We start from the raw sequence: 144,179 nt of genomic DNA, 5'->3' as shown, positions 1-144,179 counted from the left end.
GCGTGGCTAATGCAGTTACGGGGTTCTACATGCCAAAGCTACGATGTAATTATAAGGCACATCCTAGCGGGCGATTTCCAACTAATTTTTATCACCTAGGGTTCTTTAACGAGCACTTGAAGTATAAATACACGGGCGTTTCTGCATTTCGCCTCCCCCTTCCCCCCCTTTCGAAATGCGGAATAGACGAAGCGTCCGCTAGCTTAGCAGCCCTACAATCTTGCGTAGCTGCTTAACATAGAGTTTCTTACAATGCTGCTTAACGAGCGTTTAAGCATGTGTAATGCTCCGGGCTGTATATTTATCACGTGAGTCGTTAACATCGTGGCTAATTGCCCTTTGGCCAACGTGGTAGTGATTAGGTTTCGCTGAATACAAGCATATAAATTTTTAGCGATTAGTAAGGCGAAAGCCTTAGAGGCCTCCTCAAACGCGAAATTTGACCGTCGGCGTCAGCGTCCCGCGGAGTCGGGGACGAGTGATGCAAAAAATCATCACGTGGTGACGTCACCATAGGACGTCACAGATAGTCAAAATTTGTGACGTCATTATGACGTCGCTGTGACGTCACGCGACGTAACATCACATGATGACGTCATCACATGACACAGTAGCTTGGCCAAAGGGGGTCAGATCACAGAGGCAATGCAGAACCAGGTGAGATGCCTTCGATCTTGGAGGCAGTGCAAAAACACATTAGGTGCGAAAAGCTTTCACGGGGTGGTGGGGCAGCACCCACACATCGACTGAGAAGAAAAATAAGAATGCGTTCGCCTTGGAGTCGCCTTAGGCGAATGCGTAAGGGACCCTGTGAATTTTGTATACACGAGTGTCCAAGTTGATCTATAGTGTTTTTCCTTAGCGCAGCGCTAATGCCTTCTCCCGCGCTAATGCAACACACACGACTGCAAAGAAAGATGCGCATGCGCACAGAGCTTGACCTTCTCCGGCAAACTCGAATTTCCTTCACGCTGTTTTCAAACAGCACAAGGAAAGATTGGAGTAAATGCTGCTGACCTGGCAGGCCAGAAGGCGGAAGGCCGCTTGTAGCTTACTATCCGTATTTTGCTTTAGAAACGCTTTACGGTAGCCGTCCGAAAACAGAGAGTACATCCCTTTGTTTGTGCCCTAGGAGTACGTTGCATAGCTTTCGTAATTAAGTTCTGCCAAGATGGGCGCATGTACTCTTTTCTGAACAGCCAGAAGGAGAAGAAAACAACCTAGGTCAAGAACCTTCTAAAACAAAAGCAGTAGGGCGCAGCGACCGTCAGGTGTCACTCGGGTTGAAGAGTTTAACTGCTCGAACTTCACGCAGAACTTCACGTTTCATCTGTTTATGGTCAACTTATTCTTCTGGTAAAGTACCGGCATCCGTGGTTTATAGCGAAGGCTGTTCCATTATGACGAAAACGCACTCAGTCCTAAGCGTGCTCACCCATTGTAAGCTACCTAGCTTTCATAAGTCCTTAGAATAACAGAGAGCTGAGCTAGTTGGTAAGTATTCATTCTAAAAAGACAGGGCGTGCAAACACGGACACAACAAAGAAGTCAGGACACCACAGACGCCGACTAACAACTGAAGAGACGCACAACGGCTGAAAAGGCACGAAAACTTATCTGCGCATGCCCATGCAACAGGCGAACCTATCAATCCGGCACGCGTGGCGGTCTACGTGGAAGATAACTGTTAAGGCATTTGATTTCATCTTTATGCAAGTTAATTGACGGTTGGCTCACGAATGCGCTACCACTATTCTCGATATGCCATGCTTCAATCATCAGGCGCGTTTCTTCATTTCTATGCCGGTACAACACTGCGCATTCATCGAATTTTGGCGTGCACTTACAATCTTGACAGTGTAAAGATACTAGAGTAGAAGGTGAGCCTCCTGTTAGCGATCTCTTATGTTCCAACAATCTCTGGTTATGCATCGGCCCGTTTGTCCTACGTAGAAGCGGCCGCAGCTGAAAGGGACCTTATACACCACACTCGTACGGCAATCAGTGAATTTGTTGGTGTGTTTTACGAAACAAATATCGGTCCGCTTCTTGTGTTTTACTCGCTCATTCTTCCTCTGCACAGCGGCACAAATCTTACCTAGCTTATTGGCAGCCGTAAAAACAACATTAACGCCGTATCTACTTCCTACTTTCTTTAGCCTGTGAGATACGCAATGAATGTACGGTATACCTACGACACGTTTCTTCCTATCGCTTTCTGCAACCATGCTCGGACTTAACACAATAGACTTCTTTAAACGTTCAGCGACCATGGCCGCTGCATCACGAGGATGCCCTACATCTAAAAGACGCGTAACCTGTGCGTTAAGGCTATCACTCATTTTGTGCTCACACGACTTGGTTAGGGATGATTTAAGGCAAGACATGGCGGTGCCATTTTTTACAACCTTCGAGTGCTTCGACGAAAAATTTAACAGCGGTTTCGAAGATCTAGGAGAATACTGCCAGCACACGTGGCTCTTCTGGAACCTTCCAGCAGAGCCACGTTCCAGAAGTGCCTTGACAAGGAATGTCTCTACTCGAGATAAGTTGAATTAGGTCAGGAATCACCGTCGCCATCGAATCCCGTTCCAGATCATAGACATTGTTTTCAATAAGACACATGCAACCACCCGTGGCCGTTAAGCGAGAGTGCCGTGCTGCCGACGACGGCATCCACCATCGCTCCGCAGGAGAGGATCAGGCGCACGTGGTCCACTGGAGTGTTGCAAGCGGTTACACGCCGTGTCCTATTACAGCATCAGCAGCTTCCATTTCGTTTGGCCACAGGGTAACACAGGGCGGCCTGAAACCACAATTCAGACGCGTGAATGGAATGACCGAGCGATAAAGATAAATAAAATGCGGAAGAGTTGACAGCCGCAAGAAATACACTCAGCTCGCCGCCGGAACCAGGAAAGAAACAAAGGACGCTATAAACGTGAGTAATGGATGCAGGGAGAGGGGAGGAGAGTGCGGATCTGCGTGTGCGGACGCAATTAAATTCACGTGAGCCTCGTTAACCGGGGAACCCCTGCAACACGTTTCGTCGGAGCTGCACTTTTCTTTGTCTAAAAGTGCGACTACCACTCCATCTCACGCGAGCACAATCGCGATGGATTATCAGCGCGTGGACGGCGGAAACTTCGGTCCCGCGGGCAACGCGTGGACAGTCCTCGATCATATTGGGTCACCCATGTGGGACTACAAGACGCGATTTTTGTCTCTTTTAGCCAACGTTCTTAATCAACGTTCTCAACGTATCCGGTCGGGGACGGTTGCCGCAACCGTTGGCCCCAGTAGTTGACTATTAAATAATAGCGTGAAAGGAGAGAAAGGGAACAAAGATATGCAGGTGACAGTTTCGTAAGACATCTAGTTATATGCCTACCATTCGCAGTTAAAGAGGAGGCCAAAGGATGCATTGCTAGGTTGCTGTATGGATGGGATGACAATTCTCGCCTCACTGAGTTAACGGAGATGAGCTAGTACACCCTAACGCTACACTATGCTATACCAACAAGCAGGCACGTAGCCAGGATTTTTTTTCGGGGGGGGGGGGGGGGGGCAAGGCCTAATTGTTCGAAACAAAGTCTTTCCATGGCAAAAATAAAACAAAAGTTGCCCGGGAATATAGAAGGCCGGACGAATTTCGGGGGGGGGGCCCGGGCCCCCCGGGCCCCCCCCTTGCCTACGTGCCTGCCAACAAGCCCAACGAGCAACACTGAGCGTCTTGGAGATAAAGGTACTTAGAAGAAAGGAAATACTAAAGTACTAAAACACTAAATCCACACAGCTGGCGTCGAGCGCCGATGCCTCCACGGGGCACTCTTTTCACAGAGATCCAAGAGTATGGCGACGTTCAATGCTTTCAGCGTGATGTACTTAGTCACATTTGATGAAATAAAGTTTTCGCCGAAAACTTGCGAACACGACGAGAAAGATTTCTATGGCGAGAGCAGCATACGCTCACAAGGAGCGTACGGAGGCCGCCCTTATACGTGCCCTAGAATTACGGTATATATATGCTACCTTTAGGTAGCACAGTTGCGCATTGGTCTGGCTAGCAACCACAGCTATGCGGTGAAGTCACACTTCATTTTTGCAGGCGACATGCCTACCGTGTCGCCGATAAACGTGTTTGACGTGTCGAAGACCGGCGATAAACATTGACTATCTATGACTAGTGTTAATTCAGTTCGCTGCAGCGCCATCGTCGAAAAATACAAAAAGTGGTCCGAGCGTTAGCTTCTCCGCAATGCATGGTTGCTAACGGCGTTCGGAAGACAGACGCACAACTCTGCTACCTAAAGGTAGCCTATATAATAACCCTACCGCCTAGAGCGCCCCAAGCGGCATCTGCGCGCTTTGGGGACCAGTTTCGGCGGCTGCTTTTGATACCTTAAAACGCCTAGCCCCCCTAACCAAGGCATAGCACCACCGCTACCGCCAATGAACTATGGCGGTGGCCAGGGGCGTAGCCAAGGGGGGGGGGGGGGGGTTGGGGGGTTCAAACCCCCCCCCCGACATTTTTCAGATTTGCTTGCGTATATAGGCAATGCACACATACAAACGCACGCACGAACATACATAAAGTATGGTTGAACCCCCCCCTCCCTCCCCCCCCCCGAAAAAAATTTCTGGCTATGCCCCTGGCGGTGGCTAATCGAGTATCTGTCCTGGATGATCCCGAGGCTGCAGATAAGAGCACATGACTTCTTCTCGGGCAAATGAAAAATTGTTCCAAAAGCCGGGCGAATTCATCAGTGAAAAAAATGTTTACTCCGATTAACGTAACAAATGAACAACAAAATGTATAAATGTTTCGCCACACACGTAAGTGGCATCTTCAGTACGCATCGACACAAATGAAGGGAGGTCGACCAGTCCACTCATCACACACGTCCTTGTAAACATCAGGCTGGGGGCCGTGGTTGGTGTTGCATGCCGATGCGTCACGACGGATGAATCGGGATTCCAGAAATTTCCTTTTCCCCTCACTTTTGTTCACGGGCCAGCGTCGTCGCATTGGCCTGGTCGAAACTATGCCCTGCCGTGCAGCAGTAAGTTCCGTCTCAGAACGCGTTTTATGGGTGGCCTTGGCAACGTCTCCTTTGTATTCTTTCAGCCTCGTTGCCGCTTTTCTGCCCCTGTCATTGATGTGAGTCGCGTACAGTCCCCGCGTCGTACTTAATAGTCGACCTCGCTCTGATCGTCTGCTGGCGTACGGTCTTTCAGTTTCATGAACACACTCCCCAAGGTATAATGTTATTTCAAAACTGTTGGTGCTCCCATAGGACGCAGAGCTCTCAAAGCAGTGCGTGGCACACCCTGGTCCTAGGGAATAGGTGCGATAAACTTCTGCTTACGTGACTCACTCAGCCTTCTCTTCCGCAGTCGCTTCTGCATTACAGTGCGCTAGTATTTAGGTATCGTTAATAAATGTCCACTAACAATGACGTCGTTTTATTGCATCTGTAAAGGCGTTTATTGACGGCGGGATCGACGGCGACGATGCGCAGCGACGACAGTAACGACAGAGCGCAGATTCGCAGGCTCACGAGCAAGAGCACGAGGGGCGTGCTCTCCGAGAAGAGGCGAAGAGGGCGACCCACTAGAAGGCGCTCAAGAGGACGGCCCATTACAGTGTTCTAATGCTTCTGTACAATTACCCCGGGTACGCAAAGGGAGCCGCCCGGCGACCTAACAGCTGGTCACTATGAGCGGGTCATGGTAGGGCTTGAGGCGCTCCACGTTCACAATGTCACGCCCTCGACGGCGCATGTCCGAAGATGGCTCAATGGGTTCAATCAGGTAGTTGACCGGGGACGTGCGTTCGACGACACGGTAGGGGCCTTCGTATTTGGGCAGTAGTTTGGAAGAGAGGCCAGCTGCAGCGGTCGGGACCGAGAGCCACACGAGCGCTCCAGGGAGGAACGTGGACTCAGAAGTGGTGGTGCCACCGCGAATGCTCTTCTGCCGCTCTTGTTCGTGCGTTGTAAAGGTCTTCGCAAGCTCGCGACATTCTTCAGCAAGCCTGGCTGTGTCCGAAATAGGCGCACATTCAGATCGATCCGGCCTGTAGGGAAGGATAGTGTCGATTGTGTGCGACGGGTGCCTGCCGTACAATAAGAAAAATGGCGAGAAACCAGTAGTGCTCTGAGAGGCGGTATTGTAGGCGTACGTGACGAAGGGCAGAATGGCATCCCAATTTGTGTGGTCGGCTGCGACGTACATCGAGAGCATGTCGCCGAGCGTGCGGTTAAAGCGTTCAGTGAGGCCATTCGTCTGCGGGTGGTAAGCAGTAGTTTTGTGGTGAACGACGTTGCACTCTTTGAGAATGGCTTCGACGACTTCCGACAAGAAGACACGGCCTCGATCACTGAGCAGCTCCTGGGGCGGACCGTGACGCAGCATGAATCGGTGGAGCAGGAAGGAGGCCACATCGCGCGCTGTAGCCGCTGGGAGGGCGGCGGTTTCGGCGTATCGCGTTAGATGGTCAACAGCGACGATGGCCCAGCGGTTACCAGCCGAAGTCAGAGGAAGTGGTCCATACAAATCGATGCCCACGCGCCCAAACGGACGGTTAGGGCAAGGTAATGGTTGTAGACCTGCTGGCGACACGTGCGTTGCAGGTTTTCGGCGTTGGCAATCGAGGCAGGAGCGAACGAACTTCTGCACGTAGCGGTACATCCCTCGCCAGAAGTATCGTTGTCGAATGCGGTGGTAAGTTTTGGATACCCCAGAGTGCGCGCATTGCGGGTCAGAGTGGAAGGCCTCGCATATTTCAGAACGCAGATTGCGGGGTATCACTAGTAGCCGCTGGCGGCCGTCGGCGTTATAATTGCGTCGGTGCAGTAGGTCGTCACGAATGGCGAAATGGTGGGCTTGACGACGCAACGCGCGAGTGGATGGTGTTGCCGACGGATCCGTCAGCAAGTCGATCAGCGAGGTGATCCATTTATCCTTGCGCTGTTCGGTAGCGATGGTGTGAACGTCGATTGAAGCAACAGCTATGTGAGATACTGAGCAGGGGGCATTGTCGTCAGGCAAGGGAGAGCGCGAGAGGGCGTCGGCGTCAGAATGCTGGCGTCCGTTGCGGTACAGCACGCGGATGTCGTAGTCTTGCAGGCGAAGTGCCCAGCGGGCGAGACGGCCTGAGGGATCCTTCAATGACGACAGCCAGCATAGTGCATGATGGTCGGTGACGACATCAAATGGGCGACCATACAAATAAGGTCGAAACTTTGTAAGGGCCCAGATGATCGCCAGGCACTCTTTTTCCGTGACTGTGTAATTGGTCTCGGCTCTGGTAAGCGTACGGCTTGCGTATGCCACGACATATTCGGGGAACCCTGGTTTGCGCTGCGCAAGGACAGCGCCGAGGCCTACGCCGCTGGCGTCCGTGTGTACCTCCGTTGGGGCCGCAGGATCGTAGTGGCGTAGTATGGGAGGAGACGTCAACAAACGACGGAGCTTTGCGAACGCGTCGTCACACGCGGACGACCATGAATTGAGGGGTCCGTTACTTCCAAGGAGCTTCGTCAGCGGCGATATGATGGTGGCGAAGTTTCGTATAAAGCGTCGAAAATACGAACACAGTCCTACGAAACTGCGCAGTTCTTTGACGGACGTAGGTTTGGGAAATTCGGCCACGGCCCGAAGCTTGGCAGGATCGGGAAGGATTCCGTCCTTGGACACGACGTAGCCGAGGGTTGTCAGCTGCCGTGCTGCAAATCGGCACTTCTTCAGATTCAGTTGGAGGCCTGCGTTGCGCAAACGCGTCAAAACATGTCGCAGACGTTGGAGATGCGTGGAGAAGTCCGGAGCGAAAACCACGACGTCGTCCAGGTAACACAAGCACGTGTGCCATTTCAAGTTGCGCAGAACGGTGTCCATCATGCGCTCGAAGGTCGCGGGCGCATTACACAGACCAAACGGCATGACGTTAAACTCGTACAAGCCGTCGGGTGTGACAAAGGCTGTCTTCGGTCGAGCGTCATCCGCCATGGGTACTTGCCAGTACCCCGAGCGCAAATCAAGAGATGAAAAGAATTCGGCTCCTTGCAGACTGTCAATCGCGTCGTCGATTCGCGGCAGCGGGTAAACATCCTTGCGAGTGATCTTGTTGAGCCGTCGGTAGTCCACACAGAACCGCACGGAACCGTCCTTCTTCGCAACGAGAACAACGGGAGACGCCCATGGGCTGTCCGAGGGCCGAATAACGTCGCGTCGAAGCATATCGTCGACTTGTTCATTAATGACCCGGCGTTCTGTTGGAGACACGCGATATGGACGTTGCCGCAGTGGTGGTTGGGCGCCAGTGTCGATGCGATGCGTAACAGCGGAAGTGCGGCCGAGGGAAGTTTGCCCGACATCGAAAGAAGAACGAAATTCTTCCAGCAGGCACAGAAGTTGGGAACGCTGGACCGATGTGAGGTTGTCAGCAATGGAGGACCTAAACACATCAGCAGGTGACGAATCGGACGTGGAAACAGCACTGAGCGTACGGGAGCTGGCGCAGTGCGTGTCACCCGGTGCGTCTATAACTTGTGCGTCTTCGAGGGGTTCCGCTCTGCCGAGACATTCCCCTCGCACCAACGTAACAATGAACGGGGATGGGTTGGTCACAAAAATATCCGTGTCGCCCTGAGTGATTTCCACGGTCGCAAATGGCACCAGAAAGCCTCTCCTAGTGAAAACGCGGTCACATGGAGAAAGGAGCGCAACGGCATCGCAGAAACCGGTGCAATAGACTGACACAGCCGTTGACGAATTTGCAGGAACTGCGATGTCGTCTTTGACGAATACCTTGGTCGCAGCCGATGAACTGTCTGCCGGCGTCAAATCTGAGAATGGTGAAAGCTCTATTTCGGCTGGCGCGCAATGAATGACGGCGTCGTGGCGGGAGAGAAAATCCCATCCCAGGATGACGTCGTGAGAGCATGAGGAAATTATGATGAATTCGACGGCGTACAGAGCGTCCTGAATGATGACACGAGCTGTGCATACCGCCGTTGGGTGAATACATTGGGCGCTGGCTGTACGGAGAGAAAGACCGGAAAGTGGCGTCGTCACTTTTCGTAGCAGGCGGCTTAGTTTAGCGTCCATAACGGATACGGCGGCTCCAGTGTCGATAAGGGCAGATGCGCGAACACCGTCCACAAAAACGTCTATCACGTTCGATGGGCTTCGCTGAGGGCTTTCGCAGTTCGATAGCGTCGCAGCCCTTGCCTCGTGGACTGCGACGACTAGTTTTCCTGGTCGCGTGCGACCGGACGTGGGCGCATCGGCGACAGTGAGCGACGTCGGGGAGACGGAGAGCGCCGAGTAGATGGAGCTTGGCGTGACGTCGGTGACATAGGCGTAGGTGGGGCGTAAAATGTGCGGTTTGACTGGCTGGTGGCGGGCGACACGACTTGAGGCGGCTGGACGCGATTGCAATAACGCGCCACGTGGCCGGCGTAACCGCATGCGAAGCATATGGGGCGGTTGTCAGGTGTGCGCCATCGGTTTGCTGGAGCAAGGCCCGCCCATGGCGCAGGACGTGATTGACGGGGTAGCGACTGATACGACTGCATCGTGGGCTGCGGTCGTGGCCTCTGCATTACGTCGGCGTAGGTAGCCGGCACAGCCGCTTCGAAGGACTGATGTCTAGCGGCGCCTTCGGCGTAACTGTGTGGGGCTGCCGTAGGTATTACAGGGGACGTCCTTGCGACAACTTGGGCGTAACTCAGCGGTGCAGGAGCCGGATGGTGCTGGTGGTACTCAGGCATGACCTCCGCGATTTCCTGCTCAATCGCTCGACGGAGGGGAGGGAGAAGAGTGGTTGACGACTGGTGAACGTACTGAGGTTGAGCAAAGTCCAGCAGAGAGAACTGGCGCGCGATTTCCTCGCGCACGAATGACTTCACCTCTGCGAGCAAGGCGGAGTGGTCGGATATGGTCGACAAGCCAGCGAGCTCGGCGTCGCGGGATGGAGAGCGACGGGTCATCGACCGCTGCCGGCGCAGCTCCTCGTAGCTCTGGCAGAGCGTGATGACGTCGGCCACTGTGCTGGGGTTTTTGGCGAGCAGCATCGTGAAGGCATCGTCGTCGATGCCTTTCATAATGTGCCTCATCTTGTCAGATTCCGACATGGTGGCGTCGGCTTTCTTACACAAATCGAGGACGTCTTCAATGTAGCTGGTAAAGGTTTCGCCGGCCTGCTGAGCTCGTTCTCGCAAACGCTGTTCGGCCTGCAGCTTACGAACGGCAGGGCGGCCAAACACGTCGACGATGGCGGTCTTGAAAGCGGACCACGTCGGGAAATCGGATGCATGGTTGTTGTACCACATGCCGGCCACACCCGCGAGGTAGAAAACCAAGTTGCTCAGCTTGCCGGCTTCGTCCCATTTATTGGGGACACTCACTCGTTCGTAAATCGTGAGCCAGTCCTCCACGTCGGTGCCATCCGCGCCGGTGAAGATAGGAGGGTCGCGGATACGGGGGACACCGGGACAAGCGGTCGGGGCAGGAGGCGGCGTTTGCTGAGCGGCGTCTTGCGGCATGGTAGATGGCACGGTACGGGATCGAAGCTCCAGGGGCATCAGATGGAGACCGAAGTTGTGGGGACGGTACAGCACTCTCCACCACTTTGTAAAGGCGTTTATTGACGGCGGGATCGACGGCGACGATGCGCAGCGACGACAGTAACGACAGAGCGCAGATTCGCAGGCTCACGAGCAAGAGCACGAGGGGCGTGCTCTCCGAGAAGAGGCGAAGAGGGCGACCCACTAGAAGGCGCTCAAGAGGACGGCCCATTACAGTGTTCTAATGCTTCTGTACACATCAACTACCTTTTCGATTTCTGTTAGCCGCAACCGCTTGCTAGAGCACATCGCGTTGCAACGTGACGAAAACGTGCTCACAACAGACCGTTTGTGATTGGTCGGATGATGCGAGCCAGAGGATAGAAAAAGTGGGGCAGCTACGCGCTAGTGTGGCGAAGACAGAGGAAGCGACGGAGCTAGTGGCGCTGCCCTCCTCCTCTCCCTCCTTCTCACCCTCACTTACGCTTCCCACCCCTTGATATAATATACATTGCTACGCTTGCTCTCTCTCTCTTTCTTTCTCTCTTTTGCGTCTTTTACTTCCTATCTCTTCTTCTCTATTTCTTTCTCTGTCTTTCCATATTTTTCTCTATTTCTCTCTTTCCCTTTCTCTCTTTCTCTGTACTGGCGTTCTCTCGCCCATCAAAGTTATTGCATATCACGCCGGACAAATCGGCCCACGTATTCGGGGAGTTAAGCAGAACATGAAGAAGAGGACGAAGAGAACGCGGCCCGGTTCATGATGATGATAGTTATCTGGTGTTGCGAAGCGGCATTACGAAAATCCTAACAGCTCCGTAGTAAAAATTTTGGAGCCACACTGCTCAAGGTACACTGTCGTTTCCCCGCTGCTATCATCTGCGCGGCCTACAGGCACATCTAAAAAAAAAAGAAAAAAAAAGAGGCAAGACATTATCTTTCTCTGGCATACCAGTCAAAGTGTCAGCTCCCACGAGGCAGGTTAACTATCAAGCCTCCGCGATATCACTGTCTCCACTTCCTGTTCAATGCCATCCTTCCTGAGCCATTCACCGCAGCCCGAACAAATACACGTAAGCAACGACCTCTGGTCTATGAAACAACTAAACAATTGCGGTCGAATTCCGCATGAAGAAGCATCGTTTTCGTCGGTGAATTATTTAAGTTTAATAACCCTTCCACCTGTCATCGCCTAGATTTAAGTGCCCATATAATTGTCACCATTATAAAAAAAAAGGACCTGTTCAAACATTGCTCTACCGCTGCCAAAGAGCGCCACCGGGATTCGAACCTGCGACCCCTCGCTCCGCAGCTTTAAACAACTCGGCCACGCGCCAGTGGCTGCTCAACATAACAACGGCGAGCTATTTATATACACCATTCAACGCTAATGGCATGCAGAACTCGGAGGTGCTTCAGTGTGTGTAGTATCCCCCGTGAGATTGCCCGAAGGGCGCGCTTTAAAGCAACACTCCTACGTTTTCCTTCAGTTTGAAAGCTACCCTTCAAACGCGCAGTGGTCCATTTCTCTACCCGGTGAAGCTGTGGAATGCCGAGTAGACAATGCGTCGAACGCCACCGCGCGGCAGGAGACGCGGAGGGGTCAATCCAGGCGCCACAGTTTTAAAGAAAAAGAAGTCTAAATGTTCGGTCGTAGCGCGCTGCTCAAACACGAAGAAGTAATAACCGTAACAGTTAGTTCGCACTCGTCCTGTGTGTACCTGTGCGTTCTTTTCGAATGTTCTTCCTTGTGTTTGAGCAGCGCACTGCAGGTGTCGAGCTGTGACCGTTGTTAGTTTGCGGTCGTCCTGTGTGTGGTCTTTTCGTCGGTCCTTTGTGCTCGATCGGCGCATTGCAAGTATCGAGCTGCTTGCCGTTCTTCTTGTGACATTCTCATTTGTTGCTATCGCATTAATTGCTGCGCCTTTGCGATGAAACTGTGACTTTTATTGACTTGTATGCAACATGACAGAGATGACAGCTGTCACTCTTACGTCGTTCTTGCAAGCTTTTTCTGCGTAATAACACACACACACACACACACACACACACACACACAGACACACACACACACACACACACACACACACACACACACACACATATATATATATATATATATATATATATATATATATATATATATATATATATATATATATATATATATATATATATATATATATATATATGAACACAATGACCTATATATATATGACACAATGACATTGTGTCATATATATATATATATATATGACACAATGACAACACGAAGGTCGCCCTTTCTCTCTTTCCACACGTAGTGTAGCAAGCCCAGCATGTGCTTGGTTAATCTCCCCGCCTTCGTTTACCTCCCTCCATCCCCCCCCCTTCTCTCACTTCCTGTCTCTCTTTAGATATTCCCGATGGAAATTTTTAACTCTGGGTTAGCATTCTTGACGTTACCTTCGCATGAAATCTGTCATGACATTCAAAGCTTAATCGTAAAACAAGAGTAACGCAAAGTTGGCGCCGTTGGAATTAGTGGTTTAAACTTAGAAAAGCGCGGAACAGGTGTCAAAACCGCATGATGGATGCCAAGGCGCGTTCGAGCAATGTGAAGAACGTAGCGTTCGTCACTCGCGGCTTTTCATGTGACGAGGAATCCCGCTAGCGAATTGTTTCATTCGTGTTTACGATAGCACTGCGGGAGGGCCGCGCTTAGCTAGGACTCCTGAAATAGCAGCGCGACCACGACCGCATACAGTGCGTTTTAAGTGTCTTGCTGCGAATAGGCCATTCCACAGCTTCGATGGCCAACGACACTCACAGCTTCGATTGGAGCCTGTTTTTCGTCGTGCAATTGTACGTGTAAGAAATTTCGTTTATTCGATTGTGGTTCTTTTGGAAGCTTGAATGACTGTCAGGGGTCTGCGGGAAGCTAGAACGACTGCTTTACGTGTATCGCTGCTAACCAATTTCAGACTTTTGCAATAATATTTTTTTCTTTCTTGCCAGCTATCGTTTAAAAGATGAATGCATTTAACACGAGAAACCAACATTAGACAGGTATAGTTATTAACGGTTCATCGGTTTCTTGTTGTGAATCAGCTCTGGAGGCTTGAGTGACGCCAGAGATTGGGGGCTTCGGATTCATTTTGAAAGACCCTGGTGTTGTTTAACGTTAATCTAAATTCGTTCCCTTCCTTTCTTCATTCACCTAAACCTAATGAGACGAGCGTTCTTTTTTTTTTTTTTTTTGCCTATTCGCTTGCGTCAAAATGCTGTTTGCGCATTCGACAATCGAACCCGCGACGTAAGAAACTCGCCCGCGAAACGTGCCCTCTTACGTGTGCAGAAGCAAACTAGGAAGAGTAGGGTTACGTCCAGCAGATTTGCATGCAAGGATGAGTAGCGCCATAAGGTAATCAAGTTTATTTACTTTCTGGTGGCCCGCACTCCAGCGTAAGACTTCGTAAATTTGTCTCCTCACCAGCTAATTTTGTACACCCTACAACCAGGCGTTTCACTAGATGAAGGAAGGAAGGAAGGAAGAAACAAGCGGAAAGACAAGGGAGGTTAGCCTGTTCTTAGACCGGCTGGCTACCCTGTGCTAGGGGAAGGGGTAAGGGGAATAAAAGATGACAGAAAAGAGATGTTACAAAAAAAAAGGAGAGCAAGAAACGAAAAAAAAGACGAAAAAAAAAAGGAAATGAGGATATGACACTGCTTAGAGTCTGCCTCTAAGGCCAGTTGTCCGCAAGAAGCGCAATAATGCATTTAAAGCCATACTATTACGCTTTTGTGTTAAAAGGCGGCACCATAAGGTTTGCTTGCAAGAAAAGTAAGTAAGAATGAATGAAGACCGCGGGAAACATTTGTGGGTGGTGCACCTGATGTTCGAATGAACTGCCGGTGAGGGCAATTGTGCGATGTTTTCTCGAGAACAAAAGTCTGTGTAAAATAAGGAGCGAAATGTAATATCCCCGTTGGACTAGAATGCTATTGATACAACGCGGGGTTCTGCGAATGAGCCCCTCGTAATTTATTTCTTTTCCGGAGTTGCAGAGACGTTTTTTTTTTATTAAAATAGAAAATAAATGAAGGAGTTGTCACCATAGCTCTGTGACCGTTACCCGTTTCCACATAGTTGCTAGAATAAAAATAGGAAAAAAAAAGTCACAGTTCCGCCGCAACGGCGAAGCTATGAATGCGATAGCAACATATTAGAATGTCACGAGAAGAACGGCAAGCGGCTCGATACTTGCAACGCGTCGCTTAAGCGCAAAGGACTCACGAAAAGAACACACACACAGGACGACCGCGAACTATATATATAAGAACGGTCACACCTCGACACTTGCAGCGCGCTGCTCAAACAGGACCGCGTGGCTGGTACACTATGGTGTCCTTGTTAGCAGACTCGGTGATATAGCTTCGCCTGTCGCGAAGGAAATAAAAAGGGGTATGTTCTAATAGCATAATGCTGAAATCTCAGCTCACCAGCGATACCAAAGACATTAAAGAAACTTTGCACAGCCGGAGTCGTCAGTTGAGGAAGGAGAGCAGGGGAGAGCAAGCCTGCGTCCACAATCTTCATGCCTAAGTGTCTTGACCAGTGTTAAAAGTAATTTTAGAAAAAGAAATCCAGGATTTTTTGCGGTGCAGCTGGTTGTACCGGTCGGCGGTGCATGAAAGCACGAAAAGAGTTAAGGGGGGAGGGGGTGCTGACGACCCTTATGCCCCCTTTCCCCCCGGCTACGCCCCTGCTGAGCTGTACTGTGAGGGTTCGTAATTATACATATATAGTGGTGTATCACTAATAAGAGTACGTCTGTGCTAGTGCATAAATCTTCTGTGACGGCGCATAAAAGCTTTGACGCTATCAATATTATACACGATGGGCCCGGCCTCATGCTACGTAGAAGATTCCTACCTTGTTTGAACATGTTCGTTTCTTCCATTTTTAAATAGTACCTCATGGTAATGTAACCTTTGCCTTGCCTCTCAAAAGCAAAGACGCACAGTGTCAAAGTGGTAGACGTACAAATATCCGCGGCGAAAGCTTTTGGTCGCGGAAGAAGCCTAGCTCCCGTCTCATGTTTATTTAGTTTTTTCTCCCACCATCTGCAAAGACGTATCCTGCGTTCTTTCAGGTAGCGTATAAATTGAGGACGTGATGACGCACGCGAAGCAGCGTATACGTGTTCAGAAAAAAAATACGAAGACACGCGAAATGCAACAAATAGCATACAGCTTACGAAAGTAAAGTAGGCGAGTGTAAAGACGGAGACTGTTAGTGTGCAAGCTTGCGTTGATTGCGTCTTCGCTGGGTGCTTCTACGGCGAAAAAAAAAAGAACCGGGAAATATCGAGGACTATAGATTGCAGCAACAACGCGGGCGAGCCAGTCGGTGTATAGCGTGCCGCTGCCCGTATAAGGCGAAAGTAAAAACCGAATGCCTGAGGGGTGCATTTTCCGGTAAATGCTTATAAGGGGAGCTTCGGTGTGGAAATGAATCGCAGAGATCCGTCGATGCCCATTCTGCGCCGGAGATATTCCGTGACGCAATACGGTCGACCTGCTGTCGTCATTTAAAAGGGGAGAATCCGCGAATGCGAGCTTTATAAAAGAAAAAAAAAAGCAAAATAATCCGAACTCAAGCAAAGACAGAATGCCGGAAGGAGGTTTTCTCTATTACTATCTTATTGTTTTAAAATTAAGATCGGCAGAGCTCTGATCTCATGCGCATTCCACAGGGCATTTGTTTCACAGTTTGAATCTAAGTACAAGTGCTGTCGCGGCGAGGCAGTTTTTAAGCAAGAGCCCTGCGCAGCATACCTGTACAGAATCTATCACCGATATAATGATAGAAATTGGCTAATATTTCATTGCTCAGCGGTGCACTCCTAACCCGACCCTATTCGACTGACTGAACTGTGAACACTAGTGCATGTGTGTCTTTATTCTTCTTTCCTTGTTTCCATTTATCGCGACGCTTTTTTTTCTGTTTTTCATTGGAAGGTAGCCAACCGGGCTCCAGAGTGGTTAGGAAGGGTTACCGTAACAAGTACTTAACGAGACAGTGCTCTCTATCGCGTTCTCTTCGAACCTTCCTGAATTCGGCCTTGTCGACCTTCCTGATTCTCTGACTAAAGTTCGTCGACTCCGTATCTTCACCAAAGGGCTATAAATGCTGCCTACAACTTCAAACATCTGACATTCTTTACCCTTCAAGTGCCGCCTCTGATCCTGCCTAGGAGAACCAGAAACGTCTAAAAACAAGCGGAACCGAATCGAATTAGCCTTTGTGTCAGGCTTATCCCAATCCCGCGCCGATAGTCACTACCGAAAGTCAAATTGCGACACCACCTATAGCGTCCACTCAAGACATTAACAGAAATAAATTGTTAGTCGTCGCGCTCTTTAATTTCAAGCTTTGAAAAACATTGCCTGCCAAGATTGATGCTCAGCTACATTAATTGCATATTCCTTCATCCATATTCCTTCATGCACTGAAGAGGGCCCACGATTCGGCGGTCGGGCTCGGCCTGACTGTCCCAACGTGGGAGCGGCCCGCTGCGCGTTGAGTCGTGCACCTCAGGACTTACAATAAAGTTTCGCATCCATCCATCCATCATGCAATAAAAACATTTCTGAATTCCCTCAGCTCGCCTATTGGCTGTTGGCTTCCTCTCGTCCACTCGTCACGTTTCGTTCCGTGCCCGCCTCCGTACTCTGACAGAACGCTTACAAAATACCCCCCCCCCCCACCCCAGTGTGCACGACCCTCCAAAACGGACGCCACATAAGTGAAGCACATGCCGGTTGCGCTCTTGAAGAGGATAATTCAGATACGCCGAATTTCATGCCGAACCACACTGCTGTGTAGCCAATATATCGCGTCACTCTAAAACAAAAAGAGTCATTTGACTCTTTTTTTAGAGTTCTGGCTTGCCACGTATATAAATCCGTTTAAAGAGACACGTCAACTCTCTTGTGGGTCATACGACTCTCCGAAGGGAGTATAATGATCTACAAAGGGAGCTGACGTGTCTCTTTAAATAGAGTCATATACGTGGCAAGCCAGAACTTAAAAAAAAAAAGTCAAATGACTCTTTTTTTTCCCCTTGGAGTGTGAGCAGCACATACCAGCTCAGGTGCCGCGTATATAGAGCCGTGGAAATGACCGGGCAACAGCAGACTTTGTCTATAAGTTCTCCTTCCTTCCGAAGGGAGCATATGCAGCCATTCTAGGTAGCAGTAGAGTTACTGTATATGCTACCTTTAGGAAGCAGAGTTGCGCATCTGTCTTCCAAACGCCGATAGCAACCACGCATTGCGGAGAAGCTGACGCTCGGGTCAATTTCTGTATTTTTCGACGCCGCCGCTGCAGCGAATTGAATTAACATTAGACATCGATAGTCAATGTTTATCGCTGGTATTCGACACGCCAGACATGTTAATTGTCGACACGGTAGGCATGTCGCCTGCGCAAACGTAGTACGACTTCACCGCATAGCTGTGGTTGCTAGCTTGACCTATGCGCAACTCTGCTACCTAAAGGTAGCATATACAGTAACTCTAGGTAACAGGTGCCTTCAGCGCCCTCTAAAGACACCATAGATACACCTCAAAAAACGGGCACAGTGAGCCTGGAGAACCAGAGGCAGCCACAATGCGGCCTTCGAGGACGTCTAAATCTGGACAGGCTTGCTGCGCGCGGCGATAGCGTCTCACCGTCGTGGCATTAAATGCAGGCGTGTTTGATACCTGTGGCAATGCGCTTAGGCGTACGCCCAGTAAATAGTATCGATTGAAAGAAGAATTGCCTGGCTATGTTTACGAATGGGCACCGATCAGCACAGAATCAGGAGCATTCGCCGCGCGATTCTATACGGCAACGAGCACACACTGAGGGTATCGAAAACGTGGCGTGCCACTGCAGTTTCCGGATCAGCGCGCCGCAGAACAAGCGTACGAACTCTCATCGGCCTGACCAAAAGAAGCCAAGAAGATCACTGTAAAAAAAAAAAGGAGTACGTATGACTCCCTTCGGAGAGTCCTGACTAGCCACGTATAAGACTCTCTTTAAAGAGACACGTTAACTCCCTTTGGGGACTCTCCGACAAGAGTATAGTGATCTCCAAAGTGACAAGAAAGCACGAAGTGCTGACTTCCAAGAAATAGCTTTAATTGAAAAGAACCTTGCATGTTTACAGCCTCCTAGCCCACGCATGCGCATGGACTCACCAGAAAGTGTACAGTCATGTAGAGACCTAATTAACGAGAGCTACGTTCTGCTACCTTGATGCTTGCGTTGCCACGCTTGTCTCGAAAAATTCAACTTCCTTGCTTGGAAGTTCAATCGATAAAGTGCTGATGCACGTGTCATATTCCTATATCACTGCCGCGTGCTGAAGTCGATCTAAGTAGTCGAACTAAGAAGTTTTCTTTCTGAGAAATCCGTATAGATTTCCTTGTGGCTTCGTGTTACAAACGGCTGGTTATTAATTTCCCTTTCTGTAATATGGTAATTACGATATAAATCTAAAGAAATTAAAGCGCACGAAAAGACACCTTCCCGCTTTTAGGGACCGAACCTACAACCTTCGAAAACCGCGTCCGGTGCTCTACCAATTCAGCTACAGCGGCAGTCGTCCTCCCGTGTACTTTATTGGGAATTTATGTGCATATAAACCTCGGAGAGTTAGCTAGCGCCGCTAGTAGCCATGACGGCGATTGTGGAACGCTTTTTTTTATGCTAAGCTGTCGTCACGTAGCACGTGATCTTTTTACGAGCTGCAAGCTGTCCAATAAGCCCTCACGTACGCCACCTGAAGGCATCAAGCCCGCCGGAACGAGACCCTAGCTATGAATGAATGAAGGAAGAGGAATTGATCAAGGGTTCCTTTGCTTTGTTAGGCACAAAAAATGAAACCAACAGACAGTGAGGCTTGTTGATTGATTTCATTAGGTAGTACATAACAAAGAAAACGAGCCATTCATCAATTTCCATTTCTTCGTTCGTTCGTGTTCTTCTGTGTCTAAGCAAGAGCTGCGCCGCCGAAATGAGCGTGCCGCGTTGCCAACAGCGTGTCGTGTTGTGGAGCGAACGTAAGCAGAGACAAAATAAGGATGCGAGAGAGAGAGAGAGAGAAAAAACTTTATTTTTAAAATCAGTCAATTACGTCAGGCATTGCCCGTCGCCCCTAGCCGTCGGCCGGAATCCCTTTAGACACGGCAGCAGCAAGGGCTTGACTGATGAGGTCCCGCTGGACGTTGGGGTCTGGGTTGCGGAGCAGGGCCTCCCAGGATTCTAGTGTGTGGGAACCATCGTTCTGACTCGGGCATGTCCACACCATGTGGACCAAATTCGCTGCCTCATCACAAAATTTGCACTGGGACCGGAAAACTTCTGGGTGCCACTTGCTGTCAGGTACGGGGTTTGGAAAAACCCCCGTCTGCAACTTTCGCCACATAACCTCGTCTTTCTTATTGAGCGATCTATCCGCACCTGGGTATACTTGCCGATTCAGCCTGTACTGTGTTACGATTTCACGATATGCGAGCATATCCTCACTTCCTTTTCGAAGTCCGGTAACTGGTGAGGTTCCGGGGGTCGACCGGTAAGTGAGACCTCGGGCGACCGAATGAGCCTCCTCGTTCCCTCTAAGTCCCTGGTGAGCTGGTGCCCAGACGAGCAGAATAATTTCTCTGGGTCTTCCTAACGTGTTTAATATACGGACGGCAGTCTCCGTCACCCTTCCCGATTCATAATTCCTCACGGCGTTTTTGGAGTCACTGATGACCACCCTGACCCCCTTTTGGCTGATGGCCAAGGCTATGGCCACTTCCTCGGCCTCTACAGTCTCAACACCACTGACTGTGCAGCACGCCATCAGGGCGCCGTTATCCCTGACTGCCACTGCCGTGTGTGCCGCTTTGTTCTCATATTCCGCTGCGTCTGTATACAGGACGTCCTGTCGACCGGTGTACTTGGCTTGTAATGCCTCTGCCCTGGCTTTACGTCTGCCTTCGTGAAAGGCAGGGTTCATGTTTCGGGGTAGCGGAGGTATCTTTATTCTGTCCCTGATCTGTCCCGGTATGTCTTTTGAGCGCACTTGCTCACGCTTAGGCTCGTAACCCAATCTCTCTAATATTGCTCTCCCCGTTTTAGATCCAGTAGCCTTTGATGCTGTGCGGTAACGGTAGCCTCAATCAGCTCATCGAGTGTGTTCGATACGCCTAATTTCATGAGTCTGTCAGTGGACGTGTTCGGAGGAAGTCCGAGCGCGACTTTCACACTTTTTCTGATAATGGTATCGAGCTTGTCCCGCTTCGCTTGGTTTAATTTGAGGTAAGGTGCCACGTACACTATCCTACTTATTATGAAGATTTGCACGAGCCAAAGAAGGTTCGCCTCCTTCATCCCAGCGTGCCTGTTCGCTATTCGTCTGATGAGACGACATGTCTGATTTGAACTGGCTTCTAACCTGGCAAGCATTTCATGATTCTTCCGGTTCGCCTGAATCCTCAGCCCGAGGACGCGGATACTGTCGACCGCGGGGATCTCTGCGCCATTAATATACAAGTAGATGTCCACTTCAGGCTGCATGTGGAGCCGCCGTTGTCCGGGGGGCATGAGGAACAGTGCTTCCGACTTTTCGGCTGAACATTTAAGTCCTTTGGGTTTCAGGTACTCTACGATTTTATCAATGGCGTTTTGCAGGGAACTTTCAATTTGCCCGTCACTGCCCTTGTTAATCCATAATGTTAAGTCGTCCGCATAAATGGTGTGATTTAGATTCTCAATATCTCTTAACTGTTCAGGCAGTTTCAACATCACAATGTTGAAAAGGGTTGGTGATAACACCGAGCCCTGCGGCGTCCCCCTGTTGCCTAATTTAATGTCCTCGATGGATTCTTCCCCTATCTTTAAGGTGGCTTTCCTGTTCGAAAGGAAGTCCTTGATGTAGTGGTAAACTGTCTTCCCGACGTTCAGTGAGGTCAGATTCTCTAAGATCGACACGTGCCTCACGTTGTCAAATGCCTTTGCCACATCTAACCCCACGATCACTTTTGTGTCTCGCGTTGGCTTCTCTATAATTTGGTCCTTGAGCTGTAGCATGACGTCACATGCCGATAGTTTTGGTCGAAAACCGATCGTGGTGTCAGGATACAAACCATTTTCTTCAAGAATTACACAGTTAAGATCTGCAGCAGACTGTACGTGACCGAACTGCGTAAAGGAAGGTCTAGCACCCTCTTCGTCCAACTCGTCGCGTGCTGTCGTCAAAAACTCTTCTTCTCTTTCGTTCTTTTACATTCCCTTTCCCCTTCCCACGTGCAGGGTAGCAAACCGGAGGCTTCCTCTGGTTGACCTCTTTCCTTTATCTTTCTCTCTCGCAGGAGCGATGATCCATAACGCTGTTCGTCTTAAGTATTCGGTAGTCAATGTTGAAAGAGAATTGCGTACGCGGTTCACGACAGCAGATAAAAATTTCTGCGGGCAAACAACTAAATTATTCCATTTCGATGATGCGCAAACGATGGCTGGTGCCAGCGCACTGCTCTGAAAACGTGACCTAGCATTGGAATTCTTTCCAGCGTACTTGTTAAAAAATGCATTCCACGTATGAGGGTGGGGATCAGTCAAAGCAAAGCCCGAGATGCTTTACGGAATATAGAAAACGCCTTATGCCTTAAAAGGAAAGTTAAAACGTTAATCAACGAGTTAAACAAAGACGGAGGGATCCTGACTCGACGCAAGCTCATGATGTATGACCTAAGGCAACCTAAGTTCACCCAATGCAGCGAAAGTAAGCGACCAACCTTCTGCTGATATGCATCTTGTGTAAGTAAATTGTCTGGTTTTGCGTACCGCACGCAGAATTGAAATGATGCAGCTCTGGACCAGCTGGGTTTCCCTGACCTGCACCCTACGTGACTCAGGTACACGATCGTCTTTGCATTTGGCTCCATCATGAGCGTTCGCTACGAGTTCGAACGCTCATGTGTCAAGTTTAGCGGCACGTCGAAGCACCTCAGCTGGTCAAAATCGGTGCCAATAGCTCGACTAACACTTGAACCACCTCTATTGTCCAGCCAACTGTCCAGATTAGCATACGATTTCTTCCTCGGCATATTCGAGGTAAGCGAGTGAGCCAGCGTAAGGACGTTATCGTAGAAAACCTTCGCGATATTACAGCGAAGCTTAGTCTACCCTGTGCCGTCGTCGTCGTCGTCGCCGTAGTAGTAGTAGTAGTAGCAGTAGTAGTGGCAGTAGTAGTGGTATTAGTAGTAGTAGTAGTAGTAGCAGTAGTAGTAGTAGTAGTAGTAGTAGTAGTAGTAGTAGTAGTAGAAGTAGTAGTAGCAGTAGTGGTGGTGGTGGTAGTAGTAGTAGTAGTAGTAGTAGTAGTAGTAGTAGTAGTAGTAGTAGTAGTAGTAGTAGTAGTAGTAGTAGTAGTAGTAGTAGTAGTAGTAGTGGTAGTAGTCTTCATCACGCAGGTTACGTGACCAGAAGAGGGCTGAATAAAGAAAAAATCAAATGAAATGATGACGATGCGGAGGATGATGATCATGACGCTCGAGATGACTTATGGCGGGTTTACTACACCACGTGATCACGCTAGACAATCGCAGCTTCGCTGTCCGACAATTTTCACGGCGTGGAACTGGCAGAATTCTTTTGTAAATCGCAAACAGTGCATCATTGTCATGCCTAGATCACGTAAACATGTGAACGGCCCGATTGCAAGCCTAAAGTATAAGGAGCCTTTCAGTGCTCGCATGCGGGGTCTTTAGTGTAAAGCCCCTGCCAGCGCACTTGTCACGAAACTTTCGCAATTGTATAGAAACACTCGACTCGAAAAGCCACTACTCTGGAGAGGGCGTTACCGGGTCTCAGTCGGTTTGTTTACGCGGTCACAGTGCAGGACTGGCGCACTACCTCCCCCCTATTCCCCCCACGTCGAGAGGTAATGCGGCGAGCGATATTCGATCAACGCTTTGTGACAGCGTCGAAACAATTTAAAGCAGTCGACATGGCTGGCCACACGGGCAAATCGCCGCAAGCGTAAAAGTCGTCGACAAACCGTGTCGCCGCGGTGTACTACCACGGAAATGCGGTTTCACCGAGAACCTTCCGGTTTTTGTTTTTATACCACGCCACCTTCGTGCAGCGCGTGTGCCCGCTGGCGTTGCTCGACGCCCGCCGTATGAACGAAGACTTCTGTGGTTGCCAACTTCCTTTGACCTGTAGCGCTTTCCGTGCAAGTTCAGCGAGCTAATCTCAGGCATAAACGCAACAACTCGAGCATGCGGAAGAGTGGCGCAAAGAAACAAACGAAACGAAGACTAACACGCGAGGTCTGTAGTTGCGTCCACATTGAGCACGCATGGTTTGCGCACGCGGGCCCCGTAATTCGAGAGATAATGGCGCGCGGAGTTGTAAAAGCACTCCTGGACGCCAGGGAAGAAAAATCTTGTTTGCAGACAAGGGAGGGAGCAGAAAGACTGGTCACTTATGCTAATGCGGCGAAATTGCGGCAGAACCCCTTTAGTCAGCTATAGCGTTGCTCGTGGTCTCGTTTGACAGGAAGGCAGGTCCGTTTGCGTTGCGTGAGCACGCGCTGGCGTATTTCGGCTACTGGGGCGTGAAGCGAAACAAAAAAGCGAAACAACAAAACTAGTTTTCCGAGAGAGTGCGCAACCGGGGCTTCCAGTATCCAATGCGCCTTTGTTTTTCAGTCAGCAAGAATCAAAGTTTAATGCTGCAACTGAGACATACCCACTGGTAATAGAGTACTGATTGCGTGCGTCCACTCGCTGGCGAAATTGCGAACTTCCGTCGGCTGTATCCAGTGCGTTCCTGTAAATTTAGTGACTTAAATTTGCTGGACCAGCGATGAGGTCGGAGCACCTGGCTGCCACCTAACAATGCTAACATCTCCTTTAAGACAATGCCATTAAAAAAGGTGACTAGAAGCACTTCTTCTGCCAACAGAACAGCCGTTAACTAATGAATAAAATATAGAGCAAAAAGAGATGCAGGTAACAAACGCGCTTGTTCTACGTGTATTCCTCACGCATGGACACGATCCTCTCTACGAGCAACAGTAAGCGACGTCATGAAATTCAATGTCAAAGTAAAGTCAGCAACTTCCCACATAGGCGTCCAGGATGTCACAGTGGGCAGGGGCTACGCCAGGATTTTTTCGCTATAGGGGCACTTACGACAACTGAGTCCCTTCTGGGGGAGGGGCGGGACAATGGGGGGGTGGGGGGCAGGTAAGAATTTTAGGGAGGCGGGTTGCCCACCCCCTCCTTACCCACTGCGGGTGCCGCCCCTGCCAGTAGGTGAAGTTGGAAGCTGTCTTCCATTCCACACGTTAAAGGAAACGGATCGTACACAGGAGACATCTAACCGCAGACGGTGCAAAACGCTCTAATATCGCCGTAAACGGTTGCCTTATCCGTTTCTTCGCAAAGCCTGCTAACGTAAGACCACAGTCAAATGACAGATCTCCCTACAATAACGCGATCGTAAAGACCTGTGTACGAAAACTATTAATCGTTTCCGCGTTGCGAGATACTGTTTGATTTGGTTTTTTTCTTCACGTTACATACATAAGCGCACTCTTACTCATGAGGCAGCACCTATCGCAGCCAGAGCTAGCGCGATTACGACGGGAAACTTTCGCTATGCCTTAGTCCTGACAATCAGTTCTCACCGACATTTCAATCGTTCCCTGAAGCGATTCTTGGAGCAGATGAAAATGACCCTATCTTCTGCTACAGCCGCGGGTGCAACGCTCAGCGCCAACAATTGCTCGTGCACGTGATGCTTATTCAGTCCGCCTCTTGTTTTTTTCTTTTCTTCCTTTGTGACGACAAAGCAGTAAACGATGCGAACTTATTGAGGAATCAGCGCATGCGACGGTCACGAATAGTTTGAAAGAGCAGTTGCGTATGCGATGCTCCGTATTACCTGGGAACGGGAAAAACCATCACCCACCGCTTTATCCTCATTATTCGCGTCGCAGTCTTGTAGTCATTGCGTACCATAGCTTTCAGTGCAGCGAACCCTACCACTGTATGTCCATCCACCTACCGTACCGTTCGATCGAATACGACCTCTATATGACCACAAGTCGCTCGATCCGGCGAACTGCACACGGTGAAGTGAGGTGCTGATGTTCTATTCTTCAGCTGTACACATGTATTTCTTCTATGACCTTGCCGCCTTTCATTTGCTCATTCGATGTTGCTATATGCCTTAGTTGCTGGACTTTCTCCTTGATGATGTAGATAGTAGTCGATTCGGGCGGCTCATTTCCTCGCAGAATTTCGTCGTTCAATGAACAACCACAACAACAACAACAACGCAACGAGCTCTGTTTGGCGCAACAAACGCTACGTTTTAACGTACACAAAGGATGGCCGCGGCTTTGTTTACTCTATGTCTATAGCCTATAGGGCATTACGGTCACTATATATATATATATATATATATGAAAAAGGTATACGCTTCTAAAAAACTGTTTATTTCTCGACGTTTCGATCGGAGACCGATCGGAGACTGATGAAGATCGGTCTCCGATCGAAACGTCGAGAAATAAACAGTTTTTTTAGAAGCGTATACCTTTTTCCTAATTATTTTACGGCAACCGAAGACAGACTCTTCATAATCTATATATATATATATATATATATATATATATACTGTAGGAAATCTTGCGTAACCCTGTAGGCACTTTAGACGCGTATTGATTTTTTTTTGTTTCTTTAGAGAGAGAGATAAAGGTAGATGAAAGAGAGGGAAGTTAACCAGGAATAACTCCGGTTGGCTACCCTGTACTTGGGAAAGGGAAAAGGTGGTGAGAAGGAATAAAAGAGAAGGAGAGAGTCTGTAACGACCCTACAAAGCCATGACAATAGCACTGTCTAAAAGCAACACACCAACATTGTCTGAGACCAGTCATAACTTGTCGTTCAGTCCGGTTTGCCGAAGAAACAGCAGCAGCACCCTCATAGGTGCTCGCGCTGAAGATTTTGTCTTCTGTTAGAGGGCGGTTGTCTAGCTGCGGCAATGCGGTTGAGAGGGCTGCTATTTGAGTGTAAAAACGGTCGCAGTGAAGGTGCGCGATTGTTTCGCGGCCCCCGCAGAGTTCACACAATGGGCTATCAGCCATTTCCATCCCTATATGGTTGTTAGGCACGCCGTAGTGTGGCACTAATGATTAATTTTGACCGCCTGTTGCTCTTTAACGCGTACCTAAGTTTACGAGTGCACGGTTGTTTCAGCGTCATGCCCCTATCGAAATGCGGCCGCCGTGATCAGCTGTCGAACCCGCGCCCTCGAGCGCAGCAGTGGAACACCGTCGCCGCTAAGCTACCACGGATGGTGTTCGACGCTCATCGATCACTTGTTAAACGCACTGCGCTCTGAAGATAACTATAACGACGCGTGACGATAACCATAACTCTAGTGAAGGACGATAAAAAATGTGACATTCGCTTTGACAAATTATACCCATAACTTTCGTCCTTTTCATAGAAGCTACAATTACGCTACTCATTGCCCGCTTTTTATTTATATTTATTATTATCATTGTTTTTTGTAGCAGTCACTGTTCTTGGCTCATTGCATCTAGTTTCTTCAACATCCGTGTGCATGTGACCCCACCACATATGGAAGGATTCCGAAGCTTCATGTTGAATTTTATGCACAAATAAAGCCACAGTGGACCTCCTGAGAAGCTACATTTGAGACTTACATATGTTCGTTCAAAATACTATTTCTAGGGCATTCCAACCCTCTATTTTTTTGTCCGTTTTTACATCGTGAACTCGACGTGCGGTTGCTGCGAACTCCATCGTTCACTCGGGAAAGGCGCCAAAGAACGACCGGACATCATCTATGACTAAACTGAGTTTCAACTGTACTCGTGTCCTCCATTGATCAGTTGCCCGTCGCAGCCACCCTACCGTAACTACAAGTGTGCTTGTACTTTTCTCGTGCTGTAAATTTTACACACAGCAATTTGCAGGCCCTCTTGAGACAATATGTAGTGTTACTTATTTGCTCAAGTTTGTTGCGCTTTTTACTGCACAAATTAAAAATTGGCTACCCAAAATCCCATTATTTGGGTGTGCGAGGGTTTGCCGCCTCCTAGGTCGCTCCTGCCATCTCCCTCAGAACAGTCGTAGAAAAGGCTGCTCAGAGCGCCCGATCAGAGAATACAGCAAGCCCTCGTCGCCTGGACTGAAAGGGTCGCTCCTCGTGAAGAGCCATATAGGGCTCGGGCCTGCCAGACATTGCATGAGCGGAATTTGAGTAATGTTGCTACCACCTTTAAGCCACGCCGCTAAGGTTACAGCAACGGATAGCATGGCGCCTAGCCTCGTGACAATACGCTAATATGACAGTCAGAGTACATGCACGCTCTAATCCGTAAATGAACACTGAGGTAAATTAATCTATATAAAGCCAGCGGTAAGAAAAGAAAGGCGGGACGCAAGAAAGGCGTAGAAACAAAAGTCACGTCCATTTATTCCCTACAACCACGTACAGACGTCTGGCTCAAGAAACGAAGACGACCTGAACTAGAAGCCTATACAGGAGAAAGTGCCGATTGTACACCAATAGGCACGGAAAAACGGCAGTTTAGAACAGGAAGCGCTCGACCGTGCGAACAAGGCAGCGGGAACGCCGACGACTGTGTACAAGTTCACTCACCTCACGTGAACTAGAGCCGTAAGGATTTGTCGCTTAATCTTTTCGTTTCTGTACCCTTCTTTTTCGCACAAACATGCAATTTATATTGCCCACCCAACTTGCTCAACAGCGGATTCTACTAGAGACATAAGCTTTCTTCTTCCCGAAAAGAGATAGTTGAACCAGTGATGTAGATGGCCATCATCGCCGTCGTCACCGTCGTAATCGTCATCGTCATCGTTTGCCAGCGTCTGCTAGTGTTTACAGCTAGAGATACCACGTGAAACAGTTCGAGAATTACTGCACATAACATCGCACGGACAATGGCGTCACTGCTCCGCTATGCAAGGGCAAAACTGTAATCATCCACTAAATTGCACTAACAGCGAACAGCTACAGAGCCTCCGACGACCACTAGAAGTATAGTACTAGCAAATGACACATTGTTAAGCACTTGACGGTATTGCCGCGTGGTTGTTACGGGGAAGGATCAAGTAGTGAAACTGGCAAAGACTGAGTGATTTATTGCGCGGACTTCTGCCCTGAAAAATTGATACCCAAAGCACAACCAAGCAACGCTCCCCGGCACACATTATGGTGCGGCCTGCGCCGAGTGATAGCACTTGTTTAGTCAGTGATACGCGGCCACGATGAAAGTAAAACAAGTGCGCGTAACAGTATTAGGCCATTGTGCATAAGTAACCGAAAATGTGTTATAGATGCCCAAATTTTTGTTGTTACTGGCATTTACCACAACTTCATACGGTCGCGCTGCTACATTTGAGAGCAAATAACGCGAAATTGCATCGAGATGTCGTTTTACGAGGCACCAAGGATGAGCGTTAACTTTAGGTCAACAACATTACGCGCTGTTGCCGCCGAGGGTGCATGACGCAAGGATCGTGTGCGTTCAGTGCGAAAAACACCTGGGCGTGACTTCTATTTAACGGGCCTAATGAGCGGGATGAGCGTTTATTTCTCTATTTTTTTTCCCTCTTTTTTCCCAATGCTCTAAGTGAGCTCGAAAGATGAAATGATGGTCTACCGCTCTTCTTGGAGCGTCGATAATTTTACTGCTCGCTACAAATGTTTCTTTTCTTCACACCTTCGAGGCTAAGCGCTTCGGAGGTTGGTCTGTCGTCAACTAAGACGACAAACGGCGAAGAAGACGCGGACAGGCATGCAAGGCTCGCAGAGAAAAACCTTCGGAGAGCTGTGTAACACGAGGGTTGCTCAGTAAAGACTGACAATGGTGCTATTGAACCTCAAAGAAAAGCGTTCGAATTTTTCTTGATTCTGCCTACGTGCTCCCGAGTAAGTCAAGTTCACATGCATTTGCCATGCCTAGAAAACAAATGCGAAGCTATCTTCTGACATCATCTCGAAAATATCTTCCAGTGTCTTGACTCTTGACGGTGTATTTTTGTATGTCAATGTAATGCACTTTCAAATCCTTTCTTTTTCCCCTGTAACTTCGTTTTCTAAAAAATTTACACGATCCGTTATGAAATTGCCTAAAACGAAAGCCATCTTCTTTTTCTTCTCAGTCAACTGCACTGATTCCCTCCCCGTCTTCTCCTCCACGGCATCCGAAGTCTTTCCGCACCCAACACTGTTTCGCACTGCCTCCGGGATCGGAGAAATTAGAAGTTTTCTTCACCTCACATGGTTTTTCAGTGCGACCGGCATCGGTAAACCTTTGACCAAGCGGCGATGCCATGTGATGACATCATCACGTGACGTCACGATGACGTCAAACTTCGGCGACCTTTGACAACATGACGACGTCATCACATAATCATGATTTTTTTTTTTTTGCATCACACGCGTTGACGCCGCCGACGCTCTCACTTTTCGCGCTTGATGAGGCATCTAAGGCTTTCGCCTTAATAATAATAATAATTGTAACTGCTGGGATTTTAAGCGCTAATACCACGATACGATTATGAGACATGCCGTAGCGGGCGACTCTGGTTAAATTTCGATTACCTGAGGTTCCTTAACGCGCACCTAAATCGAGGCACACGGATGTCCTTTGCCCTTCTCCCCCATGGGAACGCGGCCGCCCTGTCCAGGAATCAAACCCACGCGCTCGAGCTTAACAGCGCGACACCTTACGTACAAAGATACCATGGCTGGTAACTTCGCTTTCTTAGAGAAATCGCAGAGTGCGAGGTAATAATGATATCTGGGGTTTAACGGCCCAAAACCACGATATGATTATGACAGACACCGTAGTGGAGGGCTCTGGAAATTTCGATCACCACGGGGTTCTTTAACGTGCACCTAAATCGAAGTACACGGGCCTCAGACATTTTCGCCTCCATCAAACATACAGCCGCCACGGCCGGGATTCGATCGCGCGACCTTCGGGTTAGCAGTCGAGCGCCATAACCACCAGACCACCGTGGCGGGGCTGAGTGCGAGGTAGGAATTCTAGGACTAGTAAGCAGACCATTGGATATGCTTTGTAGAGTTCAAAACGTGGTCACTGGGCTCACAAACGAGCCCTTGTACACTGCTGATACGCAAATTTGAGTTCTACATTGGTCCCTTTTTCGTGGAATGCCTTTTCTCCTCAGTGTCGCCAGAACGCTTTTATAGTGCCAGCATTTATTTTTATGGCCTCTAGAAACCGAGTACACGGCTGTACAAATTCTTTTAGTCGACGCGTCCCGGTGTTTCTCTCTTTCTCTCTCTATGTCACTAACTTCTTTAGAATGGTAGTATTGTAAAATTTAAGAATATGTTTTACGGTTTGCTATCCGTCTGAAGCGACAGAATTTATTTGGAATACGAGAACCAAAATGCAGTAAACCGTATAAAAAAGGCATTTGCAGTAGAAAAAGACGATTAGAAAGGTGTCGCTTTCTTGGTTCTCGCGTCATAATAAACCCGATTCATCACGCATTTCTGTGAAAATATGTCAGATTATTTAGCACATTCGTGAGAGAATGGCAATCTACATTGATCCTGTAATCATAGCGGCTGCAGACATGAGAAGTATGGACAGGGCCGCGAGATAGAGTGAGTGAGAGAGAGGCAAAGGAAAGGCAGGGAGGTTAACCAGGTTGCACCCGGTTTGCTACCCTACACGGGGGGAGGGGAGAAAAAGAATAGAGAGAGCAAGGAGGAAAGAGGGAACAAGTAATGCGCGCACACACATCAGTGTTCACCGCGCACACTTAGACAGTCACAGCCGAGAAATGTTTGATACCGCTTCCTCTGCGGTTGTCTAAAAGTATACTGGAATGCGAGTTGTTAAAAGAGGCTTGCAAGGACTTGGCTCTAAGGAATCCAGAACTTGCAGTGCGCATTGAGCTGATGGAGTTGTCGTTCCGTTGAGGAGAGTGCGCATCGTGGTCATGAGAGACCTCAACACAGCGAGGACATGTCGGTTTTCGAGGGTGCGGGAAAAATAAATAAGACGAAAGCTTGAAAGGAGGAAATACGCAGTGTGCGTACATCTCTATCATTCAGGCTTTGCCTTTACTTCGCTTATTTTTGCTACGCACCTTGCGTATTATGCACCGTATACTTACGATGCGTCTAACTGGCACTGTTCGCTGACAGGTTCAGCGAAGGCTATAAGAACGGCTCCTTTTTATCTTTTTTTTTTGAAAGCCACATAACAACCAACGAGTGAACGTGACAGCGGTCACTTTCACTGCACCCAGCGTTCAGGTGGTTGCCGCGACATGGAGCAATGTTTGGATGCGGCCGTACAAAGAGCATTGTCCCTTCATAGAGTAACGTTATGTCAATTTGGCTCCCCGCACGTAGCGCACCGCTGCCAATGCAGTAGTAACCAGACGGGCCTGACTCGTGACGAAGGTGCACACTTTGGATGACGTGCGACCGCAAATGATCGAAGTTCAAAAAAAACAATCGGCTTACATGTCAGCTTAGACTTATCGCCCCAAGGAACGTGTACTCAATCCTGCAGGCGTGCGAAGTATCAAGTAAACGCAAACAGCGAAAGAGAGCCGCGAACAAATTCGGGCGAAAGTGCGGGAAAATTATAGACGAACCGCTTAAGCGATACAGAAGCCAAACCGGCTTTGCCGAAGGCCGCCAGACTGACTGCTGCTACCTTTTCTACTGTTTAGGAACCCCTTCACCCTCTCTTTCTGTATTTTTTTTTTTCGTTTTTTGCTTCTCACTTGGAAAGTGCACCCTTCGATTCCCCGCTTGCGTTGTCTCTCGCTGCCATTAGAAATCCGTGACGTCAGCGACGGGAGAGCAAAAAGCTGTTGCGTGCGTGACCGTCACGGCGGACGCCTCCCCTTTCCGCGCGTTTTATATATGGTGCTCGATCCTCGCGGTTCGTCAGTCGAACGTTCGCTATCGTTCTTTGCGTGAGTTCATTAAGCTCGGCAAGAGGAGCCGCTTCGGGACTTATCGCAAGGCCGCAGGCAGGACTCTTTGCAAGCGCTGCCGTCTTCAAAAAATGTCTTTCCAAACGTGAGTCAATATTTGCTCGCTTATAATTTGAACTTCGAACTGAAGTTGCTCGTAGTGGTCGCGATCGACAAGAGTATTGGGCGAGCATGCCGCGCACGATGGCCTCGCTGACACCCCGAAAACGAAAAGTGTGTATGCTAATACTGAGTGTTGGGATTTTACATCCCAGAACCACGATATGATTATGAGACGCCGCAGTGGAGGGCTCTGGAAATTTCGACCACTTCTTTAACTTGCGCCTAAATCTAAGCGCACGGGCCTCTAGCATTTTGTCTCAATTGAAAATGCGGCCGGGATTCGATCCCACGGCCTTCGGGTCAGCAGTCAAGCACCATAACCACCAGACCACCGCGGCAGATGAAAGTGTCTATGCTACCGTAGCCTAATGAAAACATTATCAGAGGTTCGCGCATGTACTCGGGAGCACGTTGGTTTAATGATTAATGCTACCCACGTGTTAAGTCTGAGTGCGCTTGATTTGAAGCTTTCGCGGCGTGTCGCGAAGTTCATGTCAACGCGGCTGTCAAAACTCATCCTCTCTCTCGTCTATGTAGGCTGTGACTGTGTTATTGTTTCCCTTCAAACACACGGAAATGGAGCAGTAAAAGTAGACGTGAACGACCTCGGATTCTTCGCGGCAGACATTTCACAATAGAACAATGGTATTCAGACACCATACAACGCACTGTTTTAGAGCACACGCGGGAAGCGTTCGCTGGGCAGAGTTGGGGCCTTGCTCTGTGACGACTTGCCACCTGCTTTTTAAAAAATCCGTGAGAATTGTCGCGTTCAAATGTGCCGTATGCCTTTGAGAATGAACGTGACGGGATAAGCACGAGGTTGTCGCGCTATACCATGCAGCCTAGCCTTAGGTAACCAATGGCACCGGGCACTGCTGCTGGTATTACTTATCAGGCACCGGCATTGATGGCGTCCGCCTCCGTGGTACAGCGGTTACGGTGCTCGGTTGCCGACCTAAAATTCGCGAGTTCGATACCAGCCGTGGCGGTCGCATTTCAAGGGAGGCGAAATGCTAGAGGCCCGTGTATACATGCAGCGTGCGATGTCAGTGCACGTTAAAGAACACCAGATGGTCGAAATTTCCGGAGCCGTCCGCTACGGTGTGCCTCATAATCATATCGTGGTTTTGTCGCGTAAAACCACAGATATTATTAAGTTCATCGTGGCGTGTTTCTTAGGTAGCTCTGAAAAAGAAAAGTATTATCTGGAGCGATTACCTAGCGGCAGTGCTTTATTGCTTGGTAAAGTTACCTCTGCTATCCTAAAAAAAAAAGAAAAATAGCGACCGTTTTCGTCACCGCGAAGGCACTTAAAGCCAGAACCGTCCCTGAACGTGGTCTTTGAACGCGCCATGGGAACAAGGATCTATCGGCTCTAGAAGCAAAATGGTGCGCACAGAAAACGACTGCGAATGAGCTCAAATGAAAAAAAAACGTCAAGTTTTCGAGATATTTTTCTTTCAAAATTTCCTTCTGGACTGGAAGGAGAGAACGAAAGCAACGGGAAATCATAAAGGAAAAACTAGCGACAGTGCATCGACCCCGTGAGTTCGTGTATTCCGGCCACCGATTCTTACACGATCCAAATATTACGTCTAATCGGCACGTCAGATCGGCGATTACGTAAGCAAGCAGCGCCACAAGAACTCCGTTTTTAGAAGCCCCGCCGCGACGGCCAAGACTTCTTCCTGCGGAAAGAAACTGCACCACTTCCGCTTGCCCCGCCAATCGCCAGTCGAGTCCCTTCCTTATCCCCAGCATTTTTTTTCCACTGGCTGCATTACAGCGGTGACGTGGCGCGGTCCGGCATGCCGGCAATCTTGTTCCGCTTCCTTCGCGGGGGTCCATTGAAAACGCCACCCTGTATGAACCTCTCGCCCTCCTTCTTGTGTTCTTTCGTTGTTCTGAGTCGCAAGTCCTTCCTGTTAACAAAAGGGGGGGGGGGGGGACGTTTACTCGTCGTGATTCTACGCTGGTCTCCAGTTCCGACCCAACGACCACGCCATGAGCGACTTCAACCATGGCCGATGTCCTCGCGTGCTATCTGCCTCTTCTATCGCCTCAACATTGCAGCCTCCCACGATTTCTTAACAAAGAAACCATCTTAAGAGGTCATTTCGTATCGATGTCCCACAGATTCTTCCACTGTGTTCTCTTGGCATTCTTCATTCCTGCTACTCAGATACCAAAAGTCAACACATATGAGCGACCGCCTGTGGACTTGATGACCCCCAAGTGTGCACGTGATTTTGTAAATCTCTTTTCTTCTTCCTCTCTTTTTGCTCCTTTGTCTCTTCTCCCAGTGCAGAGTAGCAAACCGGACCGGTCTGGTTAACCTCCCTGCCAGTATGTGCTTTTCTCTCTCTCTCTCTCATCATTGCTGCAGGCGCTCCTTTCTGCGCTGTCCCATTGTAAAAGTTCATTATTGATCTTCACCCCTATCGTGCGTTCAATATATCATTTATTCCGTCATAATTAATTCGTATTCGCATATACCTACTTCATATTACGATCCAATTTTTTGGCTATTTCTTCACACTTTTATCAATCCTTCCATTCATTTTCCTCTTTTTTTTTCATTCACTTACATTTAGTTTTTCTCTTTAGACATTTCTTTCTTCATGCCTTCACGCTTTCGCTCTTCCTTTCTGAAAGCCACGGTGGGTTGGTAGCCATAGCGTTCTAACGCTGCACACGAGGTCACTGGCTCGACTCCCAGCCGCATTCCGAAACGGGCATAAGAACTTTAATGAGAGTGCGATATTCGAGCACTCAATTTGCGAGCGCGGCGAACATCCCCACACGTGGTGTCCTGAGCTAAGCTCCACTGCGGCGTTTCTTAAAACCTGCTGCGTAGTTTCTGCACGGCAAATTTCAAGGTTAAAAACCACCAATAACTTTTTTCCCCCTTCTAATCTCATTGTTATATGTCCATTCGTCTATTCATACCTCCGCGCCCTTTCTTTCTTTCTTTCTTTTCATTCAGTTTTGAATGCCTCCATATTCTTCCTTCCTTTATTCGCTGTCATTTGCCCACCTTCTACAGCAAATGTGCGGGGCATCCCGCCTTTCAAGAACCCTTCCGTGTAACAGCCGCCGGAGCTAGCGGGCCCAGTCAAGTGTGTCGCCGACTCTCATTCTATCCGCGCACGCCTTTCTTAAGCCCCGGCACGGATTGCTGCGTTGAGAATCTACAGAAGGCCGCGAAGAAGAAGAGGAGGAAAGGGGTGGCGCAAGGTGCCGTACATTCACGTGTGCGTCAGAGCCGAACTGGCCCAGTTTCGTTCCGGCAAGCGACCATGTATATACGGACTTCCCGAAATAAGACGGGTCCCCGCTTTGCGTGCGTGCATGCACACACACTCCTGTCGCGGCAAGAAGAAAAAAAAAATACACACCAGGAAAACGTTCGACGATGATTTCTCCGCGAGTGGTATTCGCGGCACTTTTGTCTTCTCAGTCGAATACACCGCGGGATTGCCCGCTCCGCGTGAAAGACCCGGCGTGGGCCAATGACCAGCGAGTGTGTAACAGATGAACGCAAGTGCACTGCCGAACAGTGGCGACATTGCTGCGGTGCCCTGAATTGAAATCTTCAGTCGAGTACATGTCTTAACGCCGTATAGGAAGCGGTGAGGAAAGGTGGCAACGCCTGAAGGAGCTCTTGCAAGCGCGGTACGCTAGTTCTATGCAAACTGTGACAGCATAGCATAAATCTAGTACAGTTCAACTAACTACACGCAAATACACAACGAACAGATGAAAACTCAGTCATGCGTACATCGCGACGTACGCAATGAATCTACATAAAAGAGCACCGCACGTATGCATCACATACAAAAGTGCTGACAGCCGGCCGAGAACTGCGGAACAGCATGACGACTGCACATAGAAAATACATGACAAGCGGAAACTCTCAGCTAGTTTATTTTAGGAAAAATTCGATATTCAAGTACCTAACCTTCAAAGAACCTCCCTGGCGGCCCTCTGAAAATGAGACACTCAGTAGAACAGCGAGTTAATGATTAAACTAGTTTATACTCGTAAGTTACTCTTTGGGAACTTTACCGTCGTTAATTACGTCATCACAGATTCATTATACGTAAATAAAATGAAGGTCGCATTCCTGTATATCTCTTGACGTACTACGTGCGTCAAGGCATATATCAGAATAGTGACCTCCGCTTGCGTTTTCTATGTGAAGGGAGTTTTTTGTTGTTGTAGCATGTTGTTCCTGTAAGTTCAGCTTTCCTAAACTCGTCATCGTCTCCGAATGTGAGCGTTATTGGTTCCTAGAAAAGAAAGGCCGTCTGAGCGTCTTCAAACATTTCTGTTCTGACTAATATATATATATATATATATATATATATATATATATATATATATATATATATATATATATAGCCCATTTCGATTTGAACGCTCGGACGTCACGCACGAAATAACCTTCCTTTTATATAACCGTTCCCACTTTTTCTTTTTTGCAGACCTTGTATTTCCCGTAAAATAACAGCGGTTTGGTAATCCGGGAGGCATTCAGACGATCCGAATAAAACAACAATCACGGCTTTTCTTCCTAGATCGGGGCTGTTTGCCTTTTCGCAAATTGAGACGGAAGTTAGTTAATTATTCGTAAAGAAGGCCGTAGCGAAGAAGAGCAGGGACAATAGGCCGCTCGCTCGCGTTGCCGAAACGTCGCACTGGATCGTACGTGAATATACATGAACGCCTCCGTCGTTAATACCCGCACCGAGGTAGCCTTCGCACGCCTCGAAACTTGACCTCATTTTCCCATATGTGCGAGCGGGGCCACCTATTCGTTCCCGTTTGATCTTCACCTTACTTCCTCTTCCTCTCTACCTAGACATCGTGCCTCTAATGGATGCCACCGGTCGTAAAAAAGAATGTATGCGCTTTTGACGGAAGGGAAAATATAGGCAGAAAATTTCGTGTAGGTAATATCCTACGCTGTCGAGAGAGGCAAAGCGAACGAAAGAGTATGTGGCTGACCAAGGCGTAACAAAAAAAAAAAAAAAAAACGCACTACTGACGCGATGCAACCTTTACAGTCTGTCACATAACGCGCAAGGTTTTAAGAATTGCAGCAATGCGTTTGAAGCCTCAGGTGATGGAATAGGTCTAGGCCATGGCGCCAAGGAGTCAAGGGGTGACCGTCCAGCTGGTCAAAACAGTCGAGACCGTTTTTCATTCGGTGTGCTAAGCATATGATACTTTTCCAAGCACACTAGGATGCCTCAGATAACTATCTCTCACAAACTCAGCATTCGTATTATCGCGGTAGACCATATGTTTTATCTTAATTCCAACGGGGACATATTACACGGAAGTGTTCCGCGCCCATCCGCCAACGCGGACCCTTCGCCCGGCTTCCCTGATCAATCAGTAACTTTTTCATTACCGCAACCGCGTCGTGTCGCCAAGTCGAGGAAGGCTTAGCTCAATGGTATACGAGCAGCACGTTCCAGTCACCGCGTTCGCAGACTGTCTGTTCCTCTTTACCTCGTGCCTCTCACCGGCAAAACAACGGACATCCAGCGGCGCGCCGCCGGTACCACGGCTGACTGGCAGGCTGCGGCGGCGGCCGCTTCGGCTTGCATACTATGTACACAAGCCCGCACGCGCTGGGTATAGCGTGCGGACGTTCGCTTCCTCTTAAGAGGAAGTGCATGTCCTTCGTCGCCCTTTCCTCTGTCTCGAAAAGAGCCGCCGGGTCTGCGTCGCCGAGGCCTACATTTCCTCGCCGCCTCTTCCTAGTTCATGCCCTATTATGATGGTCTGCCGCAATCCCTGCGCCGACGATGCCGAGGCCTTCTCTGCCTGCAGGAACGCTGCTGGAAGAACAGAGGGAGGTACGACAGAAGAAAAAAGCAGCGCAGAGCGGTGTTTCGAGAGGGGGGAGGACAGGAGATTTCTAAAAACGAAAGCGAACGCTCTCGGCGGGGTGAGCGTCGTTCTAGATTTTCCTTCTCGCTCTGCAAGAGCCGAGTGTCCGATGGACAGTTAGAAACCGACTGCCGGCCTACCGACGGCGGGGGAACAGGTCCGCTCTTAGACTGTCTACGGACAGATACTGGATTCGGAGGCGCCGCCCAGGCAACAACCCCTTGCTGATGCCTGTACTGTGATGGCTGATGCCTTGCTGCAAGCCTGCATGCTCATGGTGGTGCCTGTGCTGTCTCTGCTGCTGTCTACCGACTGGTCCTGGTTGACTTCATTGTCATCGCAATCCGTGACGACGTGGTGGTCCCGATTTCTGGCTGACAGGTAGAGTAAACCGAACCGACAACCACCCATCTACATCCTGTGTTGTCGGTCACCTGTCTGCTCGTCTTCCCGCCTTCCTGCAGTAATTTGTTTTTTGCGTGCGTGTCTGTCTGCATAGTTCTTCAGCTCTTTGGTGCAGAAGTTTCGTAGGTTCAGAAAAAGAAGGCAAAAAGAAAACCTACTGATAGCCAGGTCTTGATGGGCGTGGAGTAACGATTCGACACAGCGAAATGAATCTGACAGGACGAAATTGCAGGGCCTATCTCGGTCGATCCTATATAGTAACAATACGCAGAGTCATAGGAGAAGATACGAGAGATCAGTTTTTGCACAATATACAGTGGTGTCCGGTTTGTTACCTTCGAGGAAAACTTCTTCCAGTGACCGAAACAACCTCTCATGGCCGTTTCGCGGGTCGTTTGTAGTCACCGACGGTTCGTGGTGGGACTGCTCCCTCAAGAAGCCCCCAATTTCTCACACCCAAACGACCTGAGCGCGTCGTTCTGAGCTATGAAGAGTTTCTTTCATCGGTCACTCGATCGATCTTCCATGGGATGAATTACACTGGTCTGTCGCCGATTCCTCTTGACGCTTTTTTTTGTTTATTACACCTCGAGGAAATACGGTTGTTCAGTATTGGTGCCAAGAATCGGTTAATTCTCTCACGGCCAAAGTTTCCACGATGCCACGTGCGACGGAAACTAGCAGCTTAGCGCTCTTTTCTTTATTCAGCTTTCGTAATGCCCCGCGATGGCCGACGTGCGCTCTTTCTTTCAAACAAATTCGCGTTATAAGCGACATGCTTTCGCATGATGTTCGAGTTTGGTCTTGGCCAAACCGATCTTTATTCATGAGTTCGGCCAGCTAGTGCAACGGAAACAGAAAGAGCAACGAATCGTTTCAAAGTCATTTTGAACGTCACAGTGAGGGTCACGCTCGTTCATTTTAGTTTCCTTCGATTTCTTCATATATAAACTCTACGCGACGCCAACAGGCATACCTTAGTGGACGTCAGAACCCCAAACATTTTCCAGCAGGATCAAAACAGTAAAGGACAATGTTCGCGACTTGTCCTCTTAGAAGAATAGACTCACTGTCATTTCAGTCACGACAGAAGTGACGACGCGCAAGAGGAAACTGGGAGTCAACTAAACATGTTATTTTTGTGCGGGCTATATCCTCTGCACTGCATTCCTTGGAGAGGCGAACCTGTCCGCACTGCCTGTCGTTGCTATTGCCACGTTTCGCATTAAGATTCTCGCCAGCATCTTGTCCAATGCATGTCGCGGGCAAGTGACCCTGTCACGTGTCAGATAAGCAACACTACTATTAACGCAAGAACACGTATTAGGGCTGGTCTGCCGGGCAGCATGCACAATTAGTCTGGTATACGCAATTTATTTCGTCAATTCCTTCTCGCGACGCCACATGGCCGGCTAGCCGACCTTGGCCAATCCGGCTGCCACCATGGTGTTGCTGTCCTACACCCTCCTCTCATTTCCTTCTTTCTGAATTTTTTTTTTTTTTGTCACCGTGTTTGTCGTCACAAAGAGTGCAACTCAGCCGGGCCGCGCTCAATGACTGCACTCGCGGTAGTGAACACACCGACCGGACCGACCATTTAGCGGGCGTCTCATTGTTTCTTCCCTTTTTTTTTCTTTTCATCAGACAATAGCTTCGCGCGAAGACGACAGCGACGACGTCATGTTGCACCTTGAGCGCGACCAGTCCCTCTCACCCGCGAGCCGCCCAAAGCGCGCGCGCTCACTTTTCTCTCGTCCAGCTTTTAAAACGAATACCGTGCGAGGACGCGGCGCGCAGTCCATCTGTCCTTGTCTCTGTGGCTCAGCTGACGACCAAATAAGGCACTCGACACGCGGAAGCCTGTGCGAACACCAGGAATAATGCGACCGCTAGAGCTGTGAGTATACACTGTGGGGATTCTTCTACGTATATTACGCGTGTTCGGCTATAGGCGCTCTCCCTGGCACCAGCAAGTACAGAGCCAAAAACTGCGATAGTTTGCGTATTATAACACTGTTACACTAACAGAATATCGATAGGCGAAGTGTGTGTGCGTGTCTTGAATCAAGCAATAGCTTGTGACGGACCCCTTCGAGTCAGGTTTCTTGACGCGTCACTTTTGGGATTTGCCGCTGAGTATATTTCTTCAAAGCAGCGACCGAACAGGCTGGCCTTTATGGTCGACATCTGGTAGAAGCAAGGACCGAACGGCATGTTTAGGGCAAGAAAAGGGACAGCGCTATTAACTCCAACTCGTGAAAAAGACGAGGCGGGAGCTGCATGTGCTTCTGCATCTACTAATCGGGTTACGCTCCCTTAGTTGTATTGAAGAGCAATCAAGGTAGACAAGCACAGTTTGCAAGCGCTCATATACTTGGAGAAGAATGTGCATTAAATACTCAAAATTTAAGTCTGCAATGCTTCAGGCTTTAAGGATAAATTGCTTTTGTGTTTCACTCTAATGCAGTGAGAAGACGAGCAAGAAGCGTGGTATAGCGCATGCCGATTCAGATCCTGCGTACCAAGCGCTTGCCATTGCTTCGTGACCGTAGCCGTACCATCCGTGTGAACATGACGACAGCAGAAACCGTGGAGAGGGCATAACTGTCAGGATAACCGCGCCTGTATGCAGAGCCCTACGAGCGGCGCATACTCGCCTACACGAGCCTCCCTGTTCAGTACGTCGGCAGAACGCCCGCCCTAGCTTGTCAATCCATTATACCGCTCATTATATGTTCCTAAACTTTAAAATTAGCACACTACTGCATCTCTTAAGTGCGGATGCTAATAAAGGAAGGACAAACACTTTAAAATGTTTTGTCTTTTCAAATATACCGATCTCTTCAGTGTGCTCGGTTAAGAAGTACTAGATAGCACGGGTGCACATAGGCGTGCGCAGAGGGGGGCGGCCGCCCCCTCTGGTCACCTAAAAAAAGAGAGAGAGGGGGGGGGCGCCGCGATGAACCTTCGCCCCCCCCCCCTCAATAAGAACCCTGCGCACGCCTATGCGCACGCATGCATATATAAATTTTTATATGCGCGCACGTAAGCAGGCCACCCTATCGAAGTATAATCGTCGCAAGTCTGCCGCAACCAGTTTGCAGAGGCGTGACATTCACCTTGCTTGAGGGAAAGTAGCTACAGCATTGACCGCGTTTAAAAAAAGGGAAAAGGCGAGAGTGAAAGAGCTTGCCGACGCTGTTGCGTATTTCTTTGTAAACACGCGCAAGGACAGAGTACTTTAGCGAAAGCTCGAGTTTGCTAAGGCAGCCTTAGGGCGGGAACTGAGTCACAGCACAGGGTCACAACGCAGCGCAATTACAGTGCAAACGCGCGACTTCGCGGTCTCTGCAGATGAAGGACGACCTATCGATACGAACCGCGTCCACTCTAATGCGAAAGGCCATAGCTGATCGACGGCTGTCCGCACTTCTTTGCAAATGCTTTGTTTCAAGCAGCAGCGAAAGTGGATTGCAAGAGGGTCGATTGATGAATGCGGTAAACAAAAACAAACGCAGTCAAGAGTCGGCGGAAAGAAACCGTGTGCCAGCGAATGGGGAGCGACGGTGTATGCGAGGCATATTCGCACGAAATCGATTGCGGTGCAGATAAAGGTGACGGCGATAAGGGGTAGATTGGACTGCCGCCGCCGGGTGAAAAGTGCGTGGCGGCGGGATCGGCTGCGATGCTCGGCTCAAGGACTCGGGTCACTTGGACGGGGTTGCTGCCTTGCACACAGCGGTGCTAGAGACATCTCAAGGAGAAGGCGACGATAGGGATCGCTTGCAGCGCCTTGCTCCTGATCCGGTGCCATGACACACAAATCCGAGCTCACTCTTTGATCGCCAGACGCGACGACAGTGCGTGGTTGAGCACCGCTGAAGTTGTACATTGCCGCGGTCCGCTCCCAATTTCCATCATAATTCTGCGGCGACCACGCTACGGTCAGACGTTCCCGGAGCTTTTTGCACTGTCAGCGTTGAGCGCGCCTCGTCTACTGGACATAGTCGGTACGCGCCTGCATCCGGATCAGTGAAGACCGGCTTGTTTGGAAGGGCGGTTGCTGCGTGTCCCTGCAGGTACGGCGTTAGCCTGTTGGTAATTATTTTTCGGGCTTTCTGAGCGTAGGCGTTTTGCTATGCTTTACATTGTAATTGCCTTCTTCGTTTCCATTTAAACGGTCGCTTCGATTCTGAGCGTACACTATTGGGTACGGTTTGACCAGCTTGCGCTGGACAGCGATAGCAACAGTTTAGTTCCAGCGCTATCGAACGTTTCAATCGCCTTTGCACGTAAAGGGCTAGTGTAATAAGTGTTGCAACCTTGTCAGTCTTTTCTATCCTGTTGGTTGCCGAGGTGGTGGTAAAGGATGTTATGATTAGCACGAATTATCCAGATAATGTGTGTGCGCGTAAGCTTTCTAATTTGAACAATCAAGCTTTTTTTTTCTTTTTCTGTAAATACGCAGTGACAGGGCGCGAAAAAAAAGACGACTTCCGAGGTTCTTGCACTGCCTCTAGCGCGACGTTTTCATGTGCGGCGGCATACGCCCTCGTACAAATAGCGCGATATGCTCGCACGCTTGCTGAATTAGTAACTTCGCCGCAACGGCTCGTTATGTTATGAAATAGCCGCACGCCTTGCCAGCCCAGTGACGTATGGCGTTGCGCGCGATTCTGCTATTCCTTCGGGACGAGGCATTACATTTGTTCTCAGGCTTCGCTAAGCGGCGTGACGCACCGGGAGTTTTTTCCTTGTCACCCCTGCGCGCCTTCCCTTGGGAACGTCTCGCTGCCGTCTTGGTTGTAACTGTGCGAGTGTGCACTGGCTTCGGTCGTTGTCTCGGTGGGAGCGTGAGACGCGATATCTTTTCAGCGTTTTTTTTTTTTTTCCCCTATCCGTTCTCCGCCCTCTACGCACAGCTTAAGCTAGTTCATTCTCGAAGCTGCCTTCAAAGAACTGATACAGAAAGGACGTCTTCAAGGTGACATTTGCCGGCGTCGTTACGAGTACGCTGTTAGTAGTAAAGGGTAAGAGGTCAGGCTCAGTTAGCTCGTGCCAACTTTAGGAGGGAAAAAAAATAACTCCTTAATAAATTCAATGCCTATGTATCGTATTTCGTGAGGCGAAACAATTGGGGGTACAGCGGCGAAACGACCTCAACAGGAAGCGGTGCGGCGAGAATGCAGAAAGACTCCCGCGTATTTCCGCGTTTCGTGTCTGGCGCCACGCAGACAACGCAGTCTTTGTACGTATATCTCGAAAGGAGATCGCGATTGCGTGTGGTAGTTAGCGTAAGTAGATAGCCTTTCGCAAAAGAGATAGCGGTACATATTTGCGGAAAGATTGAACATATGTGGTAAGCCGCGTTCGCCGTGATACGGCTCTCTTAAAAATATTAACTATAACCTTGGCCTAATATTGAACTATCAACTGTTCCGATGTTTTCGGCCATTATCGGACGACTACAGGTAACGTTCGGTTGATAAGCTGCGGCAGTTCAGCATCGGGAGGTTCTACTAAGGTTCGCGTGCACAGCCTGCTTAAGAAGCAGTACGCCAATTTTTCAAGAAAATTGGAAACTGGTTGCAACAGACCGAACGAACTTCAAGTATCCCATCCTTTGTTCAGCTATCACTTTTAGCACTATACACCCCGTTCCTAAGAAAGTGTGCGTTGCTGCTATGCACTGACGTTACACGCGTGCTGCTTCTGCAGTTGCCATGACAATGCTGGCCTTCTTGCAATTGCCTCGATACTGGTTTCCTTAAGGTATCAATCAGCTGGAACACGAATAACTGAACGACTTCCAGGTAGCGATACTGCATACCTTTGTAGAGCGACAGGCTCTTCCGATTCGGCGCCCTTGTCCGATGTCTCATGTAAGTGCGTGTTAGACGCTTAAAAACGTTAGAACCCGCGTTGGGCTGCTCACTCTTATAAAAGCATCACGTGAATCTAATCGGGGCAACACGCCGTAGACGCTACGATTAAGATTAGCGACGAGCCGGCTGCCAAATTTTGCTGCTTCGCATTTTTTCACCTCGTTCGCAAGGTCGCGTGCTCGCAGAGTATGAAGTGTGTGCGTACATTTAAAATGTTTCTCGCGATGACTAGCAGCTATGCTGCAGGCCGTCCTTTTCTATAATATATACATATTTATTTTGAAGGGCAAACGCACCAAGTGTCTTAAATAAAAATCTCTAAAACATGACCGACAGTGACCGCCGTTAAGTTAATGTGATCAAGCGCGTTTAAAGGAGTTCTAATACATTCTCTATTTTCCTCTTTTTATTGCGTTAATTGGAGGTCCTGGACCTTTAAATTGTAGGAAAAGTACCAGATAACCTACGAGTGCCCTAAAGAATTGAATAAAATAGCTTCTTTGAAATCTGTTCTGTTTCCCCGGAGGCGTATGTACCTCGACGTCATCACATAAAATGTACTAGTGGCAGGCCATCGCTAGGTTTTGGCGGTCGCTACAGTTCGCTCAGCGGTTTATGTGGATACACCAATACGCTCTGCGAATATAGCAGGCGTACTATAACCGCATATAATTCAAGTCTTGTTCTTCAGCGCAACTCTTATCGAATGCACCGAATCCCCTTTAAAGAAAATGTTTTATGTAGAGCTCAGCATAGCTCAGCAGGCGAAATTACGGAGTCGAAATTACGTAACGCTTGTCTCTGCGTCGGCTTAACACTTAATTCGAAGCGAGGTCACTTCTCAGAATGGTTAATTGCTTGTTAATATGGACTGGCGATACCACCGTTGGAACATTGCCAACAGAAGAGACCCGATCGCCTATTTGCCACTTGCTTGTCACGTTGTTTCAGTGTAGTTTCAATAGATGACATTCCGATGATGGGCTCTGTGTTAGCGGCCACGGAAAGCTCGTTGCAAGTTTCACAATCTTGTGTGTACGGAAAGATAGTCGCGGCATTTTCTTCGTTCCAGCATCTTGATGACGTGACTGTCGTTGAATTTTAGTCCTGTAAGGCATACGAATCTCTGAACATACCCATAATGATTGGGCTGCACGCAGAAAACTGGTCTGTGCGTATCTTCCTACTTTCGTTTTGCAAAGTTAGACCGTGCATTTCTTTATCGTGAAACAGGTGTCGCTGCTTTGTTGGTGCCATTAACAGACGGATACCCGCATCAGTACATCGCTGGTACTTGCTTAACGCGCCTACATACACGCGGAGCTGGGTAGCGATGGGGTATGTAACCTTGAACCGTTGTGGTAAAGCGTAGCGGCTGGCAACACTGCAGCGCTTTCCCTTTCTATGCACTCAATTCCAAAGTTGCTCACGCAGCCTGCGCTAGATTGGAGATGTTTTTCCGCGGAGGTGTGTACGTGCGCCTCGTCATTCCTTTGTCCCATCCGCGTTCTATTTTAGGGGCGAAGCTCCTTAAGGCGGCACCCGTTCGTCCCTCGTAGTCGTAGTCGTAGTGCGTAACCAGTCTTACGCTTTGACCTCCAAGGTGGTGCCGGTGGGAGATTTTTCCTGCGCGTTGTTGAACAATAAAAAATTCGCAGCGGTAGCTAAAAGCCGACTTCTTCTGTCTCTCATTCCCATTAGCAGCTATTCTTTACCTCCAAGGTAGTGCCTGGTGAGATTTCTCCTGTGCGTGATTAAACAATAAAAATTTTGTTCAAAACGCCGTTGATTGATGAAATAAACCAACGAAAGACGCCAGATGTTTTGTAAAAGCAAAACGGAAGAACGCCAGATGTTTCTAAAGCAAAACGAAAAGACGCCAGCTGCTTAACGAAAGACGCCAGATGTTTTCTAAAGCAATGGTTTTCTAAACAATGAAAATTCACAGCGTACATGTAAAATTAAAGTGAGCTGCAAGTCGTCATAACTCATCGAACCTTTAGTATAAACGCGCCCGATCTCACGTCGGTGATGATGTACTGGGCAGAATTCACGGAAGATTCACGGTTTACCGATGAACCTCCGCAGCTTCGCCCACTCATCATCATTCACTCCGTGGATATGCTGTGATTTTTTTTTCCTCGTACGCGCTTGGCGGAATTTTCATTCCGCGAATTAATTACGCTGCCAACGCCGTTTCCTCCTGGACGTTACTTCGACGAGGATCATGTATAGCGTGCATTCCTCGCTGTTCGAGTGCGACGCCGCGTACAGGTCAATAACCTTTTCTCTAACGTCACGACGCTATCCACCGACAGCTGTTCCGAGCGTCGCATGTATGTACTGCAGCGAGCGCGTAAGAATGTCGTATATGGTGAATGCCCGTTTGACGTGTCGGTATTGTTACCACGTGTGGTAAATTGCGCATGCCCCACTGGCATGCGCATTGTTTACAGCGTAATGCGAGCGTGTGAAACGCATACAGGGCGATTTCGATGCGAGCGCGACAAAGTGCTCACCCGATAACGCAACCCGCGGGAGCGGTTTGCTTTCTCCCTATAAAATAACCATGCGTCACACGTGCAAAAGGTAACGAAGCACGTCACTGAGTTCCGCGACATGCGCAAAAGTATTTCGGCCTTGTCGTTCTGCGTTAATATGCTACACGTTGGGACTCAACTCGATCGCGACAGCAGAGCGATACAGTGGCTCCGAGGTGCAGAGTCCTGCCACGTAGCCCTTTCTTCTTCTACAGAAAAACAGTGCACGCCTTTTAGCGATAACGCCTTGCCTGAATTTTAAAACTTTAACCTGCCACGTATCGCCACAGGAATGTGCATGAGAGTCGAATTTATTACGGACTCGCACGGATAACTTGATATTACCGGGGGGACGATAAGTAAACCGTCGCCTTTCACCCTTCGAAGGTATACAAAACAAGTCTCTTTGGGCTATGACGGGCTTGTATATTTTACCGAAGGAGCAAGGAACGTAAAAAAGAAACGAAAAAAAAAAACCTGAAGACCTGTTCAGTTGTTGGTGATGAGCTCGACGTTCGTCAAGAGTTGCGATGTGGGATTGTTGGTAAGTAATCCGAAGAGCTTTGATGGGTCGCGACACCACACACAGACACGAGAAGGCACATGTGTTGTCCTTATGTGTGGTTGATGTGTGTCTAGGCGTGTAGAACTTCTAGGCATTTTTAGGGTATGTTTATTAGTGTACTGTTGTTTGTCGAGCGTGAATGTTATCGTCTCTTTGTAATACAGTCAGTGCTGTCCGCATAAAACACCTGGATGACGGGTCACTTCTTACGAATCCTGGGTCCACATTATCCATTTATCACACAGTTCGTACAGTACCTGCGGACGCGGCGCATATATAAAAAAAAAATTAAGCATCCCGATAGTGTAATGATCGATGACGGCTTAGCTCGCCGGTTTTCATCATCACACAATTCTTGTTTTGTTTCATTTTGCAGGATGAACGTGAAGGACTCTTACAGCTGGATCCTGCCTGACCGGGACCCGCGAGTCGAAGGATGGGTGCTGATCGGAAGTCCCGTGGCGGTGACCACGGTGCTGGCGTGTTACGCTTACTTCGTCAAGATCTGGGGGCCGCGCATGATGAAGAACGCAAAGCCGTTCGAGCTGCGCAAGACCATCCTGTGCTACAACGCCGCCATGGTGTTGGCGAACCTGGCGATAGCGACGCGCGTGGGATACTATGCCTTCGTCACGGGCCACTACGACCTCTTCCTCCAGGGTCCGGACCTGTCTACTAGACCGATTACCATGATTCTGCTGCCGGTAAGCGTTCGACTTAACGCATGAGTACTCGATTTTCCTAGGCGCTCACATGTGGTGCGTACATAAAGGGTCTATGGCGTGTAATTACCGACGGCATGGGAACATTTCACTCGCATTCTAATTTTATTTAACGTGTGTTACGAAGCCGTTCAATATTCACGAGAATCTACCGGTCGCTAATCCTCTGCCCTGGTATACGTAAAGAAAACGAAAAATCGGGCACTTTTTCTTCCAAATGCTGCCGCCGTTGCCAAAAAATTCAACCCCATATCTCTCACTACGACGACGTCCGATCGCACAAGGGCCCGAGCTTTTCCTCCGTTTTCACCTGTGAGAGTCTATCTGGATCTCCTGTTCTTTCTGCTTCTTTTGAACTACCACAGTTCCCCAGGACATAGCCACAATTTTAGCACGACATTCAGGACTGCAGTTATGAAGTATTACGCGAGCGCTACATGTTCTGTAGTGTGTTCAGTGCGACCGACACGCCGAGTCGCGAGTGTTCATTACAGTAGTTGTAATGCTTTCGCCTGCGTTTACGTGCAGGTTTCGTGGTGGTACCTGGTGCTGCGGCTGTCCGAGTGCATCGAGACGGTGTTCTTCGTGCTGCGCAAGAAGTTCAACCAAGTGAGCGGCCTGCACGTCTTCCACCACGTGTCCGTGTCCTTCTGCACCTACTTCTACATCACGTACGGCGGCTTCTCCATCGCCTGCTTCGAGACCGTGTTCAACTCGAGCGTGCACGTGCTCATGTACGCCTACTACTTCCTCGCCGCCCTGGGACCCGAGGTGCAGCGCCACCTGTGGTGGAAGCGCTACCTGACGCGGCTGCAGCTCGTCCAGTTTATCGTCATGATCGTGCGCAACGTGTGCCTCGTGTTCACCCTGGGCGCGCCTTACTTCTCGCTGCCTCTGTTCATGCTCTCGCAGTGCTTCATCTTCTTCGTTCAGTTCCTCAGCTTCTACATCCGCTCGTACAAGTCCAACGCCGTGCGACTCGTCAAGTGCGGCGGCTCCTCGCAAGACGAGCACTGGAAAGTCGAGCGTGCGAAGGCTCAGTGAATACAATCTTGTCACCCGACGAAGCACGTGTAGACACCGACTAAATCTCACTCGTCAAACACTGCCGCGCGAACGGGGCGCGGCAGTGGTAAACGCTTCGTAAACGTCGATGGGGGGCGATTCAACGCCGAATGACCTCGTTGTTGATACGGAAGCAGGCGCGGTGCGCTGGCTACTTGTTTGGAACACGCGACATCGACCTTCCGACGCTTGCCAATTTGGATTGCTGCGGACCCCGCCGCTCTGTGTGAAAGACTTTGGCAGTCTGATGACTTCGCAGTGCAAATTTAAACGTCGTGACCTTTACATGAGCAAGAAGTGATCGCGCGATGTGTGATGAATCTCGGAGTGGTTGTCGTGCTCACGAGGCGCGGTATTGCGATGCACGGTCAAGGACGATACTTATTTATTGCCAGTGCCACTGTGCCGCAAGTGAGACGAGACGTAAAAGTGCCTCTTGCCTGCCTTTGCGTCTGAGTGAATGAATAAGCGAACGCGGTCTTCTGCGTCCAGAAGAACTCTGACGGACGAAAGCCCAATGACAGTGCCTTCGGAATGTTTTTCTAGGGCATGGATGCAGAAAGTGTAGCTTATTTATATTTTTTCTGACATGTTATTTCGAGATACGTAGCCTAACATCCTCATCGTTGTCAACAACGTCACCTCGATCCCGTTCCGCGCGCAACGCGACTCGAAGAATGCAACGTTTGTACAACGCCGCATCCACATCGGACTGTCGGATTTTGTAAATAGCCCATAATAAACAATGCAATACGAGTACCTCCGGATTGTGCGATGCCTTACTTTGTTGCTGTATATTTAAATCTATTGCCGAGTGACAGAAGTCACTCGGTAAGAGTCCGCTAACCGGACCCTCCATTCCAGCATTCTGTGAATGGATATATATTTCGAGAGCATGAGGAGCGGCACCAGTCATGTCCTCCGGCTCCAATCTGTTCAATCCGCGCGTGCCGAAATGGGTAGTACAATTAGCGAACTCTTAAAAGAAGGCCACCCCTGGTTATTGCAGAATGCAACGATGGTGGCTCGCGTCTGCTTGTTAAAACTTACACCACATATAAGTGCTGCAGATATTGTTGAATTATTCTTGCTGCATGCTGCTGTCGTCTATGTGGCTTTTGTGTGTTTGAGTCGTTGAAAACCACTTTTCAAGGGAACAATCTCAGAGTGTGTTGACATAGGAAAAACCTAAATGAGGGTGCCAATATGGTGCAGAGTGTAGGTTAATTTAGACTGCGCTCTGATAGTAAAGTTGTGAAGACGACAGTACCACATTGAATGCATAATTAAAGCATGTTTCTCAGCATGAAAATCGCTGGTATTTTACCAAAGATCGTCACGTCATTATTCTTCAGCATGCAGTGCTCTGCGTCAAAGCCTTCTATCACTAAGCGTCCGATTTACTGACATTGCTAAGAAAGCATTAAAGTAAATGCGCCCGAATATGAACCACTGGGTGTTCAAGATTTGCAATAACACATTATGCGGGCTAGTACTACAGGCCACATGTTGCCGCGAGTTAGAGGGACGAAACTTTATTACGTAACCCTGCTGGAGTCGAGGAAGGCGGGGGCCGGAAGACATATTCTTTGGAGACAATAACAGCTACCGCCAAGTAATACTTTACACCGCAAATAATTTAAAGCAAGACATGCGCACGCGAGGCAAACGGAGCGCAGTGGAGAGGATGAGCTTAAATGTTCACCAAGGTGCCGTAATTTCTTCTCAAACGGGGGCTCCCTTCGGCGCTTGAAGTGTTCGGGAACGTGCCAACTCTCGAAAACACCAGACACGCAACAGAAACACACATACTTTGGCAAGTGAAGGTAGGATTCCCATGGCCCGTTTTATGCGCGATTTCGTGAAGTTGGCCTCGTCTACAGAAGAAAGAGAGAGAAAAAGAAACTAAAATGCCGGCGTGCGTATTCAACCGATGCTCGGATGGAATTAGTGAAGCAGTGAGAGTATGCGTCTTCTGCGCTCTTATGTAGGTCGGCGAGATATTCATCGGCCACCATATTCGAATGGCTGTGATCTTCCCCGTGTCTACCCGTTGCCGTTGCACGGTTGTAAGCTACTTCACTGACGTCATAAATACACGGAACAAAACAAAGCGCAGAGGCACAGATAGCAGGCGTTTGGCGTCTGGAAAACCGGCCACGTTCGTATAGGAAGCAAGGTTACTCGAGCGGAACACCCCCCCCCCCCTCCCCCTTTCTTTTTCTTTTTACAGTGAAAAGATCCTCATGCCGCGTTCCGCGCCACAGTAGTTTCTACGCGTCTCATTCCTAACAGGAGGTTAATTTGTAGAAATTATCAGCCTGCTGTTAACGCGACAATAAAACAAAATAAAGATGTTAGACGAAGGCAGAACAAACGGGCGCCGAACCTAGGACCTTCGGCTCTGAATAATTGAAGCTCCAATCAAACGTGTCGCGATATTTCTTAGATTTCTTTCGATGGTATTAATTGCAGTGAGAAAGAAAACGAAACGCCTGTACAAGACATAAAAAATGAGCTCATTATGGTAAGCTTCACTTCACCTCGTTTAATTAACCTAACCACTTTTCAGAAAATGGGGTTTTGCAATAAGGGTGGCAATAACAGAAAACACCAGGCCTGCGCGGATAGCGCATCCCAGTCACAGCGAGAGCTGGAAGAGCGGCATTTCTAGAGCCCGTTATAAACTCTCTTGTGGCTACTAATACAAGTACACTAGCAACGTACCCACTACGCCACAAATCATAATTTTTCTGAAGTTGGGAAGCACCCAGCACGACATTATGCGTCACTCTGCGGAGAAGCGAGGTACTACCTGCTAGGTATTTGGTGCACTTTCTTGATGCGACGGTTGATGACGATGAAGAGTTATGGCCGAGTCCTTTGTAATGGGTTGGAAGCTTTAAAAGACCCACTAGTTACGTAATTCTCATTGTGTGACGCCCGGTCGTTATTGAACTCCCCCACCACGCTTTATAACATACGTTAACGAGAGAAAGATTGAGAGAGAGGGAATTAACCTTATTGAGACCTTGAGGAAATGGATCATGGGAGCCTTATGGGCTTCCTTGGAAACCAATAGAAGTGCACTGCGAGGCACCCGCTACGCTCTAAATCATCATAATTTTCGTGAAGCAGGGAAGCAGCCACTATGCAATTTTTCGTCATTCTGCGGAGAACCGTGGTACCCGCTAAATACCTGTAAGACATTATGTTCACTTTGTTGATGCTGTCGCTGATGACGATGAAGAATTAATGGCAGATCCCCTTGTAATGGGTTGGAAGCATTCAACAACTCTCTCGTTGCACAATTCACGTTGTGTGACGCCCGGTTACAGAATTCGCGTTTGTGTGACGCCTGGTTGTTATTTTACTCCTCTACCACTCTGCATTACATATGTTAATGTGGTTCCTTCCCGACATGAAGCCTGTACAGGGTCTTTTTGCAACGCAGTTTCAAGCACCGGCATGGCTCTGAGGTAGAACACTGGGCTCCCACGCAGAGGGTCCAGGTTCGAACCTCGTTCCATCCTGGAAATTTTTAGGGGCGAAGCTCCTTAAGGCGGCACCCGTTCGTCCCTCGTCGTGCTCGTAGTAGTGAGTAACAAGTCTTACCCTTTGACCTCCAAGGTGGTGCCGGTGGGAGATTTCTCCTGTGCGTTGTTGAACAATAAAAAATTCGCAGCGTGCGCGTTAACTAAAAGCCGAATTCTTCTGTCTCTGTAGAAGTGTAAGTGTTAGCTAAAAGCCGACTTCTTCTGTCTCTCATTCCCATTAGCAGCCATTGTTTACCTCCAAGGTAGTGCCTGGTGAGATTTCTCCTGTGCGTGATTAAACAATAAAAATTTTGTTCAAAACGCCGTTGATTGATGAAATAAACCAACGAAAGACGCCAGATGTTTTGTAAAAACAAAACGAAAGAACGCCAGATGTTTCTAAAGCAAAACGAAAAAGACGCCAGCTGCTTAACGAAAGACGCAAGGTGTTTTCTAAAGCAATGGTTTTCTAAACAATGAAAATTCACAGCGTACATGTAAAATTAAAGTGAGCTGCAAGTCGTCATAACTCATCGAACCTTTAGTATAAACGCGCCCGATCTCACGTCGGTGATGATGTACTGGGCAGAATTCACGGAAGATTCACGGTTTACCGATGAACCTCCGCAGCTTCGCCCACTCATCATCATTCACTCCGTGGATATGCTGTGATTTTTCTCATTTCCTTTTTTTTCTTATTTCGTGCGATAGCGGTTACGGACACCGGTGGCGGCGGAAAACTACGGCGGCAAAAGCGGCCATGGAAATGATCTCATAACAGCTTTCACTGTAAAAAGAGTATGAAAGAAATTGCCCGCAAGTTTTAAAATAAGGCTGTGATTATTAATAGAAATTAAAAGCAAGGACAGTGACGAGAAAACGATTACATAATATGTTATATGCCGTTCCATACCAGTGACTGCTGGATTGGAATGCGCAAAAAAAAAAAAAGAGCACAAAGCAGCACGTAACAGCAATCCACATCCTGCAGACACACGCTGGCCGGGAAATGATCAAGCTTTCATACACAATGAATACTACAATGCTGTCGTAAGGGCGCTAATGACGTGAACAACGAAAGTGAGCACTTTTTCCTTTATGTTGTTGGTCCTGTTCACCAACCAACACATGGCGCCATCTTATGCGCGTCCTTCTCATTTTAGCAGCATGTGGCAGACCAGATGAGAACGTCAGTACATGTCCGCCGACCCCCTTTAATTTTGCAGAAAAAAAATGCGTTTTGCGGTCCGAGTCCCCAGAACCACAAAACCAATCTTAGTGTGGCGAAATTTTCTTTTTTTGCCTTAGTCAAAAAAATTAGGAAATCTCTACTAAACCAGAGCCGCTTTTTCTTTGACGAGATCCTACAAAAGAATTATTGTAGCTGTGAGTCTCAAAATATTTCGTGACTTACTATGAATAACCTGAATTTTCAAAGTCTTCTCATCTTGCAGTATTGGTGCCAATATTTTGAGAAAAAAAAATCAGAAATGCGGCACATTTCACATTTTTTCGCTCCACGTCTATAAAGCCAGAACTTTCAAAATTTTCCAGAGTGTTGCCACACATGAGTTAAACGATTGTACCAAATACTATTGCCAAGAATGGCGACAAACGCAAATCAAAATGCGTAACTGAAGGCATGTCTCGAAAAATGCAATATTTTGAAATTCAGTTAAAAAAAAAGGCCGTCTTCGACTTTGTTTTTAAACTCTCCAGAATAAAGCCAAACGCGTGTTCTAACTTAATCCGTAAAAACATGTTGCATTCTTTTTGTGAGATCGGAGTTAAAAAGCCACCAATGTCCCCAAACTGACGTTAACGCGCCATCTCCTAAAGGGGGCCTGCAACACTATTCCAAGTAACCATGGAATGGGTTCACAAAAGGAGTTCATTACCTCACGAATCGACCGCTGGAAAAATTTCAAGTACGAGTGGAGTTACAGAGATTTATCGCACACTCTAGTCACTTTCTCTCTTCTCTCGTCATGACGAACGCGCTGGAAGCTAAGCAGGCAGGGATGGAAGGGGTAAAGATGTCACGTCACGCGCGCTCGTGACCTTGAGCACTTTTCCTTTTTTTTTTTTTGAACGCACGGCTAACCTTCAGTGAGATCGCGCGCGCGCGCGCTAGAGTGCCTCGATGTCCTCCTCACCCGCAGGGCGAGGAGGACATCGAGGCCCTCTAGCGCGCGGGCACGAGGCGGCCCCCCGCGGCGGGCGCAGGAACTATACAGCCAACGATGCCCAAATTGGCCAATGGCCGTGTTTTTGGGTATATGGCGCGGTCATTTGGGTATATGGCATCATTTGTAGAGAGAAGTGGGAGCGATTTTTTAGCTGCCTTTGACAATTAATTGTAAATTCCAGGCCGCGTGTTGCGCTATAATGTATGGTTTGCGTGTTCTAGGAGCCTCCACTATCGATTGGCAGCGTTTTCTGACCATGCTGAAAAAAGTGTTCTAGGGCCCCTTTAAATGAGCGAGCGTGCAGCTATAGTTGCCATTGTCATGATTTTCTAGGCCTTAACTATGTTCTCCTGTGTTCACAAAATAACAGTGACAGAAAGAAGATGGGGAGTTGCTTTAAAATGCAAGTTTGCACATATGCGTGCCTGTACGCGTTGTAATATTGTTCCTGGCGAAAGCAATTATCGGAAAAAGTTCTTACAGATGTGCACTCGAGTCGGGCTTTCGCATGCAATAATTTCTTCAACGCTATATCTACACAGGCCGTGAGACAGGCATTGAAGGAGGAGGGGGTCCTCGCACAAAGTTTCCTGAAGACGGCACCCACGATTTCCGCCTTCTCGCGCTTGGCGTAGGAGGTCTGACAATAGACAGTTATAGTTTAGCGTTAGCGTGATAGCAGGGGTTAAGGGAATAGCGTTACCGTGCCGCAAACGTTCATTGCAGACAGCGCGTTTTAGTTTAGCGGGATAGCGTTTACGTGCCCAAGCTGTGACGGTGGCGTCATCTAGCGGAATGAAAAAAAAAAGAAAAAAGTGAAAAGAAAAAAAAAAGAATGCTCGCCTGTATTCCCGCACGCAGTAACATTACTACTTTTTTAGTAACAGTAAAAGTAAATAAATGTGAACGACGCACCCAAAGACAAAATTTTTATGTTGCAGATTTGTTTACACCGATCTTCTAGTTAGGCCTAGGAACGTTCGAAAGGGGAAGCGATCTCAAAAACTACGCTAAGCTATCCGTAATACTGGGGCGTCGAAGCTACCGGAAGACAAGCGAAGCCATTCTACGCAGTCGTTTGCTGCGAAAGAAGTGAATCCGTTCGCATCAACGCTAAATTCAGTACGAAGCGGGCGTTCAAAACCGCCGCCATGTTTTACGTACACTTCGTCAACCACGCAAACACGGTAACACTAAATCTGAAAAATAGCGTGCGTACGGTAAACGCTACGGGTCATTTAGCGTACTGCGCATGCGCATTTCGGACCCGCTATTCTTCTAAGCCCGCAATTCCGCTAAACCCGCTAAACTATAACTGTCTAATGACGTTTCACCTTCACCGCCATCTTCAAAGCAGAAATTTCGGTTGAGTAAATGAGTAAGTTCAGCTCCTCAGCAGCGTTTTTCTCAGGGACAAAACCTTTGACAGACACAGACGCATGTGTACATTTTACGACGATCTGTTTGAAGAGGCTGAAGTAGTTTCTAAGACGGAGAAAGCTTCTTCTGGAATAAGGCTTATGGACAAAGCGTTACTCAAACCTTTCATACTCCGAAAGTTCCGCTTGTAGCTAATCTTTTTCTTGTCGTTATTCAGAGTGTTAGCGCTAAACACTCGCTTTGATCTGTGCAACTCAGCCATAAATCTCAGGGAAATACTAGAAGCGCATGCATACTCACATAAGCTGCTCAATAGAGCGCTGCCGGGCAGTTGACGACCCGACGGACGGACGTGAAAGCTGATGCGCTGTCGTGACTTCAACCTTTCTGAAGCGTATTGAGCTGTTTATTGTTCGTGAGCACGAGACAACATACACAAGACCTAAAAATCATGACAGTGGCAACTACAGCTATAGGTTGGCTCATTTAGGTGGTTGCGCGTTAACGTCAATTTGGCGACTTTGGTGTCTGTTTTTGACTGCAATCTCACAAAAATAGACAGATTTAGTTGGGCGTCCGTACGTTGTTGCGGACGCTCAACTAAATCTGTCTAATAATGGAAGATGTTTTCACGGACTAAGGTCATCGCCGTAGTAGCCGCTAGTTCTCATTGCTACCGCTAGCTTGGCTCAGCGCACGCTCGCGCGAAAGAGAAGTCTTCTTCCTCTTGTTCTTCGAGCGCCTTAATGATGCTATTACCGCAGGCAAAACCACATAAAGCATAGTCAACTGTAGCATGCGGCGCTCACACCAGTCCGGCGCGTGCTCTAGTTTGATAACTGCGCTCTTCCTCTCTCTTTCGACAGTAGTCAGTCAGCGCGCTTCGATACTAATAAGATGAACGACGAAGACAAGGCGGCGGAGCGGAGGGCTCGCAAGGCAGCAGCAGCGTGGGCTCGCCGCCAAGACGCTGCGGTGGGAGCTCGCGAGGCCGCAGAGAGTCGTCATCGTCGTGCGGACCCCGAGATACAAAGCCGCGAAGCCGAAGCAGCGCTGAAGCGGCGGCAAGAGAACCTCGAAGAGGTACGGGCGCGGGATGCAGTGGCCAAGCGCCGAAAGCGGTCGCTACCTGAAGTTGGTGGCGCTGACGCGCGCATCAAGCGTGATTTCCTCGACCACACGTTCGGCCACAGCTGCAAGGTCTGCGACTGCTTGTGGTTCGACAACAATTTTGACCACAATCACTAGTATAACAATGTGTCACGTCTTTATATGACAGTAGAGGAATTGTACGGAGCATTCACGGTTTACCCGATTATCTCCGAGCAAGCACCTGTAACATCATTCACTTCGTGGATATGGTGGGGATTTTTTCAAATTGAATATCAAAATATTGTATTTTTAGAGTCATGCCTTCATATGCATTTTTGGTTTGCGCTTAGCATCATTCTTGTCAATAGTATTTGGCACAATTGTTAATATAATGTGTGGCCACACTGTGGGAAATTTTGGAAATTCTGACTATTATAGGCGGGGAGCAAAAAAATCTGAAATTAGAGAATTATTGAACCATGTGCCGTATTTGCGATATTTTGCCTTATAAAACTGGCAACAAAACTTCAAGAAAACAATATTTTATGAGTGCACGTTACCCATAGTATTCCGGGCAAAATTTTGCGACTCACGGCTACAATAGTTTTTTCGTAGGATCTCGGCAGAGTCCCATTTTCGCGCAATTCGTAAAAAGCGGTTCTGACTCAGTGGAGACTTCCAAATATTTTTTTAACTAAGGCAAGATTTCTTTTCGCGACACTAGGACTGGTTTCACAACCCAGGGGACTCGGACGGCGAAAACTATTTTTTTTTTCAGCGAAGTTAAGGGCTTCGGCGGACATGCACCGACGCGCGTACCTATGGACTATTTTACTGACTGGTTTTTTCGCCGCCATATTGGGCTGCTATCTTTGCCGTTTTGTACCTTGAACAACTAAACGGACGGAGCTGCGGTGGGCGTATACACACGAAAACGGTTAGGTTGGTGCATTGACGTTTCCTGACGTCATCAATTCACGTCACGAGGCACGAAAATAAGAAAACATTCGTTTAAAAGCCCAAGGTGGGGCGCCCATATACCTTACGCAATATCGTCTAGAGCCCGAATCACTGCCGCAATAACAGCCACGTGCCACCGCTACAGCTTGCAACACCCCGCCTGCAGCTGCGTAGTAACTGAATTCAGCGCTACATAAATTGCTGAAGCCTTTCCTGTTTTCTTTTTAGCGTTGTTACATTAGACAAAAATACCGCGCCAATTTTTTCCAAGGGCCAGAGTAGTCCCTGCACAGGTTTCTTTTTTTTTGTTCCGTTTCCTTTTTCTTTTCTAGCGTAGAATTTTTCAAAAAATAAAAATAAATTAGTCGCTACACTCGCCTCTACAGCTAGGTGAACGTTGGTATGTATCTAGTTGAATGAGCAGCAGTCGCTGTCCTGTCGGTATAATGATACCGCACAGTTAAACGTCGTTGCGAGCTCGTGCAGTTTTACAGCGGCCGCCTGAGCTTCTGAAGAGGCGTACGTGCGCGGTGAGTCAATTTACTAGGGGGACCAAAGAACGCGAGAAATACGACTCACATTGGCAAGATTTACTGTTGTTCTTTGCGCAAAAGGGTTGGGAACCGCAGCAAAAGGAAAGAAAGGTGAGTATACGGCGCACGAGGACCTCAAGGAATGACTCTTTTCAAATCTCCGTAAATTGTTTTAGCCTATAGCGGTTCGCCTTCCTGAAGTCCACGCTTAAGAAACAAAACGAGAGTAAGTTGACTATTTTTTTGCGAAGTCCTGATTTGCCACGCGTATGATTGTTTTTAAAGAGACTCGTTAACTCTCTTCTGGGTCCTATGACTCTCCTACGAGAGTGTAATCATCTGCTAATAGAGTTCGTTAATTCTCTTTTGGGTTCGATGACTCTCCTACGAGAGTGTAATAATCTGCTAATAGAGTTCGTTAATTATCTTTTGGGTTCAATGACTCTCTTACGAGTGTGTAATCATCTGCTAATAGAGTTCGTTAACTCTCTTCTGGGTAAAATGACTCTCCTACGAGAGTGTAATCATCTGCTAATAGAGTTCATTACCTCTCTTTTGGGTCCAATGACTCTCCTACGAGAGTGTAATCATCTGCTAATAGAGTTCGTTAACTTTCTTTTGGGTCCAATGACTTTCCTACGAGATTATAATCATCTGCTAATAGAGTTCGTTAACACTCTTTTGGGTCCAATGACTCTCCTACGAGAGTATAATCTGCTAATAGAGTTGGTTAACTCTCTTTTGGTTTCGTTGACTCTCCTACGAGAGTGTAATCATCTGCTAATAGAGTTCACGTCTCTTTAAAGAGAGTCATATACGTGAGAAATCTAAACTCACCAAAAAGAGTACTCCTTTTTTAGATGCGAAGCAGCTTTTGCGCTGGGCTGTGTCCGTAGTTCCAGTGGCGACCGTCCCACCTAGCAGAGCCAGCTGAGCGCGCGCACGCGCCAAGGAGAAGTCTCCTTCCTCTCGTTCTTCGACCACCTTGATGATGATACATGCAGAGCACTTTAGGGGCCCGGGCTGCCGTATGCTGTCCTAGCTTGGCGTAACGCAGACAAAACCATGTGTGCGGGCACGCGCTAGCGCGTTCGGGCCTGTGTAAGGGGCTTGGTCAGCAATCACATGATGGAATCAGGGAATCTCAGCAGTCGGGTGATGGAATCAGGGAACGAGGTTCTGCAGACGCGCGATGAACGCGCGTGGCGTGCTCCAACAAGAGTTCGGGACGAGTAACAGCAATAGCAACTACAGTGAATTCATGGTGTGCTCCACTTGCAAGGACGCGTTGAGATCGGGCAAGGTGCCCGTGATGAACGGAACTTTAAGTCGCCCATGCACTGCTTCGCATCCCCACATTGTTCCCTTTAGTGGGAGATGGTGTAGTTTTTTTCCTAGAGTGTAGTGTCAAAGGGACCTTTGTGTTAAAGTGAACAGATATTAAGCTAATAAGTCAATTACGAGTAATCCATGAATGCGCGCACGAATATATTGCCCGCGGAAATGAGTATAGGTAATATTCACCATAGATCTTGCTTTGTCCACCTCCTTGTTTATTTCCTCGTTTTCGATTATTTTCAGATATTCAGAGAATACCTCTGCAAACCGCACACTTTCGCAGAAAAGGATTATTCATCTATTCTCAAAATTATTTCCTTTTTGCTACCCCCCCCCCCCCATTTATTCAAGAGCGCGAGAAATGCTGAACTTAAGAGGAAGTTTTGCTCCGGTGCTTATGCAATCAAAGTACACAGGTGCAAGCCTACGAAAATTAAGATGGGACCTACGCATACTGCTGTATAAATTTCAGAGTCAGCTAGGAGCCCCCTTTCCGCTTAATGAGTTTTCGTTTATTAGAAATAAAATAAGGTCATTGCGGATACCAGATGTGAATATTTAATATATCTATGTCCCAGACAGGGTCAACAGTCACGACGGCTTAATTGCGCACCTGTTTTAAGCGTGGCCATTTCTAGTTACATATGACGAGCAATGACGACGTGCAAAAGAGCAGTACAAGTTTGGTAATCGCGGCTGGTAATTACACCATTGAAATCATTATAACGAAGTGATGTCGCTTGACGTTGACCCCATCGTCATTCTTTTAAAAAAACTTCACGGAGAGTCTAAGTTGTGCTCCATATAGCTGTTTACCGCAGGTCAGTCGCGATAAGTCGCGATAAGGAACCGACGGGAGGTCACGGTGGGTGCTAAGCGTTCTTGCGCTTGAGGAAAGGAGTCTGTAGCAGGCTTCATTAGTGAACATTGAGCAAAAATTATTGCCCTTCAAAACCATCACCGTCAACTTGCTCCTGGAAGTAGAGGAAGCAAAAAGCCGTGCGACACGTGTCACGTGATGAAGTTTCTCTCAACGAGAAAGCAAGGGCGTGACAGATATCATTTTCAAAACAAAGAAGCGAGCGAGGAGACTGTTGTCGACGATTCAGGGTCTACGTGAATGAGCAAGAATACATAGGCGTTGTGCTGCAATTTTACTTCTAATTATATACATAGAAAGGTGGTAAATTTTTATACCTTATGGGCAAATTAGCTCGCTTTACGGAACGAAATCTCTTTTTTCATCCACAGTATTACAGCGAACATGAAATAAATCCAATGTGCAAGTCCATCTTGATGCGTCGTGGCTATGTATTGCGGTTATTTTTGCTTCCGTCTTGCTCCTTGACGAGCCACGAAAGCTTACCTGAATGCAGTTTGTTTTTTCGTCGCGCAACCCGCTCTTCACGGTTTTCGGTCATACGAATGAGGTCACAGCCAAAGTTACCCACAGCCTGTCAGGGCTAAAACCGTGGCGTCTTGGTCCCGCAGGAATAGGCTAAAGATTTTCCTCCTGGCGAGACGTCAACGGAGATAGGTAGAAATGCGATAAATCGGTCAGCGTGCTCAGCCCACCGGGGTGGGGCCGACGGCTTTCCCCTGGACGCACGCGCACCTTGACAGCTTTATTTCTTTTTCTCTAGCGAATAATGGGCCACCGAATCATCCCTCTTAGTTCCTCACGTGTCACGATGCACTGGCGCTTCCGTCCGCTACGCTCAATCGAGGCTTGCGTGGAAATACCACAGTGCCGACACTGTAACATCTGACAGCCTCTCGCGAGCGCGCCTTTCATCCTTGTTTCGTACAGAGAAGGCAGGGCCAGGCTGTGTGGAGAGAAAACTGGAGGCCTCGTGATCCTGCGCTTCTTCTTTTTCCGGCCCTCGAAAGGCCCATAAAACTCCAGACCAGTCTACTGCGCGGACTGGGTATGTACGCGCCTGCCGCTTTCTCCTATGCGCTTCTGACGTCGCTATAGATACTGAGCTATAGCCAAACAAGAAAAGCCCAGGCGTTTCGACGTGGCAATGCGGGGTGCGTCGCCGTTTGAATCGCTATGTGCCGAAGAAGGTGAAAGACCTTCCGTGGGCAGTATGCTCTTGTGATCTTGCAGGACTCTCACTGAGGAACGGATATTGCCGCCTTCTTCCTGCCTTCGCCGTGGACTACGCGTGATGGCACCTGGGATGACTTTGTCGACACTGTTCTTCGCTGACGACACCAGCCACACGTGGCTGCCGAAGCGCGACCATCGGTCTGAAGGTTGGCCGCTGACCGGCAATCCGCTGCCGGTCCTCATGATCACGGCCGCTTACGTGTACTTTGTCAAGCTGGCTGGTCCCCGTTGGATGTCCCGCCGCAAGCCCTTCGACCTGAAAGCCTGCATCCTAGTTTACAACCTGTCGGCCACCCTGCTCAGCGCCTTCTTCGTGTGTCGCTTCGTAAAGCTCGCGTATTGGGACCTTGGCTACACCTTTCTGCAGGGCCTCGACACGACCGACTCGGCTGCGAGCCGCGAGATCTTGCGCTTATCCTGGTGGCTTTACATGTTCAAGCTGTGCGAGCTCGCCGACACCGTGTTCTTTGTGCTGCGCAAGAAGAACCAGCAAATCAGCGCACTCCACGTTGTGCACCACGTGATCGTCGCCTGGAACATGTGGTTGGACGTGACGTACGGCGCCCAGTCACATGCGATGTTCATCAGGTGCCTGAACACGTTTGTGCACGTGTTCATGTACACGTACTACTTCCTCGCGGCGCTTGGACCCGCCTACAAGCGGCTACTGTGGTGGAAGAAGTACATGACCATGACGCAGATTTCGCAATTCGTCCTTTTGCTCGTGCACGCCTTTGGCATGGTGTTCGCCAAGGGAAACTACGTGGGGCTCTTCGTGTGGCTCGAGGTAGCGCAGGCGATCCTCTTTTTTGTGTGGTTCACCATATTCTATGTCCAAGCCTACTCAAAAAAGAAACCGTAGGTCCATGCATAGTTTCGCCAGTGAAGAAAAGCGTTTTCCTTCTTCAATCCTCTTGAAGATGAACTAGCTCACCGGTGTAGCTTGAAGGCAATGTGTCGGAAACTCTCCTCAAATGTGTTTAAGTTGCATTCTATCTCTACAGAAATAATGTTTGAACACACTGATATTTTGACGCTTACTTACATTCACTTAACGCAATGTTGTGTGAAATGGAGTTTCGCGATTTATATATTCGTTATTTAACGAAATTCGGTGGGCGAAGCACGTGTTTCTTGTTGTGACAAATATATTGGTTCATCAGAACTTACCTACTTCTATGCTTCAATATTCCAAAACTATCTGAAATGCAAAGCTCAATTTTAGCGCGTTGCGATGGAGTTTGTACACGTTCCAAACTTCTTTATCTGACGCTGTGCTGGGCAGTGCCGAAGATGCATGTATCTTAGATACTATCTTAGATACTCGTTGGGTATCTTGTATCTGCATCTCGATACGTCTCGCAAAACGAGTATCTGTATCTGTATTTCTGATTCATTCAATAATGTATCGCGTATCTTAAGATACAAGATACTGCTATAGAAACACCACCGTGCGAAAGAACAAACGTGAACCTGAATTCAGGCTCCCAAGCTGAAATTGCTGCCACTAAGTCACCTAGATAAAAATAACGACAGTGAAAATCTTTCATATTTCCGCCAGAGTGCTCCAATGAGCACAGGCGATGACGCGTACGCGTCCGTGTTGGTGGAGCAGAGTCATGCGATGGCGCTCGAGCCATTCTCGACAAAAACAAGCGCGCGAACGTCTACGCCCAGCCTAGCTATTGTTTTGCCGATTTCTTCTTTCTCTTTTTTTGTGGGTGCCATGACAGTTGTGTGGGTGCCATGACAGTTCGTAGCCGCTGTGCCGTGCTGCGTACTCCAATGCGTGCGGCATCTTTCCCAAAAATTCTCATGCCGCTATACTGTCGCTATCGAAGTTTGTCCTGCGTGGTGCATCGTTGTAAGCCTCAAGAATACAAGAATGGGGCTGTTTTGCATCTCGCGGCTTTCACACATCAGCGATTTGAAAGATCTTGTCGAGGTGTGCTCGACTTACACAAGATGAGATTGATTTATATGCAAATGAGATTCTAATAGCTGTCGCATTATCGTTGCCGATGTTACATGCAATAAAACAAGCATTTACGTAACAGAAAATATTTTGACGTACTGTATCTTTGTTCTTCTTGCTGAATTATTCAAGAAGTTCTTTTAATGATAATTTGATTGTTAGCACAAGTGCCCTCTTTGCTGTCCTTCGTTTTCATCCCACCTAGTCCGCTGCATAGTTTTTGCCCATCTGTTTATCGCATTATATCTTTTGTAACCTGCTGCTAAAACACGTTCTCTGTTTTATTTTTATTTTTTAACTGTCTGCACCATTGCTACTATTTACATTCAATGTGAGTTTACTTTTACGTCACGGCGATGTTAAGGACAAATGTAAAATAATCTGAGCGTGCCTAGTGCATACAGTAACAAAAATTATGCTTACGACTTAGCAAAATGGCGAAATTGAGTTTGCGTTATACTATTGGATAATAAAAGAAGAAATCCTAATATGGTAGGAAGGGGATTTAACAAACGTAATACCAATTACTCTGTTTTTCTCATTCGCGTCCCCACGAGCCGTTTTATGCTATTTTTCATTACAATTGAATTTTCTACTGTCTGACCCCGTGGTCTGACCTTAAAATGCGAGTTGACGATACATCATGCTCTATTGTCATAGCTGTTAGGGGTGCCGCCTGTATCGTGCGTACAGAGGGTGTTTCACGTAAATGGAACCAAATATTTACAAAATAGTGGTTAGCCTCAACTGAATATCACATGGTTTGCCGTCATGCAGCTTTCGTTAGGGTATATATATGTCGCGCCTAATTTAGTAATTAGTTAACTAAGATGAATTATGCAACATTTCTTATATTGACTTTAGGGCCTAGTGCGTTTCGTTATGTTGTAGGGGGCCTTCCGAAACGACCGATCTAATTTTTTTGTGGGAACGTACATGCTGCTTCGTAATTTTTTCCGGCGTTTAATGAAAGCCCGAGCAATATGACCACGTTACTGCCCACGTGCCCTGCCGTACGGTAGCGCTCTCAAACGTGGTTCCAGCGAAGAACCGGCGCATGGACCGTGGCGAAATGAGCGGCTGCTGCTCTAGGTACCGTGGTATTTGCGCCGTCGTGCGGAGGCAGTTTTAATGACGTTCTTGCAAGTAGATGGCAACCGGCTAGCTTGTCGTCAAGTGGAGCAGGAACACCCATCAATTACAAAAGTGTCAAGTAGAAACCACTAAGAGCGCAGCGGTTGAAGAGCTGTCATGTTGAGCAGCGAAACAAATCCCAAAAAGTCGTTTCGGAATGAAACTAATATATTTTGAGCAAGAAAGACAGAAATCGTGTGCAACAAACATGTCTTTTGCTAAATTAAACAAAGTTCGTCGCACTTAAGAAATTTCCAAGTAACCATTTTTGTACGTGGGCCTTTGCTGCTTCATTATATACATCTATAATAACAAATGTGCAAATGTATGGAAGTATCTTAATATACAATTGGCACTTATCGTATCGGATATAATAATTCCGGAAGTATATTGTATCTGTATCTCAAATATTTCTTGCTCGAGTATCTTTTATCGTTTCGCGACACAATTTCAAAGTATCTTTGTCCAGCCCTGATCTGACGTAACGCATATTCACCCGTGCACCAATGGCGGTTTCAACCGGATCTGTTTTAACAGCATTAGTGCGCTTGTGAAAATGTTGGTATTGAATGAACAGCAATAGAATGCAGAGTAATTTCATTTTTTGACACGAAGGTGTTTTATGCCGGGGTCCACCAAGACTTTAGTGACGTATTTTCGTCACGGATATGACGTTGACAAAGTGGACGCTAACGGATGAGAAAGGAATAAGTGTAAGAAAAAGTTCCCCTGCGGGGAATCAAACCTTCGACCGCTTGGTTTATGACGATGAGCGCCCGGCGCTCATCGTCAAGCTACCGAGGCAGATGCACGATACTCCAAAAACGCGCCTTATATCTCCCACACATTTCCTCTTCGCGGTGATCTCTGTTGGCGGGGTTGTTCCGCCCCCCCCCCCCCCCGATTAGGTGACTGGGGGGCGCCCCTCCCCCATAGTCACCTAAGACGGTAGGACGCAAAGTCTGCCCCATACATTGAGTTAATATTAGGGAGGGGGGCGCTACGACAAACCTTCACCCCCCCCCCCCACCCACCCCGAAAGGGAACCCTGCGCACGCCTATGAACATTGTACAAGCTCTCATACATCACTACACAATAAGCACTACTTCTGTGAAGACACGTTTCACTTTCGTGTTATACCGACTCCTATGACGGAGGGATCAGCCATGATTATTCTTTTAATTTTCTCCTCATTTATTCTGCCTTAGCCATCCCTCAGTGCGGGATGGCCAACCAGAATGTTTAGTCTGGTTAAGCATCCTGCCTTTCTTCCGTTGCTATCTCTCTTTCTCTGCGTATTTTTTGTAAGTTTTCCATGGGTGGAGGGGTATTCCAATACTTGCCACAGACGGCCAAACAGGCAGCTCAGCGGACAGCGGTCATTTTGAGTCTCATTGCAGTTATCACGTAGCTCGTAAAATAGACAGCTTCGAGAGGATAGCATCAGAGACAAATACAATACAGGCTACCTCGCCCTGCAAACAAGATGGCAGCTGAACGGAGTGCTTGAATCCCGCTAGTATGGCTGTATGACCACAACTAGACGCTTTCTTATGCGCTTAATGTAAGCTACGTTCAGTTCTAACAGCGGAGCTGTTTAAGTTCGAGGTAAGTCCGGTGGCGTCCTCAACAGGCAAACGCCACGGCAACTGGGAAAGCCCCACTTCCGAGTTCAGTAGGTCCAAGACAGTGGAGGGAGAGAGCGGAGCGAAGGAGAGTGATGGAGAGCGGTGGGGAAAGACGTTGAAGCCTGTGTTGCGAGAGGGTAAAGCCTGGTAAAACGAGGAATGCTGAGGCGAGGAGCCGGGAAGGAGGAAATAGGCGAGCGTTAAACGAAAACTCTGCTCGGCGAAGCGGAGAGGAGGAAGGAAAAGAAGAGGACAGGAGATGAGAAGCGGAGAGGAGGAGATGAAATAAAGGAAACGAAAAAAATGCTGCAGTGGCTCGGCTATGCCAGGATAACGTAGCGTTAGCAAAGGTTCAGCTGATTGTTCTTAGCTTTCCTGATTGTCTAGGATGAGCTTGATTATCATGCTTACTGCTGCTCCAATGACACACACATGGTATACATATTATGTGGCACATATATATTTATTTTGCCAGGCAACTACTTCGGGATCCGATGAGTTAGCTTTTCCGCTCTTCTGCGCCGTTGAGCAGCATTTGCGCTCTCCTTCTCCATGGCTAAATCACACTGGCAAACGCCAGTCAGAGGCGCTCTCAAGCGGCTCCAGCGCAGTGTCAGACGGCGACTGCACAGCGAAGGCGAATAGCTGCGCGCGCGCCGGCGCCAGTACGTCTACCTCGGCTACGACGTCACTCCTCTGGAAAGCGCAGACCAGCGGCAGAGAGTCGCGCGCGGCAGCGGCGGAGTGCACGGGAGGTGCCGGCTCCGATGCGCCAGCTGTGTGACATCACTGATCCTCGCGCATGCGCAGCACGGCTCTTGAGGAGCCACGCGAAACTGGCTCGACTAGGCCAGTGTAGCTAACGCTACGAAAAACAACAGATCGCACGTGCACTGGGAATCGATGTTATGCGAAGCATACGGCGGGAAGGTGACTGTGGGGTAATATTTTGTATTGACCGAACACGTTATGAAATGACGCTAAAATATGTGCGAATGGTATACGGACACACATATGTTGAAGAGTCGCATATGTGTTATATAACCAGTTGTTTACAGTTGCGTAACGATGCTAAGAGCAACATGGACATTACCAACACCAGAAGCGGTAAGCTGATATGTAGTGCTCGCACCTGCCCGTTATGACGGAGAACGCACACACATCTATCTATCTATCTATCTATCTATCTATCTATCTATCTATCTATCTATCTATCTATCTATCTATCTATCTATCTATCTATCTATCTATCTATCTATCTATCTATCTATCTATCTATCTATCTATCTATCTATCTATCTATCTATCTATCTATCTATCTATCTATCTATCTATCTATCTATCTATCTATCTATCTATCTATCTATCTATCTATCTATCTATCTATCTATCTATCTATCTATCTATCTATCTATTTCCATGGCGTCACGCACACTCGCGTTTAAGATTGTTGACTTTGCCATAGAGATATACGTTCGTGTCGCTGTCTTCAGATAGAAACTTATACGTCTTGGCAAATTTTGTGCGAAATTCTAGCACAACTTTTCAGCCAAACGTAATATTTTAGAGAGGAACGACGAACATTTAATTTCCAACATGCGTAATATCGCGTTACGGCGAAACTTGGCCCCCCTGACGGAGAACCCTGCGCACGCCTCTGCCCATTAATCCTATAGCACAGCATTCTTTCACGGGTGATGTAAAAACAAGCTCTCGCTTTACCCCTGCTGGTTAACACTCCCGAAAGTTTATTTTAAACTCTTTTCTTTGGCTCCAGAAGATCCGGAGTCAAATGAACGGGCCTTCACGCTACTCTCAATCATCTCTGCTTGAGAAAAGTTCTCTGCCTTCTCCTGCCGGGTGAGGGTTGCGCGCAAACTCCCTAAATTGCTGCCAAGCATCAGTGTATAGATGAGGGGTGCCAGAAATCTTTCTCGGGTAGGTCCGCTGCCCCTCTGTGTATGTTCATGGGTGTTTTTGTGCATGTGCGTGTACACATACGCGTAAAAAATGATAACAATTTTGAGGTGGGTGTTGAAACCCCCCCCCCCCCTTCTCACTACGCGAAAGGTGTAGATGCCACGCAAACATAAGGCGGCAGAAATTCGATTGTGAGGTAGTTTGGCGCATCCCAGCATCAACGGAAAGGCACATGCACGGCGTGAGGGAAGATTAGCCAAGCCTCGTTACCCAATAGATGCAATTCTTCGTGCAAATAAGGGTCAGCGTCAATGCTTTCTATATCCATGCCCCGATCTACACCATCGGTATCAAAATCACCGCAGCTAGTGGGCCGCAATCACAAAATTTAGTCCCGCAAGGGCCAACACGGTAAGGAAGGTTGAAGCGGGGAAGGGGGGAGGGGAGGGTGGCTTGAACAATATGTCAGCTAATGTTGCCATTTAAAAAGCATTTCCCGTATCTCATGCATGGCGTTCATTTCTGAAGGGAATTTGGTGTCAGGATTCGGGAAACCTTTCGATACCAACCATCCAGAATGACTAAAATCTGGACTCCGATTCTGAAGTGTATTCTGCTTCACGGTTATATTTCAATAAATGGTGACCGCATGGAGTGCCTCACGGAAAAGATGTTTGAGACCAGTCACGTCTGTGCAGCTTGCATGAACGAATTGTTATTAGGCGAGACAGTAATGCAAGTACCATTCATCAAAGTCAGAGAACTTTTTTTCTTGCTAAGCACAAAATAACGGCTAAAGTTTTAAACACGTTAGCTTAAACATGCCGTTGCCCTTGCGGGCACCTGTTCATTGCGCGTTGAAAAATCATCGATTACTTATTAAGAAAAAGAAAGATATGGGCGGAAGACCGGGCCGGGCCGCTTGTTTGAGGCTGCTGATCAATACTACGCCGCTACCTCGACTCTGACAGTACGACCTCAGCGCCGCCTCTCTACATTTACCGTAACTGTAATCTCTTGTAGTGCGTGGACTACAAGATTATAGGCCGAATTCGCAAAGAGCTTTCTTTGTTTTATGATGTCTTGCCTATTGGCCAACCGCCCATGATACGTGCAGTGAATTAACATGTATTTGAAACGCCACAAATTTTATACATGTGCACATAATGCTTATGCTTGAAAATATCCAGAATTAGGTTCTCGTAAGCTTATCGGTAGTAGCTTGTTTAATGGAAAACACGACGACTTTTCAACTCTCTGATTTCTTGCCGGAACGAGACACCACAATTAGTGTGCCAGTGTGGCGCCATAAATGTGAGGGTGCTTATTTGCTTATGAGCTTGTTCGTTTAGTTATTTACTTTACTTTCCTCGTTGTGGCTGAGTAAATATCCTTGTACCTTTCTCTGGACCATAATAAAGTTCTTGCCATGCCATGTCATGTTGCTAAGCTCTCCTCTTGGCGCTCCTAAAATACAATCTTGTCTATCCGTATTAAGAAAAAGACAGGTAGAACAGCGCATGCGCCGTCGAAATCCATTATGCCATGGTGTCCCTGCCAAGATGGATAAGAGAAAGAGAACAGGGGCGTAGCTAGAAATTTTTTTCGGGGGGGGGGGGGTTCAACCATACTTTATGTATGTTCGTACGTGCGTTTGTATGTGTGCGTGTATATATACGCAAGCCAAACTGAAAAATTTCGGGGGGGGGGGGGGGGTTTGAACCCCCCCAACTCCCCCCTTGGCTACGCCCCTGAAAGAGAATAAACATCTTCGTTTACAAGCAAAGGCCTGCACACGGTGGGGGCCCCTCCATCCCCCTTGATATCTAAAGGGGGCGCGAATTTTGCCCCATATCTTTACTAAGTCGGACCTTTGTCGTTTTTTTAATAAGCAGGGTTATGGGCGCACATGTTTTTTGACGATAATGGCGTCTGAGGAACCCTGACGTTGCTTTCAAAGAACTTTACCTCTGGAAAGGTGTGGATCAATGGCAGGATGTTGAGAGAAAGAGGCCATCGCATCTTTTTCATTTTTTTCATCCACTGCGGTGCTTGTTTCCTTTCGAACTCGACCAACGGGGGGGGGGGGGGGGGAGTGTCGGTCGAGTCCGAAACACAATAATAACTATTGAGGCTTCACCTCCCAAAACCAAGATATGATTATAAGAGATTATAAGAGACCAAGATATGATTATAAGAGATTATAAGTCCGAAGGCACAACGCTGTCTCCTGGACATATTCAATCAATCTTGGCATGATGGCGAAGTCCCCGACGAGTGGAAGTGCAGCCGCCTGGTGCCTTTGTTGAAGCCCGGAAAGTCTCCGCTGGATTTGGCTTCATACCGGCCCATCGCACTAGCAAGCTGCGTCGGCAAGGTCATGGAGAGGATGCTGCTGACACGCATGGAATGGTACCTCGAACATTATAACATCTATCCTGATGCTATGGCTGGCTTTCGACGCGGTCGATCTTCAATCGACAGCGTCATTGACTTGGTGACCTCCGTTCAGCAGCAGAAAGCTAAGAAGCGGCTGTCGGTAGCACTGTTCTTAGACGTGAAAGGTGCCTATGACAACGTGACCCACGAGGCCGTTCTCGAAGCTCTCGAAGCAGCAGAACTTGGAGGTCACGTCTTTCGATGGGTAAGAAGCTACCTCACAAAGAGATCCATGTTCGTCCTAACAGAAGATGGGCCTACGAATAAGCATTTCACAAGTCGTGGGGTGCCACAAGGTGGCGTGCTGAGCCCGACTCTTTTCAACCTAGTTCTGGTGGGGCTCACCGAAACGCTGCCACAGACGGCTAATATATCTCTACGCTGACGATATCTGCATCTGGGCGTCCGGCGTGACACGGCCTCAAGTGCGCGCAAGAATACAGAAGGCGGCAACCTTGACATCTGCATACCTTCGCCAGCAAGGTTTGACTATCGCTACAGAAAAACGTGCAGCAGTGGCATTTACACGCAAACCGATGTCTTTCTACCCAGTGTGCATCGAAGGCCAATCAATTGCTTATAAGAGCAGCCATAGATTCCTAGGTGTCATTGTGGATCGCGACCTAACCTGGAGTCCCCATGTCGCACATCTGAGGAGAAAACTGATATGCATTGAGAACATATTTAAGTTCGTTGCCGGAAAATCATGGGGACCATCCGTGCATTCAATGCTGCAGCTTTATACAGCCCTCTTTCTCGGATTTCTACGGTACAGCCTTCCTGCCCTGTCCAACACGTGCAAGACTAACATCCGTGCACTACAGAGCGTGCAAGCCCAAGCACTTCGGACATGTCTTGGCCTTCCAAGATGCTCATCGACAGTTGCAACTATCGCTATCGCACAAGAACAGCCGGTCGCAACTCATATCATCGTTGAGACGCTGAGAGCGTACATACGGCATTTGTCACGGCTACCGTCACATCATTTAGCGTGTTTGCCAGCGCGGAGGCCCCATGCTTCATTCTGCGGTATTGTGACAAAACACTACGACATATTACCACCTGGCTTCAAACCTGCGATGCGTCCGGCATCTGCGTTGTGGACTCTGCATCAACCTGACGTGTGCTTATCGGTTCCTGGAATCGTTAAGAAGGCACGCATGTCACCGCTAGCCCTGAAGCAGTTGTCTTTGCGTCTGTTGGAAGAAACCTACATTGATCGCAAGCATGTTTACACTGATGGCTCCACTAATTCCAACAGCTCTACCGGAGCGGTGGTTGTTCCATCTGATGACGTACTGTTACAGTTCAAGTTTTCTCACATCACGACGTCGACAGCCGCAGAGCTCGCAGCGCTTCAAGGTGCGGTCAAGTACATCCTGCAGCAGCCACCTAATCGATGGGCCATCTTTTGCGACTCCAGGTCAGCCTTACAAACACTACGGTTTGCTTTACGGCACGGATTACACGAACAATCCGTGTACGAGATAAGGCACGATTACCACCAAGCACTCGAGGAAGAACATGATATTATATTTCAATGGTTGCCGAGTCATTGCGGAATTGTCGGCAATGATCGTGCGGATGAAGCTGCACGCTCGGCTCATGACCAAGATCTGCGGACACCCATACCACTCTTGAGAACAGACGCCGCGTGGCGACTACGAGCACTTGCACGCCGTATCACTCTTCTGCAATGGAATACGCCGGGTTTCTCCAACGCGCGCCTGTATTCGATTGACCCAAATTTGCAACTTCGTTTGCCACCAGGGCTCTCAAGACGCGATGCAACTTTACTGTGCCGCATGTGCTTGGGCGTGGCATTTACGAATGCGTATTCGTGTCTCATTGGAATGGCCAGCAGTGCGGCATGCAACATTTGCGCCTGCGAGGAGACGCTTGAACACATTCTATGCCACTGCCCATCATACCAAGCTCAACGACGTAGTATGGAAGTCAAGCTCCGTCACCTGGACTCAAGACCGCTGACAGAAAAGAAGATCTTGGGACCTTGGCCTACGGTCTCGCATACGCGCAAGGCCACGAAAGCCCTCTTGTGCTTCTTGAGGACCACCGGACTTCACGAGCGCCTGTGAACTAACAGCGCGAGTTCGTGTTGTGTAGTTCATCCATCCCTTTCTTGCTCTTCTTCCTTCTTCTTTACCCTTTCTTTTCTATTATTTCCCCTTCCCCCACCCCAAGTGCAGGGTAGCCAACCGAGCCAAAGCTTGGTTAACCTCCCTGCCTTTCCTCTTCGTATCTCTCTCTCTCTCTCTCTCTATAAGAGACGCCGTAGCGGAGGGCTCCCGAAATTTAGACCACCTGGGGTTCTTTAAGGTGCACCTGAATCTAAGTACACGGGCCTCTAGCATTTTGCCGCCATAGAAACGCAGCCGCCGCGGCCGGGATTGGACACCGCGGCCTTCGGGTCAGCAGTCGAGCGCCATAACATCTGGACAACCGCGGCGGGCATCGGGGAAATTCTGCATACGCCCCCGGTTTGAAGTGTATGCTGTACGAACCGCTCAGACCGCTTTGAAAACCACGGTGTGAAATTTGCGTACAAGGGTTGCAATTGGGCAGATTTGAAAAGGAGCGAGAACTGAAGCGAAAAGTAGCAAAGAGTATCATTTAGTCTTAGCGTCTAAGATGTAGCGAAAAAGAAGAGATGAGATATTATTTGTACACTTTGTTTTATTATCGTGGAATAAATAGTTCTACTTTGAATAAGAATAAACATCGAATGAGGAGCCCAATCGGCTCTCGTCCTTGATCATCGCGCGACAGGTAAGTTGTAAACAAATAACTAAATTGACATAAATTCAGGTCGCCGCGGTGTTCAAGTGCTTAAGATGCTCAGCTGCTGACCCGGAAATTTTATGATTGGAAACTAGCTATCAAATATAAAAATTCTGTTTATAAAAATCAACGTGACCTTCTAAATCTCGCTTATCTAAGAGGAAATGCTCCTTTCCATTCTCTTCGCAAACAAGACTTCTGGAATATGCCCTTTTGGCGAACTGAATACGGACGACAAATGTTACAGTATTGTTTGCCTCACTTGCTAAACGCACTCCTCAGTAGCGAAATAGAATGAGAGAAACGCAGTGTAAGTGATATTCAAAAAAACACTTCCTGTAACTAATTTCAGTAAAAATAGTTGTACTGTATGCAGAGAGATCTATTTTCATTGGTATTTTTCCTTGTTTGATGTTTGCCTGTTGCTTTGGATTAATTATTGGGTCAAATCATTATCTTTAGCGATTGACTGTCGGCACATATTTACATTTACACATACTCTGTATCTTTGTGATCATAAATATTGTAGAAACAACCTTTAAATTGTCACATTAACCGTTTTTTCTCTTTTCTTTTTTTTTCATGTAGGCCACGCGCTGGTTTTATTATGTGATAGTATTTGTGATAGTGTTTTTTTTCGCAGTTTGTAACGCTCTATTTTGCTTATGTGATATCATTTTCACATCCTTGTGTGTCTCTACTGTATGCCTAGTATATGGGGGGCTTGGGCTTTCTGCAAGCGAATTGTATCGCTTTTCGCCCAAGCTTGCCCACATCTTCAGGATGTAAATAAAACTTTGATTTAATTTGATTTGATTTGATTTGAAGCCGGGTTGATTGGCGGAACATGGGAGAGGCCTTTGCCCTGCAGCGGGCGTAGACAGGCTGATGATGATGATTTGAAGCCATGGGTGCGATTGCGGCCGCTGCGTTCGCGTTTCGATGGAGGCGAAATGCTATAGGCCCGTGTACTGTGCGATGTCAGTGCACTTTAAAGAACGCCGGGTGGTCGATATCATTCGCGGACCCCTCCACTACGGTGTTTCTATAGCCCGAGTCACTTCGGCAAGTTAAACTCCGTGAACCAACCGACCGTTCAGTGCGCTTGACATAGCTAATCTCAAAAAGACGGTTATTTCCAGGGTAACTTTGTCAACATCATCATCCTGCAAAGGACGTGAATAAAGTTTTTTTTTTCATTCATCCATCCATCGAAGCAGTCAGGGTTGCAGTTGGTGGCTACTTTACGGTTCGGTCTGGCGATGAAAACTTCTGGTTGACTCCATGGCTACTTTCTGGCCACATAAATTGGGCAAATCCCGCTGCTCACCTCTGGCCCATTAAAAAAGAAGAAGGCAGCAGTTAGCCCAACACTAGGGAACGGGAAAGGCAGCGGCGGCTGCGAGAAGAAGTCCCCGAAGCGATGAAAGGCCTACGCCAACGACATCCTGCCCGTAGATATATGAGAGGTGCGAACGCTCGGTTTCAGCGCGAGTTTGTCTTTGTAGTTTGGGCATCCGTGTCGTGTCTGTGACTGTCTGTGGTTTGACTCGAACCTCTCTGCGCTGAGATCAACGTAGAAACAACATAACATCACCTAGCTAAGGCACAGAAACAACCTAGAAGCAACCAGATTAGTCTTAGGAATCGTCCAGTTTCGCTGTTTCAAGGCTTAGTGCTTAGTGCAAGCATCGCCCCCTTTTTTTCTGTTGTGTTGGTCGATGCGCACGCGTCCTCCCACCACCATCGAGCTGGTACGTATCGAGGCACCCCTAGGCACGACGCGACTTCAAGGAGAGAGAGTAAGTTGTGCGCATGCGTAGGAAACGCATGACTAGCGTGCTGCTGACGCAGCCTGAGCGGACTAGTCTCTAATGCTGATCCATAGCGCGTGTTCATTTGTGCACTTGAGAAAAAGAGATCCGCAACAAACCGAACTGGACTGTTCGTGTCCTCGCAGATTTCACTATCTAATCAAGCTTGCTCTATGACTTCAGGGAAAGGATTTCTGTTGAGGCCCGCAATTTAAGCATATCGAAAACTTTACACGTGAAAAATAAATAAAGTTATGAACTCTGTAACTACGCGATAATATATGATATTATAACCTTGAAAACGACACTTGATATCACATCTGAAGTCGAGAAACGATGTACCATGGACTTCGTTATTGTCAACTTGTTTTGAAGCTTAGAACAATCTGTTCCCGCGCTTGCCTTTCGCATCTCCTGTAGTCTGTTCCTGATGCGCGTGCCGCGCCGATATCGGCGCAGTTGCGCTGAAGTACAAGAGATGGCGCAAGCGTTCCCGCGCCACTAAAACCCCTTGATCTAGGAAAGTAACGTCGCTCTCCTCCGCGCGCGTGTTCCCTCCTTGATTCTCCTCGCCCCCCGCTGGCGTGCCTACGCACGGCACCATTTTTCGCAGCGGCTCCCGCGGATGCGCCGCAGAATTCAATGGAGGCGCGTGATTTCGAGCCACTTGCGCGCCCCAGAGGTGTACAAAACTTTGAAAAATGGCGATAACAAGATCGAGAACACTGAAATGAATGTTTATTAAAAGATTAGTTTCTCCCGAAAGCCGTGTAAATGGGGCATGCTAATTTAAAAGAAGCTTTATGGGGCGTTCCATCATGCAGACCTTTTTTCTGCCACATGATAACATGCTTTACATTTGCATCTGATATAGCTTAGCTTGCGTCATGCCCACCTGTGTCTGGATTTTTTGTCTCTTTCCTGTGCGCGCATGTGCAACATAGGTACTTAGAGCGTCGCATCTTGTAATGACTTCGTGGATAATAATTCTTCATCCATGTGTTATCTTGACGTGGAAGTGTATTTGCGCGGTGGTCTCCAAACCGAACAAGACGCTTGCGCAGTGTCAGTACGATCGAGCGGCGCCAACTCATCTACCGCAACAACAGAAGCGCCGGAGAAAGATTTTTCAGAATAGTATTTTGACTTTGGTGTCAAAGAAACTAGCACTGGGTTTACCTGTGAGAGGAGACATTCCCTACCTTGAGGATAAGTAAACGCCTCTGGTAACATACTATGATAGTTCACACGCAAACGCCGTTACAGTATGTAGTAGCAGAGTTACAATTGTGACTTTTATTACGCAAAAAAAAATATCAGAGCCAAAATCAAGGTGCAATATCAGCAGGATATTTTATTTTAATGCACGCGCAACTTGTTGGTTCATACGTAACCAAAAATAGCATCGTATCATATTCAGCACCAGAATCATTGCTAGTGCATAAGTATGTTATGAAATAGTAATGTTTTGAAAAAGACGATGTCAAGAAAACAGAAAAGTGGTAACACTATATCACTTCACAAATATACACCGTTTTACAAATGACACAGATTTTTCACTGCGGCAAAAGGTGCACGGAAGGTGATATCTCGCTCTATCAATTTGTTCTTTATAAACAGCAGCTCTATTTCCTCGGAAGCGACACTGCACGAGAGGTAGCACGTTTTCTTTCGAACCGAGCCATCTTTTGCAAAGAATATTCCATGCGGATATACGTGTAATTCAGACTGGCTGCGCATTCATAGCCAAGCCACTAATTTTATGAGCTCTAAAGTCGGATACAGCCCAAAAAGCGCTTAGAAAATACCAGCCTACATACAGTGAGCATTGGTAGACGTAGTATTTCGCTGCGCAAACAAGCGCTGTTTTCGAAGCTCTGTTCAAAGTATACAGCCTAATAGGGGCAACTGCAGCACCTTTACGTTAAGCATAGGCATTCATCAAGTGAATAGTCATATAGCAGACAATGCCGTAATCAATACCGGTGTCACGCGGGCACCTTTGGTCGCGATCAGGGCCCATCCGGATTAGGCTCGATCCGGATCAAGTGCTGCCACACGGTCACTTTAATAGCGATCGCGTTCGATCGGAATCGAGACCATCGTCGCGATATACTCGTCGACAGCTGGCTTCCAGATTGCGATTTGACTTACGTTTGTGGTAAACTCGATCCGGATTAGTTTGTACCTAACATACGATGATTGTTGATTGAGATCAAGAAATTCGATAGGGATTGACTCTGATCGCGATAAAAAGTGACCGTGTGACGCCGGTAGAAGAGATAATCTAGTTTCTTATTGGTGAATGGACAGTGCGTTAATGCAGACGTGACTAAGGCAAGCAATTTCGGCCGCGGCCTGCTAGATAACGGCTCACTTTCACTATCATAATGGTACTGTTTTTGTGTTCCGCACTGCTTGTTTTCTTTTTTTTTTCTTGCATCGGATCACATTTGTGACTGAATAACACTTGCCGGCATGCAAAGTGATGGAGTCGCAGCAGAATATTCAGCACATTGAGAACAACTCCATTTTTATGCAACGCAAAAATAGCCTAGAAAAAAAAAGAACGTCTATGAGCAGCCAGAAGAACTGTTCAAACGCAGCATTCGGCAATGCTTTGACACGAGCAATAAGAAAGGCGCCTTATTTCGCAAAGAACACTGTTCTTTGTCGAAACAAAGTTCTTTCGACCGATGTTGCGCAGCCACTGCTTCTTGCGCACGTCATCACGCTTACCTTGCGGTATCATAAAAAGTCCATAACCATTTACATGCTGGTTTTTGTAGTTATAGGCGCAACAGCACGGCATAGCCTGCTGTTGCGCCAGTATTGTATATTGTATGTTGCGTCAATATTGTAGTTTATTGTATTGTTAATACAATATACTCATACGGAAAAGAAGAAGATGGCTTTCGCCTTCCAGTCGCCTTAGGGAAACTTATGAAAACAGCGCTAAGACGGGAAACAGGAATAAGCGACAGACAGAGGGCTGACTAACAACAGCGCTGACTAACAACGTTGCTCTTAGTCAGCGCTTGATCTGTCCCTTCTTGCTGTGTCCCGTCTTAGCGCCGTTTGCATAAGTTAAGTATGTACCAACAAGCCCGCATTAATTATACCCTATGTCAGTCTTAGGCAAAGGCATAAAGAACTGCGTGACTTTTTTGACCTGGTCAGCCGAACTTCCTCGATTATGCAACGTCTGCATCGCCATGCTACATTGATCGTGCAATGCGACTGGCTGTCCTGCTCTAAAGAGGTGCAGTGATTGCCCTTTTTGGTGGTTTGCACTACCGCATTCTGCGTCACTTGTTCCTGGCGCGCATAGGAACCCACCACTTCCAGGTCACACATAAGAAATGTTCCGGCCGCGTTCGAAAATCCTTTCGTGCGTCAGTGGACTTCGAACATGGCTACAGTTGCCTTCGCTAATAAAATGTCCGGTGTAAGGATGTGTTGCAATCTGCAATCTTAATCTTTCTTTCTTGTCTCAATTAGCGTGATTTCAACTCGGTTCTGCGGAATCCCGCAAAAAGGTGGCGGAAGGGTTAAGAGAGGGAAATTGATCACGACCCGTTTTGTAACGCGAAGCCACGAGGAAATCCGTACGGATCTCTCAGAAGGAAAGCACCTTAGTTACTGAAAAACCGAGTTGCAATATTCCGCGTCCATGCGCTTCGAGAGTTCGATTCATTCGCCCTCGCGCGGCCAATTGCTAGCTTCCTGGTTAACTCAATTTGTAAAGCGACCGCCCCGGGAAAGGCGTTGGTCCCGGGTTCGATCCCCGGTCCAGGACGAACTTCGCGACAATAAGAAGCTATCTTCCTGATCCTTATGGGTTTCCTTGTGACTTCGTGCTACAAAACGGATCGTGATCAATTTCCCTTTCCTAAATTTGCATGATTGTCCGGTATCCTAATGGGCATTGTGAAAAATTTGCGCCCATCACACGAAGACACAAAGGAAAAGTTCACAAGGACCAGCGCAGTCCTTGTGAACTTTTCCTTTGTGTCTTTGCGTGGTCTGCGCAAATTTTCCACAACGCAGTCTAACCAACTAGCCCGCCTTTCCGTCCTATTGCAATCCTAATGGCGCCGCAATTTCTTTCTTACGAAGTATTCTAGCACTCAAGTTATCGTTAGGATTTCGGGCCCTCATTCCTACAGCCGTTATGACTTTTTCTTATCCGCACTCTCCTGGCTAGTCTGCAGATACCTGCCGCTAAATGCGCACTGCAAGTCTCGGACACACTCGAACCAGAACTTGCCGGCTTGCAGTAACAAGATGGCACACCATACAACACATCCGCCTTTCCGAGAACAAGTCAAGGGCGCTTCCATAATTCAGTGGAACGCCAGAGGTTCACTCACATCCGCAACAGCGTCATCCCTTCGCTGCGCTGGCATTACATCAACGTCGCTCACAGCTTGAGGTCTCTGGTGAATTTTGTGCCAAGATCGCTGGGGACATCGCTATACCGACCGACCTGTTACCACATGACGTTCCGGTTGCACGAGATCAGCAAATGGAGGTTCCATTGTCTATGGAAGAACTGCATGCAGCCCTGAACACGTGCAGGCGCTCGTCGTCCCCAGGTCCAGATGGAGTGACCTATGCTGCCTTACGTCACCTGGGTCCGAAGGCACAACGCTGTCTCCTGGACATATTCAATCAATCTTGGCATGATGGCGAAGTCCCCGACGAGTGGAAGTGCAGCCGCCTGGTGCCTTTGTTGAAGCCCGGAAAGTCTCCGCTGGATTTGGCATCATACCGGCCCATCGCACTAGCAAGCTGCATCGGCAAGGTCATGGAGAGGATGCTGCTGACACGCATGGAATGGTACCTCGAACATTATAACATCTATCCTGATGCTATGGCTGGCTTTCGACGGGGTCGATCTTCAATCGAGAGCGTCATTGACTTGGTGACCTCCGTTCAGCAGCAGAAAGCTAAGAAGCGGCTGTCGGTAGCACTGTTCTTAGACGTGAAAGGTGCCTATGACAACGTGACCCACGAGGCCGTTCTCGAAGCTCTCGAAGCAGCAGAACTTGGAGGTCACGTCTTTCGATGGGTAAGAAGCTACCTCACAAAGAGATCCATGTTCGTCCTAACAGAAGATGGGCCTACGAATAAGCATTTCACAAGTCGTGGGGTGCCACAAGGTGGCGTGCTGAGCCCGACTCTTTTCAACCTAGTTCTGGTGGGGCTCACCGAAACGCTGCCACAGACGGCTAATATATCTCTCTACGCTGACGATATCTGCATCTGGGCGTCCGGCGTGACACGGCCTCAAGTGCGCGCAAGAATACAGAGGGCGGCAACATTGACATCTGCATACCTTCGCCAGCAAGGTTTGACTATCGCTACAGAAAAATGTGCAGCAGTGGCATTTACACGCAAACCGATGTCTTTCTACCCAGTGTGCATCGAAGGCCAATCAATTGCTTATAAGAGCAGCCATAGATTCCTAGGTGTCATTGTGGATCGCGACCTAACCTGGAGTCCCCATGTCACACATCTGAAGAGAAAACTGATATGCATTGAGAACATATTTAAGTTCGTTGCCGGAAAATCATGGGGACCATCCGTGCATTCAATGCTGCAGCTTTATACAGCCCTCTTTCTCGGATTTCTACGGTACAGCCTTCCTGCCCTGTCCAACACGTGCAAGACTAACATCCGTGCACTACAGAGCGTGCAAGCCCAAGCACTTCGGACATGTCTTGGCCTTCCAAGATGCTCATCGACAGTTGCAACTATCGCTATCGCACAAGAACAGCCGGTCGCAACTCATATCATCGTTGAGACGCCGAGAGCGTACATACGGCATTTGTCACGGCTACCGTCACATCATTTAGCGTGTTTGCCAGCACGGAGGCCCCATGCTTCATTCTGCGGTATTGTGACAAAACACTACGACATATTACCACCTGGCTTCAAACCTGCGATGCGTCCGGCATCTGCGTTGTGAACTCTGCATCAACCTGACGTGTGCTTATCGGTTCCTGGAATCGTTAAGAAGGCACGCATGTCACCGCTAGCCCTGAAGCAGTTGTCTTTGCGTCAGTTGGAAGAAACCTGCATTGATCGCAAGCATGTTTACACCGATGGCTCCACTAATTCCAACAGCTTTACCGGAGCGGTGGTTGTTCCATCTGAAGACGTACTGTTACAGTTCAAGTTTTCTCACATCACGACGTCGACAGCCGCAGAGCTCGCCGCGCTTCAAGGTGCGGTCAAGTACATCCTGCAGCAGCCACCTAATCGATGGGCCATCTTTTGCGACTCCAGGTCAGCCTTACAAACACTACGGTTTGCTTTACGGCACGGATTACACGAACAATCCGTGTACGAGATAAGGCACGACTACCACCAAACACTCGAGGAAGAACATGATATTATATTTCAATGGTTGCCGAGTCATTGCGGAATTGTCGGCAATGATCGCGCGGATGAAGCTGCACGATCGGCTCATGACCAAGATCTGCGGACACCCATACCACTCTTGAGAACGGACGCCGCGTGGCGACTACAATCACTTGCACGCCGTATCACTCTTCTGCAATGGAATACGCCGGGTTTTTCCAACGCGCGCCTGTATTCGATTGACCCAAATTTGCAATTTCGTTTGTCATCAGGGCTCTCAAGACGCGATGCAACTTTACTGTGCCGCATGTGGTTGGGCGTGGCATTTACGAATGCGTATTCGTGTCTCATTGGAATGGCCAGCAGTGCAGCATGCAACATTTGCGCCTGCGAGGAGACGCTTGAACACATTCTATGCCACTGCCCATCATACCAAGCTCAACGACGTAGTATGGAAGTCAAGCTCCGTCACCTGGACTCAAGACCGCTGACAGAAAAAGAAGATCTTGGGACCTTGGCCTACGGTCTCGCATACGCGCAAGGCCACGAAAGCCCTCTTGTGCTTCTTGAGGACCACCGGACTTCACGAGCGCCTGTGAACTAACAGCGCGAGTTCGTGTTGTGTAGTTTATCCATCCCTTTCTTACTCTTCTTCTTTCTTCTTTACCCTTTCTTTTCTATTATTCCCCCTTCCCTCACCCCAAGTGCAGGGTAGCCAACCGAGCCAAAGCTTGGTTAACCTCCCTGCCTTCCCTCTTCGTATCTCTCTCTCTCTTATACCTCATGTACGCCACAAAATTAGTCAGCCGTCGTCTCACAAAATCGTTTCCGCTTTAAAAGTGCATGTAGGTAATCCGAAGTTGGCCTCCAGCTGGTTTTACAGTACGGGTATATACTTTTTGTTCTTTTTTTTATTTTCCAGAGTAGAAACGTGGCACAAACAAGGATTAATCAACCGCTACCCTCGCCCCTACAGCTGGGCGGACGTTGGTACGTATTTAGCTGGATGTGCAGCAGTCGCTGTCAGGTCATTATGACAATGTCGCACAGTTTACTGCCGTTGCGAGCTCGCGCAATATACCATAGCGGCTGCCTGAGCTTCGGAAGGGGCGCACGTACGCGGTGATTCAGTTGCCACGAGGTCTCAAACAACGCGAGAAATAAGCGACACGCTGGCGAGGTTTGCCGCTGCTCTTTGTGCATCAGCATTCGGAACCGCTACAAAAAGAAAAGAAAAAAGGTGAGCTTATGGCCGACGAGTGCCTTAACAAATGGCCCTATTCAAATCTCCGTAAATTGTCTCAGCCTATACCGGTTCGGCTTTCTGCGGTAAACTCTAGAACCAAAAAAAGAGAGTCAGCTGACTCTTTTTTCTATGAATCCTGGCTTGCCAGTATATGACTCTGTTTAAAAAAAACAATTGAGCTCTCTTCAGATTTCACTGTACTCTCGTCGGAGAGTCGTGAGACCCAAAAAGAGAGTTAACGTGACTCATTAAAAAGAGTCGAATACGTGGCAAGTTACGAATCACCGAAAAGAGTAATACATGCTCATTTTTTTTTGTTGGAGTGTAGTGTGATTGCTACGTTAGCGTTAGAGTGGGGAGATATTATGCTAATAAGTCAGTCAGGAGCAATTCATTAATGACCGCATCAATGCATTGCCCACAGAAATGAATACAGAGAAGATTCGTCGCAGGGCTCACTCTCTCCAACCCCTCTTTTATTTTTCAGTTTTTAAAAATCATTTTCAGATACTCTGAAAATAATTCTGAATACCAGACACGCTTTCGCGTAAAAGAAATATTCGTCCGTTCTCAAAAATATTTCACTCCGTTTCCACTGATCTATTTTAGTGCGCAAGAAATGCTGAACTTAAAAGCAAATTTTACTACAGGGCTTATGCGAAAATTCTAAAGTTAGAATACATATGAAACATTTTGGTGCGCTAAGTGATAATCACTTGACCGATATGAACCTAATCCGTCCCATTTCAGCAAAAGGAAAATTTTAATTTTGCCCTATATTTTGTTCTATATATAATATTTGTCAGAAGAAGCAAGTTAGAAAGAACTTGTCTAAACAGTGTTACTGGTTTTGACGTGTCGATTGCTCAGTATTGCATACATCAAGGATTGGGATATATCTGCCGCCGAGGGCATTTAGCGCGTAAGCGTTTCTTGTCTCAGCAAACAGTGCTTTCGAAGGGTGTGAGCACTCGCTGATGTAGCTTCTCTACCTTCGATGAATCACTTGTTCGAGGTATACACCTGTGGAGGACTTATACCTGTGAAGCGCTTTTTTTCGCCTCATACAGAACCCCCCATAGCCCACGTGAGCATTTGCATGTCCATTCGATTCCGATAGGAATTTCAATGAAACTTCACTGAATATATATATATATATATATATATATATATATATATATATATATATATATATATATATATATATATATATATATATATATATATATATTTGATTGCTGCCTTCAGAATTAGTTTTTCTGTAGTGGCAGGGATTTTAAGATGGTTACAGAAATTATTTGGGGCTGTAATTAAAAAAGTTAAATTAATGAACCTTTTAATTAGTGGAGTTAGGTGGTTGTGTCAAATGGGAGAATTGAAGTTCTTCATGTCAGAAAACCAAACCCAACTTTGAGATTTCGAAAAAGTGGCATCTAGTGATAATTACGAAGTAATGAAATACAGCCAAACTCAATAGCGAAACCTAAACAGAAACATGGAAGAACGCAACTGCCATATTCTTCTGAGACGTCCAAAATGAGTGAATGACCTTTTCTGTAGTGCTAGGCATTTTAAGATGGTTAGAGACATGACTTGAGACAGTAATTAAGAAAGTTAAATTAATTAACTTTTCAATTAGTGGAGTTAGGTGACCGTGTCAAATTGGGGAATTGAAGTTCTTCGTGCCAGAAACCCATCCCAACAATGAGATTTCGAAAAAGCTGCCTGTAGTAATAATTACGAAATAATGAACTTCAACCGAATTCGATGGCTTTCGCTGTTGAAAGCAGTCGCATTTCGTTGAATTTCATTACGCCACAACAATTAGAAGAGGACGCTTTTTCGAAATCTCTAAGCTCGGATGAGTTCCTCGCATGAAGAACTTCAGTTCTCCCATTTGACGCAGTCACCTAACTCCTCTAATAAAAAAGGTAATTAATGTAACTTTCTTAATTACTGTCTTAATGATGTCCTTAACTACCTTAATATTTCTGCCGCTACAGAAAAAGCAATTCTGAAAGCCCCGAGCAAATATCGCATTTTGGTCTGGTCTCTCTCGGCTCGGGACACAAAATTTGCCGACTGTGGCTTAATGTCGCGTTCATGAAAACCTTTTGCCTTCCGAATTGGCATGGAAGACGGTGCTACTTGCAACCACTGCGGCAGCGAGGAAACCATGGAATACGTTCTTTGTCGCTGTCTTCGCCACAGAGCACACAGGCTGTAGCTAGAGGCCGTGTTGGCCCGCCTTGACGATAGGCCCCTGACGGAACAGGCGGCATTAGAATGCAGTCCTAAACTGACTTCGCGCCGGAAATCTATAAAGGCCTTAGCGAAATTATCGCAAGGCAGTAGCCTACTGGAAAGATTGCAGTAGTCCCACTCGTCACCTTTCCTTTTCTTTATTTCTTTTTGTACGCTTGCTTTTTACCTCGGCTCTATTTTCCATCTTTCACCTTTCTATTCGCCCTAATGTTGGATAGCAAACGAAATGTTTCAATTCTCGCTAACCTTCCTGCCTCTCTCTCATTTCTCTCTCTCTCTCTGCATGTGCAACGCACGAAATTTAAGCTAAGTATCACACATAGCGTCGACCGTGGCTCCCGTAACACAACCCAACGCTAGTTTAAACGCACATGGCTGCAGCCAAAGCAGATAAGGGTAGTACTATTAAAATAAAGAAGGGACATGCTACTGTATAAATCGCAGTCAGGAGCCACTTCACGTTTAATGATGTATTGTTTAATAGGAATAAAATACAGACATTGCGGATACCGGACGCGAATTTTCAATATAACGAGGTCCCAGACAGAGTTAGCAGTCACGACGCGGCCGAATTGTGCAGCTGTTATAAGTGTGGCAATCACTAGGGACATTTGACGAGTAATGACGACGTCTAGACCAGCAGGGGACATTTGGTCATTACAGCTGGTAATTACATCATTTAAATTGTTATAATGAAGCGATGTAGCTTGAGGTTGGCCCTGTCGTCATTCTTTTAGGAAACTCAACGGTGAGTCTAAGCCACACTCCATATAGCTGCTTACCGGAGGTAATGGTGAAGAGTGTAAGAACCAATAGGATGGCGGAAGGTCACGGTGGGTGCGAAGCGTTCTTGCGTCTGATGAAAGGAGACTGTAGCAGGTGTCGCTAGCGCTTTCCGATAGGTAAGGAGGCACTGGAATTTCTAAAGGAATACGTCTACTTAGGACAGGTAGTAACCGCGGAGCCGAACCATGAGAGTGCTGTAACTAGAAGAATAAGGATGGGTTAGAGCGCATTCGGCAAGCATTCTCAAATCATGAATGGTAGTTTACCACTATCACTCAAGAGAAAGGTATATAACAGCTGCATGTTACCGGTACTTACCTACGGAGCAGAAACCGGGAGGCTTAGAAAGAGGCTTCAACTTAAACTGAAGACGACGCAGCGAGCAATGGAAAGGAAAACGAATGGTGTAACCTTAAGGGACAAGAAGAGAGCAGAGTGGGTCAGGGAACGAACAAGTCTTAAGGACATGTTACTCGAAATCAAGAAGAAGAAATGAACATGGGCAGCACATGTAGCGCGTAGGCAAGATAACCGCTAGTCATTAAGAGTAATTGACTGGATTCGAAGAGAAGGCAAACGCGCGAGGGGGAGACAGAGAGTTAGGTGGGCAGATGAGATTAGGAGGTTTGCGGGTATAATGTGGCAGCAGCAAGCACAGGAATGGGTTGATTGGCGGATCATGGGAGAGGCCTTTGCCATGCAGTGGACGTAGTCAGGCTTATGATGGTAATGACTGCCCTTCAAAGCCATCACCGCCAACTTGCTCTTGGAGGGACTATAGAGGAAGCAAAAAGCCGTGGAACACGTGACACGCGATGACGTTTCTGCTGACAAGAGAAAAAGGCGTGGCAAATACAGTTTTCGAAACCAGAGTAGCGAGCGAGGAGATTGCTCTCAGCGATTTAATATTTACGTGAATAAGTAAGAATAGATGGGCGTTATACTCTAAGCTTACTTCTACCTACATACATATATAGAATGGTGGTCAGTGTACTATATTTTATGAACAAACGAACACGCCTTACTGAACGAAATCGCTTCTTTGAGCCACAATGTTACATGCAAAAAATGTATCTACAGTACATTTCAATCTCGATTCGTCACGGCTATAAATTGCGGTTTTTAGAAGCTTGCTCGCCAAGCTTCTTATGCTCGCGCCTTGTCCTCACCTGCGTGACCGTCGGCGTGGCGGCACACACCACGCTCGGCGCAGCTGCGCTCTCTCCGGTGATTTCAAGAATGCTCACTAGATGGCGCCGCCGCTCAAGGCGGCACACACCACGCTTGGCGCAAGCGCTATACGCGATGCGCAGCGCCTATAGGGGCGCCACTGAAAACCGCGTAGCGGCGGCCGTTTGAACCGCTGGCGGGTCGCGTAGCAGACGCCTCCTTTCACTGCAAGCATGACGGAAGTGCGCGCGTGCGATTTGCCGCTTGTGCGCGGCCCAAATAATTACTTTTGCGGCGATAGTGTGCGCAAAGGAGCCGCACTTTATCATAGTGGACATGTGTCCGATGTCACAGCTGTGTTGGACGACAATGTCACCATACGCGGCAAGTGTTTGCCATAGACAAGCGTCAACAAGCTTCCCTACGAAATGGAGCTCATCGTAAGTACACCGCTTTCTTTATGACGTCCCGATCACTAATGCCTGCATGCGTTGACGCATGAACCAACGTTTTTTTTTCTCGACACAGTAGCTTCGTTTACGTGCCATGTGTTTATATAGCAGATTTTGAGGGAGCGCTGTCGCACCGGCGCATGGATTTCACGGGTGCGGCCACGCGAAGGGTCAGCGTTGGTAAAACTTTGAAACCAGCACGATAAACTTGTGAAAAAGTATCTCGGCAGCTTGCGCTAGTGGCGCGGGATTGAGTCACTGCGGAGCTGGTGGTTACCTAGCTTGTCATAGCAGCTTGGCTACGTATTTGCTGGGTGTGTCCAGATAAGAACGTCGGTGCATGTCCGTCGACCCCCTGTAATTTCGCTGAAAAAGTATATTTTGTTGTCTATAAATGAAAGCAGGCGTTCTCTTATTATTTCAACCTTTCTTAAGCGAATTGAGCTGTTTCTTGTTTATGTTCTTTCTTTTTTAGGGAGCGGGCGAGCGCGGTCAGGCTGCAGAAGCGCCGCTTGTGCCGCCACGCAGCGTCTGCGTTATCACGTTACCGACGTGCCATAGGATCCTCTCAGTGGATCCTCTCCAGCCACCTTCTTTGTGAGCCGTACGCAGGCACCGGTGATCGCATTCCAAAGCCATCATTAGGTGGAAGCAGGGGCTTCTACCTAAAGCCACCTGAATTTTTTTCAGTTTTGCTTGCGTATCGACACGCACACATACAAATGCACTCACGAACATACACAATTATGGTTGAACCCCACCCCGAAAAAACTTTCTGGCTACGCCCCTGGGTAGAATGCAGCCGATTTCGTGCAGCACACGTGTGATTCCACGGCACTTTTGTAAAGGAGCCGTCACCTGCCCCACATTCTCTGGCATTGCGCTTCGCACCATTCGTTTTTCAAGAGAGCCTAGGCATCGCGTCTTATCAGTAATAACAACCTCATGTGCATTGTACCGTCTACAATGCAGGCGAGGCGACCAAGTGTAAACGTAGTAGCGTTCGCTGAAGACGTAGCGACATAAATGGAGAAATAAAAACACGGTAATCGTTCTAACACTGCCGTAAACAAAGCGCGATTGCTTACCTTCTGCGTCGTACGGCCGCAATCCACCGCCGCCGTCGCTCTCGCTCATGAAATAGCACCGGAAACCTGTAGAAGTGCGTTCCTGGCGATTTTTTGTGTGTGCTTGAGCAGCCGACAACGCAGCAATTATTTCTCGACATCGCTGAGGCCCGACAGAGTGGTTAAATCACGATGAAAACACATTCATCCGTGCACTCGCGTAGACGCTTGCGAGACCACCGCTCGCCGGAACCCGTCAGCGCTTCCGAGCCGTGGCGGCAGATGGCGTCGTCGGCGCTTTGCGCATCGCCTATAAAAAAAATAGGTGACTGCTCGAGGGCCGCACCTCTCGTTTCGCTGGCTTCCTTTCTCTTCGCCGGGAGCTCACTAAGTGAACACTCTTCGTTGCCGCTCTGTAGCATGAACGGCAGCAGCGCTTCGGGCTCGCAACGCAGCAGCAGCTCGGGAAGATCTCGCCTTGCCAATAACCAGCCAACACATGATGTCACGTTACGCTCTCCGATGCGTATCGTACGACTGCAAACGTCCCACCACCATCAGGGGCACCTGTATCGATGTTGCCTTCTCGAACTTTCCATTGCGTCCCATCATCGATGATCCCTTGGCAACATACTTTACTGGTCATAAAGCAATCATCTTTAAAGGGAAACTACCCGAAGGTCGCGGTATCGAATCCCGGCCTCGGCGGTTGCATTTTCGATGGAGGCGAAAATGTCTGAGGCCCGTGTACTTAGATTTAGGTGCACGTTAAAGAACCCCAGGTGGTCAAATATTTCCGGAGCCCTCCACTACGGCGTCTCTCATAATCATATCGTGGTTTTGGGACGTTAAACCCCAGATATTATTATTATTAAAGGGAAACGAGTCCCCAAGCTCATCGAGGGACGCCCTTCTTGTACTTTGTAAAAGAAATCTCTTGTGTATATGTAATGCATATAGTCCATCCATCATAAAGCAATCATCTTTAAAGGGAAACCAGTCCCCGAACTCATCGAGGGACGCCCTTCTTGAACTTGGTAAAACAACATCTCTTGTGTATATATAATGTTTATAGTTCATCGAAATGTATATATACTTCCTCAAAATGTATATAGAGCATCCAGCCTTACATTATTAAACATTGTGTATGTAATGCATATATAACAACGTTGTCACGTTTATATACGATGGTAGAGGAATGTGTTTGAACTTGGTAAAACAACATCTTTTTTGTATATATAATGTTTATAGTTCATCCAAATGTATATATACTTCATCAAAATGTACATAGTGCATCCAACCGTAAATTAATAAACATTGTGAATGTAATGTATGTATAACACCGTTGTTACGTCTATATATGATGGTAGAGGAATGTGCACGGAGCATTCGCGGTTTACCCGATCATCTCCGAGCAAGCTCCTCTAACATTATTCACTTCGTGGATATGGCGGTGAATTTTTTTCTTCCATCTGACTTCTTGACGAGCCATGAAAGTTCACCTGAATGCAGTTTCTTTTTTGCTCGCGCTACCTGGTCTTCACGGTTTTCAGCCAGGCGTACGATATAGGAACAGCCAAAGTTACCCACAGCTAGTAAAGACTAAAACCGTGATGTCTCGGTCCCGCAAGAAGAAACTAAAGATTTTCCTCCCGGGGAGACGCGAACGGATATTGGTAGAAGTGTGATAAGTTGGTGCGTGTGCTCGGGCCTCCGGGGTGGCGCCGTCGTATTTTCCAAGGACATACGCTCACCTTGACAGCTTTATTTCTTTTTCTCTAGCGAATACTGTGCCACCGAATCATCTCTCTTAGTTCCTCACGTGTCACGATGCGCTAGAGCTTCCGTCCGCTGCTCTCAATCAAGGCTTGCGCAGTGTCATCGCAGTGCTGATACTGTAACATCTGACTGTCTCACGCGAGCGCGCTTTTCAGAAAGCCTTGTTTCGTACAAAGGAGGCGGGACACGCTGTCTGGAGAGAAATCTAGGGGCCTCGTGATCCTGCGCTTCTTCTTTTTCCGGCGAACGAACGGCCCATAAAACGCTGTGGGGACCGGGTGTATGAGCTCTCGCCGCCTTCCCGTATAAGCTTCTGCCGTCGCTATAGGCCAAATGAGAAAACTCACCGGGTCCCTTATGCACAAACGAAAGACGACTGGAAGGCGAAAGCCATCTTCTTTTTCTTCTCAGTCGATCTATCCTTCCTGCCCCGCCACACTCCGACAGCTTTCTGCACATCACGTGATTTTCCGCTCCCTCCAGGATCGGGGGCACTTCACCCGATTTTGCACTGCCTCCGTGATGGGCTCACCGTTGACCAAGCTAAGATGTCATGCGATGACGTCATTGTGAGGTCACAAATTTTGCTGACCTGTGACGTCATGAGGACCTTCATATGGCGAGGTCGTCATGTGATAATTTTTTGCATCACTCGTGTTGAGGCCGCCGACGCGGGACGCCGGTCAATGTTCGCTTTCGATGAGGCGTCCAAGGCTTTCGTGTTAAAAAGTGGCTGGTGTTTCGACGTGGAGATGCGGGATGCGTCGCCATTCGAATCACTGTATGGTGAAAAGAGTGAAAGCCCTCCTGTGAGCAGTGTCATTTTGTGATCTTGCAGGACTCTAATCGAGGAACGGATATCACCGGATTCTTTCTGCCCTCGACGGGGACAACGTGTGATGACGCCTGAAATAACTTGGTCGACACTGTTCTTCTCTCACAATGCCAACCGCACCTGGCTGCCGAAGCGCGACCATAGGACAGAAGGTTGGCCACTGACTGGCAATCCACTGCCGCTCCTCATCATTACGGCCGCTTACGTGTACTTCGTCAAGGTGGCCGGTCCCCGATGGATGTCCCACCGCAAACCCTTCGACCTGAAAGCCTGCATCCTCGTCTACAACCTGTCGGCCACCCTGCTCAGCGCCTTCTTCGGGTGCCGCTTCGTAAAGCTCGCGTACTGGGACCTTGGCCACGCCTTTCTGCAGGACCTCGACACGATAGACTCGCCCGCGAGCCGTGACATCTTGCGCTTGTCCTGGTGGCTTTACATGTTCAAGCTGTGCGAGCTCGCCGACACCGTGTTCTTTGTGCTGCGCAAGAAGAACCAGCAAATCAGCGCGCTGCACGTCGTGCACCACGTGATCGTCGCCTGGAACTTGTGGATGAACGTGACCTACGGCGCTCAGTCACACATGACGTTCATCATATGCCTGAACAGTTTTGTGCACGTGTTCATGTACTCGTACTACTTCCTGGCGGCGCTTGGACCCGCCTACAAGCGGCTACTCTGGTGGAAGAAGTACATGACCATGATGCAGATTTCGCAATTTGTCCTTCTGTTCGTGCATGGTGTGGGCATGGTGTTCGCCAAGGGAAACTTCGTGGGGCTCTTCGTGTGGCTCGAGGCAGCACAGGCGATCCTGTTATTCGTTTGGTTCAGCATTTTCTATGTCCAAGCGTACTCAAAAAAGAAACTGTAGGTCCATGCATAGTAATGTCAGTGAAAAAGGGCGTTTTTTTCCCTTCAAGCCTCTTCGACATGAGCGAGCTAACTGGTCTATCTTCAAGGTAGTGTGTAGGCAACTGTCCTTTAATGTTTTTCTATCTCAGCAGAACGAATGTTTGAAGGCACTGATATTTTGACACCTAGTTACATTTTTATGCAATGTTGTGCATTAGTTAAGTATCGAAATTCGGTGGACGAAGAAAGCGTTTCTTGTTGTGACAAATATATTGAGTTTTGAGAACTTACCTGCTTTTATGCTAATACTGCGAACTATCTGAAACGTAAAGCTCAATTTTACAGTGTTGCGATGGCGTTTATACATGTTCCAAAGTTCTTTATCTGATGTAACGCCTATTCACCCATGCACCAATGTCGGTCGTCAGCCGGACCTTCTCTCACCGGCTCTCTTAGTGTCATTGTGGAAATGTTGGTATTGAACGAAGAGCTATAGTACTCAGAATAATTTTTTATAGCGAAATATCTTATGAGATCACAACAACACCCCATTTTTTGAACGCCGCCGCCAGTGTTCGTAAACGCTATCGCGCAAAATGAAAACAAAACAAACAAACTTGGAGGACGCTCGCGCTTCGCCTTCAAGAGTAACACGTGATAGCGTAATCGGGCCCCGTGCACATCGCCTTCTTAACTGCTAGCCTAGCTACGGTTCTCGGTGCATGCCACAACCGTGCTGCAAGGAAACGAACGTCTGTGCGCGTAACATTGATCGTTTCAAAATATCCTAGAATTCCTACTGCAAGTGCAGTGGTGCAGTGCCCACTACGCCATAATTCTTCCTTTTGCGAATCAGCGAAGGGGCCACTACGCGTCCGTAAGGCAACACGCGAACCTACGTAGCTGCTCACTCTGTTGATGCTTTTGCTGATGATGATGTTTAAGTATGTCTGAGCGCTTTGTAATGGGTGGGCCTTTGGAACACCCACTCGTTGCGCAATTCACATGTCTTGACGCCTGGCGCGATTCTGCGCTTCTGCCACGCAATATTACATGCGTTAAGAAGACTCCTCCCACTACAAGACATTCATATAGTGTTTTTTTCGAAGCTGTTTCGAGCAATGGCGTGGCTCTGTAGTAGAACACCCAAGGTGGAACACCTGCTTGCCACGCAAAAGGCCTGGGTTTAATTTTCGCTAGGACGAAATATCTTTATTATTTATTTTATTTGCATGTTTGTCAATTTCTTGGTCAACGACAACGCAGATTTTTCGCTCACAGCCAACGACGCCGACACCGACGCCGACACCGGACTTTCTGCGAAACGAGCTCTTTAACACTATCACGTTTATATCCGTGACCGCCTGGGAGTTGAACCCGAGCTCTCTGTGTGGCAGGCGAGTGTTTTACGACAGAGCCACGCCGGCACTTCAAACTCCTTCGCAAGAACCCTATATATGCAAGGAATCGCGTTAGCAGATGTAATATAGGGTGGTGGAAGAGTAAAATAACAACCAGGCGTCCGACAATGAGAACAGCGCAACGAGTGGGTCGTTTAATGTTTCCCACAGATTACAAAGAGCTCAGCCATAATTCTTCATCGTCATCAGCCACAGCATCATCAAAGTGCACATAATGCCTTACAGATGTGTATGAAGATGTTTAATGAAGAGGAGGAGGAGAGGTCGGCCTGGAAAACGGGTTTCTAGCCTGCTACACCTCACGGTGGTAAGGGGAAAAGGGTGGAGGAGAGAAAGAAGGAGGTGTGATGATAGGTGACTATGGCATGGCACAATGAGTCACTGTACAGACTGTACTGCGCGGTGTCAGGACACGCGCGAAAGCTTTTGTACCATTGCACATGCTCCAAAGGCGAGCATCTAAACCTGTCTCGCTTAGGAACCTTAATAGGCACTTTAAACTCCGTTAGGCGCTGTCTACATGCTCCCAAGCACCGAAAAGCTTCTCCGAGAAGAGTCGGGAGTCCAGACGATCTATGACGCACTTAAGTGACTGTCCTTTAGTCGCGTACTCGGGGCACACGCACAGGAAGTGGCTAATAGTCTCTGACGTGTGAAACACTCCGCAGTTAGGGTTTCGCTTCTGTTTAATCTTGCATAGGTATCATCGTGTACATGCAACACTCAGCCGCTGAAGCTTCCTAAAGACGCTCAAGAATACGCGAAGACGACACTACAATGAGCGCGAGGTAAGTGCTGCTACACAGCAGGAATGGCGCACAGACAGCTTTTACGCGTTTGGTAAGACTGACGCAATGTCCCTAACAAAAAAGCAAGAATTTTTTTTTTACCTAGCAACGTTGCGTTGGTGTGATGAGCAGTGCCGCCACCAACACTGCTGGCATTGCATCTCAAGGCTGAGCGCGATGAGACAAGCAAGAAAATTGGGGCAGCTACGCGCCAGTGCTGCGAAGACTGAGGAAACAGCGGAGCTGGTGGCCTTAACCTCCTCCTTTCCCTCCTTCTCATCCTCGCTTCCCTTTCCCACCCTTGCTGTACTTTACGATAGAAGACTATGTTATGCTTCACTCTCTCCCCTCCACCTCACCCCCACCTATCTTTATCACCCCCAGCTATAGTAATAATATACATGGTTATGCTATGCTTAACCCTCTCCCCGCCTCCTCACCCTCCCTTCCTTTTCCCACCTCGTTGCTATACTATACCATACAATAGAAGCCTATGCTATGCTTGCCTTCTTTCTTTTGCTGTTTCTTTCTATCTCTTTCTTTGTCTGTCTCTCTCTATTTCTTTCTCTTTCTTTCCTTGGCCTCCTCGCTATCTTGTTCTCGTTTTGTCGCCCATAGCAGCACAATCAAGTTTCCCATAAATGCTTGTTCTGCTAGTGTGCCTGGATAGCCGAGTGGTTACGACGCTCGCCTTCGCACCGTGGGTGCCTGGATTCGAAATACGCCTCGCCAGGAAATTTTGTTTTGTCTTATTCATTTCTTCACCTCCTCCTCTCCACTTCCGTTCTCCTGTCTCCCTCCTTTCCTTCCTCCAACACATTGCTAGGCGGCTCACTCGCCGAAACCAGGCGCAACAGTGCCAAGTGGTTGCTAGGCGACGCGAGTTTCTGGTCCTCGCTCTACGGACAAACGAAAATCGTAAACAGCTCCGCTCGTAAACACCTGCAGCCTTCAACCTTCAGAGCAGGGGGCCCCATGTACACAGGGCCGTCGTGGCTGGGATTCAATCCCGCGACCTTCGAGAGTCGAGCGCCCTAACCAATAGATCACTACTGCGAGTATCGGAAAAATTCTGTACATGCCCCTGGTTTGAAGTGTACTGTGCGATCCGCTGCTGCCGCTTTCCGCTTCACGGTGTGAAATCTGCGTACAAAATTTGCAATTGGCCAGATGTGAAAAGGAGCCAGAACTGAAGCGAGCCATGTCATCTAATCTTGGCGTCTAACATGTAGCGAAATAGAACAGATGAGATATTATATTTAACGCACTTTTTTATTATCGTGCGATAAATAATATTCCTTTCAAAATACAAACATAGACATGAAGAGCATCATCCCCTGTCTACCTGATCCTTAAGGCCACAGATAAATTGTAAACAAATAACTAAATTACCATAAGTTCTGATCGCTGCTGTGGTGAAGTCATTAAGGTGCTCGGCTGCTGACCCAGAAGCCCTGGCGTCGGTCCCGGCCTCTGCGGTCGCATATTGCAGTAGGCGAAATGCAATTGGCCCGTTTACTGTGCATCGTCAGTGCACCTTAAACAACCCCAGCTGGACAATTTCATCCGGAGCCAGGGTTGCCACTGCTGGCTACTTTTCGCCAAATTGGCGAATTTGAGAGGCCCTTGGCGACGGGAAATTATGAATGGCGACATGGCGAATTTTAGGCGATTTTCGGCATTGGTTTCGACTGAGTTAATGTCAGTGTCTTCCCAACGAATGAGCGACAACATTCTCTTTTTCTTGGTTTTAGACGTACCAGTAAAAGGCGCACATTATGCGCCATTTGGTACGTCCGTCCTGTAACTCGTGTGTATCTCCTCAATTAATCTAGATTCAAGAGGTACTCGCGCGTCCCCCAGCGCAATCCCAGCAAAATGTAAGTCAGCGGATAGCTTCGTGTGCTACGATGCGGTGGTGTTACACTATCAGTTCATCGCTTTAGGCGCTTAAAGATTTTCCAAAGTTCCGCTTCTGAAGTGGCCAAATGACGGGTTGGCCGCGACCATTTGTTCCCCCAAAGCTCCAACACTTCTGAATAGCTCGGCGACTTCTTGACTGCTGCGGTGTCCCCCAATTCGGTATGTATAGTTTACATTCTGAATGAGATACTTTTGGGACAGACCAAGAAGTCGGCTTTTCTGGGCAGCCTTCGGAAACGGCACGGAGACGAAAGGCTGCACAGAAAGCCTCGTGCGAGCATTGAAAAGGCTACGTAGTTCTTTCGAATAACCTATTTGCGCTGCTTTGTAATTAGGTTGGTGGATTCTTTGACATGATTCCATTGCATTGACATTCTTTAACTTATCCACAGAAAGGCTGTGCACGCCGTCCTTCTCTTGTTCAGACGCACGCTAATGCGAAAAGAAAATTTCGGGATGAATGGCTCCGGGACCAATAACTTAAAGGTGTGTACGAGCTTCGGTGTATGTGGTGTATGTGGACGAGCTTCGTAGTTTTGTCAGTCTTGAAGCATGATCGTATCGTATTTAGTAACGTAAGGGTCGGGCGGGCTTACTCAATTGCCACTGGAGCAACCTCGTGGTTTCTGTATTAGCATAAGCCATACATGACGTAGTCTTGCGATGTTGTAAAGGTAGTGAGGAAGTTTATTACTGGGCCCCGTTGAACGGAATCAGTCGCAGCGGCATTATCTTTTCTAAACGGAGTTTGTGCATTTAAGGCAATACGTTTTATTGCGGTAGCAATTATATAAACACTCTAAGCTGACTTTTGCCGTCGCCGTCGCGGTCAGGTCCCGGATATATATACACATATATATATATATATATATATATATATATATATATATATATATATATATATATATATATATATATATATATATACACATATATATATATATATATATATACAATATTAATGAGAACTAACAGACAATAACGCCAAGGAAAGTATAGGGGGTGTTATCTGTAGTATTTAGAATATAAATGTGAAGAAAGCAAAGTGGACGAAAAGATGACTTGCCGCCGGCAGGGACCGAACCAGCCACCTTCGAATAACGCGTCCGATGCTCTACCACTGAGCTACGGCGGCGGTCATCCTCCCGTCCACTTTCTGGGGTATATATGTTGATTTATACCAAGGAGTGTTAGTCAGCGCCAATCGCAGCCATGGCGGCGAGTGTGGAACACTCTTTTTCTGCCTTTCTGGCGTCACGTAGCACGTGATCTTTTTACGAGCTGGCAGCTGACCAATAATCCCTCGCATACTACCTGAAGGCATTAAGTCTGCCAGGACGAGACCGTCGCTATGAAGAAGGAAAGCAGATGATTTCTAAGGGCTCGTTTATCTTTGTTAGACACAATATTAATGAGAACTAACAGACAATAACGCCAAGGAAAGTATAGGGGGTGTTATCTGTAGTATTTAGAATATAAATGTGAAGAAAGTAAAGTGGACGAAAAGATATATATATATATACAAGACATAAACAAAAATAAAGCAGAAAAAAATTCTGAAGCACCCGACCGGGGATTCGAACCACCAACCCCTCGCTCCCCAGCCCGCTGCATTAAACTCAACCATGCCCCAATTTTCGCGTAATTGCCTCTATCCAGACATGAATTACATCAACAAGCACATAGAGGTAATAACAACAAATAGTGTCAGTCCTACTGGACGGACATCAATTTTAAAATTCCTTGAGCACTGTCAAGGGTTCCACCCTCGACAACCACTCAGGTACAAACTCCTGCGCTTTCTGTAATTTAACAAATTTCGACAAGAACTCTCGAAAGTACATTCTTGCGGGCCTTGCATCTATGCTTCATGTATGCTCCGGCGAAAGAACGGCAAGCTATTTATATAGACCATTTACCGCGTGGTGGTAAGCAAACCTCGGAGGAACTTGAACGTGTTTTCTATCACGCAAAGCTCCTAGTTGCCTTTCAATTTGAAAACTGCCCTTGAGACGCGCACGACAAAGTGGCCCTTTTCTGTACCCACTCGTGATGTGGAAGGAAAAAAAAAGACTAAGAACATTATGACACGCCGCGACGCCGTCTTAAATCGGAACTGTTGGCATTAGACGACAGACCGTTTAGCATGAGGAAACTTCTGGGCCCGTGGCCAACTGGAGTTTTACAGACGCACGCTTTAAAAACGTTAACACGTTTCTTACAAGACAGCGGCATTGCTGACAAGTACTAAGAAATAACGAACTTTCATTTGTATAACACATGTCGTACTTATTATGCGCAGTCTCATATGACACCCATCATATGTGTGTGCTGAAGTGAATGACGTATCAACTGTTATGTACACACGAGCGAATACATTTTCCTAAATACCAGACGTGTGCTTTGCTGTTTTTGTGCTGGTCGGACCAAATATTAACGACGGACATTATCAGAGACTTCATTCGCTGACTTTGGAACATTTCTTTATCATTTTGTTGTGATATGTGCCTATAAGTGTGTTTTTTGCATATGTGTGGACGAGTGTTCTACTTTCCATGAAGTGCCTTGTATGTTTTACTTTAAGATATGTGTTCAAGTTTCACTCAAGGGCTAAGGAGTAGCCGGCGCCATAATTGTGCGCCAACATCTCCTTATATATCATATCAATAAAAAAAGAAAAAAACACCGGGCACACCTTACATCAGGCGCCCCCGTGTGGCAGGAAACGCAGGGGGTCACTCCACGCACCGCAGTTTAAAAGAAAAATTGGCCGCGTATCTGCGTGCTTCGCTGCAAATGTCGTGTAAAGACGATAGATGAGGCGCTGTGTGAGATATGGACGCCATCTGGCAATACGTCGGGAAACATGAGTGCTGTGTTGCGTGCTGGTAGTCTCGGTGCAGCAGCAGGCGAAGACCGGCGATGACCAACGCGACCGGCGGGGACGCCAGCCAGCCCGAAAACGCGGTTTGGCGCGAAGCGCTGAAGCAGAGAAACGTCCGCACTCAACGCGTACTCTCCACACACTCTTTTATTTACACGTCGCCTAGGTAAAACAGGAACGCCAGAGCGGCGCCCACAACCGGCAGCCTGAAGGCCGCCCACAACGCTGCTTTTTCATTTTTTAAATATTTTTTTTCACCTTCTTCGCCTTCTCAAAACTAAAGTTTTTCAACACCAACCCATGGCATTCCGTACAGTGCAATACAGAACCGAAACCGAAACACAACAATGAGCTCGTGCGAAGGGCACGGAGGAAGGCAAATTTCAGCGCAGTCGCACTTTCAGCTTTGTTGACAGGCAGGCACAGGCACAGACAGGCACAGGACAGGCAGCGCCTGTCCTGTGCCTTCTTTTACTTCGTCGTCGTCTAGTGAGCGCTGTTTCAACAAAGATGAACGCATACCAACTCGCTCAAGCTTCCATTCTTATGCATTTTCAGCGCAGCTTAAGAAACTAGGGTCCTTAAAATTACGTATGTATGCATTTTCTCTTAAAGGAACACGCCACCTAATACTTACCTAGTGATGTTGCACCTCAGATATGTATGATATTTACTTTTTGATCGACAACGTTCACAAGTATGAACAGCCGTACCAGTTCAAGACGGCTGGCCCTTGGGCAAGTGGTTCAACTTTGGCCGAGTGGCTGAATCGAGGGACGTGCCGACAAACAGAAAGACAGACAGACAGAAAGACAGACCAAAATTTCTGCGTTTAAGTTCCCCAAGAAAGACTATCGTCTTTAAAAGAAGTACCTAAGAGCATCTGATTCTCCATTTTCGACGCTTGCAGCGCGTTGCTCAAGCACAAAGACGTAACAACTGCGACAGTTGTTAGTTCACACTTGCCCTGTGCATGCCTGTGCGTTCTTTTCGGGCGTCCTTCTTTGTGCTTCAGCGGGCGCGCTGCAGGTATCGAGCTGCTTCTCGTTCCTCGTCTGACATTCCAATTTCTTGCTATCGCATTCATTGCATCGCCCTTGCGGCGAAACTGTGACTTCTTTATTTGTTCGCTTTCGAAATGTTTTCATGATAGGACTTCGTCTACTGAACAAGGACAAGCGGCAAATTGCAAATACTGCATCTGTATATTGAGGCCTCAACGCGGATCTTCTGAAGCGCGCTGACTCTAAGAAACATAATGATTACGTTATGCATGCCGCACAGCAGCTCAAGCAGCTCTTGCTCAGGTTAGTGAGCCAAATTTTGACCAAGCAAGGTGCGAAGTTCGAATTGCATTGTACACAGCTACACGCACATCAGTAAGTGCGGTTCACAAGCTTGGTGGAATTGTGCAAGAAGAATTGAACGGAAAATTTTTAATGCATCGTACCAAGTGCGCGGCTATCATCAAGAATGTGCTCGCGCCACACTTCAAGCGCAAGCTTAAAGTGTGGAGACCGGTGTCATATCAGTTCAAACCGAAAAGGTATATATGATCGGTTCCTGTAAGACTTCTGTCCTCTCACCTTCAATAAGCCTTGCTGTCTACAAACAACGCTTCCATGTGTTTCTCACAAGGTTTACCACACCTTTACCTTTGAAAGGAACGGACATGGATGGAAGGATATCATGAGCGTTCCATTCGAAATGGGTTGTAAACTTTGCGGCACCAAGCCCATCTCGCTGCTGGTCGGGGAGCCAGGCGTGCCAAGCACTCCAATGGTGAAGCAGCGATGCGAGTGGCATTGAAAAACGCCAGTATAACGAATAGGTTTTGGATGGTACTGTATTCTACGGGGCTATAAGTAATAGGACATTTTTATTCCTAGGTAAACCGCTCTTATCACGAGTGGCGACATTCTTGGCGAACTTCGGAAAAAAAATGGCGACTTTTGGCGACTTTTTCGTCGTCGTTTGGAGACTTTCACTCGAAAGTCAGTGGCAACCCTGTCCGGAGCCCTCAACTACGGCGTTTCTCTAGCCTGAGTCGCTTTGGGAAGTTAAACTCCGTGAACCAACCGACCCTTCAGTGCGCTTGCATATAGCTAATCTCGAACAGACGGTGATTTTCAGGGTAATTACGTCAACATTAAAAGTCGAAGCAGTAAGGCAGGTGGCAACGCCCTGTGCATGACCTGAATAAAGTTTATCATCATCCATCCATCCACCGAAGCAGTCAGGGTTGCAGTTGGTGGCTATTTTACACCATACTGACTACATTGCGACACGGTCTGGCGATGAAAACTTCGGATTGGCTCCATGCCTACTTTCTGGCTACATTTACCTTTTATGTTGGCGCAACTACTAGCCATATTTATTATTATATGCAGATACAATAGAAAGCAAGCATAGATACTACGCATTGTTTCTAAGCTTTTCTGTTGTGTTGGTCGGTTACCTGCGATACATTAGTGGTGCAGGCTCTTCTCACATTCTGTGTCGGTCGGTGCGCGCGCGTCCTCCCACCACCATCGAGGTGGCGCGTATCGAGGCACCCTCAGGAAGGAGTGAACAAGTTGCGCGCATGTATAGAATCGAAAGAATGGAATTTTGTTGAAGGGGTTAGTTTCCTTGTAACACACAACCAAATCAATTCAACAGACACTTACCTGATATGTGTAGGCAAATCTAGCATGCTGCTCACGCTGCCCACCATTTATCCTGGCGCAGCGCGCTAGTCCCTAATGCTGATGCGCAGCGCGCGTTCATTTTTGCACTTGACAATAACAGAAATCCGCAACAACATGAAGCTGGTCTGTTCGTGTCCTAGAAGTTATCACTGTCTGAAGATGGAATGTCGTTATGGTAATTGTTAATCAAACTTGGTGTACCGCTTCAAGGAAAGCATTTCTCTTTAGGCCAGCAACTTAATATGCCAGAAACTTTACTCGTGAAAAAGAAAACTCCGCACCAAGTTATGAACTCTGTAACTACGCGATAGTATATGGTATCGTAACCTTGTAAACAACACTTGATATCACATGATAAGTCAAGAAACGAAGAATGATAGATTCCGCGATTGTATACTTGTTATTTAATCTTAGAACAAACTGTGCTCGACTGTCTCGCTTCCCCTAAAAGTTCGTTTGCCCGCTTTCATCTCGCATCTCCTGTAATCTGCTATTTCCTGATGCGCGTGCCGCGCCGATGTCGGCGTAGTTGCGCTGAAGTACGAGAGATGGTGCGAGCGTTCCTGCGCCACCTGACATCGTGGTTATTCGAACGCACTCACGGCCGGACTGGAAAGGCGCGCGAGCGTCCCGTCTAAGGCGGAACACCCGCGAGCCTTTCCAGTTCGGCCGTGCTTTACTCTGGCACGGCACCGACATCGGGCGCGTTTGACGGGCAGCTCCGTTAACACCTCCTGAAATGTTGGCTACGCGGGACCGTCCCGCAGGCATCTTTCCAAATCCTCGAATGCGCCTCTGTTCGCAAGCCTTCGTCTGCGAACGACATGGGCATAGGCTTCGGCAGGGGCGAACATTTTACTCGCTCTGTTTTAAGGCGAAAGCCTTAGATGCATCATCAAACGCGAAAGACCTGACGACACTTTGCGAGTCCGTCATCGGCTTCAACAGGAACGAAGCAAAAAAAAAAAAAAAACAAACCTAAGTGATACATGTTAGTCAAAAGTCACGTGATACTCAAGTGAAGGTGTGTGAAGCACCTCCGAGCTCTGCGTGCCGTTAGCGCTAAATGGTGTATATAAATAGGACGCCGTTATGCTTAGCAGCCGGTGGCGCAGGGCCGAGTTGTTTAAAGCAGCGCGCTGCGGAGCGCGAGGGGTAGAAGGTTCGAATCCCGGTGGTGCGCTTCAGAATTTTTTTCCTTCTGATTTATTTTTATTTGTGCCTTTTATTTATTTCTACATACAATTACATATCCGGGACATGACCGCGACGGCGACGGCAAAAACCAGCAGAGTGTCCATATAATTGCTATCGCAATAAAGCAGGTCGCTGCTCTCCCCGCACGGGCCTTTTGACTGCGCTCTCTCAGTATGTGCACGCGCACTGCGCACGCAGTCATCTGCTCACCGTGCACATGCAGCCCCACGTGTCGCTTGCTCTGAAGGTTTAAAAAGACATCAGAGACGAAAAAAATTAGGCGAAGCTTGCACTAAACTGTGCAAAAACAGGAAAACTTGACGATTATGAAGACTAATCTGGTTGCTTCAAGGTTCTTTCTAAGCCTTTGCTAGGTGATGCAGGTTGTTTCTACGTTGATCCTCAGCGCAGGGAGTTTAGACGTAAACCACAGACAGTCACAGACACGACTCACGACACGGATGTGCAAACTGCACAGACAGAACCTAGCGCTGAAACCAAGCGTTGAAACCAACCCAATTTCTGTGGCACATACCCTTTTATGACGATGAAGTGGTGAATAGTGGGATATACCTAATTTCTGTGGCACATACCCATTTATGACGATGAAGTGGTGAATAGTGGGATTTAACTAATTTCTGTGGCACATACCCGTTTATGACGATGAAGTGGTGAATAGTGGGATTTACCTAATTTCTTTGGCACATACCCGTTTATGACGATGAAGTGGTGAATAGTGGGATATACCTAATTTCTGTGGCACATACCCATTTATGACGATGAAGTGAATAGTGGGATTTAACTAATTTCTGTGGCACCTACCCGTTTATGACGATGAAGTGGTGAATAGTGGTATTTACCTAATTTCTGTGGCACATACCCGTTTATGACGATGAAGTGGTGAATAGTCGGATTTACCTAATTTCTGTGGCACATACCCGTTTATGACGATGAAGTGGTCAATAGTGGGATTTAACTAATTCCTTTGGCACATACCCGTTTATGACGATGAAGTGGTGAATAGTGGGATTTACCTAATTTCTGTGGCACCTACCCGTTTATGACGATGAAGTGCTGAATAGTGGGATTTACCTAATTTCTGTGGCACATACCCGTTTATGACGATGGAGTGGTGAATAGTCGGATTTACCTAATTTCTGTGGCACATACCCGTTTATGACAATGAAGTGGTGAATAACGGGATTTACCTAATTTCTGTGGCACCTACCCGTTTATGACTATGAAGTGGTGAATAGCGGGATTTACCTAATTTCTGTGGCACCTACCCGTTATGACGATGAAGTGGTGAATAGTGGGATTTACCTAATTTCTGTGGCACATACCCGTTCATGACGATGAAGTGGTGAATAGTCGGATTTACCTAATTTCTGTGGCACATACCCATTTATGACGATGAAGTGGTGAATAGTGGGATTTACCTAATTTCTGTGGCACCTACCCGTTTATGACGATGAAGTGGTGAATAGTGGGATTTACCTAATTTCTGTGGCACCTACCCGTTTATGACGATGAAGTGGTGAATAGCGGGATTTACCTAATTTCTGTGGCACCTACCCGTTTATGACGATGAAGTGGTGAATAGTGGGATTTACCTAATTTCTGTGGCACCTACCCGTTTATGACGATGAAGTGGTGAATAGTGGGATTTACCTAATTTCTGTGGCACATACCCGTTTATGACGATGAAGTGGTGAATAGTCGGATTTACCTAATTTCTGTGGCACATACCCATTTATGACGATGAAGTGGTGAATAGTGGGATTTAACTAATTTCTTTGGCACATACCCGTTTATGACGATGAAGTGGTGAATAGTGGGATTTACCTAATTTCTGTGGCACATACCCGTTTATGACGATGAAGTGGTGAATAGTCGGATTTACCTCATTTCTGTGGCACATACCCGTTTATGACAATGAAGTGGTGAATAACGGGATTTACCTAATTTCTGTGGCACATACCCGTTTATGACAATGAAGTGGTGAATGGCGGGATTTACCTAATTTCTGTGGCACATACCCGTTTATGACGATGAAGTGGTGAATAGTGGGATATACCTAATTTCTGTGGCACATACTGCTTATGGCGATGAAGTGGTGAATAGTGGGATTTACACAATTTCTGTGGCACGTACCCGTTTATGACGATGATGTGGTGAGTAGTGGGATTTACCCAATTTCTGTGGCACATGCCCGTTTATGACGATGAAGTGGTGAATATTGGGATTTACACAATTTCTGTGGCACGTACGCGTTTATGACGATGAAGTGGTGAATAGTGGGATTGACCCAATTTCACTGGCACATACCCGCCTATGACGATGAAGTGGTGAATAGTGGGATTTACACAATTTCTGTGGCACGTACCCGTTTATGACGATGACATGGTGAATAGTGGGATTTATACAATTTCTGTGGCACGTACCCGTTTATAACGATGAAGTGGTGAATAGTGCGATTTACTCAATTTCTGTGGCACATGCCCGTTTATGACGATGAAGTGGTGAATAGTGGGATTTACACAATTCCTGTGGCACATACCTGCTTATGACGAGGAGGAGGAGGAGGAGGAGAAGAAAAAAACGGAAAGACAGGGAGGTTAGCCAGTTCTCAGACCGGCTGGCTACCCTGTGCTGGGGAAAGGGGAAGGGGGAGTGAAAGATGATAGAAAAGAGATGTTACAAAAAAGAAGAAAAAAGAACAATAGTACGATAAACGACACTGCTTAAAGTTTGTCTATGAGACTAGTTTTGCGCAAAAAGCGCAATAACGCTTTCAAAGCTTCCCGTGCCGAGGATGGTTTCGGCCAGTGTCCTAAGATATTTTCCTCCGACAGTGGACGATTGTCAAGTCTATTTAACGCTTTGGACAGTTCTTCTCTTTGTGCACCGAAGCGAGGACACTCACAGAGAAGATGGGTGATTGTCTCCTCGCAGCTACAGTTATCACATGTCGGGCTGCTGGCCATTCCAATTCGAAATGAGTAGGCCTTCGTGAAGGCGACCCCGAGCCACAGGCGGCACAGGAGCGTCTCCTCAGCTCTAGTTATTCCCGACGGAAGACGGAGCTGTAGATTCGGGTCCAAGTTGTGAAGACGGGCGTTGGTAAATTCCGTCGAGTTCCACTGTGCCAGTGTCAGTTCACGTGCATGGGAACGAAGCCTTGTTGCGGTGTCCGTTCTTGACAGCGGTATAGCTGCACAATGGAGGGCATCATGGGCAGATCGGGCAGCCTCATCAGCATGGTGATTTCCGTAGATACCGCAATGGTCCGGTATCCACTGATACATTAGGCTGTGGTGCTTCTCAATGGCGCGGTGATGAAGCAGTCTTACGTCAGCGACTAACTGTTCATTTGGTCCATGACGATATGGGGACATAATGCACTGGAGCGCTGCTTTGGAGTCAGAGAAGACTGACCACGCCTGTGGCGTTTCTTCCACTACGAACTCTAGAGCAGCACGGATGGCGGTGAGTTCTGCAGCCGTCGATGATGTCAAGTGCGACGTCTTGAACTTTATGGTAACGGATTTCTCGGGTATGACAGTGGTGAATAATGGGATTTACCTAATTTCTGTGGCACATACCCGTTTATGACGATGAAGTGGTGAATAGTGGGAGTTACCTAATTTCTGGGTCACATACCTGCTTATGACGAGGAAGTGGTGAATAGTGGGATTGACACAATTTCTGTGGCACATACCCGTTAATGACAATGAAGGGGCGAATAGTGGGATTTACCCAATTTCTTTGGCGCATACCCGCTTATGGCGATGAAGTGGTGAATAGTGGGATTTACACAATTTCTGTGGCACGTACCCGTTTATGACGATGATGTGGTGAGTAGTGGGATTTACCCAATTTCTGTGGCACATGCCCGTTTATGACGATGAAGTGGTGAATATTGGGATTTACACAATTTCTGTGGCACGTGCCCGTTTATGACGATGAAGTGGTGAATAGTAGGATTTACACAATTTCTGTGGCACGTACCCGTTTATGACTATGAAGTGGGGAATAGTGGGATTTACACAATTTCTGTGGCACGTACCCGTTTATGACGATGAAGTGGTGAATAGTGGGATTTACACAATTTCTGTGGCACATACCCGTTTATGACGATGAAGTGGTGAATAGTGGGATTTACCTAATTTCTTTGACACATACCCGCTTATGACGATGAAGTGGTGAATAGTGGGATTTACACAATTTCTGTGGCACATACCCGTTTATGACGAGGAAGTGGTGAATAGTGGGATTTACCTAATTTCTGTGGCACATACCCGCTTATGACGATGAAGTGGTGAATAGTGGGAGTTACCTAATTTCTGTGTCACATACCCGCTTATGACAATGAAGTGGTGAATAGTGGGATTTACACAATTTCTGTGGCACGTACACGTTTATGACGATGAAGTGGTGAATAGTGGGATTTACCCAATTTCTGTGGCACATGCCCGTTTATGACGATGAAGCGGTGAATAGTGGGATTTACCCAAATTCTGTAGCACATACCCGTTTATGACGATGAAGTGGTGAATAATGGGATTTACCCAATTTCTGTGGCACATGCCCGCTTATGAAGATGAAGTGGTGAATAGTGGGATTTACACAATTTCTGTGGCACGTACCCGTTTATGACGATGAAGTGGTGAATAGTGGGATTTACGCAAATTCTGTGGCACATAGCCGTTTATGACGATGAAGTGGTGAATAGTGGGATTTACCCAAATTCTGTAGCACATACTCGTTTATGACGATGATAGTTTCTTGGTTCGCCGGACATGGAACAATTTGCTAAACAGCTTCGCTGTTAAAAAAAAGGTTTTCACGGTGTGAATCTCACAGAGAAGAGTGGTTAATCGACCAACTTTGCGGGACCGAGCAGGTCGTCAAGGACGATGCAGTCGTACGTGCTGATGGTGAACGGCATTTCTATGACATGAATAGTGGGGTGGCTGCGTGAGTTCTGTAATTATGTTACCGGTAAAACGCAGCTTCGTTGCGGCAGTCGTGTGTGCTCGGAGCTCTTAGCAAACGACCACCACGCTTTCGCGCGCGTTTACGATTGATGACTTTCGGTTGCTTGGATGCCAAGTTTCTCGTACGGCTTTGCATTTAATATGAGCTCTGTGTGAAGAGCATAAGTTTACTCGTATGCCGAGATTTGTGCCCGATGATAAGCGCGTCTGCTTTAGCGAAGCCATAGAAAATTTATTGCCTCCTTTGGTATTTTTTCAGCTCGTTTCCAAAGCGGCAACTGTATGTCACCCGCGGCTCACGCGCATGCAAGGCTATAATATTTTACGTGCTGAAAGCACGACATTATCATGAGGCACGCCGTTGTGGGTGACTTCGGATTATTTCGGCCACCTGGGGTCCTTTAACGTGAACCTAAATCCAAGTATGCCGGTGCTGCTGCATTTCGCTCCCATCAAAATGCAGCTGTCGTACGTGGGAATCGATCCTATGACCTCGAACTTAGCAGCTCAACAGCTCAGCCTGCTAAGCAATCCCGGCGTCTTGAGTGCTAGGCCAATATAAATGATCAGTGTAAACATGCAGCTTAATTCTGTTTACAGTCACCCGCGACGGAAAATGTACAGCCATCAGCTGAATAAAATGCTCGCAGTACTCACGGTACGGTATTTAAAGGGACACTAAAGAGCAAAACGATTTTTCTCATATTAGTAAAGCACTATTTCACGATACCAAAAACACCACGCTTGCTGCGAGAAGACGCGTAGTAAACGAGAAAACACGCAAAAACAAAATGTGGTTGGCGACGATACCTTGAAGTTTCCGCACCATTCACCATGACGTCACATGTTTTGACGGCGCCTACTAGGGACTACGTAGTTCCTAATCGGTAAAAAAACGCAAGACCTGCGCTGAAACCGCAGCACAGTCACAGCGAAAGCTGGAAGAGAGGCGTTTCTAGAGCCCGTTAAGCTCTCTTGGGGCTACTAATACAGGTACACTAGCAAGGTACCCACTACGCCATAAATCACAATTTTTGTGAAGTTGGGAAACACCTACTGAGACATTATTCGTCATTCTGCGGAGAAGCGAGGCACCAGCCACACGTCTGTAAGGCATTATGTGTACTTTGTTGACGCGACGACTGATGACGATGAAGAATTATGGCTCAGTCCTTTGTAATGGGTTGGAAGCTTTAAACGGCCCACCAGTTGTGCAATTTGCATTGGGTGACGCCCGGTCGCTATTTCCCTCCCCCGCCATGCTGCATAACATACGTTGACGTGGGAGAGAGACGGGGAGCAGGGGGCGAAGACCTTTACTGAGACCCCGAGGAAATGGATCATGCGCTTATGGGCTTCCTTGGCAACCAATACAAGTGCACTTGCGAGGAACCCACTACGCTCTAAATCAACATAATTTTTCTGAAGTAGGGAAGCAGCCACCATGCCATTTTTCGTCATTCTGCGGAGTAGCCAGGTACTTGCTAAACACATGTAAGGCATTATGCGCATTTTGTTGAGGCTGTGCCTGATGACGACGAAGAATTATGGCAGAGCCCTTTGTAATGGGTTGGAAGCATTCAACAACGTACTCGTTGTGCAATTCGCATTGTGTGACGCCTGGTTACAGAATTCGCGTTGTGCGACGCTTGGTGCTTATTTTAGTCTTCTACCACGCTATATTGGATATGCTAATGTGGTTCCCTTCCGACATGAAGCCTGTATAGGACCTTTTTGCGGAGCAATTTCAAGCACCGGCATGGCTCAGAGGTTGAATACTTGGCTCCCACGCAGAGGGCCCAGGTTCGAACCTCGTTCCATCCTGGAATTTTTTTCTTATTTATTTTTTTTTCTTATTTCGAGCGATACTGGTTACGGACACCGGCGGCGGCGGCGGCGGCGGACAACTACGGCGCCAAAAACGGCCGGTGAAATGATCTCATAACAGCTTTCGCTGTAAAATGAAGTACATTGTCCTCTGAGGGGGCCATAAACTAAACATACCAAGTTTGGGGTAATATTGCTGAGCCAATGGCGCCAAAATACGATAAATAAACTTTGAAATTTTTGACGTCACGCGGGGAGATTTCAGCGCGAAACTTAAAAATGAGACTTCGAACTTTTCTCCTCTAATGATAAACCTATGATGCCGAAATTAACGACATTAGAATTCTCAGAGCAAAATTTATCGATCTAAACCGATTCATTGTTTCTCTTTAGTGTCCGTTTAAACTCTGGTGTATTAAGCTAACATGCTGTGATGTATTGAGGAAAGAAGTGGAAATTTTAAGAGCTCGTTTGTTATACAGAATATTAATGAACACTAACAGACAATAATGCCAAGGAAAGTATAGGGGACGTTATTAGTAGTAAATGTAATGTAAATGTGAAGAAAGAAAAGTGGACGAAAAGATAGCTTGCCGCGGGCACGGACCGAACCTGCGACCTTCGATTAACGCGTCCGATGCTCTACCAACTGAGCTACCGCCGCGGCCATCCCTCTTTCCACTTCATTCATAGCGAGAGTCTCGTTCTGGGAGACTTATGCTTTCAGGTAGTATGCGAGGGATTATTGGTCCGCTGCCAGCTTGTAATAAGTTCCACACTCGCCGTCATGGCTACTGGCGGCGCTGACTGACGCTCCCACGTTTAAATACACATATATACCCCATAAAGTGGACGGGGGGACGGCTGCCGCGGTAGCTCAGTTGGTAGAGCCTCGGACGCATTATTCGAAGGTCGCAGGTTCGGTTCCTGCCCGCGGCAAGTCATCTTTTCGTCCACTTCTCTTTCTTCACATTTACATTACGTTTACAACTAATAACACCCCTATACTTTCCTTGGCATTATTGTCTGTTAGTGCTCATTAATATTGTGTACAACAAAAAAAAAACGAGCCCTTAAAATTGCTGCTTCTTTGCTTCATCGCGAAAATAAATAAAACGCGCAACTATTTGCCATATAATCAAATGAGTTCCTTTTTTAAAATGCAGTCAAGTACTCTTCCTGTGAACACATGGCAAAACACTAAAGGACCTTTTTTTTTTCCCTGGGACGTAAATTGCAGATTGTGCAAAAAGCCAGGGACTATTATTCACTGTTTTATTGATTGTTCTGTTGGAGTCTTCTTTTCGGATGTTCTGCTGCGAACACTGAAAAAAAGACTTTGAAATCAACCCTGTAAACATTAGGGACCTTGATGTGACAAAGGACAGGACAATACCTTATGACCTAATCTTTCTCATTGTTCTGCATAGTCTCTGGAAAGCCGGACTGATTGGCAGAAATGCTGAGCCTCCGTGACCAACAAAAACATATTCCAGCAATAAGTGATTCAAATACGCGGGATATATGAACGTTCTAGTGACGCTCTAGACTGGTTTTCTGTGTTTGATTTGTGCTTAAGTATGCGTGGTTATTAATTTTCATAATATCACTCTAAGTGCAACGGTTTCCTTCACTGTAATAAACAAAAAATGAAAAGCACCGTCACGGCTTTGAGGTAGAATACTGGGCTCCCATGCAGAGGGTCCAGGTTCGAACCCCCGTTCCATCCTGGATATTTCTTTCTCGCTTCCTTTTTTTTTCTTATTTCGCTCGAGAGCGGTTACGGACACCGGCGGCGGCGGCGGCGGCGGACAACAACGACGCCAAAAACGGCCGTTCTTGTGATCTCATACCAGCTTTCGTTGTAAGAAAGCCAACAATGCAGAGAGGCGTTGAGTGTAGCAACGCGAATTAAAAAAAACGAAATCGCGACCTTGCAAAAGCGAGAAATGCGTCCTAAACGCAAGTCCCAAGAAGAACGTCACCGTCTACAGTCCCTCACGCCAAGGAAACGAGTGGACAGGTCTACAGCAGATACCCGAATTCAGCTTCGCTGGCAATCCGTTCCCATATGAAAGTTGCGGCTACACGATTTTTTTTCTTAGGACTTCACGGACACGAATAAACACGCAACTGAGCTCACTTGGACTACAACTGATCACAACGCATACCTCGGCCGGGCTCACTTGGACACATTAAAATTCTACTCCGACCTGCAAAGCGTGAGTGAGTCTTCAGTGAGTCGACTCATGGGTTTGTCGACCTATAGAAGGCACACGTACAGGGTGTTACAAGATTCCCGCATATACGCAGGAATCTCGTAACACGTCAATCGCAAGGTCATTGTAACGCCGCTTCCTTAGTTTCTAATTCCATGGTGTCTCCACAAGCCGCACGTGCTAGGTATGCTGATGCACATGTCAGCATTCCTGAGTGCGAACGAGGCCGGTACCAAGCTTTTTCTTTTGAGTTCGCAGAGCAAAACCGGCTTTGCTTCCAATGAAGAGCCGCGCGGTGGCCCAGACAGGCAAGCGATCGATGAAAAGAACGCTGCGATGTGAACAATGACATCGTGTTCTGTCAACAATCGTAATGGTGCACATTTTGCGTTGTTGCGGGAACCACTGACATTTCCTTATGATTTCGGGGAAGGGCAGCCACGTTTCATGCGACGAGCTGCACTGCGACTGCGGGATACGGCGCCGACGTGAACACTGTTCCGTAAACAAAAAGTTCGCGTGCCGTCAACGACAGTAATCCTGTCCCGACAGGTATTGTTACGTTGCGATTCCCTTTGCTGGCTAAGAGATGTCTCAGATACATAATAATGCATAATCAGCGTCTCTCCCCTACGCCGTGAATGACTGCGTGAAAATGCGAAAAATGTTAAGATGTTAATGCAGTGGGCAATCTACTACTTTCATGTACAGATATTTTTTAATGATTTCAATGCTGTCGTATTTTTATACTCATTGCCTTTTCTGAGATGAGATTTGTTCACATTTATTCGACCCTTATTTGCTAACCACAAACACATAGTTACGGTAAACCCACATGTTTCTGTCTAAAGTTCATAGACCATAAATTCTGGGCGCATGAAAACTTTGCCTGTTAAACAGTCATGCCTTGTCACGTTATCTTCAAAAGCCGAAGATAACGTTACAAATAAGGACCTTGTTACAGAAATAATAAACCCGATTTGTGACCCCTTAAGTGAGGCCTTCTGTCCTTTTACGTAATGTGAATGGAATTAAAGAACAAGTCACTACCATTATCATATTTTAAGGGCCGTTTCTGCAGCTTTTTCACGTAAGTACACTCTTTTGCAGAACGGAATTTTCATCCGTGTTTTTGTTTCATTATAATATTACTACAACATGAAGGGTTAATGAGAGAAATTGTATTTTGTCTAGTGTGTAGTGAATGGTAGCGTTTTCATATGGACCGGCTAGGCAGGCTGCCTTGTATCTACGGCAATACAAAGTTTGTCAAATTAAGTCTAGTAATTATAGGACGCCCCTGTTTGGCACAAGAAACTAACGCTACAGTAAATCGAGTGGATGTACAGTACGGTCCACTGTTAAAGGGAACACTCGACTGAGCAACTTTCATTTTGTTGGCCCCGTAACGGCTAGTGGATGCGGAAAGATTGATTGTGCACGTTACTATTATATCATAAAGGTTCGGAACTGCCAACCACCGGTAGTGTTATGCAGATCTAGGCCACTATGCTATTGAAGGAGAGCGAAATCCGGACATACCCGAAACGCAAATGTTCCCTTTAACAGTGGACCCGTCTGTACATGCCAAAACCATAATCTGGCAATGGGTCGCAGTAGAGTTTCGATTAGTTTTCCCCCCTTGGGGCTCTACAAGGTGTTTGTAAACGTGAGTTCATACCTAAAGGTTTTGCACTTTTTTCCCATCGCAAGGTGGCCGCAGCAGCTAGCTAAGAGCCAACGGGCAAGCATTGCTGTGTTGCAAGCTTGCTTCCTAGTTAAACGTTGCAAACAGTGCTACTTGCGAGTTGTGTTTTACATTATATATTGACGAATTCACTGTTACTTGTCATGTCTATAGTTGCATTCGTTGTTTTGTGATGATTCTTTTCTTCTGTCTATGTAGGTGTCCTATTGCGGAGGGTTGTGCAAACTTTTCTATAAAGTTCATTTTTCTGATTACAATATTACGTCGTGTTTTCAGATACAATTTCTCGTAGCTTCCGACAGAGAACAGGAAAGGTAAAGCAGCAAATCATGTCTGATTCCTTTACATTTCACTACTTTTTAAATTGTATCTATAGCTCATAAGCCAATTTTCACAGTATCTTTTATATCATATGACACAATTCACATTGCACAACTAATCAAACCGACAGACAATTAACAACCACCCAATGGCTAAAAAGAGTGTTCCACACTCGCCGTTTGGACTACGGGTGGCGCTGACTGACCCTCCCAGGTATTAAGCACACATAAACACCCCACAAAAAAGTGGACGGGGGAACTCCCTCCGTTGTAGCCCAAATGGTGGAGCATCGGACGCGTAATACGAAGGTTGAAAGTTCGGATCCCACCAACGATAAACGGTAATTTTTTGTCCGCTTTAACTTGTTTGTGTTTAAGTGAGAATCATTGCAATACAGTTCAGACACCACGAATAATGTCGCCTATGCTTTCCGTGGCCCACTTGTCTGCCGGTTTCATTAGTTGTGTATAATACGAAAAACGAGCCCCTCGGACAATTCCCCTACTTAATTCACATTGCAGACACACATTTTAGTTGGCCATACTCACACACAAATGTAAACGAGGCCTACTTAACTGCTTAGCTGGAAACTATAGTCCATCTTTTCGCGTCTCCTATTTTACTCTGCAGCAAAAGATGATAGATATTGATGAGTATTTTTGAAAATAACTCTACAACTGAAGTCGCTCTTTTTTTTGCAGTCACTTGACACAAAGGTAAGTGTTAATAGACTCACTAAAAATGAATACTTCACTTTTTTCTTCAGCAGTCGCGTGGCACTACAGCAAGAGTCAATTGACTCGCTTGAAATAGTTATCTTACACAGGCACTTAAAACTCCAGTAAGTGTCATTTGACTCTTTTGGCAAAATTACCTGCAAGAGCTATCTGGCTCCCTCAGCAGTGGTCATGTGATCCTATAGTTAAAAGTCCTTGCCCTCCTCCTAAGATGGTCAAGGTAATACACTCCTTCAGTGCTGACCCTAATCCATGAGAGAGTTAACGTGTCTTATATATGTAGCAAGTAAGGACTCGCCAAGGAGAGCAGTAGGTAATTTTTAGGGGCGAAGCTCCTTAAGGCGGCACCCGTTCCTCCCTCGTAGTTGTCGTAGTCGTAGTAGGGCGTAACCAGTCGTAACGCTAGTAACAGATCTTGACCTCCAAGGTGGTGCCGGTGGGAGATTTTTCCTGTGCGTTGTTGAACAATAAAAAATTCGCAGCGTGCGCGTTAACTAAAAGTCGAATTCTTCTGTCTCTCATTCCCCATTAGCAGCCATTGGCATGTTCCAGTAGGAAACGTCAGTAGAAGTGTAAGTGTTAGCTAAAAGCCGACTTCTTCTGTCTCTCATTCCCATTAGCAGCCATTGTTTACCTCCAAGGTAGTGCCTGGTGAGATTTCTCCTGTGCCTGATTAAACAATAAAAATTTTGTTCAAAACGCCGTTGATTGATGAAATAAACCAACGAAAGACGCCAGATGTTTTCTAAAAGCAAAACGAAAGGACGCCAGATGTTTCTAAAGCAAAACGAAAAGACGCCAGCTGCTTAACGAAAGACGCCAGATGCTTTCTAAAGCAATGGTTTTCTAAACAATGAAAATTCACAGCGTACATGGAAAAATAAAGTGAGCTGCAAGTCGTCATAACTCATCGAACCTTTAGTATAAACGCGCCCGATCTCACGTCGGTGATGATGTACTGGGCAGAATTCACGGAAGATTCACGGTTTACCGATGAATCTCCGCAGCTTCGCCCACTCATCATCATTCACTCCGTGGATATGCTGTGATTTTTTTTTTCCCTTGGAGTGTACGAAGAATGTGGGAGGGCTGTCTGGATAGAAAAAGAAAGGCTTCGTGATCCTTTTCTTCTTTCTGCTGTGCTCCGTAGCGTCGTCGTGCGCTTCTGCCGTGGTTATAGACATAAAACTAGTCAAATAAGAAAACCTGCCGGTGGCTCGAAGTGCCGATAGCGAATGCGTCGCTATTTGAATCGCTCCGTATTGAAAGGGCGAAAGTCCACCCGTGAGCAGTGTGCTTCTGTGATCTTGCAGGACTCTAATCGAGGAAAGGATATCACCGGCTTCCTTCTGCCCTCGACGTGGACTACGTACGATGGCGCCTGAAATAAATTTGTCGACACAGTTCATCGCTGGCAGTGCCAGCCGCACGTAGCTGCCGAAGCGCGACCATCGCTCTGAAGGTTGGCCCCTCACCGGTAATCTGCTGCCGGTCCTCATAATCACGGCTGCGTACGTATACTTCGTGAAGGTGGCCGGTCCCCGCTGGATGTCCCGACAGAAGCCCTTCGACCTGAAGACATGCATCCTCGTTTATAATCTGCTGGCCACCCTCCTCAGCGTCTTCTTCGTATGCCGCTTCGTAAAGCTCGCGTACTGGGACCTTGGCTACGCCTTTCTGCAGGACCTCTACACGATAGACTCGCTTGCGAGCCGTGAGATCTTGCGCTTGTCCTGGTGGTTTTACATGTTCAAGCTGCGCGAGCTCACCGAGACCGTGCTCTTTGTGTTGCGCAAGAAGGACAAGCAAATCAGCGCGCTGCACGTCGTGCACCACGTGATCGTCGCCTGGAACATGTGGCTGGACGTGACCTATGGTGCCCAGTCGCACGATATGTTCGTCAGGTGCCTGAACACTCTTCTGCACGTGTTCATGCACACGTACTACTTCCTTGCGGCACTTGGTCCAGCCTACAAGCGACTACTGTGGTGGAAGAAGTACATGACCATGATGCAGATTTGGCAATTTGTCATTCTGTTGGCGCATGCCATTGGCATGGTGTTCGCCGAGGGAAACTACGTAGGACTTTTCGTGTGGCTCGAGGTAGCGCAGGCGATCCTGTTCTTCGTGTGGTTTATGATCTTCTATATTCAAGCTTACTCAAAGAGGAAAGTGTAGGTCCATGCATACCCTGACAAATTTTTTTTAGATAGTCTATATAAAGTTTGTAGGCATCTGTTGATAAAATCAATTGACGTTCTATAGCTGCGTTTGTTAGACTGGTCTATAGATAGTCCATAGAAAAGTGGTCACACTGGTTTTTATAGACTAGCCTACAAAAACATCTAAGTCTAAAAAATCTAAGACTGGCTATAGAAGGTCTGTAGATTAATAAAAAAAATCATGCTTTTAGATTGACGTCTGCAGAATGTCTTTAGATAAATGTGCAGAGGCTTATAAAAATCTACTTTGGTTCACTTTTGTTTATAAAATATCCAAAGGCAAATGTGTATAGGCTATCCATAGACTATTCCTATAACTCAGTATATAGATTGCCTACGGACTTATAGCCTCACAAAGAGACGGTGGTCTACAGATTGGCCTAGAGGCAGATTCTGTAGACTATTAATGTTTAAATTTATTCCACTAAATTTCGTGGAAAAAACGAGGAAAGCACATAGAAAAGAATGACAAGCACCGGCGCTGATTTACAACTATGCTTTCATCAGAAAAGGATACAAAAATATACAAACTTACGACAGAGCATGCGCGAAAAATATTTATTTTTTTCCCGGGTTCCTTCTCGGGTTCCTTTCCGTATTTTCGTCGTCGATTATGTAAATTTCAAGCCAGGCAGAGCAGAATAAAATTATGAGAGAGCACTCTAACGTTAAGAGCCCCTACTCAGCCTTCACTGTAATGATGTAGCGCAAAGCGTCGCATAGGCGGCCCGCACCGCAGAGAACTTACTGTGCGTGGTCGTGAGACACTGGAGACAGTCTCCAGAGGAGAAGCGCAAGACAAATTTTATTATATAATTAAGTGATTGCTGTGAAGAAGTAAACGTTTTCCTCAGGTCATAGTTTCCCAGTGTGCAGCGGACAGTGGCCACTGTCGAAAGTGTGGGGGCTCCGCCCTCCTAACGTTTCTCAGTAGGGGGGCTAGCACCCCCCTTGCCCCCCCCCCCCCTGGTATATACAACAACACTGTTATCGTAGCCCCAACAAGCGCGAAGCTGGCGAAGCCTTGAAAAAGATCACAAGCGCGCGCCTTTCGACGAGACTGTCGCCACAGCGAATATCGCACTTCGGTGAGTTCAAAAACGTTGCCAAGTCGCGGGAATGTGCATGACGACGTTGTGTAGGTAAGACTGCCAGGGCGGCGAGTTGCCACAGCAGAGGTGGTGTGCAAGAGGAAGAGTCTCATACGAAAGTATGCATAGCGCATGCGTCTCTGCCTGCCTTCTGTGGTGTTCGTTATACACTTCTACGGAGCGGTGGCCGTATGCGTTGATTACAGCGGAGAACAGCCTGAAAAATATGCGTTGCATTACGTGATGCTGCGCTGGCGTTATGCAGGCCTTGAGTTGTTGCGCCGTTCTTCCTTGGCTGTATGCAATGCGAGATCGTTGCATGAAGCGACTTGCACGTGCCTTGTCACCATAAAGATGGATCTGCTTTTAAACATGCTAGTCGTACCCTTTCTATGGTCGTACCCTTTCTACACCCTTTCTGGTAAGCCTGGTGCCGCCTGGTGCAGCCTGGTGCAGCCTGGTGCTTAGTGCTGCGTTCATTCACAGCGAGGGCCTCGCCCCGGCTGACTTAATGCCTAAAGTTCCCATGCAACGTTTTATTAGTCAGCTACCGTCTCGTGAAAAGATCACGTGCCACGTGGCGCTCTCTGGCAAAAAAGTGTTCCACAATCACCGCCTTGACTACGAGTGGCGTTGGCTAACACTCCCAGGGATTACACATACATAAATACCCAACGAAGTGCACTGCGACGCGCTTTCCGTCGTAGCTCAATAGGTAGAGCGTCGGGCGTTCAGATACCATCAACGGTAAGGGTGATTTTTCGTTCACTTTATTCCATTCCAATTTAGGTCATTATTACTACACTACAGTTAAAGACAACAATTAAAGTCCGCTATGCTTTCCCTTGGCTAATCGATTCATTTGGTTGTGTCTGTACACACCTAAGTGCTACGAGCCGCGACCTTTACGCAGCCAGACTAAAATCATCACTATAGAACAATTACGTCCATTCTTAGCAAAAACGAACGCATCACCGTAGACGGCGACGCAACTGTAGACACAGCCTTTGAGCAAGCATGGCGTATGCATGACAGCGTCGTGCGCGCACGTGTGTCTCTCTATCGGATACTCGTCTACTTCTATAAAGTGGATTTGCGCATTAGTTCACTATAACTATGCTTATAATAATAACTGATGGGGTATAACGTCCCAAAACCCCGACATGATTATGAGAGACGCCGTAGTGAAGGGCTCCGGAAACTTTGACCACCCGGGGTTCTTTAACGTGCACCTAAATCGGGTCTCAAGCATTTTCGCCTCCATCGAAAATGCGGTCGCCGCACCTGGGATTCGATCCCGGGACCTGCGCGTCAGCAGTCGAGCACCTTAACCACTAGACCACCGTGCCGGGTAACTATGCTTATTGAACGATGTATTTCCACCATAGAAAGGGTACGACCAGTGTGTTTAAAAGCAGATCCATGTTTATGGTGACAAGGCATGTTCAAGTCGCTTCATGCAACGATCTCGCATTGTATACAGCCAAGGAAGAACGGCGCAATAGCACAAGGCCTGCATAACGCAAGCGCAGCATCGCGTAATGCAACGCGCATACTTCAGGCTGTTTTTAGCTGTATTCAACACACACGGCCACCGCTCCGTAGAAGTGTATAACGAACACCACAGAAGGCAGAGACACTAGCACTATGCATACTTTCGTATCAGACACTTCCTCTCGCACACCACCTCTGCTGTGGCAAGTCGCCGCCCGGGCAGTCATACCTACACCAAGTCGTCATGCATATTCACGCGAGTTGGCAACGTTCTTGAACTCACCGAAGTGCGACATTCGCTGTGGTGAAAGTCTCGTTAAAAGGCGCGCGCACGTGATCTTTTTCAAGCCTTCGCCAGCTTCGCGCTCGTTGAGGCTACGACAATCAGTGCTGGGCAGTATAGAAGTTACATGTATCTTAGATACTATCCTAGATACTCTTTGGGTATCTTGTATCTGTATCGCGATACGTCTCGCAAAACGATTATCTGTACTTGTATTTCCGATACATTCAATAATGTATCGTGTATCTTAAGATACAAGATACTGCTATCGCAACACCACCGTGCGAAACAATTATCGCTGGCTGAACTCCGCTTCTGAAGCTGGTACTGGCGCCATTAAGCTACCTGAATAGAACTAAGGGCAGCGGCATAAATTTATATTTCTGCCAGAGTCCTCTAGTGAGGGCAGGTGATGAGGTCTGCGCGTCCCTATTGGTAGGACAGAGTCAAGTGGCAGCGCTCGCGCAGTCTCGACACAAACACGTGCGCGAACGTCTACACCCAGCCCACGTAGTTCTTGTTTTCTCGAATTTTTTTCGTTTTATTTTTGTCAGCTCCATGACACTTTTTCTTACTTAGCCACGGTACAGCGCCGCGCACTCTAATGAGCGCAGCGTCTGTCACGCAAATTCTTATGCCGCTTTCGTGTCGTTATTGAAGATTCTCTTGCGTGGTGCTTCGTTACCAAATCTGAAGAATGCAAGAACGGAGTTGCTTCGCGTCTCGTGGCTTTCACACACCAGCGACTTGAAGAACTTCGTGGATGTAAGTTTGCCTTACATACGATGACAATGGCTTATATGCAGATAATGTTCTAAGAACTATAGCTCCACCGATACCGATGCTCAATCTATTAGAACAAGCCTTTACCTAGCAAAAGATATCTCAGTGCACCGTATAGTTTTCTTCCTGCTATCTATTTTCAAAGAGTTTTTGAAATCATAATTCCATTGTTAGCACAAACGCTTTCTTATCTGCGCTTCTTTTGGATATGATACATTACCTAAGTCTCTATTGCTTTTTCCAGTGTTGTCGCTGCAATATCTCTTTTGTAAAGGGCTGCCAAAAGAAGCTCTCTGCTTTCCACCTACTTTTCAATGTCTGAGTTATATTTGCTACTGTTTACACATTTATACTTCACTGGAATTTATTGTTCTGACAAGGAGATTTTGAAAACAAATATATAGTTATGTGGACGTGCCTTGAGTATACAGTAATAATATTATTTGAGGTTTAACGTCCCCAAACCACGTTATGATTATGAGAGATGCCGTGGTGGAGGGCGTCGGAAATTTCGACCACCTAGGTTTTTCAACGTGCACCTAAACCTAAATACACTGGCCTAAAGGATTTTTGCCTCCATCGAAAATTCGTCCGCGGCGGCCAGAATTCGTTCCTCTGATGTTCGGGTCAGTAGTCGAACACCATAACCACTAGACCAGAACGGCGGGCTTTGAGTATACAGTAAAAACCATTCTATTCTACCGCTTAATAAAATAGTGAAATTGAGTTCGCATTATAATAATGACAATTATTAGGAGCTATCTAAAAGATGTTAGATGGGGGATTGGAGAAACATTATACAAAATGCACTGTTTTTCTCATGAGCGAACCAACTAGTATTTTCAGGCAATTTTGCATAGGCAATCAATTTTCTATCGTCTTACCTTAACAGGTAAGCTGACGATGCTTCATCGTTAATTGGCATAGCTAATAGTGGCCCCGCCTCTACAGGGTTTCTATACTTATTCACAGTGAATGTTTGCTACAGAACCCCCTGTCTATTTTACTTATAATTTCTTCTTTTTCTTTTTTAGGCCTCCCTGATCTTTTTTACTATTGCTAGTCGCCAGATCATCGGAGCTGTAAGTGGCAATACCGCGAATAACGGCGGTGTCCTGCGACGCTTTGTGCAACTATACTGCCATGCGCTCTTTATTTATTTATTTATTTATTTATTTATTTATTTATTTATTTATTTATTTATTTATTTATTTATTTATTTATTTATTTATTTATTTTAGTGTGATTGGGTTGAAACCGCAAAACAACTGTTAGCACCACTCAGCCCAAGCCCACCACTCAGCGCCGCAATGTTTCGGAAGCTTCGCCATTTTTTCCAACTGTTCTGTTGAAATTACGCTCAGGACGCGAATAGTCTAGTTTAATCGGGAGCTTGCGCGAGCTCCAGTGATAACGCTGGAAGGTTTGATCCCTGATGTATGAACGACGACGCGTTCCGCCGATGATCAGATCACCGACGACCGACGAATGTGATCACCGCTATCGTCGTGCAGCGTGCTTTGCTTGTACTTTCAGTTACTTATTTTTCTTGGCGCAAGTTAGCTCAGTAAAGAGTTTCGCTTCTACAATTTGACTGCCGCCTTCATAATCGACACTAATACGTCTGGGACGTTTCCTGGCTGCACATGTTCTTTCGTTGAAGAAAAATTGTTCAAAAATTGCACGTTAGTGAGTATATTGATAACGAATGCTTTACACTACAAGATGCGTAGAATATGAACAACCATTTCTGTTTAATGTCCTCTACGTATACACTATAGCGTCATAAAAAATGTCGCTACCAACTTTGTTGCTGCTGTACACCTGTCCGGGGATCCAGTATCGCGTAGCGGTGGCTTACGGACAAGGTAAATGTCCACGCCGGTATTTGCACCATCGTGCAAGGCTTCTTATTGAAGTTCTTGTGATTAAATGGCAACCCGCTAGCTGGTCGGCAAGCTGAGCAGCGACTCCCATCAGTTACAAAAAAACAAAACAAAACAAGCAAGAACCGCTGTCAGCGAAGTTTATAAAGAGGCGTCCTGTTAAGCAGCTTAGAAACCCCAGTAAGTTGTTTCGGAATTGAGCTAATGTACTTTGAACAAGAAGGACAAAACTTTTAAGATACTAACAGACATCTCATTGAAATGAAACAACGTGGGTCACAGTTAATAAATTTCAAGCAGACATTTTTGTCCATTGGCGTTTGCTGCTACATTATATGGATCTATAATAACAAATTTGCGAATGTATCGAAGTATCTTTAGATACATTTGGCAAGTATCGTATCGGGTACAATTATTGCGGTAGTATCTTGTATCGTATCGCGATACAGTTTCAAAGTATCTTTGCCCAGCCCTGGTTGTACACGTGCACGCACAGCTCAACGTCGTTATACTACAATTGAAAATATTTAATATACTCATATGAATTCATCTCGCCAGCTGCTATAAGTAGCCACTTTCAATGTGATCGGCGGGCAGCCTTCTTGAATTACATTCAAAATAAGACTCTGTCCGGCTATTCCAAAAAAAAAAAATGTTTAGGTATTGTTCAGCATAGTAATGCGTTGTTTTGTGTGCGAACGTCATTTTAATACCACGATATTTCACAGATTTGTGACGTCGCGTAACGAGCACGCGTTTTTAAGGCAGACCGAAAATTTTTGACGAACGGCGAAAAACCAATGACCAAAAATATGCCGCATTGAAAATAGCGCACCTTCCTATTTTTCATGTAGTCGTGCTTGAGTGAGGACAAATTTGGGGCCATTTCTTGCATCGCGTTACGAGCAGGTGCCGTGCGTATGACCCAGAAAATTTCGACCAATCATAAACAGCTAACAACCAATGCGGAAGGAAAAAAATGCGAGATATTTTTACGTTATAATCACCCATATTGTTTTTTTTTTAAAGAAAGTTTGTGCTTACACCATTTGCAAAGCCGTATTTACTTGGAGGGGCCGGAGGGCCTTCCAAGCAAAGTAGAAAACAGCGCAGTATAACGAAGACAAAACCAAACAAGACCAGCGTTGAACAGCGCTGGTCATGTTTGGTTTTTCTTGTCTTCTATTATTGCGCTGTGTTTTACTATGAAGTTCGCACGCTCCAAGAAATGTTGCAAATACAAATAAAATTAGTATAAAGAATGTACTGCGCCCCTAATACCACAGATTCTTACTTAAAAAGAACTTGAGGTTGACACGTCAACATTTATAGTAATATAATAATAGTAATAATAATAACAGTGCGCCAGAAACACCAGTTCGACTAGGAGCAAACAAGGCAAAAGATAAGATACGCAAACCTCACTATCTGCAAGAAAGTGTAGTACTACATACGGGAAAGAAAATGTTCAGTCACTGTTGCCTACACTAAAAAACGAAATTACTAGTGAGCAGCTTCTGGACGTTAACGAAATTGCTTTGAATGATACAAATCTGTACTACAGAGGAAGCCGCCATCGGCATAATTGTATTTATGCATAAAGCTCAATAAAACTTCTGTGGGGCCTAGTTGGTACATAGCTCTTTTTTTAAAGATAAAATCTTCAGCGCAAACTCGGACGGACCACAAGGAACAGATAGACGAGCACTGGCGCTGTGCTTGCCTCATCTATTCTTAGTGGTCCGTCCTGGTTTGCGCTGAAGTTTATACCAAGCATAAAGTTATGTGGGTAATGTATAAAATGTGTTGCTTGCAATACTGTTACATGCATAGCAGGTATATCTATGGCTGTCCCAGTGTATGCTACGGGTAGAACTGACTGTGCTTTTTCTGTAATGTTATTGAATGAAGTTCTCTCTTCTTCTCTCTCTCTCTCTCTCTCTCTCCTCTCTCTCTCTCTCTATATATATATATATATATATATATATATATATATATATATATATATATATATATATATATATATATATATATATATATATATATATGTATATATATATATATATACCAGACTACGTGCATACGTACTGAGTTGTGCGCATCATGTACGGCGTCTGTGCTGTTTTTTTAGTTTTTTTTTTTAGTTTTCTGTTTGCGATCTCAGACTGTTTGCAGTTTAATGCTAGCGTGTGACTATGTTCCCGCGAAAAAAATAGATAAAGCGCAGATCTGATGTCATCCCCCCCCCCCCGCCTTTTCCTCCATGTGACGTGCAATGCAATAATTCTGTCATATCACTAGTGTGTAATGTCATATCAACTGCGTGTGCAATCTATCTTACTCTGTGTAACCTGACTTCGCTGCCACGAGTCCCAAATGTGCGCGCATGAATCTATGTCGACTGCGTGTGACCGCTATCTTATGTTGTCATTCTTGCTATCGATAAGTTCTTTGAAACTATCTAATTTAGGCGTGTTTATAAGGAAACCCACCGCGATGTACTTGTTACTTTGACAAAGTCTGGTCCACCAGACGAAACGTTAGTAAAAATATACAGTGCCGAATCAACGAAAGTCATAGTTTCTTTCTTCATTCCATATATATATATATATATATATATATATATATATATATATATATATATATATATATATATATATATATATATATATATATATATATATATATGTTCACTGAGTGCAGCTGTTCGTTTGCCGCACACGGCGCACCGGTTCTCGCTCTTCACTATCGAGTTCGCTCGCGCGCCTTCACGATCCATGGCAGTGCCTGGATGAAAAAGCAACTCCTTAGTGGGGAGGCCGATGTGTCGACCTCGTCTGAGCGATTCTTCAATTCTATTTCGAGTGCTTGCTATTTAAACATATACAGGATATGTGCAATCAGCGTCAAATGAAATCCGAACAGCGGCAAGCATTCGCAGTGGTATAGCGCGCGCCCTCCAGTCGTCACCATTGACAGGCGCGCGCATCCGGTTCGGCAGCACTGCGCATATATGCGGCCTGTCCATGGCAATAACCGGACGGCGCTCGCTATATCACTGCGAATGCTTCCCGCTGCTCGGGTTTCGTTTGACGCCGATAGTACACGAACGGTCCGTTTTACTACTGTCTGTAAAAGCAGTTGTCCTTACAGCTGACTAAATGTGTCCGTGTGCACGATCACAAGCACGTGGAAAACCTGAGCCTTTGACAGCAAGTGTTAGCAGTGCCAATTGATAGCTCTTCGTAATTTTCGCCCTGCAGTGTGAAATGCCTCGCCCTTAGGGTGATTCAGCTGCAACTTCTTTCTTATTGATGTTCCCTGTTAATTTAAATTAATATATTCAAAGCTGGACATATAAGCAAGTGCGTACACACATTATCAATTTGAAATCGCCTACTGAAACGCGATTTAAAATTACATTGGACGTCGTCGTAATGAAAACAGCAAAATGCATATTTGTTGAAGAAGATCTTAATCAACATATTACGTTTTGAAAACGTCGTGAAAATGAACAAATATTAATGAGCTAGTGAAGGGCGACAGCTAATTCACAAAATAGTTTTAACAAAATTCGTTGCTAGGCAGGATGGTTCGTATAGGAAAAGAATGGCGAAATACTTGTATACTGAATAGTAACAAAAATAGAAGCACTGCAGTGGGCCCTGCTATCTGTGTCTTGAAAAAGAGCTGTTGTCCTGTGTTCACTGTGTGCCCATTGTCCCGCTTCGGAGCTGCCCTTTCAGGTATTCCACGAATTACATTGCCCTTTGCATTGTAGCAACGAAGGCGGAAGGGACCGCACAGTCCTTGCAATTATTTTAGTTCCTTGAATAGACTAAGCTTAGACAAATAAAATTAGACAACTTATTGATTTTTTGTTTATAGTGTAGCGCCGCGCCAGTGGCAGCCAGCCGCCCGGAGAAAAAGACGACGAGCGCCGGTTGCTCGTGGCGCGAGGCAGTTGGGAACTTCGGGTGCTTTTTGGCTGGCTGGACGCCACGGCCGCTGCTCGGCTTAGGGCTCTCGATTCCTTCCACGGCTTCTCATTAAACAAGTGACGACGGCACGTCTGCGTCGGACGCCGTGACGTCGCAACAATAGCAAATCTATAGCCGGGGATTAGACAAAAAATGAGTTATACCAAATTGTCTTTTGTCTGTAAATTGTATATAGAGTGAAAATAGACAAAAAAACATGCCCTTTTTGTTGCTTTTGTTCATAAACAATCTATAGATTAGAATTAGACAAAAGGTAACACGCGTTTTTTACTTTTGCTTATAGACAATTTATAGAATACAAACTAAACAAAACACAACATACCTCTTTTTTTACTTTTGTTTATAGACAATCCATAGGATACAATTAAACAAAAAGTAACATGCACTTTGTCGACTTTTATCTATACATTATCTATAGATTCTCTTTAGACAAAACATTAAATCTACATAAAGGAAATCTGCTCTACAAGAAGTCTACAAACACTCTATAGACTATCTAAATACATCTTTGTAACGGTAGTTTTGCCAGTGAACGAAGCCATTTTCCCCTTAAGCTTCTTCGACATGGCTAGCTGATTGGTCTAGCTTGAAGCTAATGTGTCGGAAACAGCGCTCGAATGTGTTGAAGATACATTTCTATATAGCCATAGTGCTTGAATATATTGATATCTTTAGAAGTGCTTCCATTGTTATCCAATGTTAAATAAAGTTGATTCTCGTGATTCAGATGTTCGCGATTGATCGAAATTTGTTCGACGAAGTCACATGGTGAAGATGAGCCGCGCGAAGCACTGAAGTGCCGAAATACAGGTAAGTGAGGATTGATGAAGCGAAAGAATAAAGTCACATGTTTCTTGTTGTGACGAAACTGTTGATTCATTGGATCTCACGAGCTTCCCACTCCAAAATTCCAAATTACCTCAAGTATAAAGCTCAATTTTAGGGCTTTGTGATGGCAATTGCACAAGTTCTCACATTATTTTATGTAACGCCTATTGACTTGCGCACAAGTGCCGGTCGTCATCCCGAACTGCTCCAAAAGCATTAGTGTGTTTGCGAAAGCGCGGGGATTGAAAGAAATCCCACATTTCCGGTAAAAGCTAATCGGGCTCGAAGAAGCCACGAACGCTTACGCACACACCTACATAGACAGGCAAGTTTTTTACCGAAAATGAGCTACCAACTAGCCCAATAACAAGTTATAGAAATCTACGGCATGCAAATAAATGTTCTTTTGTTTTTCGCTCAATTTTTCCTCATCTATTCTGCCTTTGCCAACTCCCCTTGTGCTGGGTGGCCAGCCAGACTGTTAAGGTCGTTAACCACCTTGCCTTTCCTCTCCCTCTATCTATCGAAGTATCCTTGGTACGTTTTTCATGCCACAGGCACGACCGCTACATAAAAAAAAAGCAGGTGCGGCCTGCTGCGTCGCGTGGCCGTCAATGGGCGAGCGCGGGTCGGCTGAGCGGCAGCTGTTTTGGGTGAGGGCGCCACTAGCCCGGTCCTCAAGGCAGACGCCGGTTCGTGTTACTATGTGGTCGCCTCAGGATTTATGCGTGTCCGTGTGTATTTTCGTGGGCTTTCTCGTGTCTTTGTTGTGTGTGACCGCGCGTGTCAGCAGCTTGCCTCATGTTTCCAGAGCCTGAGTACGGTTTTTTAGTGAACGCATGTGTGGCAGACGGTTTTTTCTAGCGGCGTGATAACGCGAAGCTGTTGTGTGCCGCTGTGCAACTCGAACGCGTGAAAAGACGCTACTGTGAAGTACCATGTATTCCCATGTGATCTACAGTGTCGGGAAGCGTAATATTCGTAACAGAGCACTTCTTTCTGTCACAAACGAGCGCTAAAACAGGCGCGCGCCGCCGCATCCTGCCGACAGCATCAAGCCACTGCGCCGACTGTTACCCCCAAAGGGTGCGCGCAACGAAAAAAAAAAGACGAGCACCAAAAGGCGTCCAGGGCGAGCCCTTACCCTCTCCACCGAAGACGCCGTCGTGGTCGCGACAGCCTAACACCCGCGCAGATCGGGAGAATTGAAGAAATCAAAGTGGAACCGACCGATTCCGCAGACGAACCGGCGAGACGAATCCCTTTCCCCTAGCTGTCGCTGTGCTACATGCTACGAGCCGAACAATCACTTAGAATGTTCGCGAAACCGGGAAGGATCCAAACGAGAGACGACGGAGGGTAGGACGGTATGGTGAAGTCGGCGAAGAAGTTATGTTGTTCGTGTGAGTCGTGTAGTGCGGTCAGCCGATCATGGATGATCTAGTGATGACACCGTGGGAGCACTGTTTAGAAGAGTGTCGCCGAATGACGGTGACCAGAGCTGGAGTTCGTTTGAGTGTTTCCTGGAAGAGAAATATTCCAGAAACCTTCGAAGAATTGTGGGCTGCACACGTTTGGTGAATATTCAAGGCCTTTAAGTGTTCTTGGACAGTTTCTAATGGATGAGAGCGCATTTGTAGCACGGTTAAGTTTGTTCCCGTTGTTTTAAACACCACTAAGCGATGTTGTGAGTTGTAATTGATACCTGCCGAGTGTGGATGTTTACGTGATGCTTGTACTGCCTTAACTGAGAATATATTTTGTTTGTGTTGTCAACTCTTGGCTCTAACTCTTGCTTTGGACCACAACCGGCATGTGTTGGCCCACAAACAGGACCCACATTTAAATTTTGTGTGCTTTCGTGGTGCGTTTCGGTGGGCCGATAAGTCAGCCCTTGGAATCTGCCCGACGACTGCCTGCCCATTAACGGGATCAGTGATTGAGCGACACTTTTCATTTCACGTGAGTCAAACGGGCAGCATTCGTGGAGAGTATTGAGGCCCACCCTACAAAACACTGGTACTCCTAGGGCAAATTGTTCACATATGTGGGGTAATCGGCAGTTCTAATAACGACTTCAATATTCAACCTGTAATGTGCAACTATAAAACGCGTTTTCTAAGGTCTGGTTGGAGTAAGTGTCGGGCGTACAAACGCGGCTGTCGAAGCGCTTCTCCGTGAACAGCTGTACCAGTGTGGTGGCGCCAGTGCGGGCGCAAGGAGTACTAGGCCTCGGACGCCGTTTGGGCGCCACGCAGCAGGCTGCACCTGATTTTTTTTTTTATGTAGCGGCCGTGCCACAGGTTTTCGACTCATTGCGCGTAGAGCGATGCACCGTCCTTCTTTATCTACGGCTTATAAGTTTACAGCCATACTTAAAGAAGAATGCTTGAAGGGATAGAGGATGCATACCACCAATTACCATTTTTTACTGTGGAAGCCAGCCAGACAATCACTTTAATACGACAGTATCACGCAGTAATACAGCCGAACCTCGCCGACATCTGGACTGCAGATATAAAACGCATGAATTCCTCTTGAGAAGTACGGACTGCTGGGCGAGTTGGTAACTCATCTTAATGCTGTAGTGCGCAAAGGAACAAAAACACGAAGGAAGGCAAACGAAACACGGCGCAAACTATCAACTGAAAATTTATTGAAACACCAAACATATATATATGCGGTTAGATGACCCCGTGGTTAAGGCACGTGTACATACAGCGATTGTCTCACTGACGCGCTTCCAGAAAATTTATCTCCGCAGCAAGTAGTGTGACAGAGGGCTTCGCAACACATGTATCACCAGCTTTGTTGATCAGATAAGCTTCCTCAATTTCACGCGCTACCCTATCTTTGAACCTTGATTCCACCGTCGTCTCAGCGAACTGTGGTGCGCAGCCGCATTCTCTGCAATGCAAGGAAAGGTTCGAGCATGGCTGTCCCTTTAGTGAAGCTTTATGATCCGTCAGCCTATTATTAATACAACGCCCGGTCTGTCCTACATAACGCTTCCCGCACGAAAGCGGAATGTCGTACACCACACCCGTGGCGCATTCAACCTCTTTAGCCCTGTGCTTTACCTTGCAAACACCCTTGTTTTGCTCCCCGCCCTCGACCTTCCTATCTACAGCCGCGCAAATGCTGCCTAAACGATAGCCAGCTGAAAATAAAACATTGCTTAAGACATTAAACATTGAATAAGACATTCCGCTTTCGTGCGGGAAGCGTTATGTAGGACAGACCGGGCGTTGTATTAATAATAGGCTGACGGATCATAAAGCTTCACTAAAAGGGACAGCCATGCTCGAACCTTTCCTTGCATTGCAGAGAATGCGGCTGCGCACCACAGTTCGCTGAGACGACGGTGGAATCAAGGTTCAAAGATAGGGTAGCGCGTGAAATTGAGGAAGCTTATCTGATCAACAAAGCTGGTGATGCATGTGTTGCGAAGCCCTCTGTCACACTACTTGCTGCGGAGATAAATTTTCTGGAAGCGCGTCAGTGAGACAATCGCTGTGTGTACACGTGCCTTAACCACGGGGTCATCTAACCGCATATATATATGTTTGGTGTTTCAATAAATTTTCAGTTGATAGTTTGCGCCGTGTTTCGTTTGCCTTCCTTCGTGTTTTTGTTCCTTTGCGCACTACAGCATTAAGATGAATTCCTCTTGGTCGATTCTACTTTGCACCTATCACTCACGACCAGCCAATGGTGGCGATAACATTGGCCGAACGCCGCTCGATCCTACGACGTAACACGAAAAGTAAGAGTGGTGGCAAGTTTTCTGACACATATGAACCTAAAACATATATTTAACAAACGACGCCCCTCGCAACACTGCAAAGAAGATACAGCGTGCGCGAGGCTTGCGTGGAGCTGAAGGGATGTTGAGGAAACGTGGGAGAAGCATGCAGTGAGACTGACGTGCTGAGGACAGGAAGAGCAGTGCCGAGAGGGGATGCGCGTGCACGCATGCCGCTGTGGCGAATAGAAGACACGGTGGAGACTTATCGAACAAATTGGAATGGCGGGAAGGCCCAGATAGCTCACGCACGCACGCGCTTACACATTCTTAGGGACTATACACGCGGTATCCGCAAACCCGCTCCGCACGTGGCGGGACACCTGCCGCCCGCAAAGGGAGGAGGAAAAACCGGAAAGACGCCAATCGTCGCACACGGGGTACCGGTCTTTCCTCCTCCGTTTGCGGGCGGCAGGTGACCCGCCACGTGCGGAGCGGGTGTGCGGATAGCGCGTGTATAGTCCCTTACAGTGAGTATGTATATGCATATGAAGGATATTTCACAGGTAGGTACCCTGCGGCAGCAATTCTCTGCCTCTCATACCAGAGGCGGATGCTCGACTATTTAACCAAGGCTGTGGTGGGTTAAGGTGCGCCCGAGGGCCTTTACAGAATCTTATGGGGCCACCTTTCCAGATGAGTACCAAGAACAATCGAGCGCCAGGTCGGTGTACTCCTCTGCCCTTTAAGAAAAACCGGTGGGTTTCCGGTCGGCATTGGGAATCGAATCCGGTACCTATACCGCACTCGAAGCGGATGCTCTACCATGTAGCCATACCGCTGCGGTAGAAGGCAGAGAACTGCGACTCAGAACTTTGCTCGACCGGAATCACTCGTACTCACGAAAATTTGACTCTCACCTGCAGAATGTGAGTAAGTCTGAGTGAGCCGACTCAAGAGCACGCCAGCCATGGTGAGAGACACACGTGCCGTAGTGTCAGAATATTGCCGTGGCTTAATTGCAAGACCGCCATGTTGTCCTCGTAAGGTCATTATCTGTACAAGAGTTATACACGCATGTGCGTGGAAAAGTACGAAAGAGATTAGGAAGTTCGCAACATTAATTCCTAAAAGATTGCGGCTTTCTTCGTAATTTTGTTTTTGCGCAAATACGATGTGTTGTTTGTGGACAGGACTTGGGGGAAGAACGCGCGCTTGTTTGGTTTGGATGCGTACACGATCTGGTGGACCAGCCAAGCGCGAAGGAAATAATGAAGAGAGCAAAGTACAATGGCACCGGTCTTAATGTGACCTTCAAAGTGTAGAATAATTAAATGCGCCATCCTCGGCAGTGGGCAGAGGTGAGGAGATGGAGTGAGAGGGGACAGATTGCTTTTTACAGCCGCCGTAGCTCATTTGGGATGCGAGCCGGCGATGCGCATTTGACCATGAATCGTGCACACAGAAGGCCGTTTGTTAGGTTGTTGTTTTCTGTAACGCTCGCGATAGACTTCTGCTCTGCATTCATGAGTCGTCGACTGCGCGATTGGCTGGCCGTAATTTGACCCTATGCAATATACGAGAGAGGAGGGTGGGAAGAGCTAGAGCCCCCTTGCGAGCAAGTGAATCATTACCTTTAAGGTGCAATCTGCTCGCTTGCCGGTTCAGATCAGCGCTCGTTCTCGCCTTAAAGTGCGAAGCGACGCATGCCGCCTAAATATCGATCTGGACGGGACGTCTGCGTGCGGCCTTGAGTCAAGGTAAGCTAAAGATGGGTGCACTTGATTGACTGGCACAAGCGCTGCTCATCCGTTTGCGTGCCCGAAAAGTTAAGCGCTATGCTACTGAGCCCGTATCCGTAAGCGATTCTTACTCTAGAAGTCTGCCCAATGTTAATGCTGGACGTTTTTTCAGCGAATTCAAGCGGTCAGTGGCGCAATACACTTACCGCTTGCCAGCGATGCGCTTCGACAATTTTCAAATGACGTTTTTCGTTTCTTTTTCTTTCTTTGCCATATAGGATTCGCTCGAACTTCTTATTAGAAACAACTATCGTAAACGCTTTCTTGCCAATGCAATCGTTCATTGCTAAGGCCGGTACACGCAAGAAATGTAATTTGTTGTAGCGAGCCGATCGGAATATTGAGACATATTATCAGTGAAGCTTGCTTACCAAGGGAAAGCCAACGACACTTGTGAGCGGTCCTAAGTACTCGTAAGTTGCAGCTCTCCTCCTTCGCGTTACACGTCTGAATTTTCCAAGACACGGTGTAAGATAAACTAATGAAGACAACAGACAATGAAGCCAAGGCAAACATAGAGGACAGTATCAATCAATCAATCAATCAATCAATCAATCAATCAATCAATCAATCAATCAATCAATCAATCAAACAAACAAACAATCAATAAATAAAAAATCAATCAATCAATCAATCGAGCTTCACTGTCAGGAACAAAAATATGCATATACAAAGTATGCGTGCACCGATAGCCTAAAGTGGCTCGTGGCCGGTTCCATACAACTTGCAACGAAGTATGTACAGACCAGCTAAGAGGAACTGAGCTAAGAAATGAATAGGGGGGGCGTGCCCCCCCCCTCCTTTTTCATCTAAAGGGGGTGCTAATTCTGCTCCATACCTTTACTTAGTCGCGCATTTCACATCATTTTTTAATGCGCATGGATATGGCCGCGCATGCTTTTCAATGCTAATGGCGACCAAGAACCCCTGACGTCACATTCAAAGAACTGTTTACTTCCCACCTTTACCCCGAAAGCCGGCGACCAATGGCAGGCCTTTATGAGAAGCACGTTATCATTTTCATTTTTGCATGCGTTGCGGAGCTTGTTCTCTTTCGGACTCGACCAGCAAGGGGACGGGGAGGCGCTGTGGTTAAATTTGCCCCCCCCCCCCCCCCCCCTTTAATGGAGACTTCTGCGCACGGCTATGATGACATAGAAATGCAAGCAAGATTGAGATCTAGAAAAACAAAGGTCGCTTTCTTGTGTGTTCGCAGTAAGCGGAGAGCAGGCCATCATGACAACAATAGGACTGACGGAGCAGCGAAGCATCGCCTTGAGCGAAGTCCCCGAAGAAAGACACCACTCTCGGATTGCTGAGTTTTACCAGGATCGAGCGGTTTTTGTTACCGGAGGAACAGGATTCATTGGGAAAGTATGTGTTTGTTTGAACCGGATAGCTCGCATCGTCGCACGGAGCATCGCCCAAGGTCGACACACAGCCACTTGTTCTTACTCCTTTGGCGCTAAAGCGAGTCGCGACTGGAATCACTTGCCTGTCAAATTAGTAAACATCACTGCCGTAGGCCACTTTCAAGAAGTAGGACTATCGGCATGCATTACGCGACGTATGTACCTCGTGACTCGCCTGTCATGGAAGTTTGTGTTATACGTGAAACAACGTCCTTTTGATCACTCAAATTGAAGGTCTTAAATGAACAAAATGTAACGCCCACTTTGAACAGCGGGATTTTTTAAGCTCGGAGAAGCCCCGTTAGTCGCGATCACAAATTATCATCATCATGAACAGGCATGCGCTCCCTTCTTCCTCTTCGTCCTCTTCTTCATCTTCTGCTTCACTCCCAGAAAATGTGCGCCGGCGTGGGATGCAATAATTCTGATGGGCGAGAGAACGAGTACAGAAAGAGGGAGAAATAAGGAGAGAGAGAGAGATACAAAGAAAGAGAAATTCTCGGTGAAAATTTTGAACCCGCGAACCCACGATCCGAAGGCGACAGTCGTAACCACTCGGCCATCCAGGCCCGCTAGCTGGACAAGCCTTTATGGGAACCATATGATTGCGTTACTATGAGCGATAGAACGAGAAAAAGATAGAAAGAGAAAGAAAGAGAGAGGAAGAAAGAAAGAAAAACGGAGGGAGAGTGAGAGAAACACACGCATATAAAGAGAGAGAAAGAGAGAGAGAGAGGAAGAAATAGACAGAGAGAGAAAGAAAGAGATAGAGAGAAAGAAAGCATAGCATAGCCATGTATAGCATAGCAAGGGGTGGGAAAGGGAAGTGAGGAAGAGGGAAACGAGGAAGGAAAGGAGGAGGGGAGAGAGTAAAGCATAGCATAGCCTTTTACATTATAGTATAGCAAGGGGGTTGGAAAGGGGGTCAGGGTGAAGAGGAGGGAGAGAATGAAGGGAGGGGGTGAAACATAGCGTACCCATGTATACTGTAGTATAACAAGGGGTGGGAAAGGGAAGTGAGGAAGAGGGAAACGAGGAAGGAAACGCCACCAGCTCCGCTGTTTCTTCAGTCGTCGCACCACTAGTTAGTGCGTAGCTACCCCACTTTTTGAACAACGAACGCTGCCTTTGCAGCAGTGATATAGCAAGGCGTAAAATGGCAAGCACAAAACGCTGCGCTACCACCATTTGTCGAAGTCGTGCTTTGCGTGCAGCGGAGCGAGGGCAAAACCACGTGTCCGAAACTTTATGAAACGCTGCGCGTCACAATACGAGTGTTTAACTTGCACACTCTACGCAGCACATTTCAATTTGTCGCTTTCATTCCCCCCTCTCTCTTTTTTTTTCTTTTGCACATTGCGCCACAATATTTTTCTTTTATTTCTTGACTCTGTCCTTTAGGTTCAGTCTGTATCCTCCTACATTGCTTATTGTGCACGCAAACACGCTTCTTCGGGTGATGGCTGCCACCCTGGTGACGCTTTGCATTTTATTGCGGTAGCTAGTATACGGACACTCGAGGCGCATTTTTGCCGTGAGCGCCTGTGTCGCCGTCATGTTCTGCATGAAGTCCAAATCGAAGACATCACCCGGCGCGTCGTATGTTCTATGTGCGAATGAACGCGGCTCAAGCAGACATGAAACGAGCCGACCGTCTCCTTGGCGCGAAAGGCGCATGAAGGGGTGCCGGAGGGGGTCTGGTGGCTACGGCAGGAAGTACGTACCAGCCGGGCGTAGTCGCCCGCGGTCGCCTGTGCCATGTCTTTATAGGGGATCGACCGACGGCTTATACCTTTGTACGTGTCGTGTTCTGATCGCAAGGTCTGCGTTAAAGCCATAAACAGCACGAAAGTCGCGTCACTCGCTGCAGCGGCCGCGTTTCGTTACTCGAGCGTTTTGTTTGAGCTACGCCAGGTCTCATGCTAAAGGAGTTATATGCTAGCCTTACTTCGTATAAGAATCCGATTTGTTGCTGTCGCATTCATTGTTTCGCCCTTGCGGCGAAATTGCGATCTTTTTGTCTATTTCGGATACCTTGATATGAACCCAAGAAGAACACTTGACAACGTATTTTTAGGCGTGGTTCCAATGTGTTTAGATGCTCATGGTTACAACTTTCTAGGTACTAATTGAAAAGTTGCTGCGCTCCTGTCCCGAAGTAAAGGGAGTCTACATTTTAGTACGGAACAAACGAGGACAAGAAGGAAGGGAAAGGCTTCACGCATTTCTTCAGTGTAAGGTGAGATCCTCATAATTTTTGTTCTCGTGTTTGTCAAAATAGCGCTGGTCATAGCCTCAGCGACAGTGCAGGAATTGGATGAATAATCAGTGTTTTTAGGAGATAGGGCGAATGCAGCCTATTATAAGTGTTTCAACCTCAGTATTGTGCATTATGCCTAAAATTTAAAACAGCACAAGAGGCGAGACCCAAGCAAAAGAAGGTCTCACCCCTCTTGCGCTGCTTTATGTTCCAAGTACGCCGTACCACTCGGTCAAGCACCCACTTCAGCAGCTTGTTATGCCCTTCTCGAATACTCACGCACAGGTATTTGACCGACTGAAGAAGGAGCAGCCCGATGCCCTTGGTAAGGTCAGGGCCGTGGTAGGAGATCTGACAGAGCCAAACCTCGGGCTCAGTTGGGCTGACTTGGCCGCATTGATCGAGAACGTCTCCGTCGTTTTCCACGCAGCCGCTACGGTGAAATTTGATGAACCTCTCAAGTGAGTTACTGACGCTATTTCTCGCCCCACCTTTCAGATTCCAACACATCTTTTGCCTGCACCTTGTGAAGAAAACAGTTAGAAAAGGTCCAACTGTAGAACTTAATGAAGCTTACGTGTACATCAGTCATGGTATAAAACGCAACGTCTAAGCTTTATGCGAAAACTAGAAGCAGCGCGAAAAAAACGAGGACAAAAATAGGAACACACACAACAGGACTAGCGCTGTACTGCCAACTGAATGTTTATTGAAAAATCACCACTTATAGCTATGCCACCAAAAACGCCTTGTCACACAAAAAACGCCACAAAAAACCAACGATTGCGTACATGCGTATTGCTAAACTAGCAGGTGTTTATCGAGAAAAGATCTCTCATGAGTAGTTAAACGAAGTGACGCCGCGCTGACGCACTTATCTCCAGCTTTATTGATAAAATAAGCTTCCGCGCTGCTTCTAGTTTTCGCATCATGAGCCGACTCGCCCAAACCTACAAGTTGTTGCTAAACTTTATGTTACGCCTAAACTGCTGGTACGCGCAATTGTTCGAGATAACCTCGTCATGTCAGTACACAAATATGGACTCTAAGGCTGACGTTGTCTCTTAAGAAGTATTACGCCAATATTACGCCAATATTAAGCCGATGTGACACGAATTGGAGGCGATGGAAGCCAAAGCACGTGCGTTACTTGGCCCTAAATTGTTTTACTTGGCAGCTGCATTGTTTGACATGCATGACCCCCGATTCTAGACCTGCCACACTGTGATTCAGAGCATAATTGAATCCTAATGCACGGTTGCGTTTACGTGCTAATATTTAAATCACGTTTGTTTTCACCCAGGAAGGCGTTCCAAATAAATGTGTTGGGCACACGACACGTTTTGGACCTCTGCAAACAAATGCAAGACTTTTGCGTGAGTACTCGTTCGCTTGAGTTATGTTTCTTTAAAATAAGCCGAAGTTGGCGTGCTTTGCCTGTTTTTTACCTCATCTGCAACGCAAATCCTCATGCGTTGTGTATTTTACATACTTGGGTGCTCGTCGTTTCACTATTTGCCTCCTATCTTTATTCAATTCTGAAATATAAATACGAGGTCGTCTGCACGCACGCACACACACAAACACACGCACACACACACACACAAACGGGCGCCGGCACGTATGATTGAACCGTCTTCACATGTACAGCACAGTGAACACCGTTGTTAGCGTTACAGTGAAGTAACGCTGACGAGAGCGGACAGGCGAGAATATTTCTACACGCCTATTACTGCCTGTTTCGCATGCCTGTAACGCGCCGCCTGTTATTAACTGCCTTCTCCCACACCGTAAGGAAGAAAGTTGCTGCACTGACGATGACAAATTCACTTGTCGAAACGTTAGCTCAAGCGACATTCCCTGTTCAAAGATTTTTAATGATTCTGTCAACTTTGTGACTCAAAAATACGTTTCACCAACTTGTCACCACGACGACGCAAAAATGCTGCATGTGCAGCTGCTTCAACAGTAGTGTCTTAACCAGCGAACCATTTTATAAACGCCGTGGAATGCATGTAGCTTTATTTTCGCCTGCTTCCGGATCATTTCCAACAGAATAGTATTATTCAACGTGCCTTGTATTAACGGTAGCTTATCGGTACCTATGTGTTCCCGTTGTCACGCCCTCGCAGTCTCTCCTTCTTCTTCATACTTTTTTACAGATTGTGTACAGACGTGCGCGTCAAGAAAAGATGACACGAAGTCCATCACAGCGTACGGCTCTCGCGTCGGCCCTAAGAGTAGATCGTGTGGCGCGGCATTCAAGTGCGCTGTTAATCTCGAAGGACACTCTTTCGTCTCACTCGTATTGCTCTCCGCCATCAGATGGAACCACCATTCCGCCACAGCGTAGCGAGTGTATTCTCGTGGGTAGGGAAAAAGTGGTGATCATTTCGAAGTACAAGACTGATGTTTAACTCTTTGACCTGAAGGTCGCCGGATCGAATGCAGGGCGCGGTGGGCGCATTTCGATGAAGGCGCATTTCGATGGTGTGCCGCATTTCAATGGTCTGCTTAGCTCTAGGGACATGTTAAGTAACACCAGGCGGTCGAAATTTCCGGAGCACTTCACTACGACGTCTCTCATTATCATACTGTGGCCATGGGACCTAAAACAACCAAAATCATTAAATTATGATGGTTAACGCGCACATTAAGGAAATCGACTACACCCAACTTCAGTTACCTCAGCTTAAAGAAGAAAGAGAAAACACCCTCAAAGTGCCTATGGTTCGCGAAGAAATGCTATGCATTTAAAGCTAGCAAGTTAGGACCAGCGCGCCCTTTTAGATTTCAAAAAGTGCTCGGTCCATGGCCTTCAAAGCATCTGCAGAGAAAAGCAAACATCTTAAAAGATTGCTTAGTGGACACTCAACTAGGTAGGCATTTGTGATGAGCAGTCATCAGCAGTTATCTATGAATGTGGTGTGCTATCCGGTGTACTGTTTATTCGAGTGGGCGCAGGAATGTGTCTGTGCGAGAATTGTGGTGTAATGTGAATTGTTGCCGGTGAACTTTAAATTGCCATGTTATTCCCCGTATACTTGTTTCCGCTTCCCATTTGACATCTTTACTTGTCCTACGCAATTTTTTCTACTGTTACACAAATATGTTGCAGTGCTTTGTTTAGGGTACAATGATAACTGTGTGCGCTGTGTTCAGGACAGAACAATGGTAATGTCAGGTTGAATTCAGTGAAATTCAACTCGAACTAGCGTTTTATCATAACCTAGCTGTCTGCTTTTGTGCAAGATCTGTTTCGTTTCTGAAGAAAATGAGAAACCGACCCAAATGCATGTCGCTGTGCACGCTACACCCTATGGCCAGCCCTTGCTTGCTATTCAAGAAAAGAAATTGAAATTATCTATGCATGTATTCAAACGACGTTCGTGAAAACTGCAGGTGTTTGCTCTCAAGTCCTTCAATACAAGTCCGCATTATTATTTCTAGGTTCTTGTTCACGTGTCAACAGCTTACTGCAACTGCGACAAGGAGGAAGTACACGAGGTCGTATACCCGAAGCCCGAACTTCCACCAGAAATAAGTGAGCATGCGCAGTAAGTACAGTGTAGACTGCTCGAATAGAATTTCTCCGTTTATCATTCATTTCATTCGTACTGAAGCCCGAAAAGTGGCGGGTATCGACTCTTTGTAGGAGATGATCCTCAACTCTGCCGCAGGTGCATTGATGGCAAGACGGGGGATAGCACGAGTGGACGCCTTCTGGCAAACCATCCCAACACTTACACGTTCACGAAGGCTTTGGCCGAATCACTTTTACTTGAGGAGCGAGCGAGTCTTCCGGTCGCAATAGTGAGACCTTCGATTGTTACAGCCGCGTGGAAAGAGCCTTTTCCAGTGAGTCATTATAGCGTATTTACGTCTCGTAATTTTAACTGTTAGCGCATAAGACGAAGGTCGTGTGACCAGTGGGTGCTGCTCTAACGTTTCATTACTGAAGCTGGTTAAAATTACGTGAAAAAATTTCTCTGCTGTTGACGCACCCGCGCACTGCTGCGTGAAGTGCGTGTAGCCGCTATTATACACAGCGTCGCAACATCTCGATGAGTGCTAAGGGCATGAATTTCGCTAACTCCACGACAACGACTTTCAGGGTTGGGTGGACAATTACAATGGCTCCACGGGCATAATAACGGCCGTAAGTGTTCCGTAAAACGCTCCTCCATTCATATTTCGTGAATGAAAAAATCGCTCATTCACATTTTCAACTCCCTTCTTGCAGGGTGCTTTGGGCTTGTTGCACTCCATGTTCGGCGAAAGAGATTGCCTAGCTGATCACCTTCCTGTGGATGTAGTTGCCAATACACTAATATGTGCTGCTTGGCATATCACCACGAACCGGTAAGGAGTTGAAGTTCTGTTGCCACGTCCTGATATCTCCGCTAATAGATATATCACGGTTGTATACGCTCGTATTTGTTCTTTCATTTTTTGTGATTGCTTATTCCTATATTTCTTGATTAGGTGCCTATGGCAGTGCAGTATATATGGTAATTAGTGTAACTGCTCTCATCACACTTGAACCATATACTGCGGCAGCAACAATTGTGCGTCATCCTTATAGCCTAGGCCCATTCCCCGCTGAATAACCTCCCCAACCACCCTCCCTGATTGAGATGTAGATACGCAACCATCTTGCTCGATCTCCCAGAATTCCTACCAAATTGAGGCAGCAGGTAAATTAACACATCCTGCTTCCACCCCTGAGCGTTGTCTGTTGAGCCTCGAACGCAATCTGGATCGCCTTGGCACGTATACGCCCTGTGACTTCCAGTTTAGTGCTGCGTTTTTATGAAAGGTGTATTGTATTTTTTCTTTCCTCTGAAGTTAGACGTGATGCCGCGTGTCTTTCGAAAGGATGTTAAGGTATGAGGCCAAGTGTCGGAATTTTTCTAAAGCGATAATCACTCGATATTATTAGTCTACATTGTAAAGCACACCTTTTTAGGATGAAGTGAGGATTATAATGCAAGTCCAATTTTTTGTCAATTTTTCATAATTAAAAATTTCAGTAAAAGTGGGCCTCACGCGAACAGTCCAAGTTCAAATTCCACTCAACAAAAAAAAAAACACATTTTTCGCAGAGACATAAAAGAAGCTTTGGCCAGTGCAATGAACTAAAACAAATGAGATCAGATGAATACCAAAACCATAGTGATGAAATAACCAAAAAATTATGCACTAACACTAGGGGCACCTTTGTATAACAGGCAGCCACATTAAATATTGTGGCACGATTTTGCTTATTGGGGTTCATTGCACACCCACTACTGTGATAAGGAAGTGTGCCAAGTTTTAATGAAAAAATCTTTATTAGCAAAAACGTTATGAATGTTCGCGTACGGAAAAATGCCAGAAATGTTAGTTCTGATAAAATCAACCAAAAAATTTGAAATATGTGCAGCGCTTACACAAAATGACCAAGAGCCCTAAAATCCTCGATATTTGTAGCTAGGTCCATCCTGGACCTTACTCTGGTGTGCCATTGCTCGAGCGGCAAATTCCCTTTTCTTTTCTATCTTGATTTGCAGCAACAGTGCCGTGATAGGACGCTTTCGCGATGCAGTACCGATCGTTTGTGAGGCAAGTTTTTGCAGTGTAGAGGCCACGCTCGAAGCCAATTTGCTTCAAAATATCAAATGTGCTTTTGTTGCCATTATTAAAATGACACACAGCATCATACAAAACCAATTTAATGCTTTACAGGCTCACATACATGTCCTTGAGGTGTACGACGTTGGGAGTCCACCTATAGAGAAGTTTATTACTTTTATGATTGAAAATAATGGGTTTACAATGCTATTAGAGCAATATTACATATTCGCATTTCACATGATTCTTAAATCATCAACAAAATACTACATATCAAGCTCATTTTATGATGCAAACAAAACTGACACTGTCAGTTTCGGTTTCGTAGATGATGGGTGGTCTGACATTTTTGCTTGTATCATTGTAAAGAGACTGCACAGACAGGAACTTTATGCAGCAAAGTAATGGGCGATAAATTGCGCATTTAACATGGCCAAAAGCAAAAAACAAATTGATATTTGGAAAAAAAGTTCGCTTTTTCCACTTGGCATCATACGTTAAATCGATGACTAAACACTACTTTCTCTGTC

At 47.1% G+C, this 144,179-nt stretch overlaps 3 protein-coding genes and 1 non-coding gene across 5 annotated transcripts; all 4 read left to right on the top strand.

The window, feature by feature from the left end:
- The first annotated feature begins 32,584 nt into the window (after positions 1-32,584).
- Positions 32,585-50,601, top strand: LOC119383432 (elongation of very long chain fatty acids protein 7). Of its 2 annotated transcripts, none has more exons than XM_037651559.2 (3): positions 32,585-32,736; positions 48,432-48,759; positions 49,306-50,601. In XM_037651559.2, the coding sequence occupies exons 1-3, from the start codon at positions 32,723-32,725 to the stop codon at positions 49,819-49,821; spliced, it is 858 nt and encodes a 285-aa protein (XP_037507487.1). In that variant the 5' UTR covers positions 32,585-32,722; the 3' UTR covers positions 49,822-50,601. The 2 variants fall into 2 exon arrangements, with proteins under 2 accessions (XP_037507487.1, XP_037507486.1); XM_037651558.2 differs by lacking the exon at positions 32,585-32,736 and adding an exon at positions 40,821-40,962.
- A 12,443-nt stretch (positions 50,602-63,044) lies between these two features.
- On the top strand, positions 63,045-118,413 carry LOC119381227 (elongation of very long chain fatty acids protein AAEL008004). The gene is made up of 2 exons (XM_037649170.2): positions 63,045-63,773; positions 118,333-118,413. The coding sequence occupies exons 1-2, from the start codon at positions 63,045-63,047 to the stop codon at positions 118,405-118,407; spliced, it is 804 nt and encodes a 267-aa protein (XP_037505098.2). The 3' UTR covers positions 118,408-118,413.
- On the top strand, positions 92,699-93,645 carry LOC119381226 (elongation of very long chain fatty acids protein 7). The gene has a single exon (XM_037649169.2). It carries the CDS (start codon positions 92,730-92,732, stop codon positions 93,531-93,533), a length of 804 nt encoding a protein of 267 aa, XP_037505097.1. The 5' UTR covers positions 92,699-92,729; the 3' UTR covers positions 93,534-93,645.
- On the top strand, positions 112,111-112,183 carry Trnam-cau (transfer RNA methionine (anticodon CAU)). The gene has a single exon. It is a non-coding gene; the product is annotated as a tRNA-Met (tRNA).
- Positions 118,414-144,179: the final 25,766 nt, after the last annotated feature.

Source organism: Rhipicephalus sanguineus, chromosome 2, assembly GCF_013339695.2.
Source record: "Rhipicephalus sanguineus isolate Rsan-2018 chromosome 2, BIME_Rsan_1.4, whole genome shotgun sequence".
NCBI classification, from domain to species: domain Eukaryota; kingdom Metazoa; phylum Arthropoda; class Arachnida; order Ixodida; family Ixodidae; genus Rhipicephalus; species Rhipicephalus sanguineus.
This window is presented reverse-complemented; position numbering and strand designations above follow the sequence as displayed.

Bases quoted from the DNA above. Each gene is read 5' to 3' on its own strand.
- LOC119381226 (XM_037649169.2), top strand. From the start codon at position 92,730: ATGACGCCTGAAATAACTTGGTCGACACTGTTCTTCTCTCACAATGCC.
- LOC119381227 (XM_037649170.2), top strand. From the start codon at position 63,045: ATGGCACCTGGGATGACTTTGTCGACACTGTTCTTCGCTGACGACACC. The intron at 63,774-118,332 runs GTAGCGCAGGCG...GTGTGGCTCGAG, and splicing joins GGCTCTTCGTGTGGCTCGAG to GTAGCGCAGGCGATCCTGTT.
- LOC119383432 (XM_037651558.2), top strand. The intron at 48,760-49,305 runs GTAAGCGTTCGA...GTTTACGTGCAG, and splicing joins TTACCATGATTCTGCTGCCG to GTTTCGTGGTGGTACCTGGT.